Source organism: Pseudopipra pipra, chromosome 2 (assembly GCF_036250125.1).
Source record: "Pseudopipra pipra isolate bDixPip1 chromosome 2, bDixPip1.hap1, whole genome shotgun sequence".
In the NCBI taxonomy this organism is placed as follows: domain Eukaryota; kingdom Metazoa; phylum Chordata; class Aves; order Passeriformes; family Pipridae; genus Pseudopipra; species Pseudopipra pipra.
This window is the reverse complement of record NC_087550.1, coordinates 20,280,412-20,424,590: the sequence shown is the minus strand read 5'-3', so window position 1 is coordinate 20,424,590 and position 144,179 is coordinate 20,280,412. Positions and strand designations below refer to the sequence as shown.

The 144,179-nt window shown below is 39.8% G+C and overlaps 1 protein-coding gene across 1 annotated transcript; it reads left to right on the top strand.

The window, feature by feature from the left end:
* Positions 1–72,782: 72,782 nt before the first annotated feature.
* Positions 72,783–103,389, top strand: ZPLD1 (zona pellucida like domain containing 1). Its single transcript, XM_064644184.1, has 11 exons — positions 72,783–73,142; positions 82,277–82,390; positions 86,718–86,938; positions 89,272–89,453; positions 90,099–90,171; positions 93,315–93,412; positions 94,039–94,119; positions 94,938–95,109; positions 96,506–96,614; positions 99,565–99,594; positions 101,538–103,389. The coding sequence occupies exons 2-11, from the start codon at positions 82,285–82,287 to the stop codon at positions 101,711–101,713; spliced, it is 1,248 nt and encodes a 415-aa protein (XP_064500254.1). The 5' UTR covers positions 72,783–73,142; positions 82,277–82,284; the 3' UTR covers positions 101,714–103,389.
* The last annotated feature ends 40,790 nt before the right edge of the window (positions 103,390–144,179 follow it).

Below are 144,179 nucleotides of genomic sequence, written 5' to 3'. Positions count from 1 at the left end.
AAATCCCACTCCAATCCTACCAAGGCCATGTGGGGTCCTCTTCTTCCCCTGCTTTGTGCTACCTGCAGGTGCCGCGACTCCTGCATGTCCCATCTCTCCCTTCAGCCCTCCCTGAGTCACCACCATAGTGCTGCTTTATGATATGATGGTGGTAACAGGGCCCAACAGTCTTATCAGGTGTGTAACTCCCACAGTGTGTCTTTGCTGCAGTTGCCCCAAGGAGTGACATTTGTCTTTGCTCCGAATGAGGTGGGTGGTGAATCCAAATTGCCACTCTAAAATACTTCTCATTTGCAGTCTCCTTCTACAGTGAGGACATGCAACATGCAGTGAGAACAGTCAAGAGCTGTTGACTCCCCAAAATGTGGGAAGTCTGTGCATCTGCTGTAAGTTTACTGACCTCTGGCAGTGCAGCAAGAGGAGGAATTTCAGCTGCTCTGCCAGAGCCTCTGGGTGTCCCGAAATCCCAGAGGTGCATATCCTGCCTGCACAGAGCCCTTCGGACTGAGATGTCCAGTGCTCTTGCTGATGCTCTCTCATAGCTGAGATCAACCAGGCAGAAATATGACTGTTCAAGTTCTGCATCCCCCAATTTTATTTTTTTTTTTGGCCAAGGCAGGTTACTATTCTAAATATAATGGATTTAGGTGTTGCATTATCTCTTTTTCTGGCTTACCTAGGTTATTGCATTTCCACAGGTCCAGATGACTAAAAGCTACTGATGGCAGCAGCTCTGTGCATTAATATGAAAGAGAAAGGTGTTTAGGAGCCTAGAAGATTACATACAAAGAAAGGTAACCTCCACTACCTCAAATAACAAGGTTTTAGTTTAGGAAGGTGTTTATTGAAGTCAGTCTGGAGAGCAAAGTCCTGGGGGAAGAAGTCCTTTTTGTCTGAATTTTCACAGAAGACTGGACAAATGACTGGAGAAAGTACTAACAGTGCCAGTCTAGTATTGTGTATTGGTTGATTTATTTTAAAATAAATAAATGCAACAACTGTTTGAAGGGCCATGCTGTCCTTCTCTGAGCTGGTTTCCAGGAGAGTGGACAAGATGACCTAAGAGGGAATTTCTACTTCTGTGTTTTTAATGGCCATGTCAGTGTTTGAGCTGAACTGAAGAAATTCATACTGGAAGCAAAATCAAAGTGTCCCTGGCTCTTTGTCAACCACCACTCTGTCTGTCTGCTTCTCTGTTCCCAGAACTTCTCTGAGTTTCAGGGTTTCACTGTCCAGGCTGCATGAGGAGAGGTGCGGCAGGAGCTTGGTGGTGAGAAGCTGATGCAGGGATGGGGGTGTGCAGTGGAGAACCTGCCTGCCCAGCATGCAGGACACGACACAGAGTCGTCTGGCAGTGGCCAGGGAGCCCTTGGCTTTCACACCACCCGTGATTCACACTGCTGAGAGGACAGAGACAGTGTGGGCAGATGTCCTGTTTCTGTAAACTGCTTGGCTGAGGTTTTAGAAAAGTGGATGGACCATGTGACAAGGAGTACTGGAAGATGCTTCCACACAATGGCTTGTTCCAATTAATATTGGTGTGTTTTAGTATTGGGGCAAGCATGAGCACTTTGTATCACCAAACCTAACAATAAAGAGTGGATATAGCTGTCCTGTGATAGGGCTTATGCCTCTATGCATGTACTTATTAATACTAATTTTCATGCTGGCTGACTCACAGCTCCTAAACAAACAGTATGTTGTAGTCTGGTTATTTTTTTCCAGTATTCCTTTACCCACACCTAGGATGTCCAAGTGGAAGTGTGGGAGCACATCTGAACTCTCAGTACTGTGCCTCCTGAGGTCGTTTTCTTGCAGTTGGGCAATTTTTTTGGGCCAGAAAAACTCTATAATGATTTTAGGACTCAGTGTTTAGCAGGATTTTTTTTGCAAGGAAAGTGGTGAAACATGGGAAGAGGTTGCTCAGAGAGGTGGTGGATGCTCCATCCCTGGAAACATTCAAGCTCGGGGTAGACAGGGCTCCAAACAACCTGGTCTAGTGGAAGGTGTCCTTGCTCATTGCAGCAGATTGGACTAGATTACAAGGTATCTTCCAACCTGAACTATTTTGTGATTCTGTTTACCTTTTCTCATTCATGTCTATGTTTAGCTCTGTTTTCAGCGATGAGTGTGTATCCCACAACGCTATCATAACCCCATATTTGTAACACCAACACACACACAAATTAGCAGTTGAGCTTCTCAAACTGATTTAAACATACATGTTCTTACAAACTCAGGTTTCACTTGCCTTTGGTTTTGATTCTTAAAAGATACCTGCTTTGAAGCACTTCTGAGCTCTGGGAACTTAATTTTGTTTTAATGAGAGTCCAGATTGTCTTAATTGCATGATACTTGGCACTGTTAAGAAAAACAGTAACAATCATAAGACCTTTGATATTTGCCAGAGGTGTACCAGAACCTGTGGGTAATTTTTTATGTGTCTTATTCTCCAGCCCAGTTTTCAGGTGTGGTTGACTATTAATGCTTTCCAGTTAGTGGACGTGAACTTTAGTCATGAGTACCTTTGTTTTCTACATCTGATATGACACACAGTACCTGGAAGTTCTGTTTATTTTTTAAGGATAACAAGAAAAACTGCTTTATCATAGCCGACTGTCTCGGTATTTATCATTATGGTGCTAAGCCATATCAGTTCATTCAATGTGCCTGCGTGAGCACGGGTGTTTGTGGGTTCACATCACTGCTAGCAGATTTCTCTTTCTCAACACATACTAACTACTCCGTCCATTAATTCAAAGCCTGAGAGATGGAAGAAGGCAGAAATGATAATTAATCATGGATTAATTATCAAACAGCTTATGCTGTTTGAATTATAATAGTTTGCATCAAGAAACAGGTTAATTTTTGGTTATACTCCATTGGAGCTGGATTCGGTCTCCACTAGAATCAGTGGGCTTGGTTTTGTTGACTCCAGCAATACAGGATACAGCTTATGGAGGTTGACCCATCTCCAGCTCAGACAAAATAGCATCATCTTTAATGGCATGAGAGTTTTCTGCAGGGCTGAGTATCTCCAGGCTCTCTTTCTCGTTATTCCACCGTAATTCCCCTTGGCTAGTAAGTCACCAGTATGCTTTGCTGCTTCTTTAAAGGAAGTGGGGTGATGCCAAGTGGTCCAGCTGGGATTCATTGGGAGGGAGAGGCAGCAGTGGGGCTGAGAAAGTTGGAAGAGGTTGTGGATAGTTACATCAATGTGCTGCAGCAGGGAGAATCACCTGTCAAGAAGAGCTAAGTGGGCTCTGAGGTACCCCCTTTGGGCTATAAAAGGCCTGAAAAATGCATTATTTTCTTATCTTGATGGGTGGAGCAGAGACAGAAGACTCTGGTAGGATCTTCCCCTATGGCTGTGGCTATGAGACTGCTTGTATGTTGATTCTCTTGGCTCTGGGAGCAGGTGGTGACAAAATCAAACCCAAAAGGTGTGACTATTCCTCATTTCTGCATGTGTTATTTGGGTGCCTTTTCTTGTGCTGATGCTGTTCTTGCTGATGTGTGCAAAATTTCAAAAAGGTTTTGTTTATTTTTTTGTGAATAATTTGATTCACCTGCAGCTTTTTTAATGCTCTTGTTTTTTCTAAGCTATCTGTGAAGAGGTAAATAAATTTATGTCAAGGTGTCTTCTACAGTAATACTTGTTAATTAATTTGAACTACCTCTACTGTTTGCCTGTACCTATTGAATTGGTAGTAGCTATGAACAGAGATAATGTCCATCCCTGGGCAATAATAGTTTTATTTCCTTCTAACAAAAAAGTCCTAGTTTTGAAACTGTTTGAAGCCTGGGCATAGGTTTTGTTACAAAAAAGGGTACTCTTTAATGAGCCTTACTTAGCACTCTGTAGGAGCCTAGGGAAGACAAAGCATTTTTGTAGTTGTGATTCAAGATAGTGAGCCTTCGAACTTAGGGACAGGAACATGAATGGGACTGACCCCCAAATCCCTTCTGTTTGCAGACTTGTTGGGTCCACAGATCTGTAAATAAATCTATCAGGTCTAGGCACCAAATATTGGTGTAAGATAAACCTGTTAGAGTGCTGCTTGGCTGCAATTACAAGGAAGTTCTGTGCCTCTCACGTGAGCAGAAGAGGATTGATTTGGCTTTCTAGTACACTGTCTCTCATCAAATGCATGCAACTCTAGTAAGCAAGACTTGCCATACATAGCTTAAGAGAACAATTTTCTGTGCCTGTGCTTACAAAGGTGACTGTTCCTTCCCCTCAGAAGTGCTCTTCCTCCCTTCTGCAGTGTAATCTCTCCTGCTGCTGTTTGCTTGCCTGAGGCTTTCATTATCCTGTGAATATGACCTCAACCTAAAATCCAAACCAAGGTATAAACACAACAGCAAGTGTCAGAATTGTTGGTTTGGCTTTTTTTTTTTCTTTGCCTGTGTTATCTGTTTCTGGAGGAGTCACCCCTGTGTTTAGCATCTTGTTTAAATTGCTGAGGTGTTCCCATGCCTTTGAAGGGTTACTCTGCACTTGCTTGTGGTATGCTGCTCCTAATCACCTCCATTTATTGCTGACACATACTTGGCTCCTTTTATCTGTCTGTGATCTGGAGATGGGGGCAGGAGGAGGAGGAAGTGTCATGCTTTTTTAATCTGGGGTGGCAGGTAGCAGTGCAGAACCTCCACCACCTTAGGCAGTGACCTGGATATGGTATGGTCAGATAATGCTGTGAAAGAGGGGAAGAGGAGGTTTCCTGACTACAACTCTCCTGGTAAAGCCACTCCAGGGAGTGGCAGAGCTCTGATAGAATATACACATGCATCCTGCTGCCCAGCAGAAGGGACAAAATGTTCTAAGGTGTGTTGGTGCCCTATGCCAGCAGTGGAAAGGTGGTTGTTTCACCTGCGCCAGGCTCCTGACACTGGAGTCAGCATGAGCACAGTGTACGAGAACCTCTCTGGGAGCCTCTTAATCCCCTTTCTTCCTATTCTCCCTCTCTCCTCACCTCTTCATGGAGCCCAGACTGGAAGTTGGTTGCACCACCCCTGACCGATACTCAAGTCACTGTGGTGTGTACTGGAGCTGTTTGGGAGTGAGGGCAAGCCTGGGGCACTGCAATGAGCACACTTGTTGCAACACCTCCTGCGTGATGAGGTGGTTTCAGTTCTTGCACTCCTCACTGACAAACACTGTAGGAATGTGCCAAGCCAAAGTCTCTGGGTTTCTCTTTAAATTTTCTCTTTCCTTCGCTTCTTAAATAAAAGAAGCTAAAGAGAGGTGTAACTTTCTGGTCTCCTAAATAAGGCAATGCTGTGCTGCTGGAGCATCTTTGAGCCATGGAATTTTAGGTTTTCCTGTGAATCCAGTTAGAGGGAGCTCCTTCTCAGAGAGCAGGTATTCAGCTTCTACAACTTTTCCTGCTAAGATACGTTCAGCAGAGCAGCAAAGTCATTAGCTGCTCCCAAAAGCTTGGCCTAAGAATTTAGCACATGCTGTCCAAGAGGATATGAAGATTTGAAAGACAACTACATTGTGGTTTCTCATGCAATCTGCTAGGCAGCACAGAAATACAAACAACAGATGTTTGGAAATTCTCTTAGGAAAAAAAGGTGTAATTCACATGCTGTGCTTGTGTTTCTGGTGAGATCTTCCAAAATTATTGAAGTGTTAGCCTGATTAATTACTAAGCTTTTAGAATGAAATGCTACTGAGGGTTTTCTTTTTGCCTTAAAACTGGCTGATCAGTGATTTAAAGTCAAGTGAAGGCTGGGATTTCAAAATCTGAAAGGTATTTTGTGCTTGGGAATGTCTTCAGCCGTCCCTTCTAACTTGTGTACTTGTCTTCTATAACTTACTGTAATGTTTTCTTGCCTCAGTCAACACCATCATTGAAGTAATGATGTTAGATTAGTCATGATTCTGTAACTTGGAGCAGGTTTTGTTCCCAAATGGGATACTGTGTCAGCAGAGAACATTGTATGTTTTAGATTGCAGAGCTGGAGTCTGCTCGCTCACTTTGTCTTTACTTTTTAAAAAGTAGATAACACAAGCTGGGATGCTTTCTAAAGCTAACTAAAATAGAGAAAGCAAATACAATTATTTTTGGGGTTTCAGCTCAAGGGGGCAAAGGTAAAAAACCTGCAATGAATCAAAGTTATTAATTAACGACTAGTTACCGGATTCTTCCTAACTTATGACTTCATATATTATAACTCTTTCGGTAAAACATCCTTGCTGGTCATAAACATGCCCATTAAGTAATCATACAGTACGAACAGCCAAAAAAAAAAAAAGCTGAGAACTCGGCAGCTACAAATTAGTAGACCCTGTTCCTGGCTGGAACAGGTCAGAAGTTACTCAGCAAAACAGTTTGTTGAAAGACTTCTCAGTTGTTTTAATAATATAGAGGAATCCTCATCTGTGCTGGAGAGGAGTCAGCTCTTGCAGAGTGTGTTCCCCATGCTGGAAGCAGGGCATGGCTGCAGTGCTGGGGGCTGAAGGGCAGCCCTGCAATTGGGCCAGAAATCAGCTGCACCCTTGGGGACATTTCTTGTTGTTCCTTCCATGAGGTTTGAGTGAGGGCTGTGGTACCATAGGTGCGCTGAATCAACTAAGGCATTCTCTGACGGGCCCAGGCATTGCTGCACAAGGTGTGGACCCTCATGGGAGATCCCCAAGAGACTTGCAACAATGGCTACTTGTCTGTGCTTTCCTATAAACAATGCTGTGCAGTTTGAACGGAATATTAAACCTGAAAATGGCTTGGAGAGCATCTGCTTCCCCATTAGCGTGTTGACTTTAATGTTTAACCACTCTTTATAACCAGGACATCATGGCTTCTTTGTATTTGTATTCCTTCTAGCACTGAGGGGAATGGAGAGGGAGGTATGAAAAATGAGAGTGGAGTGAGGAAGGTGAAGACCAAAGAGCTGGACAAGGTCTTTTCTCTCTCTGGCAGCTGGAAAACTCTTTTGTGTAAGGAGGAGCCCATAGTCCATCTTATTCTGATTTATGTGTATTTCAATAATACAATTTTGGTATGAAAGAATGAAACACTTCTAGAAATCAGTGTTAATTATACAGTGGCCGTTTTGCTTGTAGGAGGTTTGATCTCAAATAGAATCCTCAAGGGATCAGGATTCAACAGGAGGTGAATCTCCATATCTCCCTGATTGCTTCTCTGCCTCCCATCATCATGGCTATTTGTAGTCACTAATAACCTCATAACTTGCCTGTAAGGCATTGTCTTTTCCTTATGGATTAGAAGCTGGAGTGCAGTACAGACAAATGACTTGCCCAAGGTCACACAGGAAATCGGTGTGTAAGCCAAGAACTTCAAAACCAGTATTACTGAATCATGACTTTGACTTCTCTGTACCAGCTTTGGTTTGGTTAAGCCTGGATCCCTGGGCAGAAGGAAAGCGTTAAAAAATAAAAAAAGCACAAAACCCACCAAACCCCATGTTCACATTCTTTAGCAAGAAACAGTGCCTCTAATTCAAGTATTTTTCTCATGCTCTGACCCTTCCTATTTCCCCAGCTGTCAGCTACTCTAAAGAGCCTTTCCCAGCATGTTTACTTGGTCACATTCCCCATGAATGGACCTTCAGGGTCACAAAGCCTTCTTGCTTGCTGCCTCTTGGATTTTCCTTTGTTTTCTTTTCCTTTCGTTGGTGTTTTTTTTTTTTTTTTTTTCATTTTGTGTTGTTGGAGGGCAGGCGAGGGAGGAACCTCAGAGGCAGTCAGCCAAGGGTGTGATCAGTGCCGGGTTAAGTAATGGCTTTGCTGACATGGATTCTCGTAACTGCTGCCTATTCCTGCCCTGCCAGGAACAGCCCATCAGGCGGCAAGTTCTGAAAGTCTGATCAGTCCAGGTCAGTAATCTGTTGACCTATACAGGGCTGCAGGAGAAACCCTGTGCATACGTGTGTGTTTTCTGAGGGAACTTACTAATTAAGTGTAATAATATTAATTATCTTGGTAATGGGTGGCTGGGAGCTACAGGAGTCTGATGAAGCACATGTGTGAAGCTATGGATGTTGGTGTGATCAGGGTGCAGGAGGGAGGGCACAGGGTGAGCTTTGGGGGGCTGCAAGGGAGCTGCTGCCAGAACTGCCTGGTTCCAGGGGCAGGATGCTGGTGATCCCTGGTAAGCCCTGACTCAATCTCTCACTTCTTCTAACCAAAGGGTATGATTCCCCCTCACCTTTTTTTGCCTGCTACCTCTTTTGTTTATTCCAGATCTGTTGAAGATGGCCAAGGGGTGTGGAGGTATGGGTATCTTGAAATGCCCAAGCAAATTCTCTGTGTTGATTGGAGTTTAAAGAAATGTAAACAGGCTGAATATAGCACTTTCTGATGTCCACAGGATTGAAAATTTATCTTCAGTAATAACTTAAAATGGAATGTAATTCTAAACTTTCTTCACTAGGCAAAGTCTAGCTCTCTGACTGATGAAGCAAACCCTGATATCTCATTTCTGCACTGATTGTTTCCCTCCCACTTTGGGTTCATGAATTTATCCATGCCTCCTCCTTGTCGCAGCTCAAAACCCAGTGCTCTGAAGGTGACTGTTCAAAAGAACACCTCGATGGACATGCTGATGTTTGGACATATTTTGAAGTCTTCTACCAAAAAAAGACACTAGGCTCACAAGAATGCCCTCTTTGTCAGAGGAAGCATTGCTCTATTTCAAGTGTGTTATCGCTGTGCTGCTGCTTTATCTTGTTCAAAAGGAGCTGTTGTCTTACACATGTATTAATGGCAGGTGATGGAGATATGAAATGTCAATGGAGGGGCTGAGGGATGATGTGAGGGCGAAGTGTAGGTTATCAAGAATCACAGGAGAATAAAGGTCTGCCTGACCTGTGTCAGAAAAGATTCTCTCTTTTGCAACCAGGCAATAAAAACATGGCTTCTATCACCTCTTCAGAAGTTAAGGAGCAAACCTTGAAATTGTCTTGACTCTACTTGTTGACTGAAATATTAATGCTCTCCTGCTCCCATTTCTCACCGAACAGAGTATGATCTACTTATTGTTTGATTCTCCTTTGATCTAAGATGCTATACAGGTATAGTACCATCAGATGTGAAGACTGAAGCCTAAATGCGCTCTTTTCTCAACAGTGTATTTTTAAAGACAAACTTAACATCCTTCTCTCCCCTCTGTAATGTTACTTAAAAGATCAGGATGCCAAAGTATCATTATAGAGAGATTTCAGAGAAAACTGAAAGTTTGTTCATGAACTTGCTTTTGAATTATAAGATTTGTTGTGATTTGTAGCACTCTATTTGTGATAGAGTTGCAAATGATTTCCCTGGCTGGGATTATTTCAGAGGCTTTAAACATTCTGTGTGTCTGTATGTGAATTTTTGCATGTTATTTCTTGGTTTTAGGAAGTTTGTGTTTCTGCCATTTTGGACATTCAGTGTGGCCACTTCCATAGGCCTGATGTGAAGAGCAGGTGATTGCTTGTGAAGTGCTCTTGACTCATGTTTTGCTGGGGCCTGGGCCTTTGCACAAACTCTGGAGCTGGACTGGGAGGAAGATAGGACAGAGGTGGAGGTGCTCAGTGAGACTCTTGGAGCTCCTTTCTCTGCTGAGGCAGACATGAACTACTGTGTCACTAGTAAAGAGAAGAGTTCATCCGGGCCTTCTGTGTTGACACATGGGTGATGGAGCTTTGCGTTGCTTAACTGCCCTATTTGAGGATACACTTCACCTTGGGGGGGAATGTCTCTGAAACGACACCATGATTTTAAACATCTGTTTTGCGTTTGTGGGCTGAATGCATAGGCACATCGTCCATTCCTCTGTGGTGTGAAAGAGTGTGCAAGCTTGCCAGAATCCAGCCTTTTACAGACACCAAGCACAGTTGCTATGTAGCACTTATAGAGAGTATCAGAAATCGTCATTTTTGCAGGCTGATGTCAACCAATTCATATCCATAAAAACAGCAAGAATGGGTTGTTGTTCTGTAGAACTGTTTTTCACTTATCAATTTAAAAAAAAAGCTAAACATGTTCTGTAATGAAGACTTTGATATTTCTTGGAACAGACAATAGAAGGGGGGTGTAAAGTAAATACTTGTGACAAGAGGAAGGAGTTATACTCTTGATTTAAACATCAGCTGAATCTTGCTTTGAATTTAGTTATGTAGAAAGAGCTCCACTCACTGGTAGAGCAAATTTCCCAGCTGTTATTTGTGATGACTCAGTCCTGAGCTAAAACAATGTCAACTGGAGCAACTATTCCAATAGAAAATGTGACTGCCTTACTGGGAATTGTGTTCAGTGCAGAACCACTTTTTTCCTTACTAATTAAAATAAAAAATATTTAATGGTTTACTAATTTCATGCATAGAAGTTAGTATATGTATTGGGTTAGAGAAAAAATATTTTTATGGATGTGAAAGGAGTAGGACTAGGTCTTCAAAAGATTTTGCTACTTGGCTCACTACACGTGTGGCTGATGTAGCTGACGTACACAGCTGCTTTGGTTTCACTATGATGTAAAAAAAATTTCTGCCTTTGACCAAGAAGTGACCAACAATTTTTTTCCTTTTCCCCCTCCCCCTCCCCCCAAGTCAGCACTTCTGCTTCCTCCTTTACTCTCCACAAAGGAGCAGGTCATAGAATCATAGAATGACTTGGGTTGGAAGGGATGTTAAGTATCATCTAGTTCCAACCCCTCTGCTACAGGTAGGGACACCTTCCACTAGACCAGGTTGCCCAAAGCCCCATCCAACCTGGTCTTGAACACTTCCAGTGATGGGCATCCATAATTTCTCTGTGCAACCTGCTCCAGTGCCTCACCACCCTCACAGTAAAGAGTAAATTTCTTCCTCATATCTAATTTGAAACTCTGCTACCCTTCATCCTACCACTCCACTCCCTGAAAATGAGTCCCTTCCCTTTCCTTTAGGTCCTCTTTAGGTACTGAAACCTTCTCTTCTCTAGAGGTTGAAAAGCAGAGTAGTGGGGCAGAATCATCTGCTTCAACATGCTAGCCACACTTTTGATGCAGCCCAGGACATGGTTTGTGGGCTGCAAGCCCACATTGCTGGGTCATGCCCAGTTTTAGATGCAGCTGGCAGTGTGCTGTGTAGCTGCCTGCCTGCTGGCTGTGGGGTCGGGGGCTCTTTGAAGTTTTTTGTTCCAACAGGCACCAATTAACTTGACAAAAGGTTCACCAGTGATGGTTTGGAGGAGGCCTCCCTGACAGTTAAATATTTTAGGCTTATCCATGTCCATATCCTTCAGGAAGAGCTCGTGGTTCATGAATTACTGTGTCATACACCTAATGCAGGACAAGGCTTGCCTCATTACAGGCATGATGGGGCCGTGTGTGCAAAGATGCCTTGGCTAGCTTTGCAGGAGTTGGTGCCGGCCCTGGAGGCACTTTTGCATCAGCAAGGCACTGCTGAGGTGTGGGTCTACTCATGAGGCTGGATGGCTTTCAGATCCCAGCCAGGCATGAGCCATGTGGATGCCTGGGACTGTCTTGGCTGAGGGGTCTCTTTTGGCTGTTCCTAATCAAGTAGAGACAGGGCTGTTTCTAGAAACAAGAAATGCTTTGTGCCCACACAAAACGATTAAAGTTTGATGTGTCATCCTTGTTATATCACCTGGAGTACTCCACCTCCATTGACTATGAACAAAGTCCTTCTTGGTTGTTTCAGTCTGACACTGGTCAGTTTGTCTGCTGCATGGCTAGTGGATAAGAGGGTGTATAAGCAAGTGGTATGCATATATGATGCTGTGGTAGGGACCCAGGATATCTTCTTTTTGGGGCACTTGGACCAGCAACCATGGCCATAACAAACTAGCACAGCCACAAAAATGGTGAAGATATGTTGTAAATTATAGAAACAAATTCTATCTGAGCTTAAAACGACTGGGTCATTCTTTAGGATTTCCAAGTCTTGTTTTGAATATGATTTGATTTACTGCCAGTCACAAGAATTGATTCTGGCAGGAATAATCAATACTGCCTCTTAGTCTTGAATAGTGTCAACACATTCATGCCTGAGACTCATTCTCTGTGTTAACACATGACATCCAGCACTGAAGTTTTTGCATGAATATGCTGAGGGACCTAAACAGACAAATCAGTGTGGGCTTGCTCAACCATGATGAGAATATTATCTGATTTTGGTTCTGGAGTGAAAACACACCCTCTCAGCTGCAGATGAACTTGTCAGTCCAGGTAGCTCTAAGCAGAGCAAATGTGCTGTATGCATGGTTGTGCTACCCAGGACATGGTAGGGGGTGGAAATTGTGATGGTACATTGTGGCCTGGATACATCTAGGAGAGTTGTAGCCCTCTTACATGTGGGGCCTCATGTAACTGTACCATTTAAACCTGCCTTGTCTATGTGTTATGTGCAGGTTGGTCATAAGGAGCTCTCTTGAAGGTCAGGATTGGAAACTCTTCTGGACAAATATCTCCAGTAATGCCATGGTGAGCACACCTGAACAGCTGCACTAGCTTGTCTTGCCTGTTCTCTCTCCAGGAGTGGCCATGTAAGTGGGCACCCTGGTAGAAGGCAGAGCAAGGCAAGTGAGTGTGTGTTACTGCTTCCCTTATGAGGGAGTGTCCACAATAACTTCTAAAAGCCACCCAAAAATTTCTGTCATGCACTTATTAAGGGTTTTTACAATATTATGTGATCATGTGGTTTTACTGTGTTCTCTGCCTTCATGGGGAACTCCCCATGAGTCAAGGTTTTAAGCAGCAAATAACCTCTGAAAAATGCAGTGTTTTGCACTTCCCTTCTCCCTCACTTTTGTGATCCCCAACTCCTAGAGCTGGATTGGCAGCGATAGGAGACTCAGCTCCTGGCTCAGATACAGAGTAGCCACTGGCTGTACAAGCAGCTCAGTCAAGCCCACTGCTGCTGCCTTGCAGATGGTGCACAGTGCTGCTCAGGTGGGCTTTGGGACAGACAAAGTGGAAACCTCTGCTCTTAGATGTTGCTGTTGCTCTCTGCTATAGATCTGGGGCCTTGCTGTGCCAAGTGATGTACAAACAAATGTCCCAGCTCCTGGCATCCTGTAAGCTAAAGGAATGCTAATATGAACTCACACAGTAACACAAACAGACATATCTACATTCCTCTGGCTTTGCTAGCGAAGATTTGCCGACTCACTTATGAAAGTGAAGCAGCTTCCAGAGGCTCTGCGAAGCTGCTTTGGCAGATGGTATTTTATTAGGCACCTTCGCCAGGAAACTGAAACAATACCATGATATGGTACGGGACACTCAACCCACTTCCACTGTCAACATAGTCATGTTTTGTGAACAAATAATCAGCCAACACGTAGCTTTATGGAAAGATACACATTTAATATATGCTTGTGTGTAACAGATGACAGATACTTGAACCTTAAGCATGACAGATCTTAACCTTAAGATGACAGATACAGAACCTTAAACATATAACAATATGTAGCTATCCGGATGAGAATAATTGTTAGAAAAACAATCCAATTATATTCTGAGTATTCTCCATTTCAATGCTGTTGAAAGCCATATTGTAGCCAAAATATGAATATTTGAAATAATTAAGTTTTAGAGGTGAGAAAAAAAAAAATCTCTTTTGTAAACTGAAATTCTTGTTATTTTCCCCTGTCTCTTCTTGAAGTAAGAATGGACGCCTTAGTACCATGCTCAGATCAGCATTTCTTGAGCTTGTGGAGTTTTATAAAGTAGCATCCAGTGAAGACTGGAAATTCTGCATTTAGCTCCTTTTTCAAGGAAGGGATTGGTAAATTGAAAGAAAAACAGAGGTGCAGAGCTATATCTGCTTCAACAGTTGAGGTTAGTAAGTATGAACAAAAAATTACCTGGAATTTCTTTCACTACTTAATTTACATTTCTGGGATTTTTAGAATAACCAACTATTCATCTTGTAAGGTGTAACTGAATTTCAGTTCCTGCAAAGAATAGCAGCGTTATGAATTTTTTTTTTGTATTATGACTTTTAATAAAATTTTCTGTCTTTCTGACAAAAGCATACAACTTTTCAAAGACATTCACATCAAGATGGGCTCTCTGCTCTCTTCATTGTCTGAATAAAAGGCAGACGTTGACACTTGTGTATTATGATCTATACACTGATGCACCTTTTGATACAAAATCTCTTTCTTTCCCTACTTAACTGGCAACTTCCTTTATGTGGTAGTGAGTGCTAGACAATGAGCCCCAAGTGATTGTAATACTCTCCAGACACTTCAATTATGTCCCTTTTTCAGATTTCTGATGTGGAACAGGATCATCCAGCCTCCTTGAACAGCCACCCTCCTCCCTTTCACAACATTTTAGAAGTTTCCTTAAAAGAGTAAGTTGTTTCAAATGTTCTAAGTGTTGAACCAAGAATGTCTGGGTAAATCAAATAGCAGAGATGCCTTATTTATCATGAAGGGAAAAAAGTTGTGGTGGATTCTTGTATCGTGAACAAACTGATGGTCTTCCCATCATCTCCTGGAAGTGCCTCAGTTTTCACAGCATACACCTCTGGGGCAGAAGGCATTTAGCATGTGAAAGTTGAATGTCAGTTGTGTTTTTAACTTGAATAAAAATGTTTGAGGAAGAGCTGTTGGGTGTACTCTGATATGAAGGAATGATGAGCAGTGGCCAAGGAATATGAAGGTCCTTTGGCTTTGATGTCTGGTTCTCTGGCATAATTGTATATTTGGGCTCTCCCAGAGATGTGGGATCTGCCTCCAGGGCAGATGCAGCTCATCTGTAGGAAAGTACATTTGCCTGTTTCACCACTGTGGAGATTGGGCATGCTAGCTTGGCTTTTTGAGAAATGGTGGGGCTGCAGGGAAATGATGAGGTTTCTCAATACATTGGGTGATGCCAAAATCAATGAAAAATCTGGCACTGTGGCACCCAGGGTGTCCAAGGATTGTAATTCAGTCCCTGCTGCAAGCTGGTGCCTGTGGGGTGGTGGTCAGGACATGGACATTGCTCTTGATCTCATCAGTATGTCTGAAAGAGGTAGGAGCATCTGTGCTGCTGTACTCCACTGATCCCAGCGGGATAGCTAGGCCAGGGTCCTGATGATAAGCAGTACCCAGACTTGGCCTTTCCCTGCCTCATATCACTTAATCCAGCTCTTCTACCTCATCATATGCTCAATTTATGGGGTGGACTCTGCCCAAAGAGCTCTAACCACATGTAAAGGTCCTATCTGAATTCATATTATTCATGTTGTCCTAATATGGGTTTATCCCACTGTGTAGGAGGAGTAGAAGTTTTTAACTGAAGAATTTGAAAGTAATCTGGTGTTTGTGTTTTCAAATGTATAGCAAACATGGGGTGTGGTATTAAGGCAATCAGTGTTGCAGCTGGTCATTTTTGGTGGCAACAGTGAATGACATCCAGCTGGGCTGAGGCTCTGTCTCTTCCACCAAGGCAGCTGCCTTTTGCCCTTGCGTGCTGAGCTAACAAACTGGGAGTGCTGGAAGCTGCTGTTGGCCAGCTCTGTCTAGTACCTTCCTCTTTGAAACAACCTCTTTTGTTAAGGCACTAGGGCACATAATGAGGAAATGAAAGGGGTAAATATATCTCATGTAGACGTACGCTCATTCTCCTTGCTGTGAAATCTGCATTGACACAATTCCCCAGAGTCTGAGGCAAGAGGGATCAACTTCTGTTGTGACAGGATGTGAGTCTTGAGATCAGCATGGCTGTGAGCCATTGGAAATATTTTACTTGGTGTGAGGAGAGATGAATACTAGGGTTGTATGGCAGATCCAACTGAATAAAGACTCCAGTTAATCTCTGCTGAAGATTTTCAAAGGGAAATATTTATCCTTGTGTAAGATGGCTGGTATTTGATGTGCCAGACCTTGGGTGTTGTGTATTTATCCTCTAAAACATGTGAGATTTGAAGTGCTGTTGTTCTTCTATTACTGATTTGCTAGTGTTTCTTCCTGGGAAGAGCAGGTGTGGATGTACTGCTGCTCTGTTTCAGTATGGCACTGTGAGGAGTGAAGGCAAGCAAAGCAATGACCTGTTGAGGGGTGAGAGAGGGGAGACAAGTGTGGTTCTGCCTGGGGTTTGAGTGATATGCTTCAGACCCCAGAGGGGTTTTATTTGGGTAGGGCAAGGTGTGCAACTGCCCTGCTGATCAATGCATCTCAAATCCATTTAAAAATGTAACTAGAAATTGTATTCTTCCAACTAGAAATTGTACTGTTAGAAGTGTGGACATATGCACAGAGAAATAAAATGCTTTGGGGGAGAAGTCTAACTGCTGGATATCACTGTAAAAGACAGCAGTGCTTAGTCTATTTAATTTTTATTTAAAAAAAAAGTCATGTTTAACAATGTAACAATGCCTTCTGAGTTCATTAGGTCATGATCTTAGAATAGAGGGACCAAATTATTGATACTGAAAGATTTAGCTTTTCCAGAAGCCAAGACTCTCATGGCCCAACCAGTGGGCCAGTAGAGACCTTGTTGCTCTCTACAGCTGCCTGAAGGGAGGTTGTAGGGAGGTGAGGGTCGGTCTCTTCTCCCAAGTAACAAGCAATATGATGCAAGAGAATGGCCTCTATTTGCACCAGGGGAGGTGTAGATTGGATAATAGGAAAAAATTCTTTACAGAAGAAGTCAATCACTGGAACAGACTTCTCAGGGAAGTGGCTGAGTCACCATTCCTGGAGGTATTTAGAAGATGTGTAGATGTGGCACTTAAAGATATAGTTTACTGACAGACTTGGCAGTGCTGGGCTAATGGTTGAACCTGATGATGTTTAGAGGTCTTTTCCAACCTAAATGATTCTATGATTCTAGTTTTCTTGCTCTCTCTGAAGGTTTTCAACATTGAAGGAAAAGTTATGGAAGTGTGTGTATGTCTCACAGACGAATGTAAGGTCTCATGGAAGGGAGCAAGAATATGCTTTAGATGTTCTTGCAAGACAGTTTTGAAGTGAGAAACAGTGTAAGGGAGGGGAACTCTATTTGTCAGGAATAAACATCCTTATTCTCTTATCTTCTGCAATCCAGATCAAAATTGTAGTGACCTGCAGTAACATACTGAACAGTCAGACTTATGCTAAAACCAAACCCAAGCAATGAGGTGACAATGCATCATTCTTTGGGATTTCCTTGTATGTAAAACCAGAAAGTTTGAGTTGATGCCTGTTACATAAAGCAGAAAAGAGAAACAAGCTGTGAAGTGGGTGGGAGTCACGATACTGCTAAACATAGCTTTGCTGAAACTCTGTAGTACTGGAAAAATAAAAAGGGGAGACTTTGTGCTCTTCATAGGGTGGCCTAAGTAGGCTGTAAAAAAAGCTGGGTGAAGAGGCTGCAGCAAAATGAGGAGTGTGAGGGTGAAAATGTGCACACTAAAGAAAACTTAAAATAATGTAGTTAGAATGAAAAAGAAATTATTCCATACATACTTTGATTGGGAATGGAGCCTTCTACTGTTTCCCAGACAATGCTGGCATCATGTGGCCAATTTATTTAGCTTGCCTTGTACTAAAATATTTCTGAAAAATCTTTGCTCTTTCCCATCATCTTTCCTACTGAAATTCTTAAAAATAAAGCTCATAAACTCAGCTAAACTCAGCTACTTCACTTGCCTGGATGTCCTGGGACACTATCTCCATTCTATAGAAGACAAGGACTCTTAAATTGATAATTTAGAGTATTTTCTGACCACTGATTATATTTTTAAAATGATCAGTCTGTCTCTTCTAACATACAAAAGAGTTTTTAACTGTGCTTTGCTTTTGAATCTAAGTGAGAGTGAGAAATTGCCACCTGCATGGCAGCTTGTGGTGGGAGTGTTCTGCTGTAGGGACATGTTTGTAAGGTGGGGAGACAATGTTAGAGGCAAAGTTTGCAAGGAGGAAAACAAAACTGAAACAGCAATTATTTCTAAAGAGGAAGAGTGTGGGCTGCAAAAGGTGAAGCCTATTTTGGAAAGACCAGGAGAGATGTTGTAGTGGCCAGGAGATACCCAGGAGACACAAGGAACAGGAGTGGGAGGGAGCTGTGGTGTTGCTTTTCATGGGTTCTCTGCAAGGGAGCAGCATTCTGTTTAAAGATCTGTGACTTCTGGACTATGCAGAAGAAAACTGTGCATATAATTTTGAGTTGAGCTGATTAGATTAATAAATCAGGCTATATGGGAGTATTTTTACTGGTATTCTCAAGGATTGGAAACCTGAGTAGTAATAATATCTAAAACCACTTCAAGTAAGATCCACATACACAGACCAGATTTAGAGACTTTTGCAGAAATGGTCCTGAAGCTCAAGTAAATAATGCCTGGCTAGCGTAGCTTTAATGAATGATGCTAGTAACTTATTAACATGTATCCCAAATAACCTGCCAAAATCAGAATCTCTTTGGGTGAGTTCCTTTTGGAAGCTCTGTACATCCAGATAAAATGGAAAACATGGCAAAAAACATAAACGGTCAAAAAGAGGGTATTTCTTGCTGCCACATTTCAGGTTGTGTCAGAGATGATACATCAGTATTAATTATTAAGTCAGAGCATGTGTACAATACGCAAAAACATCTAGAGGAGCTGTGGACACTTACATACATTTTTGTGTTTTATAAACAAATATATGTGTATATATATACACATAGACACATTCCTTTTTGTGAAGTTATTTTAAAAAATCTCATACAGATGAAAAAGAGGGAAAAGTATAAAATAAATATATAAATTGATAGAACTGTTAAACCTTGTAAAGCCAAATAAGTCTCGGCTGTCTGCGTACCTTATAGCAGCAAGCAGAAAGTCAACTACTAGGAAACGTGCCTCATTCTAAAGTATGAAGTGCTAGCTTTATAAATGCAGGCATTTGTTTAAGTAAATATTTATTCTAAGGATAGCTCTGATTTTATAGCTTTTATGAACTTTTTACTATGTGTTTAGCTGACAGAGAGCCTTTAATCTGACATGATGTCTTGTTCAGATTGGTTGTTCTTAGTTCAAATGTCTACCTTGGATCATGTCCAATATGTTGGCAGAGGATAGGGTACAAAATTCAATAATACATGATAATAGAGTTACTTGGGTATCTGCCTTGCATAGTATAAAATAGACAATTAAATCTTTTTGCATCTAGGTGAAAATTCGAAGCAGATCACTAAATTCCTTTGCCTTTATTGCTTAGAATTGAAATGCAGTTTCCTGGAAAGTTTTCTTTGTCTAGAGTAGACCCAGCAAAATCAGACTAATTGAAGGCAGTACTGCAGATACCTGAATGCAGGCTTTGCCTTTCTATGGTAGACTCTTTTCTGCAGCTTCTGTGCAAAAGGTAAGACACTTTTTTTCTTTGACTATATATGTTTAAATATAAAGAGTAATAAATGCACATACCTATTCTTTGTGAGATTTGCTAGACCATTTGTTCATAAGGACTAGTTTTTCAGCACTTGGTCTTAGAGATGTGTTGATAAAAATGTGGTAAAAGTACTGCGTGTGCTGTTCTATGTGTTCTTTCAGTGCAATTTTAAACAAGAGACTGCTTTATTAAAAGGTGTTGGGCTGGATACACATTGAACTCACCATTACGTAGAGAGCTTAGTCTTGGAAATGGGACTTGCTGAAAGCCATTAAATATTTAATTTTCCTGAGTGTTTTGAAAGGGTATAAATGGCTGAAAAAGGAAAATGAGGAAGTAAATGTGGCTGGGGAGAAGAGTACAGGTTCTTCTCCTTAAATGCAGAGCTAGGGAAAAGGGGAGCTTTTTGGTAGATTACACTTTCTCTAATTGTAGCTCTGCCTTCTAATTTCTCCTGGCTGGCAAAACGAGGAGTTTGTTCTTTAATACATGTTTTATGGGCTTTTACACAGCTCTGTGGGTGAAGGATGAGATATATCATTAGCAATGATTTTAATAATTTTGGGCCACAATGGCGGGTAATGTTCCTGATGTCTATGTAGCTTTACCAGAGCCACAGAGAACAGCTATTGGCAGATGGAAGTGAAGTGCATCCCTAAAAGGAAAATAGACAGATCTCCTGCTGCCACAGAACAAAGCTTACTTTGGTAGTGAAAGAAAGAAAATGAGCTGGTTGAGAATTTTTTCTAAAGATTTTGCTTTACCCTTTCTCAGTGGAGTCAGAGCAAGTAACAGTTACAGATACCACTGAACATGCTAATAAAGCATACTTTATGTTCTCCAGAATATTGTCTATGAATATGCATTGCAGGATGGACTCTGATATCAAATGCAATGTAAAAGAATATTCTAGAAATGGAAGATAATAAAATGTGGATGTAGTTAATCTCAAACCTAAATCTATTTTCAGAGAAGGAATAAAACATGTTGAATATTTTATTTTGTTTTTCTTTTCAGGGGGAGAAAGGAGGAAACCTTCTGAGATAATTCAGATCATTGTTTCTACCTAGTTTATTAAAGATTAAAAGTCTTAGTGTGTCTCCAAGTATCTTTGGTGACGGAACTCATAGGGAGGTTTCAGTCCTATTTTGTGAACAAGAAACATCACAAGAAGTAGAGTACAGACTGAGTAATCAGCTCAAATGCTCCATGGAAAATTTGACTGAACTGGAAATGATGTCAGATTCCCCCATTAACTAAACTACTCTTTCCTTAAACTTTTAAAGAGGTCAGCACCCTAGTAATGGTAGAAGAGTGAAGTTGCTCCTGCTAAAAAACATAACCAACCCAAAGAAATGAGGACTTGTAAGACTGCATTGATGCAGGAATTGTGGGTTTTACTTTTTGGGGAGGAGTGGATAAAGTGTTAGAACTCCAAGATCAAAGAGTTCTTTAAAGATAACTTTGCAGCTACCAAATTCAGGCTGAATGTCCGTACTTTCCTGGATTGTACCAGTCGCAACCCAGTTTGTGGATAGACAGGGAGGAATGTAGTGCTTAGTTAAGTGTCATGAGAATGTAACAGCCCTGATTCAATACTTATGAGGCTTGCACTTGACTCAGGCTGGCACTGTGCTGGCAGAATGGTTTCTTCTCAGGAGAGAAAGTACAATGAGATACTACCTCAGCTCTTGAACGTGGAAGGAGAGGGAGTATTGAGAGAAGTGTGACCTCAAGCAGCCATTTAGACAGGCTCTAGGTTTTACATTTCATATGGAAGGTACAGACTGACAGAGACATGGTACCTGTCTGTTTGTTGCACGGGTCCAGAGCGGAAGAGCAAGGAGATGTTAGGGCTTGGGCCAGGTGCTTTCTAGTAGCACTTCTGGTTGCCTTGCTACACTTGAGGCCTTGCCAGGTGGATCTGGTCTGTGGGGCTGGACACTGATGGAAAAGCTTGCAGGACTACTGTGTAAAATGCAAAATATGTACTGACCTGAGGGGAAAGAATGTGGGAACCATGCCTTAGTGGCAAGGCATGAGAATAAGTGAAAGCAGGTAATACCACAAAGGGTAACGGGTGTTTTACAGATTCTGGTTATGGACTGACTTAGTGCTGTTGGAAAGTAACTGGAGGTAGAATTTAGTATAAAAAAAACCCAAACTGGTTTACTGGTGGAGGCACACAGGATTTTGTTTGCTTAACACATTCTTTCTCTTCTTTTCCCAGCCCCTAGCTGTGTTTCTGTCTCATTTCCACTTGACAATATATTTAATATTTTTTACTTTCCTTTTGTGCCCTTCCCATGCTAGATGAGAGCCTGATTGTATCACAGGTGCTCCTTTGAGAAAGTCACTGTGAGCTTTGTGGGCAGTGTTCCTTGTTCCCCACACAATTGCTCTACTGAAGGGTGGTTTGTGAAACGGAATTTGAGTTTGCTGCTGTTGTTCCCTTTCCCCAAATATTTATAACAAGATATATCAAGGTTGTCATGGGATTTTTAAACTTTTGAGGTGGAGTGCATAATTGAATATGCGAGACATGGAACTCTTTCAACATCTCTGAAAGAAATTTGGAAATTTTACATCTCTAACATTTTCTTTTGTGTGCTTGAATTCTCTGTGATTTAGAATGAATTCAACCCTTTCATCATTGTTAATGAGAAAACTATGCCTAATCTATAGCAATAGCTTCAATATAGAGCATCTTACCCTGGTAATAAAAACATTCTACAATATTTTAATCTAGTATTGCAGAATACTCTTGGGTATTTTTTTTTAAATTAACATAAAGGCTGACTGCTGGAAGATACTCTATGAAAACAAATTATATTATTAATCAAACCAAAACACAGAATTCTCCACATAGTGGTTTTAAAATGCCCAAGATGGTCTTTAATTGAAATGTTACAGAAAATAACAGAATGAGAAACTGTACTTGGTGCTTAATTAACTTTACAATGTATGTTCAGCTGTTTGTTAGATGGTGGGACCAAAATGCAGCTATGGGATGTAAGATGTTTCCAGTACACTAAGTCCGTTTATGTGTTGTCCAATAATAAATTTCAACTCAGATTAATAAGTACTTTCTTAATTAAACAGTGTCTTTTCTTTTTGCATGCTGAAATGGCTGATGCTAAGTGCCATTTCCATGAATTGTCTTCCATTAGCTTCAGCACTTGCTCTTCCTTATGAATATTATCTATCACATAAAGAAACCAGGTTTTAACAATGCTCTTTCTCTCAGCACTTGTCATGTAGTTGATTTTTGTTTTGCATTCTGTTATCTAAATCCAGGCTGTGTTTTAGCCTTCTGTGGTGGTGAAAAGGATGCAGGAGATTTAAAGAACTTTATTTTGCACAAAAGGCCTAGGCTGGTGGCCCTGCATGTGGTTTCTGCTTCCTTCTGGGCCAGGCATTGAGATGACTCTCCTCAGATGTAGGCACCAGAATGGGCCTTATCCCCTTTGTGTTTTTGCTCTGGGTTCTGTTCTAAAAAGCTAAAGGGAGATATCTAGACTTTGGCAAACGACCCAGCTGGTCTTGCAGAAGTGATGGATAGTGGATGACTAGGGAGGAGTACAAGGAAAGGAAAAACATATGATGATGCATTCCTTTTATACTCTGCCCGAGCCACATTGCTGTGATGTTTTCAAGCTGTGGATCTCCATGCTACTAAAAGCTACTTCCATAACTAGTCAGTTGCTTGGGCCCTCAAGTTTTTTTCCATTGTGCCCACTGTCCTCTTGGGTTAGCAGATGTGCTCTCCTCTTAAACCATCACAGCACCTCCAACTCTGCAGAGGCCCAGCTCTGCCCTGACACTGCTATTTTTGGACTTGTCCTCACCTCTTTAGCACTGGCTGGTGAAGCCCCTGGCTATGGCTAGTGTAGTGGTGCCACAGGCTAAGGCAAATATAAGTAGTTTGTCTGCACCTGACAAAAGACTCTTCCCTCTTTTTAAACTTTATAGCACATTGTATGGGATGGATTGTAGTGTGGCGTTGGCACTGCTCTAAATACCCAAGTAATACAGAATCAGCATAAAATGGCCTGGGTTGGATGGGACCTTAAGGATCCTCTAGTTCCAACCCCTTTGCCATGGGCAGGGATACCTTTCACTAGACCAGGTTGCTCAAAGCCACATCCACCCTGGCCTTGAACACTTGCAGGGACGGGGCATTTAAAACTTCTCTGGGCAGCCTGTTCCAGTGCCTTACTACCCTCACAGTAAAAAATTTCTTCTTCATATCTAATCTAAACCCATTCTCTTTCAGTTTAAAGCCCTTGTCCTATCACTACATGCCCTTTTAAAAAGTCTCTCTCCCGCTCTCTTGTAGGTCACCTCAGATACTAAAAGGCTACAGTAAGGTCACCTCAGAGCATATGCTGGACTTCAGCATAGGACAAGGGGTAACAATTTTAAACTGAAGGAGGGTTTATTTAGATTAGATATAAGGAATAAATTTTTAAAATGAGGGTTTTAGAACACTGGAACAGGTTTCCCAGGGAGGTGGTAGATGTCCCATCCAGGACACATTAAAGGGCAGGTTGGATGAGGCTTTGAGCACCCTGACTTAGTTGAAGTCCCTGTTCATTGAGGGGGGATTGGAAAAAATTGCCCTTAAAAGTCCCTTTAAACTCAAAATATTCTATGATACACTCCCCAAAAAGCAAGGAAAGATAGCGAACAACAATCCTGGTCCTGTTTAAGTACAATTTGATATCTGAAGAACATGTTTAGGACCTCTTCCCTTCTGCTTTATTCTAGAAGGGCTCCTCTCTGGGAGGAAAGAGTGTCTTACTTACACTTACCTACAGGATTCAGACCAGGGCTCTCCCAGAACCCCTGCTATGGGCAGTGGATTGCTGCAGAGGATGACAGGATATCTGTGGAGTTTGCTGGTCTAGGAGAAGTGAGGTGACATCAGGATGGCAGAGTAGGCTAGAACATGGGGAGGGATGATAGCAGTGAGGGAAAGCAAAGGTTTTTCTCTTTGGTCAGATGAGATCTCAGCCATCTGATCCATGTGAATGCCAGTGATATCTTGTAATATGCAGAGCTGCCTCTGGTTTGTATCTTAAGTCCTGCTTTAATGGGAAGGGTCTTGTCTCAGCTGGTGTAAAGGTACCGAGTGAGCTGAGTGTGGCCTCTAGTGGTCTGTTAATATCAGATACTGAGTCAGGGCTTGTTGGACTGCTGGTCTGCTGCCATCCTTAGTGCTCTGTGTTAAGGCCTGAAAATCTGTGAAAGAGAAGAAAATGACAACCAGAGAGCTGGGATAACGAGATTGCATGCCATCACCTAAGCACCTGCTTTTTGAATTGGTGCCACAATTGGATCTCACTGCCAAAAGTGCTGGTACTTTCACTAAATATACAGTAGAAGCTTTCAGTAACCTAAAAGCTGTAATAGAAGAGAACTTTTAGACAAAGGCAAAGTAAATATTAGATCATGGGAGTAGTAATTTATAAATGTTTACTTTTCTAATTTGCAAAGATCTGTTGTAGGGTCTTTGGCCTCTTGTATCAGAAATATTCTATGATCTGTGCAATAGTTTATTAGCAGCAGGCATCCGATTTGGATGACAGTTTCAAAATCTCCAGCCCATTTCACCTGGTTTATAGCAGGATCTACAGCCCCCTCCTATAAGACAACTGCAGAAGCAAAACTGCTCACTGAGTGTATTAGGAATGAAAGCAAAGCCTAGCCCAACAGAGCCTGTGTAACCTGAAGTGTCCATTCCCTAAAGGACAGACTTAAACAATAAACAATAACACTGCTAACAATCAGCTTATTCGTTTATCTATCCTCCATTTTAATTCCAAGCAGTGTAAGCATCTAGCAGGTAAGGTAAATCAAGTGGCATTTCTGTTTTGCTTTTAGTTTTTGGGAGCTTTGTGAGTGGGAAATATGCTTCTCATCCCTCATAGCATACTGCCATAGATGTATTCCTATCTATGCTTGGCCTCAACTCTGAGGTGTTTAGATGCCTTGATATTGAAGAAAGTTGTCACTAGTGCTTGTTAAGTACAAAACGTTCTTTGCAATAAGAAACTTTCATAACTCTGTACTTCTGGTCTGTGGTGCTGACTCACAAACATGAGTAAACTGTAAAATTGTGCTGGTGAAAAGTGATGGCCTTCCCTGACCATCTATTGTGCTCCTGACTCAGTTCCTCTGAGGCATCTGGCCCTACTTCAGCAGTGACTCAACTGTTTGTGGCACTGAACACCACAAATAACAGCCTGGCATACTGAGGGAAGCTGAAACTGGCACTGATTATATATTAATGTGCTGCAGCTAAGAAGAGTCTTTGTGAGCATCTGAGTCATGCCTGCAGCATGCCCAGAAAAGTCCGAGGTAATTGGGAATAACTCATGGCTGCAACTCACGCTTCTCCTTTCTCCAACCAGAGCCCTGTGCCATCTCAGTACCTCAGCAGCTAGGGAGAGCCTTCCTTACCCTGCAAGAGGGAGAAACCTGGGACATAAATAAGAGCTTAACACCTCTTCTGTCTCTGCCTAGTGTCTGCTGTGGCAACTTAGCCTGCTTGCAGTGGTTTCTCTTGTGATTGTGCTCAACAATATATCCCTTCTAGAGCATTGTAAGGATCAGTTAGGGTACATTTCAGAAGGGTATAATGCATAACAGTGTTTCAAAAAATGGGCTTATGAGTATGTTTACCAAGGCTTTTTCCGAGGGCAATTGACTTCTTTTTCTTCATATAATAATGGTTTGATTTTTTTTTTTAAATCAATTTTTGTATTTGTCTAATATGGACTTCTTTTTCCTGTTTATAGACACAGAAAAGTATTCAAATAGATGACAAAAATGTGTTGGTAACTGGGAAACTGGAAAAACTGCCTTCTTGTCAAGCCTTCCTGAGGGAGTTACTTTTCCTGGTAAATAGACTGTGCTGTCACTGCCTTTTGGGTGCAGATGGACACTCAGGAGAGGCAGGATGGAGTCAGCTTTATGGGTGCATGTGCATGATAACACCTAGCAGTCTGGAGCTAGGAAAAGTATCTCTGCAAGGGAAAGGGCAGGAAAATAGGATACAAGATACGAAATCTTTGTCTGAGCAGTGTTTTCTAGGATATCTGTTCTTCACAGGTTTAAACTTGATATACAATTCATTTTATAGCAAGAAACTAGTACCTCTGAAGTCCTTTAACTGCAGAATGTTTTGTTACATTTGCCTTTTCTCTGCTAGCTCAGATCTTGTTTGTTCTCATCTGGTATTCTAATTTCTGTATTAGTGGATGCTTCAGGGAAAGGCAAAGAAATCAAATGAGCACCTTAAAATGTAGTACACCTGAATAAATCATGGAGAGCCATGTGTGAGAAATGCTTCCTTGTCTGCAAGGGTGATCTGCCGTGTGCAGCAAAGCATGAAATTTGGTTATTATCTTATTCCAACTTTTATTGTAGCTTGTAGAGCTGAAAACATTATTAATGTAAATAAAATGATTCAACCTTTCCTAGGTAACATAGTCCTCTTTAATTTTCATAGGGAGTGAGTCCTGTAGGTTGGTTCTGTTGTTGTAGTCCAAGCTGGCAATTGTTTTTTTTTTCTCCCACGACTTGCTTTCACTGCAGCTGTGGGATTAGGGACCCACAGAAGGACTTTGTGTTCTGACCTAGCGCAATATAAAACTCAATGTTTTTTCAAAGGCAGCTTTTTTTCTTGTATGCTGGTGTTTTTTAAAAAACAAATCCCCTGTGTATCTGGTCAGAAACGTCCCAGCTACCACGGTGAATCAGAAACACACGGTGTGACTGTCAGAATGTTTTGGCAGATGCCTCAAATCCAAGCCAGTCCTTACCCTGGGCTGGCTCTGCTTGGTGCCACGGGAATGAGTGAAATCGGAGCTGCAGCCGAGCCAGGCCCTGCAGATGGCAGCAGAAGAGCACCGAAGACAGAGCCCGGGCTACCCGGCTCAGCAGCATCCCCAGCTCAGACTCAAATGCAAAACTTCGGACATTTTCCATTGAATCCTTCTGCGAGGTTGAAGGGTAAGGACAGTGAAATCAGATATTCAAACCGTGTGAGAATATGTCATGTCGAAGTTCAATGCTTTGCTTTCAGGCATGGCAAAAAATAACACTTTGGTGGAAGAAAGTGAACTGTAAAGAGGAAAAAAGCCTCAAACACAGAGTACATACTAATAATGTATTATAAGGTGATGTCCTTTCAGTGTATCTGTTATTGCCCTACTGAGTAAATGCTAATGAGGGAACTCAAACGACAGCACTGTTTCCCATGAGGGGGTTCTTAACTGTGGTTATGGTGAATGCTCTTGTTCCCAAACTGAGCTCTGAGGGGTGCTTTTGGCAAAGTGAAACAGGTTACTGATACAGACTGGGAGAAACCTATTCACAGAGTAGCTCTATCTTCATGTTTTAACACTTTCTCCATTGAGACATGAGTTCAGAAGCCCTCAGACAGGAAAGGAGTTGAAGTAACATCATGAATGGTTTCTTTAACTGTTGAGTAGTGGGGGCTGTTGCTCCTGGGGCTAAAAGATGAATTGCAAGAGCTGTAGGACTCTCAATGCACCTTGTCCTGATTGCTGTCCTCCCATATGTGTTACAAGGTGGGAGCAGGCTTCAGCTCTGAATTTCCATCCCTTCCAGAGTACTCAGTTTATTCTGTGAAAATCTTCAGCCAGCTGCTGAAGCTAGTTATGAGCCTGTTTTGCATGGTTAGCTTATGTGCCAGGATCTAGCTCTGGGTGTCCGTTATGATTATTTATTATTGTGGGTGAATGTAATCATTGTAGCAGGCTGAAGAGGCCATTTACTGTATATAATAACTGCTTATTTTATTTTGTTGGTATATTTTACTGTTATTAAAAGCCCCTACAGCAATGGATCTGGTGTTCTGATATCAATCAAAATAAGACTGCTATGAGAAAAGGCTATTGCCCATGCAATGCAGCTCCTCTTCAGCTGCATTTTTATTATGTACTTTTTAATACACATGCAGGTGGTAGTACATAACCTCTGGAAGATGTACAATTAAACGCTGTACTTGCTCTCTTTCCAGAAGTCATGCCAATATCCCAGTTTTGTCTGCAGTCATGTTTCTGGTAGTGGCTTCTCACAATAACCATAAAAATTAAACAAAAGGCAGTGTTCTATATAATGGGGTTTATTAGGCATATTGAGCAGTAACACACAGCTCAATGACTCTGTGTGTAACCAAATAACTCCAAGTCGTGGATGTAGTACTTTCTGGCTTGAAAATGAGCTCAAAATTGAGTTTGCTTTTAACATAACGGGTCAGCAAAATGGGTGCTTGGCTTTGTATACCAAGCACCCTGTTGACCTCTAGAGCCCTAGTTAGCCAGCTATGAGGGTTTATTTCCCCTGTATATTTGTTTAAAATAAAGAAAAGTTTTATCTGGCTCACAATATTTTGCAGTAATCTCAATTCAAAATAGTTATTTTAGTCAAATGAAAAACAGTGAATCTCGGAAGTGTCATTGTGTTATCAGTTTCCTGACCCAAGCTAGTTCGATACCTAAGGCTGCCACAGTACCAGGATCTAGTAGTAAATGAAGTGGGTCACCATACAAAACTTCAGGTGTGATAAGAGACATGTATAGTTTAAATATCTAGGTTTAAATAGATAGGATAGAGACTGAAAAAAGAACTCTGTCTCAGAAGAGTACCTGTTGATTAAAGGATGCTGCAAGATATTATTTGCAATCTTGTATGGTTGGTCTTGATCTGTTTTGCTTAAAATACTCATGAATTTGAGACAATTACATCTGCAGTGGTGATAGCACTTCTTGGCACAAGAAATATCTGGATTTGAATTTTAGTTCTGATAAAGGATTCCAAAATTCTGTACTTAAGGTAGCATATCAGCAGAAAGGACAGAAGACAGTTCCCACTTAGCATTATATATTAGCTGGCAGCTGGGCACTTCTCTTGGAAGTTGATCTAGTCATGAGGGTCTATAGATCCAGAGGTGCTTGGCTGTATTTGGCATTCAGTAATTGTTCCAAGCGCTGGGCCACCCTGGGCTATGCAAGTGGCATGACACTGAAACTGTTGCTTAGTCACAAAAATCTTAAGACTTTAATTCTCTTAGCTCAGCCTTTTGCCTCTGCTAAAAGTGGCCATCAGCTGGGGAGGAGGGGGGAGTGGATGCTTTGCCATGGATTGAATGGAGCATTAAGTGACTAATCTCTGCAAGATGGTTTTGGAAGCATTTCTGAAACAATATTTCCATCTTTCTTCCCCTGATTTTGGTCTCTGGCTTTGAAATGCGTTCCTTGAATATCAGAATCTTAGCTAGTTTTTGTGTTGGAGCCCTGGTGCTCATGGAAACTGAGCTCTGCCCGAGTGGTCAGCTGTGTACCTGCATTGCTCATGTGCTGCAGTAGCTTGACTCAAGCTACTTCTCATTCAGGAGCCATTTTCCACATTAGCTTGGCTTGAGAAAACAAACTGATATGGCACTTTGCAGAGATGTGGGCGATGCTAGGTGTGCCAGAGTTTATAACAATGATATCTATCCCTGTAGCCTGGCATACAGTGCAAGAGTTCTATTTTGGGTGGGATTTTGTTTGCATAGAACTGTTATGTATGTCTGTAAATTCAGGCACTGTTGAAAAAAAACAACAATACTGGCAATCTGTAGCAAAGTAAAGACTGCTAGGAGAGGTTGGCACTGAGGCAAGGAGCACTGGTGTTAATGCCAGTAAAATTTTTAAGACAATGTGACTTCCCTGAGTATTCACTGTTTCCAGGAGACCTCAGAGTAACTCCTTTGTATTACCTCTCCCTGAACAGCATTTGTGTACAGGACCATTGTGAGAATGGAGGTTATACAAGGTGGAGGACCCCAAGAGATCGCGTGAGCCATCTGAGTTGAGGAAGAATGAACTTTCTGAGCTAGAGAGGTGTGTTTTAAATGGAGACAGCAATACAACTGGTGCGGAGATGAATGGAAATGGAATTTAGATTATTTTCAGTGGTTTGCCACCAAAATGAGAGAACTACCATAATCTGGAAAGCGTGTTCTGGAGCCTATACTGCTAAGAAGGTACAGAAGACAGTCATGTAAAATTTCCCGAGTTCGAAAGGACCGCAGGTAGGTTGGAAATGAAAAATAGCTTGAGAAACCAGGAAAATCATGTGCATAATAGCAAGAACTAGCATAGAATGGAAGGAAAGAAGCAAAATACAACTCAGAAGAACAAGTATGAGATACCTCGAGCAGGGACAGTGAATTGCACAGAAGTAGGATGGGGGAGTAACTCAGTGGGTATGACTTAGACATGGAAATAACTCCAGTCTCTCTCACAAAAGAGGGTGCAGGGAGTGGTAATTTATCATGAGTAGCATATGTGTCAGTAGTGCTATGCCACTAAGAAAAGAGGCAAATATACAACTAAAGTGAATAGTAGAAGGGATTACAGTCCATCCAACGTGCTGAGCAGACATACTGCTTGGCACTGTGGGAGTGCTGTGAACTATTCTGTATGGAGTGTTCCAGGAAGGATGTGATCTGGGGAGACCCCAGCAGAGAACACCATCAGAGAGCTCAGCCATCTGGCAAACACAATCTGTGACAGGATGGAGCAAACTTATGGTGTTTAGCTTAGAAAATGGAATTCCCCTGTAGAGTTGGGACATATCTTTAAACCTTTGGGGTATGTCTTTAAAACTGAAAGAGTCTGTTGTTGAGGAGGCCAATGATTTGTTTCCTGTCTCTGTGGTGGGTAAGATGAGACCTGATGGACCTGAATTGCCGCAGCAGTGATTTAGGTGAGGTGTCAGGAGAAAACTGCAGTGATTAAGATGGATAGGATAGGAAGAGGGACTCAGTGCCATTGCTCAGAGAACACACTCAGCAGTTGGAGGTCTTCAAAAACAGACTAAGCAGCTGTCAAGGGTGGCACCTGAAACCTATGATTCCTGTTATTTGGTCTGCCTCAATAATTTTTTGAGTGCTGTCTCCATCTTTCATAATTTTTAAATCTTGTTGGAATTTTGTTTTCCCCTCCATCTGGAAATACACTTTTGCACTGCGCAATCTGTCCCTTTCCCGCACTGCCACCTCCCGCTGCTCGCTGCCCATCCTCATCTGTTCAGCCTGTGAATGCCTCTGTCGGGGGCTCCTCACTTGCTCCAGTACACGGGGTGGTTTTCTGCTCTTCCTTCCCGGCTCCCAGCCCTCCTGAGGCCCCTCTCGGGGTGCCCGGGCCGTGTCGGGAGGGTGGCTGCTGGAGGCCCTGTAGGGCTCCGTTCCCTGGGAGCGGGGCGGGCGCCAGGGGGAGCTGCGGGACCAGGAACGCGGAGCGGGGCGGGGGGGGGCGGGACGGCGGTGCCGGTCAAAAACTCCTCGGCGTGCGGTGTCTGTCGGACCGAGCTCCGCAGTGAGAAACGGGCCAGGGGCCGTCGGAAAGAGGCAGCGGGAGCAGCAGCTCTCCTGCCTGCGGGGGAGGGAGCCCAGCCTTGCCCAGCCTCGCCGCGGGTAAACAAGGACGAGCGGCGCTCCCGCGGGATGCTCGGGGTTCCAGCGGCGGGAGGAGCGAGCTGGGCACGATCGGCTCTCGGTGGGGGCTGATGAGGTCGACAGAGGCTCTCTGAGAAAGAGGCAGGAAAGGATCCGCTGTCTGTGGCTGGGCAGAGGCTGCAGCACAGGGTGGGCGTGTAGGTCACGGGTAGGAAACCCGTATTGGTGCCGGGGAAGAGGGAAGTGCTGGAAGAAGTTTCCCAAGGCGGGGGTGTGGGCTTTAAGTTGACAGGCCTGTTCAATAAAGAAGAGAAGCTTTGCTGGTTTCTGTCTGGATGTGTGCCGTTATTGTACACTTTGTAAAACTTGAAAAGCGGGAGCATTATCTGATGGTCCTTTACAGCCCTATTATCTTTCTCATAACGATCCAAAGTTCGTTAGGAATGCGGGTCCCATATTTCCAATTAGCTGTCCAGACCTCCGAGTCTGGACATAGCTGTCACTCTAGGTGCTTGACTACCTTTTCATGCCTTTAGATTTTAGACATTTTCTGTCCTCTTTGGAACGAAATTTAGAGCATCCCTTAGCTGAATTTGAGAACTTAGTCATTGACAGAATCAACCTGCCCTGTTTACTGCCCACCTCCATTCTGAATTCTTAGTACTGAGCTCTAGAATAGTTTAGGATCTCAAGTGCAATGTAACATGGTTAACTCTTATAATTCAATATTAAGAGAAGATGTCATCTTGCCCTTTCAAGCACCATCAGTCTTTTAGGGGATGAGAGCAAATCCTCAAGATTTATGTTTATTTGCTTTGTTAGGTGGTTTTGTCTTAAGAAGACTATTTGGGATTTTGAGACTGCAAGTCTCTTAGAGAAGGATTCTGCAGGGCTGGAAGACTTTTTGGTTTGACTGCAAACTTATCTGCAAACAGTGTCTTGCCTCTTGTTCTCTGCAAATGAAGGGAAGCGTTTTGCTATTAATGTATTTTCAACTATACCTAATATGAATAATAACGATCTCATTAGGGGCTGACAAACCTGTCTATTTTAGAAACTTTATTTTAACATGGGATGATTTGAATTTCCATAGATAAATTAAGTGCTAGCGTTGAGTAAGTACAAATTTGTAGATAATTAAAATCAGGATTAGTGAGAGAAGAAGTGAAAAATGGGGGTCAGATGCAAACCATCATGGGTCAGGCTCTGTCAGTTTTGCTCTTGCATTTTTTGTGCTGTTGAGAACAAAGTTTTTGATTCTACTGGTTAGAACAAGGTTTCTAATAGCTTGGTGCACTGAGCTTCTCATTTCTAAGCCTGGCCTTACCTCAGTGACAATGATAAATTCTCTCACTTAACTAAAATGTTTACATATATACTGTCCTGCTAACTTTATGGAATATTCCACAGCCACCTAAAATAGGTGCAAAGGTTTCAATTTAGTTTAGAAAATGTATTTTTTTTTTTTAATAAGGGGACATATAATCTTTGAAATTAATTTGGGATTTCCTTATAGGTAGTGATTTAAGTATTAATGTCTGTTTCTTCTCTTCTGCTCATTGCCTGTCTAATCTTTTGACAGCCATTTTGTATGGGTGATAAAATGGGGAGTCACCTTAATGTGCTTTGAAATGGAGCTGTTGTTCTTGGAATAAAGTAAAATGCTTGAGGTAACATGCAAAATTCATGCAGCTTCATTGTTCAAGGAATGAGATAATGATTTATGAGAAGCCCAAGACTTCAAAGTTGCAGTGGTCCCCATCTTGAGACCTTTTTGTGATATAGTTAGGGCTAAATGCTGGAAAATGTAAGCTTATATACTTCTGATTTGAGCAATAAGGAACTTTATTTCTCACTGCTGGTGGAGCACCATTCATATAAGTTTGTCCTCATTTAATGCACCATTGTAGTGCTACTGCCAGTCTAATGGCTTTAAAATTCTCAACAGACCTAATCCTTCCTATGGATATTTTTTGTTTAAAGAACTGAACCTTTCCTTCAGTTGACAGTTAAAAAACTCCAACAAACAAACAGATAAAAGACACCCCATCAATCCTACCCGCCCCCCCCCAATAACAAAAACCCCCAAAAGGAAATGCATTTTACCACTGTGATAACTTCTGGGTTGAAGATAATTGGAATGAAGAGGGAAAAAAAAAAATCACCTGCAGAGCTTCTAACAACTTACAATTCCTTGGGGTGTTTTTTTTTTTTTTGGTAGTACAAAGTCTCTCATGCAGGATAAAGGGGAGGTAAGCAAGAATCAGCACTTCATTGCACATTTCCCAAATTTGCAAGTGGACTGGTTCCTATCTCCTGGAATACTTCAATACCTTATGGTGGGAATCTCCTCTGAATGTCCTTCAGTTCCCAGTCCACCAGGGTAACGTTTCTAAGTTTCTGCCCTGTCATCATTATTTGGCTGTTCAAAAGAATTAAACTGTTGAGTGTTACTGGGTGGCAGTTGTATGGATATGAGCTGAGTTCCACTCCTTCTCCAAAAGTTAGGAGGAGAAGCTGAATGAGTAGAAGTTGGCATATACCAAGGGACCTGAAGGTTGTCAGAAGCCCTTGAGAGGGGCACCTTGTCAGGGTAGAGTAAGACAAGCATTTGAAAGTGGGCAGTTGCTGTTATCGTAGCCCTGTATTTGAGGGTAAGTAGTTTCCATGCCTTGGCCCTCTGAGAATGAGAAGGCTGGCAGGGGAAGCATAGCAGGAAAGGGTGGAAAAACTACTCTTGTGGGAATGGTGATCCAAAGAGGACAGGCTTTTTGAAATGTACACCAATCCCTCTGGTTTGGCAGGTTTTTATGACTGCGTCCCACTGATGCTTTGTAGAGGTATTCTGCATAAGCTGTATTTCTTCTGGACTAGTGCATTTATGCCCTTGTGGTGACTTCCATATTTACGTCTTTGGTGGAAAATAACTAATTATGAATAGCTACTTTATGGAATTATAGTTATTAAACATCATATGTGGATATTGGCCTTTTAAGATATAGCTGAAATGAAGTCAAGGAACAAGACCAGTTAATTAGGACACTTAATTTTTATCCCTTGTCTGGAGTTTCCATGTATTGTGCTGTTTCCCACAGTGTGTGCGTAAAACTTATAAGAAAACGAGAGTTAGAAGCTGAATATATTTCTCTGTGGTGGTACAGTTTGCAGTAATTCCAGCACAGCCAAAGTTCCTTGCAAATAAAGAAGAGATTGAGTCTAATGAATTTACTTCTTTTATTTTAAAATTGCTACTGCAGTTGTTGTAAATGCTTGGAAAGCAAGATTAGAACATTATTAAAAACTTTTCCCTTGGGGTATGTCTTTTATAGTATTACTAGTGGGGAAAAAGGTGGTTGGGAGGGAAGTATTTATACCAAAACAGCAAAGTCAGAAGATTTTTTTTTTAAAGTAATACACTACTGAATGTACAACCTCGTACCCCTTCACTGTCACAGGAAATGAATGGCACGCTGCCTAGTGAAGGATTTCTTTAAGTGCCCTCTCACCTCCCTTATTTGTGCACTGCCAGTATTTTTTTCCTCTAAAAATTCTTAAGGCACTAGGCATAAGGGTCTCCAGCTGTACCTATTCAAACATGGCAAACATTTATGGGTGTTCTGGTGAACTGGGATATGCTTTCTGGCTTTTCAGCATTCTCTCCCCTGGCTGTTTATTGTCACATGGCACATGTGGAGAACTTTCTTCATCTCACTGAAAATCCATACAAAACAGATTTTCTCTGTTTTCAACAGCACTCCAGCTGTGAAAGTCTCTTATAGGCTGTAGGACTGAAGAGGAAAGCAGGGAAAGAGTAGGCTGGAGAGAAAGAAAGGAGGTGGTGAGACTGTCCTGTGGTCCCTATGGTTCTTTCTTAACTGAGTTTGGGCTTGTAAATTTCTTTGACTGTTGCTGTTATGTTAAACCTGTAGAAGAGATGACTGGGGTCCCACAGAGCTGGTGTCATTGCCTGCCCATGGATATGGGATTGGGATCTGTCTTTTGGCCCCAAGTAGTTTCTTTTTTGTGCCTTAGTAAAAGCTTTTGTGAGCTATGTGCCGGCTTGCAATGGAGAGTGTAATCCTCATTCCTTGTTTTCCAGTAAAGCAGTGCTTTTCAAGATGAAAACCTTTCTGGCCAACTTATTTTGGTTTAAATGTATTTTCACATATTCTCTAATTTTCTTTCATGAAGGCTGAAAATTCTTTTTTGAAGGAATTTTTGATTACTTTGTTCATTTAGTTTAGTGGATCTCCAGCCCTAGTCTAGGTGCTGTACAGAAAGAGGTGTGCTCTCATCAGGTTCTTTCAAGTCTCCTATCTGTGAGGAAGTGTTTTTGCATGCACTTTCCTTTGAGAGCATGACCTTCCTGATACTGAGATGGTAGAATAGATCAGTACCCCAGAAATCTCAAAAGTGATGTAGACTGGCCGGAATAGCTCTGGGTTTTCTCTTCCCTCTCCTCAGTGAAAATGTTTGCCAGTTTTAATTATGAGCCCTGGATGTGCATCTTGAGATTTGCAGCATCTGGAGCACAGTGCAATGGTTTCTGTTCTGTGAGATGCATGCAAATAAGTAGCAGCTTGAACTTGCTCCCTATTCCTAATGGTAGCTATGTCTCTTTTGCTTGCTCGCTGCCTCATCAGCTCGTACGAATATGTGCCTCCTCATCTCCGTGTGAAAGACATGTTTTCAGACTCCCTTAGCTTTTAAGTCAGAGGGATGGATTCTCTTAGGGGGAAACCTTACTTGGCTTCAGTGGTTGACTTGAATCAAATGAGTATTTTCTAATTGGATAAACTGAAGTGAGTCAGGCAGCTACATACGATAGGGGAGGGAAGACTGGAGCTGAAATGGTTTGTTTATTGCTAATATCCATGGATGATATTCTTCATAGTACCAAGTTTTCACTCCCACTTCCCAGTCCTGTCCATCACTTCATATATCGCTGAGGATAGCTCTAAATGGAACAGCTGTGCCATCTGCCTCCAATATTATTTCAGTCCTCACTGTTTTGGGATAAATTTCATAAAGTGTATTGCACATGCAAACATTTAATTGAACAAATGGGAAGCCTCTCCAGTCAAGAAAGCTTTGCAAATGACAAGTAGTGTCCAATTTCCATTCTAATGGTTACTCTGGGGCTTTAAAATATGTGTGGATTCATCTAACAGGGGCTGATGGTATATTGGAGGCAGATGGCTTGGTTCTGCAAAGAAGAAATGTAAGTGGCTTTTACTATAAATCTTTTTTTTTTTTTTTTTTTTTGGCAAAGAGTTGACACAATAAAGATGTGAGTATTACTGAAAGTGCTCTTTAATAATTATACTGCCTTATGTTTTCCCTTAAGATTATGGTTAACTGATGAGAAAAATCTATTCTGAATTTTTATACTTAACTATAACAAACAGTTTACAAATGCCCTTTTCTTCATCTAGTAAAAAGACTGAAGAGTGGGCAGGTTATTAAGTAAAAAGGCAAACGCCAGTCCCTAGAAAAACACTGCAACCTCTGGAAGGGTGTTGGACTTGTGAGAAGTGCAGCCCCATGACACTCAGTGTCCTTGCCTATCAGAGGACCTTAAGACTAAGTGTAGACCTCATGAGATTCTCAAATTTTTAAGGCAGTTACGAAGTGGAGACTTGGAAGACATTCGAAATGTTCCTTTTAAATCTGTGCTGGTGATTTTGCTTGAAGCCTCAATGTCTTGTACGTCTTAATGCTCATGAAAGCTGGGCAGTGAAGCAGAGTATTTCTCAGTCATTTGACTGAGGAGGGCCACTAAAACAGTGGGCCAAGAAACAAGTGTTACTGAATGCAGTGGAGATGAACATGCCTGTGGGATGAGTATGATGGGAAGGTCTTCAGAATTTTGATAATGCTTCTCTGAATTTGTACGCAATGAATGCATGGAAGGAGGATGTATAATGTAGGTTTAGCTGTTGTCTATGACTTTGAGACACTTGTGATACCTAAGTGGAATAAAACATGAAGTATAAATTTGTCAGTAAACTTTATCTGCCCAATAAGGACAGATCTTGCTAGCTGGAAGGGTAAGGATGGACATCCCAGATTTGTATAACTGAGAACGTCTGCATATTTGCTGCAAATTTGGTCAAAGCTGCACACTTATCACACCTTTCTTCTTAAGGTTTATGGAGCTAGACTTCTTCCCTGGTGCTTTCCATCCACAATATACCCTTACGAGTTTGTTTCCTCCTACCTCAGGATTTGGATGTACAGATGGATTTTTGTGGATTCTGGTGTTAGGACTATAAAGATATTCCTTGGCTAGTTATCTGGGTTCTCCTTTTGGAAAGTTGTGAACAACAGCTGAGCTCTGGAGTTCATCTTTGAGTCTATCTTAAAAGTAAAATTAAATAGGGACAGAGAACTAAAACCTTCCTTGGGGACCAGCTCTTGACATTAAATACAAGAAGACTTGGATGAAATCCTAAAAGTTGCAGCAATTATTAGAAAACCCACAACAATTACACACAACCTCCAAATAATAATTATCTGACATAAAGTCTGGGCTTGTGTATTTGAATTTATATAGTAATGAATACTTGCACATTAAGACTTGTGTCTGAAATGTTAAAATATGCTTGTCAGAACTCCTTTCATAAGAACAGGCTTGATTATTGAGTCATCAAGAGGTATTTTTTCATTGTTACTTGAGACAAGTTTTATTAGAAAAGAAGACGGACACAATGAAGACCTTGACAGACTCCTTAACTATCCAGTGTTGGCAGGCACCAACCTAGTGTTCATAAGCCTTCTCAGTGATCCTAATTCTAACTGTAATAAGCAGGTATTGACTTCTGTTGTATTCAGCATCAAGATTCATTGACCTAAGAGGGAAATATTGGTAAGCACAAAGCCAGGGTCAATATAACCCTCCAGAGACTGTTAATCTCTGTAGACTGAAACGGAAGTCAATATTGCTGGTATTACATGATTCCAGTGTAAAAATTTCTTTTATATGCACATACAAAGGAAAAGAGGAAAAAGTATTTGAAAATGTAATGTAGCTATTTTGATGGACCCTGTGTATAGCATTTAGGTCATAAAAATTGATTATTTTTATAAAACTATTCCAAAAGTAATTTTTTCCTTGTGAGGCAGTCTGGATTTGGATCAAAAGCAAAAGAAGTCTGTGAGATCAGGTAAGAATGAAATGACACTGCCCAAGTGTTGTTTCCACCTGGTGGGCATAATCTTGACAAGTGCTAAATATTGCCATCTTACTGCAGCAGACTGTCAGAATTCCTGTTGTTGCTCACATCAAAATAACTAAGTGCTTTCTACTTCTCAGGCTCAAGGGCCACAGTGCCCACAGCAAGGCAGGATCTTGCCTTAAAAGTAGCTGGTAAACTGATCTGTACATTGTCTCCTGGTCAGTCTTCCTGAGCAGTTACCTGAATTTTAACTGAACACAGTTCAAAACCGTGTATCTCTTTCTTGTGTCACCTTGCTCTCTGCTTGTCCATCCCATGGCCTTTGTTCAGCTCCTCTGCTCTGATCAATCTCTATCTCAGCTTGGGTTGAAATCTTAAAAAACAGCTTATTTTATGAATATTGCATAGTTTTGAATACAATGCCCTTTGAAAACAGTGATGAGCTTTTGGAGAAGTTATTTTGGATGGGTTCTTTTAATTCACAATTCGTGCAGTACAGCAGTAAAATAGCACAGAATAACCTTAGGGTCACAGCGATGACAAATAACTGCTTAATGAATTATGCAATATATGTAGTCTTGCCATTGCTTTAGAGAGATCAGTGGTCTGGAAGGTGCTCCTGGACTTCAGAAACAAAAGGAAAGACATTTTGATAGCCTCATGTAGCATTTTTCTTGCTGTATGTCTGAAATGGGATTTGCCTTTTGATGAAGCACACTGCCAGCCCTGCTGCTGTGGTTCGTGAGTTTGGTCACGCTCCTTGATGTTCTCTCTGAGGGAATATTGTTGGCTCCTAAACAGCTAGGCAAAGATCACTTTTCACTAGGAATCAAAACTGGCTGTTCCTGATTCATGATTTGTTATTTCTCTTGTATGGATATAGCAGCTTAAAGTTTCACTCATTCACTAAGGGAGTAGAAATAATGTTGTGTGACTTGGGAACCTGCTCAAACATATTGGATAATAGGCAGGGAACAGTAAAAGCAAACAAGCTTGCAGGCAAACCCTTGGGGTGAATTTCCCTCATATAAATTATTCAGTGAGTAATTTGCAAACAGCAAATACAGTTATAAAGAATGGGTTTGGTTCGTGAATGACTCACAAAGAAAAAATAGATTTGAAAACACTTCACCATTTACAAGAAGTAACTGAACTGAATCTTGTTCTCTCTTAGGATAGTCTGCAACTTTCAAAACTCACATGTTTTTAGAGCTGCATAAAACTCCCCTTTTTCCAGTTGATAACGTTTACTTACTCAGCAGTCTACATACACATACACACACACATAATCTCTCTCCATGATTGCTTTTTACTCAAGAATTTTTAATTCAACTCTTTAGATAGGAATATAATACTTAAATAATGTGGATATAAATGCTTTATATGTGCTGATATTCAGAAATATGTATGCATACAACAAAAAAATATTGAGGTGATTCTATGAAATTGCCAGTCAATAATAATAAGAAAGGAAATACTCTCTTTTCCACTGTTAATCTTCTTGGCAGTTCATCTTCAAATAGACTTTCTGTAAATATAACATCCTAGAAAGAAATGATTTGAAAAGTCAAATTAGCTTCAAATTTGGATCTTATTTGGTATTAATGCATGGTATAGGATGGAATTAGATCAATATAAAACTAGTTTAATATGATGGTGCTGTGGTTCTAGCCGTTTTAAGCTTTGTCATCTCTTTGTGTTCCTTTTATCCTGCCCCATCCCATGTCTCCAGCTATCTAATTTTTTTCAAGAGAGAACTTTTACCTAGAAGAACTTGTTTTATTGGCTCTTTAAACATTAAAGCAGTATTTTTGAGCAAAACCTTACAAACCCTCTTACATTCCACAAAATGTGAGTAAGACTACCAAGCGGTAGTTTTCCTTGGTGATCTACAAATTAATTTCCTTATCTGAATGTTCAACTCCAGACTTCAAGGTAGTTTCTATGCATTGGAGATTATTTTCAACCCAGCCTTCTTATCAGAAGTTGGTTAGAGCTCAGAAGGCCAGACTGTTCTGCTTCTTTAATGCTGTCCCAACCCGGAGAGTTTCCTAAAATGAAATGTTGCATCCAATATTGAAGAGTTCAAAGAAAGAGGATGTTTCTACTTATCTAGATGTATGTTAGAAACAACAATAGATGGCAAGAAAACAAGAAACAATTGAACATTTTCTGTCCAGAATTACTAGACCTAAAAAATAGATACTATCTCATTGTGACTAACTTTATTAAACCCAGAGTTTCAAAGAGTTTTGTCGAAAAGAAGGAAGAGAAAGAATGATAGTTCTACAAAATATTCTGAGTGGTTTTTTCTTTTTCTTTATTATTTGTTTTGTTTTTTTGGTTTTTTTGAAGAGCGGATTTCTTGTTTTCCTCTAGCTCTTTGAAGTAGTTTCCTGGCACTCCGTAGTCATGGGATTACTGCCCAAAATAAAAAAAAAAAAAAAAGAAAAAAGTATACATTGTTTCTATTATTGTGTCAGTGTTCCTATTGTCTGATATCCCTATTTAACAGTAATAATGATAAACTCCGTTACAATTTTTACAACACTAGGGCAATTCCTCTTTTCTGAGGTAAAATTACTTCTATTTTAGGCAAGGAAAACTTAAGCATAATGGCGATCTGCTGGAACACCCACTTTTAGATCACTCCTATGTTAAGAAGGTAGACACATTCGTAACAAGAAAATATTTAAACAGGCTTTTGTACAAAAACTTCCTAGGCAGGAAACTGTACCCTGAGTGCTTATTGCTATGCCTGCATCTGCATGTGTTTTGTCAGTGCTATAAACTGTGAAATGTATGCCCTCTTAATCTGTCATGAGAATATCAGTTTGTCAAAAATTGATCAGCAGCCCATCAGCAGATTCACGCATTTACCTTTTACTGAAGAATGGAAGCGCAGTTTTGTTTGAAAGACTGTTGCACAATCCAGGCTTTATTTCTTAAATACGAATGAGACTGAGGTATGAATAACCTGGTAAAAGGGAAGAAGTGCTTTTTCTAAAAGCCCAATATTTCAGTGCAAAGTGTTCATTTGTCCCAGGAGCTACTTGCTGGAGATGTTGTTGCTGTTAACACTAAATGAATGTTTCATTTCCAGGCTCACAGCAATGAGGCTAAAGAATGTTGCACCAGTATGACAGTGAGTCAGACATGCGGCACTGAACTAACAAATTCATGTGCTGAGCTCAATGTTAATCAGCTTCTACCCTGTGGATTCCTCAAATTTGCTTTTAAAGTACTGTGCATTTTATGTAAAGAGCAGATGTGCATTTCCAGCATATGGTGTAATCAGAAAAGTCCAGAAGAGAGTAGAGGAGACATTGCCCATATTTTATTAGTGTTTGCAGCATACTGATAGCAGATAGAGCAACTCTCTCTACTCTTCTGTCTTTTGTTTTGGAATGCCCCATCTCCTTTCTGGCATACTACAGTGAGCAAGCTGCAGCAATTCCATTTTGCTTCTATTTTTCAGAAACTCTGTTCTTTTCAGTTTTCACCTTCTCATGTTTGTGATACTAATTTAGCAACTGTAGACATCTCCCTACCTGTCTTGTCCCTTGTTTTAACTTTTGAAACAACATAAGGTCTTTTTCTTTTCTTGCATGAAAGACAGAAACAGCTTTATTCTGTTAAGGTCTCTTGGAAGGACGAACTTTCTTCACTGTTCAGTTTGCTTTAGGGACTGAAGGCAGGCTGAGGGCATTGTTAGTCTCAGAAGACCCCTGCTGCATGAATTCTGTTTACTCATACTTTGGTGACAGCAGTCAGCACTAGAGTGGGTAACACATGTTGTCCACATTGCAGGCTGCGTTTACAAGTGTGTTAAATGTAAGTCTAGGTGCTTTGGCCGTATAAACCTCCTGTTCTGCCTGCAGGCTAAAATGTTATCCAAGTCTTTATTTTTTTTTAGGTCAGCCATATCAGAAGCTGACCAGGCTTTTGCCCTGGGTATGCTGTCTTTGCAGCTTCCTCCTGTGCCCCGCACATTGAAAAAAGCAGTGTAAATTTGTGTGCGTCCTGAGACAATGTTCACCTGTGTATGTCTTCCTCTTCAGGTCCAAGATCTTGCAACAAGGCTTAAGAAGCCCCCATTAGGACTTTGGGGTTGCAGAAGGCTTTCCTTGCAGAACTCTCTCATTGTTTGATCAAACAAAGTGCCTGGAAGTCAGAAAAAGCTTAGTTAAGGTTGAAAAGTAATCCTTGGTTCTGTAGCATTTTGATTATACCTTGTATCTGTTCTTTATAGATACTGAGCACTCCAAATACTGTTGGCAAATGATGTAATTTCTAATGCTATCTGACCAGAAAGCTTCTGAATAATGGCTCTGTAACACATGGAAGCACTGAGTGAAAAGATTATTTGCACAACCTCACATGTGGCATTGCCAAATTATGGGGTTAAATGTAAATCACTGGCAGTTGCATGCAAAGCTGTTTCCTCATCATAAGATATGGAGAGAGTTTCAAGAGGAGGCTAGAGTTTATCAGGGCTTGAGATCACTTTACTGGCTTCCAGTTGGAAAAGTAGATCTGGCTGTACTTCTCTGCCCCTCTACAACTTTGTTTCCATTTGCCTCAGCTGGTTAATTCTCTGAGAGGATCAGAGAATTGATGTATCGCCACTCGTTGCTCTCCTGGTGTGACTGTAGAATGGAAAGGAGATAAGATCCTCTGTAAAGCTCCTTCTGCAGTATCTGTGCACTGCTGTCCATTCTCTGTGTGCCTCTGCACTTGGCTATTGGAAGCAGCTAACTAGTTGTGACAGACCGACGAACAGCTAGAGGAGTAACCCATGAGCAAATGCTGGCAACTGAATGCCTACCCCCAGGGCCTATGCTCATACAAGACTGGAAATGGAGGAGTAAGGGCAGAGACTCCATGCTCTTGTGCCCTGGCCCCCTATACTTAAGCATTGTCTCTGAAACATTGAAAAGGGATTTCTGGGGCCTTGTCTGCAATATGTTTTCCCTTCTGTCCATTACCCACATACTGCTATTACACATGTATCAATTTTCATCTTTCTTTCTTTTTTTGTAAACCCCCTTTTATCAGAGGGCATTTCTGCCTGTCTCATCCTATAGATGTGTGGTGGGAACCAAGTAGCCATTTGTTCTCTGCAGGTGGAAGGAATACGACACCAATGTACTTTTCTGGTTTGTTACCAAAATTAACATATTTCCTTCTCTGCCTCTCCCACAATGTTAGAAGAGTGATGAGAGTGATTTGCCTTGGTTCTTTAAATCTGCAGCAGGAGGCGTCAGGGAGAAGTATGTAACTGGATGTTCTGCAGTGGTACAAAGCTGAGAGAAAAGCTTCAAGGGTAATGTTCTGTCCTTAATCTAATAATGTTCCTTGTTCAGTATTAGTAGAAAATGACTCTTTCTGCATTCCTTCATATTGCTATATAATAAACAACAGCATAATACTGAAAATATGAAGTAATTTAATAAGTTCAGGTTTTGTTACAGATAATGGATAACTATGCACAGGAGTATAGTAAGTCTTGAATGACAGTTTTATTTGATTACCAAGCCTGAATGCAATGTTCCACAGCACTGCTTTACCGTAATGCTGTGTCATGCTGTAGGAAGTCTGATTGCCCTCAGATCCGATTGAGCAGTTTTAATTCTGTGGCCTCCTGACATATCAATTCAGTCAGTGCTTGGGTGGGACCTCATGCGAAGATTTATGTGTGGTAGGGAGAAGTCCTGGTGACTCAAAGCCGTTTCCCACCTAGTCCAAAATGAACCGAAGTCTCTGAGCTAGTGTTAAGTATGTTAAGGTTTGATGGAGTTTGCACTTTCAAGTGTGATGTACTGCTGAGACTCTGGCCAAATACTGAGCCTTTAAAATAGGTTCTGCCTTTTTTTTTTTTTTTCTTTCTTTTTTTTTTTTTTTTTTTTTGCTAAAGAAAGGTTTTTATCAATTATTCTCACATTGTCCCTTGACTTCATTTTAGTGACCAGTGAAATGTTTCCTAATGGAATATAAAGATGGCAAAGTGCTTTGCTGTATTAAAGATATTATATCTTTCTGTTAGAAAATCAGAATTATGAAATAGAAGGCGGTCAGTTTTTCTCAGATACTGCCAGGCAGATGGAATACCTTTTGTCCTTCCCCTGTTCTCATTTTTTCCATTCAGCCTCTTACCACCCTGCTACTTTGGCAGGGTGACTTTGAGCAAAACAAGAAGACATTTGCCAGTTTTCAAATGAAGCACTGACACTGTCCTTTAATACTGCCCTGAGAGAAGTCATGGTATTTTGCTTTTGCTTGATAGGAGGCAGCCAAATGTTGTGACATTTTGTGATGTGCAGGAGCTGGGAATGTGATTTTGTCCTTAGGCACTGAATTAGTTAACTGTTAGATTTGTTTCATACTCAATAAAATTTGGTCCTGGTTTACTGAACACCCAAGCCTTGTGTTTCTAGTTTGTGTTATTCCTCACAGGCACACCCTTTGGGTGTGGAAGGGATTGCATTTCAGGTAGTTTGAAGTTTTCTTTGTGACAGATGTGGAGGTTGCCAATTTTAACAAATATCATTCCACTTTGTTATTAAGTTCAGTTTATTCACAGTTTGCTGGTTTTAATTTTTAGATGTTTCAGTGAGCTGTTCTGTTTTGATTTTTTATTTTTTTCTTTTTTTTTTTTTCTTCTAATTCATTTAAACATAATTTTAAGGAAGTATAGTGTTAAGCACGTTTCAAATTTATGTTTTTTTTTTTTTTTTACTTGTCATACCTCTTCGACAGAAGTTCCAGGGCAGGAGGAACTATTTCTAAATTAAAAGATGAATTGCTGGGTTTTATGCTAAAGATTGAAGAGAGATCTAACTATATATCACTTTGCTGGGACACCACAAGGACAAAGAGCTTAGTCTTTGCTAGAAAGAGAGATTCTAGACTACAGACCTCATTTGGATGTGCTCCTAATACCACAGTTAAGCCATAAGGCTGCAGTAAACAGCATTGCATCAGCATCAAGGCTTTCAAAGTGTGCTGTAAATGGTCAAAATAGGAGCTTCTCTGTATCCCAACCAGTAGCAATAATTTATTTTGACTTTCAAAAAGATTTTGCTATACACATTCATAGAAGATGTCTGAGGATTCTTGGGTAAAGTATGGGAGGAAGAGCCCTCTGAGAGAAGGAACAAAGGCTGAGAATAAATAGCTAATTCTCAGTGTGGAGGGAGGTTAATAGTGGGGCAGGCCAGCTAAGATCTTGAAAGGAGTGCGAGTAGAGCGAGGGAGATCAGAGAAGCTGTTTTAAAGAGTCTATCACCTACTCTTTAACATCTTATTCACCACTGAAGCTAACTTATACATCTAAGGAAACTTCTTTTGTCTCTCTAATTAGACTGAATATTAAAAGCAGCTGAAACTTCGCTAGCTAAACTGAGGCAAAATAGATGAATATTGAGGTGTCAGGGGCCTATGAAGGCAGTATAGTGTGATGAGGACACTTGTAAGACAGAGATGCTGCCCTCTCTTAATGTTTGCAAAGAGCAAGTTTGCACGATTTGATTCATGCTTTATAATCCTAGATAAGGCACTTATATAGGGCAAAATCAGCCAAACTTTTTATTTCTCTTTAAAGTAGGTGTTTCTGTATTGTTAGGCTTAATAACATCTCTTTACAGAGACGAGCAAAACTTCAGACAGCCATTATATTGTGTATTTTGTTAGTTGATTTATTTAGATCACATCAGTGCATGGAGCAGCCAGTAAAGGCACCAGTAATATGCAGCCTGTGGACACAGGACTCAGATGTGATTGTTGCCCTAAGGAGCTGTAAGCCAACCTGAAAAAAAGGATGAACGTCACCTTTTTTTATCCACTTCTGTGGATTTCTCTAATGTGGCTCCTTTTATGCATAATGAGGCTCATTTTTGCAGAATGCTGTATTTGGGTTATGTATGTTCTGTGTATGGAGAGAGGAGATAAGGACTGGAATGAAGTAAGGAATAGAACCTGGTTTACTTCTAGTCCCATTAGATTTGCATGATACTTATTAAGCATTTGGCCCCAATTCACTTGGCAGAATGAGCCCTCTATACTAAAGCTCTGTGATGTGTATATACCTCGATTCCTTATTTGCCAGCCATTTATGTATTACAGTTGAGTAAATAATGCACAATCAGTGATTTATCCTGCAAATAGGATCTTGTTTTTCTGCTTTGGATAATCCCTGAGCAACTCTTTTTTTTTTTTTTTTGTACAGTCATCTTGTCACCCGGGACTATGTTTAAGTGTAACACTTGCTTTTAGTGAATAAGCATCTTAAATTCTTTTTTCCACCACATCTGTTAGTGTGACTCTGGCATAAGTATATTGGAAAGTTAATTCCAAAGAGGTCTATGTGGTCAAAGGAAGTCTTCTGCATATTTTGAGACTTAAAGATATGCATATATATTAAAGCTATATATATAGTATTCACTCAGATCTTAACTCATCATTCTTTTACTCAAGAGAGTTGCAGAAATTATTGCATGTCTGGTAATATGCTGCCTCAATTAAAACATACATTGGGAATGGTATATTTTTATCTGACCTCTATATTTTGGGTCAGAAACTGTATCCAGAATATAGCCAATTAGATGCTGACCTGTTGATGTAGTGGCTTTCCTGTAAAGTGCCATTGGTTGTCTGGGGAGAAGGTGGGTGGAGGTGACAATGCACTGCAGGTATTCCACTCTACTGCCTGCATTTCGTCACAGTTTTTAATCAACTCTCACTGCTCCCTTCTCTCACAGCATCAAACTGATTTTGGAAAAAATGTTAAGCCAGGAAGAGAAACCCATTCTTTGTTCTTGAAAGGGTGACAGCACAGACATAATCTCCTGTGCAAATGCAGGTAGAATTTCTCTAGAATGGCCAGATTTGTCTATAAATAGTTAATAATATGATGGGTGTAGGTCATGGCTAAATTGTGGCCATTCCACTTCAAGGGATTAAATTGTGCCCACTGAAATAAACTGCACAACTTGCCCAAAGGAGACAGAATATGGCTCTGAGTGATGGAGGAGTGTGTGATGATACTGCGTGTGAGAACATCAGGCAGAGAGCCACTGGAGCTATAAGTGTGTGTTTTTTCAGCTAGATTTAAAGAGTTAAGTCCTGTGTCTAGGACCTGCATAACTAACTCCTTTTAATCCTTTGCATGTTGGGTGTATAAGGCGGATGCACAAATAGCACTTGTACAGAGGTAAAGATGGCAGGTTTTATTCATTTAAGTCTATCCTTAAGCAATGAGTGACATTCCATGGAGAGAAAAATTAAGATATTCAGCAAGAACTGTGTTTGCAATTAAGCAACAGGCTGAGTTTTACCCCAGTTTTTAAATTTCCTTATGGGTGTAGCTTCAAGTCACTCTCTGCTACTTTTCCTTACTTCTCTGGTTCAGTTGCATATAGATACAGTATCTTATGCTAGAATGGCTGAGTCTGCTAAGTCCATCTGATCTGTATTATAGAGCTGACACACATCAGAATACTAAGTTGTGTCTTTGATGCCAGAAATCTACACAACCAAACAGGCTGTGACTGCATTAAATTGCTATGACTTTTGACAGAAGAGACCTTGTTTGCATAAATCCCTTGAATACCAATGGGAGTGTGATTACAGCTTTAACAAAGGGAGAGGTTGAATACAAATTTTGGAGGGCCAGAAAGTGTTTAGTACCTCTTATTGTTTTCATCAGAATTCTAAATCTTATTCATGCTGATGACTCTGATCTTTATATCAATGCACAAAAAGAGAAGAACAGAGGAGCAGAAAGACTCTTCTCTTTTGACTGAAACACTGATTTTGTTATCGTGTTACCAATGAGGGTCCATTTGGGATATTATTCAAGTACAGAGATCAGTGCTGGCCTTTTTGTAAGAGTCCTTAAATGTTTGGAATACACTTGCCCTTGAGGGAGATAACCTGCTGCAAAAAAGTTAGATTCAGATCAGGAGATAGAGAAGGTGAGATTTGTGTGCTTTGCACATTGATGCTTGCTGGCAGAGCAGTTTTGCCTTAAGCTTAATACTTACTGCATTCTTTTGTAGCCCTCTATACTTAATAGCTGGGTTCTGTTTTCTGTGTCAGGTTTTGTTCATGAAACAAATTGGCAATTAGCCACTGGCTGAGGCAACAAAGAGTATTTGTTTTGAATAAAAGCAGCGATCAGGATGTGTCTTATTACTATTTGGTTTCATTTGAGATCAAAAATACCAAGTATGTGGTTTTTTTGAACTAAATAAGTTAATCAGACTGCTTATTATACTTAGAATAGACATTCAATTTTATTTTCTATATGCCATATTGTCTCCTGTTGTTTAAGGGTGGTAGGGGAGCCAGCCAGAGGGACCTGGACAAACTTGAGAAATGAATTCACAAGAACCTCATGAGGTTCAACAAGGCCAAGTGCCAGGTGCTGTGCCTGGGTTGGGGCAATCCCAGACGTGAGTACAGACTGGGAAAAGTCACTGAGAGCAGCCCTGTGGAGAACGACTTGGGTGTTCTCATGGATAAAATGATGGACAAGAGCCAAATGTGTTTGCTTGCAGCCTAGAAAGGCATCATCAAAAGAGAGGTGGGAAGCAGGTCGAGGGAGGTGATTCTCCCCCTTTCCTCTGCCCTCATAAGACCCCACCTGGAGTACTACATCCAGATATGGGATCCTCAGCACAGGAAAGATGTGGACCTGTTGGAGCAAGTCCAGAGGAGTGCCACAAAGATGATCAGAGGAATGGAGCACCTCTCCAATCAAGAGAGACAGAGTTGGGGTTTTTCAGTCTGGTGAAGATGCGGCTCCAGAGAGACATTACTGTGACCTTCTAGTACTTAAGGGGGCCTTTATAAAAAGGAGGGAGAGCAACTTTTTACATGTGCAGATAATGAGAGGGCAAGGGGCGGGATGGTTTTGAACTAAATGAGGAGAAATTTAGACAAGATGTTAGGAGGAAGTTCTTTAGTCAGAGGGTTGTGAGGCACTGGCACAGGTTGCTCTGAGAACTTTTTGATGCCCTATCTGTAGAAGTGTTCAAGGCTGGACTGAATGGGGTCCTGAGCAAGCTGACCTAGTGACCATCCCTGCCCATGGTGGGGACTTGAACTAGATGATCTTTATGGTCCCTTCCAAGCTAAATAATTTTATGATTCCACAACCTCCACCGGCGTAGTGTTGCTACAGCTATACTAATACAGCTTTTCCCATACAGATACAAGATTTAGATGCCCCTTTCCAGCTCTGATCATCATTTTACTTAAAGTTGTTTAAGAACAATCCTGACTCCTAGAAGTGTTCTGTATTCAAAATTACTCTCCATATAGGCAATGTAATGGTGTACTTAATCATATATTTTACTGACATAGGTTTTTTCAAAGGACTTCCACAAATGGACTGGGTCTATTTCTTGTCTTTTTTTCCTGCCTATCTTCCTTACCCACATTTCCAAGCTAGAAGAGCTGCCAAAAAAAGACATTTCTCCTTCTAAGGAATAAGATCAAACTAATTAAAATAACCTTTCCAAGCATTCTAATGGGTCATTAAATGGCACTGTAGAGAAAATACAAATCTAAATATTGTTATCGGTTCATGCCTTTATCAATACATAATGCCTCAGAAGTGAGCACTTTACTTTAGGTCATCAGTTTTGACAATCCCAAAGAAACAGATGTTAAATGAATGTTCCTGATCGATAATGCAGAGTTACTAGGAATACCTATTTATTTAGTTATGTCTTTTGTGCCAAATGTATGGACTGCCACAGCTAGCAGCAAGAGCAGCTCATGTACTGCAAAGGAGATACAAGTATTATCTGTCTTATCCAGTTCCTCTGGTGAACATACAGCTCTGTACCTTCACATTTTCTCTGTCATTGTCATTCCCATCAGTGCTGCCAGGGGATCACAAGCACAGGAACAAGGATACTTGCAACACCAATCGTCAGTCTAACAGCAGGGTGCAGTTATGTGTTATGTCGTCCAGTGTTATTTCTGTCATAACACTGACAAAGATGGATACTTTAGCAGTGCTCCTGTAGGTTCAAGCTGACACAGATATGCCTGCATGAGTACAGGCCATGTAAAGGATTGGAGTGTGGGTGTGTGTGATGCATGTGTGTAGTGGTGGCTGAAGGTCATATGAGTGGGTGAGGCTGAGAAGAAAAGCCCTGCATTTGCCTATCTTCCCATTTCCTTACTACCAAAATCCTGTTTTCCTCAAGTGCTCTTAGAGCTGTGCAAGAAGTTGGACTGCAGCACTGCTGTGACCCCTCTTGGTGGTTGTATAGGTCATAAGACAGCAGTTTGACACAGAGCAGTTGCTCTCACTGGTCACAGATTTCTGTCCAAATATTTCACTGCATTAGTCCAAGAGCACTATAAGAATTGTTCTGTGTAATAATTCAAATCTGAATGATCTGTAAAACTTTTTTTTTTTCCGTTTTGCTTTCCGAATAGCTTGACATTTTGACATTTCTAACTAAAGTGGTGTTGGTGTCCTCAGTTATATTTTTAAAAAAGTTGAAAGGATTAGGAATACTGAAGTAACTCAATGTCCTACTGCTCAGTTAGTGCTGTCTTTTGTCAGAGTACTTCAGAATTAATATGATGCTACTTCTAAATTGTGTTCTACCTTGTGGAAGTTACTAAAACCAGTGTTTTTGTGACACTTAAGCTGAATACCAGCTATTCGCAAGTTCCTAGTTCTGACTTTCTTGCTATGCAATGACGTGACTAAAATGGAAATATCTGGGTCCTTCTGATTCCCAGTAGACCACTTATGTCCTGATATACTGTCACATATTTCATATCTTGGCTCTTATTTGGGGCTCTCCAAGCAATTAAATAAGAAACATTTAAAGGAAGTCAGTGAGAAATTGCCACACTCCTTTACTGTCATTTGTAGGATTGAGTAGTTCTCACTTGTTTGTGAAGGGAATTCTCCTCCTCTTCACATTTGATTTTCTTTCATAGGAATTAGAGCCATGCATAGTATGTGAAACCTAGATCCTAGTGCAAAGAAATGAAGGATTCATTCCTCTCACACCTTCTTCCATCTTCATGGTTTTCAAACATTACACCTTTTACACATCTGATTAATACCCTGATTTTGAAAGCTGAGGAGTCTTGCAGACCTTTCAGCTCTTTACCCAGCAGAACAAATTCAGTGCAAATGAAGCATCTTGAAATTCTAAAGCACTGGTCTCAGTAACCAAAAGTAGCCAGATGACTGGCATCGATATTTAGCTTGCCATGGGAGACTGATGATGTCTGCAGGCAGAATGTAATCAGTGATTAATAATTTTTCTTGTGTGCAGAGATTGGGACTGCCTGAACATATGGAGGTTAATCATGGGAGATTTTGAAATCTGGGCTAGACAAAAAGTAATGTACAATCATTGCCACTGGTTCAGGGAATGGAGAGGACAAATGATATGCTGTATTTTTTTCAGATTCAAAGTGGTTGATTATTAAATTTAATGATATACTTCTTTCACCTTGTAACTAGGTTTTATAGAAAAATACTTACAGTAGGGAATAACTATATAGCAGACATGCTGCAACTTGAATTTGTTCTGTTTTGCTTGGAAATGTTGTTTGTATAAGCCCCTCTTGATAGGCATGAAAGCAGATATTTATTTTAATTTCCAAATATTTAATGAAATCAATGGGCCCGAGGAATGTGCTTCAGGCCAAAACTTGACCATCACATCCTAGCCAAGAGTGAAACATGAGTGTGGCTTGAAAATCAACAGTGGAGTGAAAACATGGTGGGGGGTTTGCCTTGCATGATCCCTACTGCATTAATCTTGAAGATATAATATTGCTGATTTGTTTACTCTCTGTATTACATGTGAGAGCTCGCACAGGAGCCCATCTTGCCAACTTCTTGACAGAGCTTTTGCCTGAAGCCTCTGTGGTTTGAAGATGTGCATCTGACCTAGGGTTAGCTAATGGGAAACAAGACACTGGGGTGGTTCTCAGCCCTGGTAATTCAGGTTCTGAGTGCCTGTCTAGGTCTAGTTCTGATCCTCTCTAGGTTTAGGATCTTCCCATGAAAGCAATATGCTGTCTGCATCTGCTTTGACTTGCACTCAACTTGCACTGAATTGCAGTGAGACCAGCAGGGAGAGTGGGAGAGCTGTGAAAACCTACTTATAGTGGAGCTCTGTGAAGGAAATATTGTCCTCTTTTTGCAAGCATCTTGAAAACCCTTGGGAAAGACCTTGTAAAAGTTGGCTTTGTTTTCTGTGTTTTGGAGTAGGAAATAGGAGAGAAAGAAAGCTGTCCTTTGCTCTGACAGTTGTAGGGGAAATGCAGTTTATAAATAATTAAACACTTAGCACACTGATGAGGTATTACACAAACACCTTTTTCAGACTATCTTGCAGGCAAACAGCCTTGTGGGTTTTTGATTTTACTCCTAAGGAAAAAGAGGGGAAAAGACCCGTAGAGGTGCAAATACAGTATTGGAGCCTCCACACCTTGCAGCAAATAGTTATGGCTGCAGGCATTTTAGATTACAAAAAGGCTGTGTCATTGCTTGCTGGCATGTGACACAGCTATCATTTCCCTGCTTGGATAGGGCTGTCTCATCAATCTCAGTGCTTGTGCTGCTTGTCCAGGCTGGGAGAAAGGTATTGTAATAATGACAATAATAATAACAATCATAATAAAAGGACTGCTGGAAGAGTATGATGGGGCCTCCTGTTGAGAATGCTTTGTAAGCATATTGACATATGGAAATGTATTTCAGTCCATTTAGTGCTCTATTTCCTTGAATACATTTTTATGATATAGGATTGCCATTTCTTGTGTGGGGTGGGCAGTTGCTTCATGTTTAGTTCCATTTATGTGTGCTGTAATTATGAAGTGGGAATGGAACTTCAAGTCGTCTCTCACCTGGGATATGAATCTTCTGCTCAGTGCAGCTGAATGCACACATGCTTGTTTTCACAGCACCAACAAACAACTACATTAAAAAGTGTTAAGGCTGTGAAATAAGTATGGAGAGGCAAAGATGAGGAGTGAATCTACAGGCTGGTGATTTGGGGTTTAGAGGAATATCAGACTACTCTTTTGCTACTCAGCAGAAGTTTAATACTTGGGTGTATGTTTCTGTGCTTCTTTCACTACCTGGATAGATTTTCCCTGATATTTAAAGTCCTATGTCAGCTGATGCTGGCAGACTGGTGCTTCTCTGGATATTCTATGCTTTTTTATTCATTGAAATAACAGAAATGCCCTTATGAAATAGCAAGTTCGTGTGAGCAGTGGCTGCCATGCATAAGAAACCATGTAGTATGTAAATTTATTCATATTAATTTGTACTTGATGTCTATTTACATTGTGTAATTATATGCGACTAATCAACTTATGTAATTGGATATTTACAACTATATTTTTGTAAGTAAAGAAATACATGCCCTTTACTAATCACAGTTCAGCTGGGTTTTTTTCAATAGATTATATTGTGTAAGGAACCTGAATATATAGAACTTGGCTTTCAAAATAGCTGCTTGAAAATGTGGTGATTCTTATCCAAGAAATCTAAACTAAAAATGATAGTATCTTTCTTCTCTTGTGAAGTTACTAGTACAAATTACTGTATTTCTATCATATGGAAGTCTTCGAAGTCTCTAGTTGTATAAACGGACAAATAGTATAGCACTGTAAATTAGGCATATTTCAACAACTGCTTTTGAGTTTACAAAATTAATTTTGAGGCTTGGAAGGGCTTTTCTTTGTATTTGGAAGTGTATCCTTTTCATGTATTCTCCCTGCCTGAGAGCACAACTGTTCCTGGAAGTTAATGGAGTTTAAGCAAGAACAAATACAGAACGATTTTCTTACTCATTTTTCAAATTCTATTTTGACGTATCAAAAATCAGGATATTTGTTCATAATATATTTAGGTTATCTGAGCATCAAATGTCTTGGTTTCCATAATGAAGTACATTTTTTTTTAATCAGAGTTTTTTATCTGGTCTTTTTGATTTTTGAAGAACACAACGTTTGCTTTCCTTTTGCAATTATTTCCTTTATTTTTGTGTTTGAACTCTTATCTCTTCCATAGAGCTGAAGCGTTTGAAAGCTGGTGCCTGAAAAAAACTTGGAATAACTGAGTTCTGCTAGGTCCAGCAGATAACTTTTGATCCCCATTTTATTACTGTAAAGACCAATCAGTTTTATAATCAGTTCTTCAGCTGTTGAAAATGTGATGCTGTGGTGTGCACAGTAAATTCAAATAAGGCTATACATGAAATTCTTCTATAATGCTTCTCAATTAGTCTCAGATTCTGGGGGCAGAAGCAAAAACTGTAGGGAGAGATTCCTGCTTAAGCCTCTCCCTTTCTCAAAGAAAAGCTGTTCCAAACAGGGCATGGCATTTTTGGAGTCGTACTTATTACTAAAATCTGAACTTTGTTGGACTAACTTTTGCCTTGAAATCTTTACATTCTATGTTCCTGTCTCCATCTTAACAGTGCCAACTGATTTTTTTTTTTTTTTTTTGTGGACCAGTGTCATGTTCAATCCCTTCAAAATGTAGAGTTTTCCTATGATCACATGTGCTGTGTTCTACCATTTTGGTATCTTCTGATACACCCAGAGACATACTACTAATAAGGTATGACTAAGTGTTGTGTGCCTTATACCACTAATAATATATGAATAAGCATTGTGTGTTTGTCAGCGTTTATCTCATTCCAAAATCTGTATTGATCATGGGAGTATTTGCATTGATGCCCATGGATTTTTTTTGATTTTTAAATTTATGTAGATTTTAGAAGTAGCCGTAGTTAGCTCACCCTTTAGCACAGTAGTTTACACATTTACCCAACCCTATTACACCATTTCATATCTAACTTTCTAAATTCCTTAGCTTGTTTAGACTTCCCTCAAGGTAAGCCTTCTTTCTGCTTAAGAACGTTTGCACAATGTTCTAGGCCTGAACAACAAGATAGACCATAGTCAAACATCCTTCAAAACCCAGAACTTTGGAGGAGCTCCAAGGACTGGAAATGCTGTGACGAAGAGAAAGATGAGGAAGAGGGGATCCCCGAGCCCCTTACCTCAATTTCCAGAGGAGTGTGCTGGGGGAAGGATCTGGGGGGCAGATAAATCTGAGATTGGACAGGATAATACCTTAAATTGTGGAATCCCCTAAGCAGGTGGGCGCCCCCGTCTCCATACCCCCGTGGTGGAAGGCCTTCTATTAAAACTGCTCTATTATATTATCTCTACTAAATTTGCCTGGTGAATCTATTTTCTGGCTCCCTCATGATTCTTTCAGGCAATAGTATCAATATTGTACTGTTTGGTATTGCTACCTTAGGAGACTGTGTTTCTCAAAGCTGGTTGTGAAAGACTGAATGTAAGGGGTTTTGTACACATGCTACTTATGTGAAGTGAATAAACTCCTGAATGCTACAGGGAATGCATAAAGCAAAGCCACTTTTTGCCATTGATCCAGAACTCTGTTTACTGTTTTACTTTTTTTCCACCAGCACTAAGATAACAAAATGAAATAAACCCAAGAACTGTTCAAGCAGGAGTTATAATTTGAAATAGAAAGAGCTGTGGAGGCTTTCTGGTCTGTGCCATGCAGAGGCTTAGGATAGAACACTACAGTAGTTCCTCTGGCCTTCAGTATTGGTTTGAAGATGGAAGTAAGATTTATGCTTTTCTAAGAATGAATCGCAGCCTAGAGAGGGATCATACAAATGTTTGATTGTGGTGGAGATACCAGTAACTGAAATCATGCTATGAAGCAAGATACAGAGAACTCAGAACTTTGTTTTTGGCAAGAAGTCTCTTTGTTGGAGTTGTCACTAACACCTTCAGGAAAAGCAGTCAACATAGATGAAGCCAAGGCACAGCAGGGATGAAACACCACCCCCAAAAATCTCTTACATGAAAACTGGTATTGTTCAAAACCCTTTAAAGTACCAAAGGACAGAACCATCAAAGCAGTGGCAGGAGGAAAAATGACCCCCCATCAGATATTACAAATGCCAAAAATGGCACAATGTCCCTGTTTAACTAGTTCCTGGGAGTGCATTTCCAGGGCCCTGGCATAGGCACTTTGCAGCTAAAACCAAGTGGATGATGAAGTAGAGAATTCATCTGGAGTCTGGGAACTAGGATAATTAGTCAGCATGACAAGGAGTCCCTGACATTGGGTTTATATCCTTCTGGTATAAAATAATGACAAGTAAGGATATTTCTGATTAGTCAGTAATCTGGCTTAAGAAATCAAAATAAATTAAGAGTAGCTAACTCTTAAGATGAGCTTTTGGATGATTGATAAAACCAACATTAATCACAGCCGCTGGGGTGCATTTTTATGTATTTGCTTGAAGAGAGAAATAAGCAGCTTAATTTTGGGAGCAGGCCAGCTGCTGTGCTATGCTCAGTCAGGATGGTGGGCTCCTAAATCTCCTATGCATGAGTGGCCAGGCATATGAGGCTGGCTGCCTTTGGGGGAGGAATGGACAGTGGCTTCAATAAATGGCAGTAGGAACCCAGTCTTACTTCCTCACGTGTTGCTGAAAAAGAAGATCCAGTCCTGTAGTTGATGGGAGGAAAAAACCCCTGTCCCACCACGGCAGCCTAGCCCCACCACTGCCCTGCATCCTCACCCACCTCTGCTTGGCTGGGTGATTACCGGGGCATCTCTGTCTGGCTCACTCTGACATCTCCAGAGTGCCTGGAGAGAGCTCTCTGTGGTCCTGCCCATGGCTCCCTGATGGGCCTTGCATCTGGTTCCTTTCTTGCCTTGTCTGGGGCTGTTCATGGAACCTGTGACAAAGGTCTGCCTATTGCCCCAGACCCTGGGACCTGCTGCTGAGGGCCACCAGGGCTCCTGGCTCACCTTGCCCTGGCGAGCAGCTGACCCTTTGCTGCTCCCTGGCACTGAGTGACTTGGGTGCCTGAAGATACTGTGTGTCTGTCAGTACTTGAGGAATCAGGTCCTGGAAACAGTGTTTGACTTGCCTAGTTGTTTAGGGTGTTAGCTTTACAGGAGAAATAATGTTAGTATTTATGGTAGCTTGTGACAGAGAATATCTCTTTGATATCTTTCTTGCAGAGCATAATGAAACTGCCATGATAGCCTAAGACCTTTGAAAATATAATAACTGGTTTTCTGCAGAGTGGGATCTGAAACATGTGGTGCATCTGCTATTTCTTCTGACAGACATGGAGCATGCAAGACAATTTTTGCAAGACTGGCAAAACAGAAAAAGATGGGATTTTGATTATGGAACATTTTACAAACCTGAAACGTACCGATGGTATGAAAAATCTTGCCACAAATCTTAGTGAAATATAATGAATTTTGGTACCAGCCAGCAAGATGTGCACAACAGTCTAACGTATAAAAACGTGTGAATGTCACAATGCTTTTCTTTGCAATAGAAAGAGAGAAGGTGGCAGTGCAAAAGCTTGGTTGTAGAGGCAGTGGAACCAGTGATTTGGCTTGTCATCACGTTGCAGGATTGTTTCAAAGGTGCTGGAACAAGTCTGGGAATGGTTTGGAATTGTTCAGTTGTATGACAGTGCAGAGAAACTATGATCTTGCAAAATGTTTCAGCTGGTGAAAAGTTTATTTTCGTTTTTCTATGGCAATTTAGGAGGAAGTGTAGAAATCCATTTTATTCGTCTTGCCCATGTTAACACAACATTTCAGCTTTCAGTGAAGTCTCCTCTATGCATCTCCTGAATGGAGAAAAGAAGGAATGGCTACATTAGTGTGTTCCAGAAAAATGGGAAACTAAATTGGTGAAAGTCAATGGTACAAATTTTGTGCACTAGAGGAGCATACATACCACCAAGTCCTGCAAGCAACACAGTTTGATTCCCATCTGGATGTTCTTTGGAGTTTGTGGATTTTTTTTTTCATTTGTTTCATGTTGTCTTGTTTAAGAAGGAAGATGTTTGTTCTGAAGGGAGCACAGACTCAAAAGTCAGCAGTACTTTGTGCTGCTGTCTCACATTAGAGCAGGTTAGTCTTGGTTGCACCCTTAACTGAGACTCACCTTCTCTGCTCTGAATTCTGTGGGGTCTTACCCCTGTATTTACCTAGTCCAGAAGTTCATGCTTCTGTCTGAGATATGGTACAGATTTGACACAAAAAAGCAGAGGGGTGGAGAGGTGCAAAAGGATGTGAGCAGAGGACTTAAAACTGAGGTCTGTGAGGATATAGGTGAGCACAGTAGTGGTGACCTGAGCTGGCTCTGGTTTGCTTAGTGGGGAGCAGGGCAACTCGTGGTAGTTGGTGTGTGAAAAACTGGAAGATGGCCTGCCTTGGTTTACATAGTTAAGTCAAGTTGGTCATAGACAGGAAAGACACTGAAAGTTATGGGAATCCAATCGTTTGGCTGTAGTAGAGGATGATTACCAAAAAAGAGGTAGATGATGTGCATGAGGTACATCATAAGTTAGGAGGTTTCTGAATTTCTGTAGCTGAGAAAGGCGACCACATGGGGTTTACTTTCTCACATAAATTAAAAAGAGAGATGTTTTCAAGGTGTTTGTAAAGTCTGGTCTTCCAAGGGAGAGTCTTAGGGTACAAAAGACACAAATATGGAAAGTGCTGAGAAATGTGAATTTTGAGGAAAGTAGTCCTGATATCATTTGACTGCCTATACCACATTGCCTTCCTGCTTCCCTCTTTGTCAGAGTACTGGATTATATTGCCATCAGCTCTGTATTAGTGCTGCTTGTAGATGGTATTTTTATTTTTATGCCTTCTTATACTTGCTTCCAAACACCCATCCTTCTGTCCTGATCTGTGCAAGGCAGATAGGCACATCCAACCTACTGTGTTCCTCCTTAGTGCTTAAAAGGCCTTAGGCTTGATCTAAGCTGAGATAATTTTTCTCCCAGATAAATAAATTAAAGGGTACAGGTGATGAAATAATGATGTAAATATAAGATACCCTAATCTAATGGAGCCACTAAATCTGCTTCATCGATTATTTACTAGGAGATCATGAATATGCATAGAATAGACTGAAGTTTCTGCCTAAATTTTTCCTAACATAAATATTTAGGTAGAAAACTGAAGTGGCCTGAAGTGCTATGTTGGTTGGAAGGCTTTTTTATTTAGGGCGTGGGAAAATTATGTGGCCTAATTACTACTCCTGTAAGTGTATTTTAGCTCCAATACTTCTTCATAAATTTGCCATGCTAACTTAAGTCAATAAATGAACTCACATGAAACTGATTGAAAGCTAAGTCTGTCTGCATCATTAATTGCATGATGTTTCATATCCTTGGAACAAGCATCCTTACTATAAAAGGATCTGCCTGCAAGGTCAGCTGTCCTTGCAAAGTTATGGTTTATAAATCAGATCTAGGTATTTATGCTGATAGTCAGTTTTGTTCTTCTCTTCTTGTGCATAGTTTGTTTTTTTTTTTTTTTTTTTTTTTCCTGAATAACACCGTTATGGATCCTTACCTAATCCCAATATGAGCATTTGAGGTGTTTACAATCTGAGAGTCTTTGTCTGGTAGTAATTAATGTAGATTTTTGAAATGAAGTGATGAAATGCTACAATTTACTGTATGCAGAGGAACAACGTGAGTATAAGTAGAAGTAAGTGAGTTCTGGAAGTAATTCCTTTCAAAAACTGATACACATACCCAGGTGTATTGATCTGTGTTAATGTGATTATCTCCAAGCAATGTCTAAGTACTGCAGATCCCTTCTGTGAAATCTGTTTTTCCTAGTTGGGGGAGCAGATGAGACAGCTCTTGTCCTTACACTCAGTGCCTTGTCCCAGAGATGGGACTGCATCATTTTCAGTCAGCTTTACCGAGTGCATTTCATGTACTCCTCTAGGATGCCAAAGTATGGTTTGAGCTGGCAGTGCCATGCTGGGAGTACAGTGTTGCTTGTTTCTTTCTGGACTTGCTACTGCCTTCTTTTGCACTGACTTTGTGCTTTTTGCCAAGGTCTTCCATAGCTTTAGATATTATAGCTCCTTCCTCATTCAGTACTGAGAATGTTGCCTTCTCCCTGTTACCAGTGATGACTCCTGCCTAAATCTTAAAAAAAGATCTTCAGAATTTTGCTTCCTCTCATGCCAGGGAAGAAATCCTAGCAAATATCTTTAAATGTACCTGTTTCCCTCCCTATTAGGCCTCTTTTACCTTAAGGCCTGAATGCATCTTGGCTGGACTGCTCATGGTCCAAGACATGTCTCTTCCATTCCCAGAAGAGATGCATCAGCACAAGAGGAAAGAGCACAGGAAGGCTGGGAGCAGGGGGCCAGGCCTATGGCTGGGGAAAGGATTTAACTGGCCAATTTCCTCTCCTGCCCCAGGAGAAGGCCCTAAGGAACCACAGCCAAGGATCACAATTCCTCATGCTGATGGGTGGGGTCTCATTGCTTTTCTGGCTATCCTATCTGTATCCACATGTTCTTGTGTACTGCAAATATAATTACTAAGTCTTTGGGACAGATGCTATCATCTTTCTGTTTATGCAGTCTCTGGCACAAATGTAGGATTATTACAATAGAAACAGCATATAATAATCAATGAATTTTACATAGAGTGCTTTAACTAGATAAAGTTCTTTAAATAGAGCTTTAGCTGAAAGAAAATAGAAATACAAAGCTGAAAGAGAATTGAAAAGGTTGTTATTTATTTAAGAAAAATGAATTTAAGAGGATTTTTTTTTTTTTTTAACTTTCGCATTATGTTGTATATTCATTCCATAGATTATTTTTATCTCTGGTTATAGTGTTTGGTATTAAACTAGACAGTAAACTCTCCAAAGCACAATTGTTTTACCAAATGTATTTGTCTTGCAAGTAGCTTTCTTTCATCTAGAGAGAGCAGCTTTTTGCATAGAATCATAAAAAGGAATAGTAATTGCTCGTGTTTGGAAGTAAAGCTGAAAATGATCTGGCCTATGTGGAAAAAGTGTAAAAACAGTAGGCCTTGTTTATGATCTTCCTTTCTGTGCACTAGCTTAAGCTATAAGCTACAAGTATGGTTGTAGTCTGTGGACATACTGGCTTAAAGCAGAGACAAGATCACACCCTGGTGCATCTGTTCAGAGACTATTATAATCACTGGTTGTTAGAGCTGTAGTTTATTTTAGCAAGAGTTTTCATCTTTATTTGAATTGCTTTTTTACTATTGGTGATGTTGTTGCCATGGACTTATACCTATTTTGACATAAACGTGATTCTTCACCTCTTATGTGACTGTCTCCGAGGTTGTACACAAGTCCTGTTGAGGGAAGAATAATATTTTATGTACAAAAAGATTTATTGCATAAGGATAAAGCTTTATTTTAAAGAGTTTTTGGGTATGTGTTGGACAGGTTTCTTAAAGATGATCTTCAGTTTCTGCAGCTCTGCAATGTGATATGAGCTTTTTAGCTGTCTCCCGCATTCTTTTTAATTCAGTCTTAGGTCTGCAGCTCTCCTTTGCTACAAGAATGTTCTTGAAGCTGCCATTTGTATTTCATTCAGGAGTAACATTGCAAAAGTTCTTGCTGCTTCTCTGTTTTGTGACCTATTGCTATTCATATGTTCTTTTCTCTGTTCTAATTTTAAAACTGTCTGTATTTCAATTTAGCTGGAGTATTCAATGTATTCCTTTTCATGTTACTTAAAAGTTTTTATATCTCTCCGTGGCTTGATTTCAGAAAGAAATCTGATGGAGCCAATTGACTGAGAAATGGATTTCTCCATTTCACAGGAGAACCTCCCCACCCTTATTTTAGGAAAGGATCTCTTTATTTCTCCAGCACCCCGATTTGAAATGGAAATGAAGTTCCAAATGTTCTATGGAATTCAGCTTCTGAAAAAATTCTTTCAGATGTATCAAGCTAAAAAAAACCCCAAACTCAAATTCTGATGCTCTTTTAATGATTTATTTAACATTTTACTTGAGATATTTTCAATGACCAAAATGTTAATGTTTTGGTCCCTTTAGTCTGATTTTGTTTTCACCACTTAAAAAAGAATAAAGAATAAGTACTTTTAGACACAATAAAGTACAGGAGACTCTCCAGCCACAGTATGAAAATATGTAGAAAAAGAAATAAAACTTCTGCTGAACATGACTTTATACAGAGTTCTTTTGATTTAAATTTAGGTTTTGAATAAGGCTAAAAATTACTTGGAAAAAATTCACAAAAAACTTCACCTGGCAATATTTCTTTCAGCCACATAGATGTTAAAATAGTCTTGATATTTGTTTCATGTGATGAAATAGCCTATTGTTGACTGTATTTCATCCCATCAAGACCGTTTCAGACAATGTAACCTCACAACTGGTGCCCTGTTATTTGAGTATATAGCATTCATTGTGCACTTTATGTCAACATGCAGAGTTGAAACTTAAAAACCTCAGCTATGTCTTATAAGGAATATAATGCTACTCTTCGTTGTAGTGTCCAGGCATCTCACAAATCCAAACGTTTACCTAAAAATCCCTGTTTTGGGAAGAGTTGTTATCCTTGTGGAGCTGTTAACAAGCATGAGTCTGTGGCTAGCTAGCCCTGCCTCGTCTCAGCCATCACTGCTCTGCACTCAGAAGCATGGCAGCACTCGTGCAAATTGTGTAGCCGTAATAAAGTGGTGCTTTGTCCACGTAAATATTCTTGGATAGGTTTTTAAAAATGCTTGAGGTCCCCTGCTGCTACAGCCTGGCTCTCGATGGGTAGGGCTGCGAGTATGGGGCATGTTTAAGTTAAACATTGTCTCATCTTGGAGAATAAGCCTTTAGACTATGGTTGGTGGTGCAGTGTGGTCAGCGTGGTTCTGGGGCTGAGCATGAGGGAGAGAGGGCTGTCTCTCACAACAGTATTTCTTTATTAAAAAAAAATAAAAATCTCCTTTTACACCACAGAATGACTTTCTTGTTTGTAACCATGCAATACTTGTCCTCAATACAGCTAATTTTTTGTGCTGCTGCACATCACCATGGGCTGCAAATTGCTGTAATCTGTTACTGCTACATTTAGCAGTAACAGTACTTTTAAATCAAATAACTTCTGAGTGGTTATCTTGATTAAAGCACTTGAATGAATAAATAATGCAGTGGACTTAATATTAAGGAAAGAAATAGATCAAGTGGAGCTGTAATTCTTGAGAGGATATATTTTCCTCACTTCTTGATTTTATGGATTATTTTAAAGTAGATTTAATCACAATGTTTTGGGTTTTGCCTTTATTTTTATTTGCAATGTTTTTGTTTAGTTTAGTGGCATATACTTTGATCTGTTGTTATGGTACTTAATAGGCAATTCTGATATTTAGCCAACAATATCTTTCCATAGTGTGGAGACTAATGAAGATTTTCAAGCATTCATTTCTTCCATGTTTTCTCCAGAAAATGAGTATGAAGTTCAGAATGTAAACTTTGTAGCTCTTTGCAGTGGTTTTGCATAAAGGAAGATAAAAATTAAGGCCTCTAATTCTGTACCACCAGTACATTTTCATTTTCAGTTCTGAGGTGTTGCTTTGCCGACACTTGTAACAACAAAGATGAGACAAAATCACAAACTGAGTAAGGTTGGAAGGGACCACAGCAGGTCATCCGATCCAACCTCTCTGCTCAAGCAGGGTCATCCTAGAGTACAAGGCACAGGATTGCATCCAGATGATTTTTGATTATCCCTAATAGGGGAGATTCCAGACCCTCTCCAGTGCAACCTGTTCCTGGTCACTGCACAGTAAAATAGTTCAGAGTATTTCTGAGAATGGTGGTTCAAAGGGAGAAGTAGTGAAAGTAATCTTACCAATTCAAACACGTGCTAAGGTCTGGTGATGGGCATGTTCATCTAATGCACAAAGGAAGAAAGGCTCAACTTCTTTGAGTGGTCTCAATGTGGAACTTGGGGGAGGTTGTTTCTTGTTGTGTGTGATAAACGGTGCTATTAAAATATGTGTTCAAATAACACAAGAAAGAGAGTGAGTAATGGGATTTATTGAAGGTTCCTTCCCTCCCGCCTTCCACATAAGAGCAATATCTGGTCTTATTTGCCTGACTACTAAGCCAAGGGTTCTCATTCTCCATAGAAATGAGCAACTTAGAGAAAGTCTGAATTCTTCAGAGATGTGACAGAACAGAAAAAAGAACAGGTATGTCCAAAGATTGGAACTGCACCCCCTCTTACAATCCTGTGCCTTTTGCTACAGAAAAAAAGGACTTTGAAGTGCTAGTGGACTTTAGAGTACAACACTAAATTAAAAAAGAAAAAAAACCCTCAACTCTCCCACCTGTTCAGCTCCTCCAAACTATACCATTTTTTAATTACTCTACTGTCTAGCAGAAGATAAATAACTCCTAAAGATAAACAACATCTTTTATTGAATTTTGCCTTGACAAACAAATAGCTCACTTGGAATTCAACCAGGTCCTGGAATGAAGATAACTCTTTAAATTGTACCTGCTACACAGTGAAGAAGTGACATAGCAGAACATCTCACAATTAATACCCAGGCAGTCTAACTTGCTGACAAGAGCAGGGTGCAATCAAATAAGATGAAAGCATTAAAGGGTGAAACAAGTGAGAAAGAGTTAACATTGAATTTTGTACGTCAGTGTTAACTCTAAATACAAAATATAGAGATGGCAAGATTGTTCCCTTTCTCCTGAAAATATTTCAACCTTTTTCTTGAAAAGATCCAGTCATTCTTTTTGGCATAGGGCATTTATGGATTGGTGATGTTGGGCGGGAGAGGAAAACAAGCCTGATTCACGGTAGCAAGAATGTATGTATATATGTGTGTGTGTGTGTGTGTGTGTATGGCTTTTGTGTGCTGCCATAAAGGAAGAAATCTAATGTCAACTTGAATGAAAATACCATTTTTTTTAACCTCTGTTATTGCTCTTTTGATGTTATTTATAACAAATTTTGGTTTCCCTGCTAGAAGTCTGCCTCTGCAGTAGCTCCTCTCTGTTAGTCTAGCGATGTGACTGCTTAACTAAGGTGTAGAAGACCCAGGTTTAATGCCCCTCCAGTCTGAGAGCTTTATTTCAACTTTGTCCCGTTTCTCAAGGACAGTGCTTTAGGCATTTTAGAGCATGTGCTGAACTGGATTATTCTCTCATTTGCTATAATTGGTAATTAGAGTATTTGTATACACAGTTCAGTATGAGTTGGTGGGGACAAAACCTGTTGTCAGTAACCCAGGAGTAAGTTTCATCCTTTGACCTAATGGAGTGGTCCCCAACATGGATCTGGAGGAGGGACATTCAGTCTGCTCTCCTATGTGTTGGATAAATGCTGTAATAGTTGCTGGGCAAGGAGGGGGATGAGGCCAGGGACTGTGGGTTTGGTAAAGCCACAGTGCTGTCAGCATGACCCTGATGTTTTGATCAATTGTTTTGATTAACTCTTTGTTAATCTGTTAATCTGTGAAGGTGCCCAAGATAAAAATTCGTGACCTTTTTAGCTGATGCAACTGTTAAACTGGTAACTCCTCCTTGTGCAGGGGGATCCAGTTCTGGCACATGCCCCTGCTTGGTGGGGGCCTGGGGCAGAAAGTTGTTCTTGTGCTGGATGCTTGTAAATGATCTGAAGACGAGTGAAAATCGATGCACCCTTGGCAAATTATGATTTGGGAGCTCATTATCTCTTTGTGAAACTCATTTTCCAGCCTACTGATTAAGCTTATAAAAGCACAGTTTTAATATGCCTCCTGCCCTGTTTTTAATTCCCTGGCTGACAGTAAAGAAAATTCTGACCAACTCCCAGGACAATTTATTCTCTTCTTTTATCTTGATGGCATATTGATCCTGCTGAACATTCCTTCTGCAAAATAATGAACATGCATCTTAAATCCAGTTCATAGGAATTGTATAGTGAGCTTTTTTCTTCCTAGGGGCAGTTTTCTGCTTTTGAATTCTGATAGCAGGTGCAGACTAGGAGGAATGGGTCAGGGCTCTTCTGTGGAAAAATCTTTCTGATCTCTGTTGCTCTTTCTCACTTCCTTATCAGAGTTTCCTGACACTTAATGGTCTTATTGTTTTGAAGTTTTAATCTTGCATTGTTCTAGTAACCATATCAGCGGCTGTATTTACTTGGGAAAAAGATCTTGGGAAAGCGGTCTTATAAATCTGTCTGTGAACTAAATAAACATGGGAAGCTCTGCATTTATTGCACTAGCTCTTGCCTTTTTTCCTTGAATAAAACCATCTCTAACCCCCCCCCAACCCACAAATAAAAGACCTCCAAAAGAAGCTTCTAAGCGTAATGTAAACCAGGCTCTCAAACTCAAAAAACCGCTTACACCAAAGGAGGCGGAGGGGGAAACTATTTGGCTTGGGGAACTTCACTGGTGTATTAAAGTACATTAAACTCCCATCCTACCTTACTTGGAGATTGCTTTCCTCCTTGGAGAACCCCAGAGTGTGGGTGCACACATGGTCTGCAGCAGTGCTTGGTCAGGCAGCCCCTTTGCTTTGGTTTGCTTTGGACTCTTACTGAGTGGGAGCAGCACCTGGGATGATCTGCATGTAATTTTTCACCATTGTGAGCAGGGCCTGACTCTCTGAAAAGGAAATAAAGGTTTCAGGATTTGTCCCTGGAATAATGGCAAATTCAGGCATATTTCTTTGCAATGCAAGCTAAACTACCTGTATTTTTCAAACAAATAATTATTGCCTCGTTCACCCTACACTCTGGAGGCGAACAGGCTCCCAATCATATGAATGAGGTAATCTTTCAGCAACTTAACACTAAACTTGAGAACAGATGAAATAAGGAAACCACTTAGAGGAAAATGACCTCTCTGTGATAGCCCTTTCTCAGAAATAGAAGATTTGCTGTTCAGCACCAGCAAGTGTGTAGGGAACCAGCTGAATGGGAGAATCTGTCCACTCCTCTAAGTACTTAATGGGACACTTATTTCCCTTCGCTAAAGAAAGGCTGGTGACATCTGCATTTAGTTGAAGAAGCTAATGGCAAAGGGAGACAAGGAAAAAGACTATGCTGTAAAGCAAGAGGACCAGGTTAATGTTCCTTTCAAGTCAAAAAAACCCCTCTCTTTCTCATCTGAAAATCTGCGGGCCTCAGTAGAAGAAAAAAATACTATAACTGATGAAAGATTAAATATAATCTAGTTGTTAAAGGAAAGGAATGGTTTTGGCTGGGAGGTGGAAATGTGTTCAGAAAGGAGTGTACCTCAGTTATATGTACAAACACACAATGTTTAGGATTTATCTAATGCTACCAAAGAGTGTGTATATTTGGAAATGGAAGTCATACAAACAAACTTGCATCATGTGTTTGGACAGCGTAACTCTCTATGATTGAAGATAAGAGAAAGTGATTGCAAGGTGACTTTTACTTTTTTTGCTAGACATGGGAAAAAATAAAAATTCTCTCTATAATTCAAGAGGAAGTTTAATTCCTGATCTATTTTTGAGAGCAGGTTGTCAGATCTGTTATTGTAACATGAAAACTCTTTTCCAAAACATCTACATGTGAGCTAAGCTCATCTATGATACTAGATGGAGATCCTGCTAGTAGGGGCTTAAATATCTAAAACTAAAAACCAGGCAAATTGTGAAATAAAGAGGAATTTTAAATCAAGAAATGAGCTTTTTAAATGCTATGCTAAAGCACTGGGAGAATATATTTGTTGCCACTGAGCAGGTGGGTTTTTGTAAAGCTGGAGAAGCTGAAATAATCTTGCGTGTATTTTTTATTCCCATTTCCAGTTTGTAAGCACAACCATTTCTCATTCACATTTACCTCTGCTAGTACTGAAATACGTTGGTTTTTTTTGATGTATGTTATTGCGTACTAATAAAACTAACAGGGTTTTGTCCATCCCAGTTCTGTGGGCTGTACCCAGAGGAAGCTGATGCCAGGGTTATTTAGAGCCTCTTCAGATCACGTTTTTGCCTTTGGTAAAACTCTGCCTAAACTGGATTTGGGTTCTCTGATGTTTCAGTGCAAGTATAATTTCATGATCATTTTTTTCACTTGTGATCCGTGTTCTGCTAACAGTTTACATTAGAGAGACTTAAATTACAATTGCTTTGGCAAGATAGAAAGTGAACCAGATGGTTTTGAGGTTGAATACTGTTCAGTTATTTAAAACTGGTGCGTGTTTTCCCTAGATGCCAATAATGTAAAGAGCCATGACAATTTTTGAGCTATGTGTTTCTGTAAGTGTATTTGATTATTGCTGGGGAGGAATCTCTCATGTAAAATGCAGTATTGATTTTTTTTAATTTTTTTTTCCTTGTGGCTGCAGCACACATTGGCTAGGTATTGTAAGAATAACATAAATTGTTAATCTAGATTAACTGAGTTCTGAATTAAATCTGATGTTTTAGAAAAGAAACATGAGTAACAATGTGAATTGCTTACACTAAGGGGCTTAATGTGGACTTAATACTGAGAAATGGCTGGAAAAGCAAGTGTGTGTGGGTTTTAAATGCAGATGAATACAGGTATGAGAAACATGAGGCTACTGGAGAAGTGGTGGAGGTGTTTGGAGGCTTCCAAAATTTCATTGTCAGAAGAACCAAAAGTACCTAGTGTAGGCCTGGTTGCAAGAGAGGTATGTAAAAGGGGGCATAATAGCTGTATGTGGATGATAATAACATCTAGAGAGGAAATCCACGAGATAACTTTCAAATATAAGCCTATATATGCCAATATATGCCCCAAAACCATGCTGACTTTTGACAGGTTATTTTGTGGGAAAGATTTGCTTGTTTGCATCTTGTCAGCTGAAGCTGTGCTTTTAACCATCCTTTTTTTTTTCCCCCAAGACTTTTTTTTTAAACATTCGATGTTGATGTGTATTCTAGACAAGGCATATGACTAGAAAAGCTACCTGTCTAATTGTCTGTAAAAATTCCTCTTTTCCTAAACACTGGAAATGTTATGTGGTTGAATTTTTCCATTAAAAGGTCATTTAGGCTGCAAAATTCATTTCATGGACACTCCAGCAACCACTGTGCATTTTCAGAGATCATTTCCAAAAAGGCAGAATCCCTCTTCATAGAGCAAAGCATTTCAGTTTTCAGCTGAACATAGGAATTCCATATGGCTTAAAAAATTGAAGAGTATTTTGTTTTGAAATAGCCTCTGTGTTTAAAGCTAGCAATCTAGCTGAGGTTTGTGGAATTTCACATTAACAGTGAAGTTCTGATATTGTCTATATCTGGTAGATGCAAGTTTAGGATAACTCCAGTGCTCTATATAAGAGGATAGTAGTGATAAAAACAAGGTTTGGGGTTTTTTTATGGTTAATAATAACGAATAATCTTGTGTATCTTACTTTTATTAAGAGAAATGCAGATCTGGCAAAATATAAAGTTATAGTGTGGGCAAATCAGCAGTAGAATTTGGCTTCAATCTGGACTGGTTAATAATCTTTGGACTTGGCCTTTTATTTGGAATTTGTTCTTTTCTATTGAATTTTTCTATTCTCTTGCATCCTCTCTGTCTCCTCACAGGTATTTAGATATGGGCAGCAAGCTGTGGGAACTTTCTAAATCCTGGAGAAGAGGAAAGAAGAAATGTTTTTGCTTATGCATTGTATGTTTTTATATGAATAGAGAAGGCTCCTTAGAGGCTAATTGATAATATTTGTAACCAGACTGCGTCCGAAACTTCTCTAAAATTACTGTTTAGAAGTATCAGTTTGTCTGATCTCAAATAACACATAAATTGTGAGTGAGACATCAGAGGAATCTGTGGGATGGAGACAGATTTTTAATTTGGAAATGAGCAAGATGTCTCTTAGTTATAATGAGGTACATCTGGAAAGCTGTTTGTGATCTATTCATAGAACTATGGTCTTACATTTGTTCTGACCAGAATAACTATTTTCAATCATACTAAAAACTTGCAAAACTATTGAATATTATACAGAGTGAAAATAGTTTTCTTTACAAATACATTGTAAGATTAAAAAATCAAAGTTGGGGGCATACTTCCAATGGTGAAATATTCAAGTTTGTTTCATTTTTTTTCTGTGTCAAAGAATTTAGGAGTTTCTTTTTATTGTAAATTTAAAGAATAGATAAATAACACATTATATAGCGGTGAAATTAGTGAATTTTCTACAGAGGACTTGAAACAGAAAGTTGGATTTTCTGGGGCATACAACATATCTTCAGGTCAGTGATATGTGCAGTTTGATAACAGTGAAGGGCCTGTTTCTACTAAGCACAGAGATTTGTTGATTGATTGCTTTCTATAAATCAGAGCAGTTAAATACTGATGGAACAGGTTAGGGCTGTTGTCCACCTTGCCTATGGCGTTTTAATAGATCGAGGGAGAAATTGCTGTGCTCCCAGGTTGGGAAACCTGTCTGGGGGTTGGGAACATCTAGGTAATCGCCATTTCCCTGAGAAGCATATGGTGAGAGAGGGGTTTGTCAGTGATGATTTTTCATAGGGATACGTGTTGTGACCTACAGGGATGAAGGCTGGTCTTGCAGGGCACAAGGGCTGCAATGAAGCCTCTGTGGGCTGTGCTGCGCAGCTTTTAACCTGCTTCTGCTCACATGTGTGGGCAGGTAGGAGTGCACTCTCCTCAGCCAAGCTGCTCCTACAACTTGCGGGGAGACCTGTGTCTCCCAAAAGTGCAATGCCACTGCTCCTCTGTGCATAGCTGCTGGTGGCCAGTGAGTCTCAACCTTTAGCCTGCAACCTTGTGCTTTGTTTCCTTTGTTCATTGAAAGGCACAGTCTGCAGCAAGGGAAAGATGGGATGACAGCTGTCATCCTGGGCCAGGATTACATTGTGTGCATTCTCCTGTGGAGGGGAGAAACCCAGATATTCAGAAGCTGTGATTGCTGTCAGTGTTTTAAGATGATTTGATGTTTTCAATAATCTCATCTGAAGACCAAAAGGCAAGGGATGACTTCTGATATTATACATGTCTTAAATAATGAAACATAGTAAAAAGACATTTTCCCATTTTGGAAGCCAACTCAAGGGTAGACAGTGCTTTAAACGCACTTGTTTGTGAAACTTACATTTTAGTGTGTATTTGTGTGACGCTTCAGTGTCAAAAGGGAAATCTGCTTTCCTCTGTCAGTGCCCTGACATCGTAGGATGATGAGGAGAAAGTGGGTCAGTGCACTGTGTCACTGCCAGTTCTGCCATGGCTGCTCTTTGGGCCCTGCCTGGGTTACCATGAATGTGCACAGTGTGCCCTACGGGACTTTGATGTTTAAGAGGAGCTGAATGAAGTGAAGGCATGGCACAGGCAGGGCTTTTCTCTTCTAAAAACTGACCTAAGTTCCAACAAATCCAGGCACCTCAAAGTTATCCCTATGGTGCAAAAGTCTATAAACTACTGTTTTCCCTGGTAAAGGTGTAACGAAAGCTTTCAGGCACAGATGGTTGCAATATAAACTGAAAGGAGAGGGTGGAAGGAGGAAAAAAACCCTAATGCAGTTAAGTACCTCCCCTCACCTCCCTCCAAATCCCAGAAATAGAGGAGTAGATATTATGAGGCAGGTTTAGTTTCTAGCAGCTTGATCTTTGCCTTTGTGTGCAGCTGGCTTTGTGTGCATTGATGTCCTGTTGGTAATTATCATTCTGTTGACACCTGTATTCACGATGACACCCCTATATCACATTTTCATCACAGCGTGAAATGTCGCTCTTTTTGCTTTTGTTTTGTTTAGTACTATGAGTTTAGCCCAGAGTTGAAAAAAATAGACACTTCTCACAACACACAACGGGACATTGATAACCTTGCAGCTTAGTTACTGATCCTATCTCACTGCTTCCATCTCTCTCCTTCCTCCCACCCCTCTTTTCAAGCAGACAAGGTTTTCCCTCAACAAGCTGATGACAGAATAATTTCTCCAGGTTGATTGTTTGCCCCACATGGTCTCTGGAGATCTTCATACAAGTGGAGAGAAGCAGATCAAAAGCCTGCAAGAAAAAAAGAGGCAAAGGATTGCAAAAAGCCACCATAAAGATCCTACTCAGGTTTCAGCCTGATGATGAACAGGCTTGTAAAGTATTCTGAGACCTGTCAAATTTTCCCATCTGAAATCCAGGCCTATTTTAAAAAGAATTTTCATAATGAGTGTCTCTTTTCCCCCATCCACAGGCTTGGAGTATTTTCTGAAAAAGTTCTGCAGGGCAGAGGAGTTGAACACTTGATCACATGCAGAAGCACGGGATAGATGGAGTACAGCTGACTCAACAGCTACAGGGGATTTGGGTAAGTGCCCACCATGTCAACCAACTAGAACTTACTAAAATATTGGTGAATGTCGAAGTATTCATTACTTCTAAAAGAAAATTCTTACTTTATCACCTGTCAGGCAAATTTAAGCTCAAAAGGAAATCTCAGTGGTAGTTTGTTGGGGAAGAAGTACGCAGGGAATGGCTGATGAAAGCATGATGGTAAATAAGCATCCAACTGTGACTGACTTTTGCAACTTAGCTTTTACCTGAAAGTACTCAGGCCAGACTTGTGCTATTAATGGGAGGGAAGGAAGATTACAAACCCCATGCAATGCTGAGGCTGTCAATGTATGTTAAACCCACTTAGGTTGCTTTCAGGAGGGAAACAATCAATTGCTTGAAGGAGACAATGTTATCCAACTTGTGGTATCCGCCTGTTCCCACAATCATTGCATTGATGGAAGGAAATTTTGATAACGAGACTTCTTATCTGGCTCCACTGCAATTGAATGACATGGGGTCGCTGATTGGAAATTACATCGTGTCCGGTCACAAAGCTGACTGGACGTGATAATTACACCACCTTTGTTTATTTTTAAAGTAGTAATAATGACAACATATTCTTGAATGAAGACTGTGGGGATTTGAAATCAAGTCTTCAGTTAAGCTGATGAACTGATACAGTCTAAATTGACATAGTTACTATAATTGCTTTGGGTACTGTGGGGGAAAACTTTAAGAGCTGCAGAAGATAGGAGTGTTGGCCCTGCTTGCATGTTCTTGATCAAAGAATGTTTTTACAAATGCACGATGTTTTATTTTCTTTCAGCTAGCTCTTAAGCGGTACCACTCAGGCTTGTTTTAGAGGTTGGCTAAAAAACTACTTCAAACCTTGGTTTGAGTCCCAAATGGCTATGAGAGGGACTCAAAACATGGTGAAAGAAATATCCATAAGTGAATATTTTCTATTTCACAATAGAAATAGTTTTTCTTTTTAAATATAAAGCTGCGAAGAGTGTAAGTGCTCTTTCATTTCACGGTTTATGAAACCTGTGGTATTACATGCTTTCTTTGACCAAGATATTAGCAGCATTATTTACTGCAAATTCATTTAACTTCTAGGCATTAGATAAAGCTGTACTGTACTGCAGCATTATTCTACAACTTTGCTGCTTAATTGCTGTTTCTAAAAGTAAGGAAATTGAAGTAATCATGATGGCATAAACTGTTGCTGCTTTTTGTCAGGGAAGTCTTATTTTACTTGTAACTTTTCAAGCTGCTAACAGATGGCTGCAGTATAATCTACTTGCTACTGACATCAAGAATTATTTTACTGAAGATTTATATTTATATTGCTCTCTTCAAAAGCATAAAAAGAGTAATTAAGTAGAATGATACTCATTTAGACCTTTATCTGCCTGTGTGACTGCAGGGCTCTGCGGTCAGGCAATAGGATTAAGAGCATCTCATCACTAGATCAGCATGTTTGAATCCAGACCATGGTTAGAGGCAACTGAAGGCCAGTAGCATGGGATGACACTATAGGGGCCTATATAAAATGATTTGATAGTTTCTGTAAATTTGCTAGCTGATGAAACACCCATAATAATCATTGGTCTGAGAAGGAAATCTGTAGACTGAATGTGTATGTGCTGAGAACGTATTTAAGCTCAGTAACAGTCTCTTCGTTCCAGGTTTTGGGGACACTCTCTGTACACTCCCCATGCAGGTGACATGACACAATTGTTGCTTTTCTGTTTCTGTCCAAGATGAGCCTGGACTTGCTTTAGTCTCATTGATTTTCAAATTGCAGTGTCTCCCACTAAAAGGGAAAGAGAAACACAGTGCAAACAAGCTGCAATAGAACAAAATAAGCCCAGTTTTTTATTAGTGTTGGATTAATTAGACAATATCCTAAGCAGTGTAGTTGTGTTCATTACAGATACTTCTCTATCTAGTGTGTGAGTGCAGCACAGCTCGTGGTTAGTTGACGGCTTTTGTTTTGTAATCACATTGTTTGTAGTATTTTGTAGCTGAAGTGAGAAGTGAAAAATCCAAAACGATTTTTATGTTAGTTTTATGATGTGAGTCAGAAATGCAGTGACCTCAATGGAGAATCTGTCAATGTTTTCAGTTGGTTTATATTTTTGGCATTTCAGTTGAATCCATTGAAGTCGTACTAAAGAATTTAAGAGCTAAACCACAAGATTGAAGAAATGCAGAGAACAAAAATCAAATTACGTGGATGTTAATGATGAAAAGGAGGTCTTATTTTGTCAAGAACATCCACATTTAGGCTACAAGGATTTTTCTCAGACTGTTCACTACAATAGTCTCTAAATCTTATGCAGAATTTCCTTTCTTTTTTCTCAGGTCCCTTGCTGATGTCAAAGTTTTTCTGATGCAGTAGACAGTATGAAGAGTGTGAAAGTGAGAGGATAATTTGTTCAAAGTTCTTTAATTCAAGTCTGAAGCTTTGACCATAAATCACTTCCTTCAGACCTGTTTTCCTCTCAGATCTGCTTTCACTGACAACTTACTGCGCTTCGTATCTGCATGAGTGTCCTGTGGGAAAGGTGGTTAATTGATGCAGGTTGGAAGAACAGAATAGAGATCACTCTCTTTTCTGGGAGGTTCAGGAGGTGTCCTTCTGTGCATTTTTATATGTGGAACTTAAAGCTAATTTGTGTTTTCACACTTTATTGAGGTATCTGTGAAACATAAAGTTAGGAACATAATTTCAAACAGAGAGTTAAATTTTTAGGTTATCTATCAGGTATGTATTTCAGTACCTTTATTGTATGATAGGATTGGCATGATTTGGAAAACACTAGCATTTCCTTAAATCATTAAAATAATTATCTGGAAGAGAGATATAAATACACTATTGAAGTCACCTTTCTGGGACTGCAAAGCAAATATTCAGACAATATGTAAAATTCAACTATTCCATCACCAAGCATAGCTATGGTAAAAATAATATGGAACAGTGTAAGGGGAAAGCAGCACATCTAAACAATGTTAGTGTTTCACTAGTGGATGCAGAAAAAGCTAGAATAACTGATATTTAGCACGGAGTAGCAGGTAACTACTCCATAACCTTGACAGTCTGAAGTGAATGAGCTAAATCTAGTAAGTCAGGATCTCTGACTTGTTCAACAAAGGGTTGTTTAGATTTATATATACTTTAATAACTTTATTTCCCCAATAGTCTGTCTCCTTGAAAGAAAATATTAGCTGCTTTGTATAAATTTCTTAGAAATATTTCATATAGTCTTATTCTCCACTTGATCACTCTTTCTCTTCTTACATTATAAATATGCAGTTAACTTAGTTTCTTTTCAGACTAGATTAATAAAACCTCAGTGCATCCAAGGATTTGTTGTAAAAATGAAGACAGACATGTATACTAAGGTACAATGTGTAAATTTTCTAATGAATATTTCGAAGCATTAAAATGTAGTTTTTTTAACAGCTTATTGGCAGTATGGTACACCAATTAATTTCCCTAGTCATTAGGCAGGTGAAAAAACAGTCTCAGCTGGAGTTTTGCCTATCTGAGGGTATGAGATGAAGCTCCACACGGACCTAGTGCACATCTCTCTAAACACACCTGATTCTATAGATTCAAGAGCACTGCATGGCTGTAAGACTTCTATTATTTACCCAACATACACATTTATTTCTCACTACCAGTAATAAGATTCACAAAACATACTGAGCTTTGTCTTTTGGAAGAAGATCTAAGTTTTCAGCAGAGTTTAGAGTTATTGTTTCATTTCAATTCATAAGCACACTATGGATTGCTTCCATATAAATTTTTTATGGTCTTGAATATCAGTTCCCCATGCAGCATGCTGGTCAAACGTTTGAAGTCTTTCACATAAAAGTCTAATAATTTTGGTATGGCTTCCTTTTGTGGAAAATTAACAGCTTTCTCAGACCCTTTGGCTTTTTTATTCTGTGAAAGAGATTATTCTAAAAAGACTGGAAAATAAACCAGAATTCTTTTAACTTAAGCTAGGATTTTTTAAACCTTAGAACCAAAGCAAAAGGTTTGTGTATTGTTTTTTGAAAACTGCAAAATTTATTCCCCAGTCTCATTTTCTTTGGACACTGTGGGCACCTGCTTGATTCACAAGCATTTGAGACTTAGATTTTGAGACTTCAGCTATCATTTAGAATTTTTCAGGTAAAGCTGCTGCTTGATTCTGGGAGAATTTTGATTACGGAGAGGCTCCAAGCTTTGACCCAACATTTAATTACAAATCTGGCATAGCATGAAGCTAATCCAGGATTCTTGTTTTTAAATATCAAAAATTGAGGGGAAATATATGACTAGCAAATAAGCACAGGTCATTCTAGGGCCAAATAATTGATGCTGATGGCAATTCAATGTCTGACTACCTGTGTGCATGTAAAGCACGGTCTTTCTTGTGTAGTCTGCAACTGCTCTTTGTGTTCTGAATAGCTGTAAGAACGAAATTATTTACATATTTAAAGCTAGTTTCCTATTTTGTGGCGGGAAAAAAAATCTGGTCTCTTTGTACATTCTGAGCCGCATTGATTTCTGATGTTCTTAGTTTTATTATTTCCTCATGTGTGTCAAATTATTACATTTGTTGTATTTCTGTGCTGTAAGCCCTCAAATACTGTAATTTTGGGAACATACAGTCTGCTCACAGGTCTGGCTCCATCATCAGCTTTAGTCCTCTGTTTGGGAAACTGCTGAACTTCAAGATACATATGTGTGCCTCTGTGTGTATATATCTGTCGTATATATATGTGTGTGTGTGTGTGCATGTCTGAGCATATTTATTTTTTCAGCTTTTCAGGTTTTGCTAGGTGTCAGAAATTAATGGAATGGCACTATGGAGCCTGAAATCACAGAAATCTGCAAGAAAAGATATGCTGTGTTTCAAGCAGAAGGAAATGTTATAGTTGAAATGTGTCTTAAATCTCAGATGCCCTTTTTTTTCTGTAACAAGCCTTTTGAAAAAAGGCAATTATCACTTTTTGGTAGCCTTATCTTCAAAACAGTTACTGCAAAGATCCAAGTCCTGTTTTACCTGCATCGGAATATCCAAGGAGATAATGTGGGAGGCAATAGTGAAAACAATCTGGATAATTCATTGCAATGGAATGTACAAGTTAAAAGAGAAAGTCCCACTGAAGAGGTAGAGAGGTATTCTTCTGGTTTTTTTTTCACTGGATCACTTTTAAGGGATGGCAAATGATCTAATATGTGTTTAGGGGCAAAGTGGTTCTGGAAGACTTGACAGCGGTTCAGTTAATGCACTTCACAACTATTCACAACTTGAGTGCACATGCAAAAGCAAGTGTGGCAGCAAGATGAATGTAAACCAAAAAGATGAGGAACTATTTTGTCATGAGATGACTGAGAAGTACTTGCTGAACTATGTAATGATAATTTGAAATTATTTTTCTGAGTAGAAGTAATGCTTCTATTCCATTACTTGTAGACACCTGATGTGTATCATTAGACAACATTTAGGCAGTTACTAGATATGTATAAAAACACTTATAAATGTTCCACCAGCTTTATTATGTGCTTATCACATATACAATTTTCTTTGAGAAATTTTTTTTATTACTATTAACTGTTTTTATGAAAGACTTATCCAGTCAGAAGGCACAAAGATCACCATATTATTCTGCAGAACTGCCACACCCTGTGAATGAGAAATCAAGAATAAGCAGAGTATTACAGGAAGTTCTCATAAAGTACATGATAAATATTTGAAATAAGTAATATACTCAGAAGTCAGAACTGGCTCAAAAATGAATTTCAATAAAAGTGTAGGGCTGAATCAGTGAATGTTGTAGACAATGGAAAATTTTTGAAGAGCTTTTTAGAGAGGATGGGAAAAAAGAGAAATGAATATGAGGTCATGAGAGAGGAAAGAAGAGGAAATTTAGACAGGTCAAACCACGGCATCTCTGTGGAATTAAATTCCCAAACTGACTGCTAAAACCTGTCTTGTTTAAATCATAAACATCTTTACTTGGAAATTCTGTGCAGGTTTTCTGACATGGTGAAGTTTATCAAAGCAGGGATGAGGGCTTTGTAAAGTGATAACAATTAAATTGAGGACTGCATGTTGCAACTCTGACCTCTCTGTACTCTTCAAAGATATGCAGCACAGAATCTGATTCTTGGCACATCAGTGAAACCTGATATGGGTTTGCCAGTTGAGAGTTTATATAGAGATGGTCACATTTCCCTTGCTGTATGTGTTGGCATCTTTGCAATCATGGAAGTTTCCTTAACAGCCAAGGATGTTTGCTACTGGATCAAAGAAGACCGTTTTTGGAAAGCGCCAAGAGCAGTATTCCTTGAAAAAGGCTTAAAGAATTACATACCTAGTTGAAGAAAAAAGGGCAAATATCTTCCACATGAATTTGACTCCTAGATTATAAATCACCCCATTCCTAGGACCTGCATATTATCTTTACTTTTTTTGTAAATGGAATTTAAATTTCATGCTCATAATCAGGCAATAAGGTTATGATGTTCCTGTTACTATTTTGACAAAACTTTTATACTTCTTTCATTGGATGAAATGTTCAGCAGTATGAATATGGTACAAATCTTTCGGTTAGGATGCCTTATACATTTGGGAGACTGAAGTTTACAAATTTCTGTTGAGAGATAACTTGCCAGAGGCCTTTAAGACCAGGCTGGAAAAGCAGGAATGGCTGCTTTGATTCTTGCTGGGGTGGGTAGACAGGTGATGTTGGCTTTTCAGGGTGCTTTCTAGCCCTGCAGTTCTCTTGAGAAATGAAAAATAATGCCTGTTCCTAACTTATTTAATCAAAATCAGCAGGATTCAGCTCAGCTGGTGATGTGGATCTGCATGTTGATCCATTTACAGATAAGTCAATAGCCAGAAAGCAAGTAGGACACTATTGGTTGTGTTAAAATCTGAATTGTTCTGAATACAGCTAGAGAAATAATGCTATAAATACTTAATGTCTTAATTCAGATTTGTTCCTTAGCAATCATCTCCTCTTTCTCCAAAATGCAGCAACATAAGTTATGTTTAATAATTAAAATTTTAGAATTTATTGTTAAGTTCTACTTTTCATCTAAAATAAAAGCTACAGCTTTGTTAGTGGCATCTTTCATTAAATTCTTTTCAAACAGCTTTTTTTTTGCTAGCAAAAAACCCACTGTGAATGTTAGAAAATTGAAGTCAAATTGAGATCTTGGTAAATTGCCCTTAATATATACCATTGTAATGGACATAAGAAACCAGACCGTATACAAAGAACAGTAATTGCCACTTTATTGATGTAACCACTGTTCAAGTCAAGGAAAGGCTCCAGGACATTGGAGAAATGCCAATTTTCTGAAGTATAAAATGTTTCTTTCAAAATAAAATACGAATTTTCATAGTAAACAAACATAAAAACCAATATTTTGCTTCTCCATCTGAGAGAAATAGAGGGGGTGAGAAGATCATGAAAATACATAGGTTTCATAACAACCCTGTTAGAAATTTTATTTTCTTTCTCATGATTTCACAGTTCTTCATCAGCATTAGCTTCAAGTGCTGCCAACCTCCACAGGAGTCTAATGGAAAAAGAGTAAAGGGTCAAAAAGTGCTTTTGCTTAGAGTTTCGTATCCACCTGAAACTAAAAGGAGGTTGGATTCTTGCTGTAAGTCACACTTTAAGGAAGTTGTGCAGAACTTGGTGGGAAAACTGCTCTTGGATGTGATAGACAGCAAAAGTCATACCTGACTTACGAAACATGCATGCTTAGCTGGAAGATGGTGTTTTCAATTCTGAATTTTTATTCCATGTACTTCTAAGCAGACTTACACAGGAATCAGTGTCTGTACATTTGGACATACCTTTGACTTTTTAGAAGAATTTGGCTCAGTTGTGGTTGATATGTTAATTGACAAATCACTTTGGGAGTGTCCTCTAAGGATCTTTCTTTCAACACAAAGCATTAAATCGTCGGTTTGTGTACTCTGTAAACATGGTTTGAAAACTAGTGAAAGCCTTTCTGTTATTGAGCAGACTTTAGCTCAGACTGCTGTGTAGCCACGAAAGATTCAGTTAAGAGTGAGGATTTGTCTCAAATGTTCTCTCCATGTGCAGTTGCCAGCTCTTCTCAGCAGTGCATGACAGCCCCTTGCCATGACAGATACAGATGCATTTAGGGGTACTTCATCTCTGGAGTTTGCAAATGTTCTTTATGCACTTGGAGAAAGGTGATGATCAACATATCTGTATCTGCAGTCTTGGAGGTAGCAAACCTAACTCTTAGAATGGCTCAGTTCCTGTCTAGGCAAATGGAGACCATTGCCACACGTGGGGTCTATGTAAGCAGATCAGATGTATTCTCTAGAATGACAAAATCTTATAAAATAATAATAATAATAAAAAAAGTCAATGCACTTGGATTCATGGACAAAAATCTCAATATTTTGGGATATTTTTGACAAAAGCATATATCAGAAATTTTTTTGGTTGTGCTAAATACTGCAGGTATTGGAGACATCCTCCCAGAAGGAATAATTACTCAAAACCCTAGAAATTCATGTATTCTGATCTCCTGATCTGATTTCCAGACACAATTCAAGTAGGTGCAAGTATCTGTACCAGCTCATTATGTAAACTCAATATAATTCCATGTGTGCTTCAAAGAATGAATGTTTGGCAAATAGATATGAACTAATTTTTATTCTAGGACCTTGAGCCTGAGAATTGCTCAGCAAACCATTTATCTGTATGGTTTTCAAGGACTTAGAACAATAGTTTCATTTTAGCCAAGATGTCTTTCTTAGGTAATTTTTACACAGAAATGTAAAAAAAGCTGTTGGAGTTTAAATATTTAATCAATTCTCATCTGTCGATTTATTTTACAGATTCTTTTTTCTTTTATGTCATCCTTGAGTGTCTTCTTTTTGCAACAAGTTATGATTAAAAGTTGTAGAAGTTAATAGAAATTACACATAACTCAGAGGTAGAGAAATGGGCCCTGCTGTCTGTGACCTCGTTCCCATAAGTTTGTGAGCTTTATCCCCAGTTCCTTTGCTGGAGACCATCACCTCCTGAGCAGTTAAATGTCTGCAGTAAGCATCTTTAATGCACTGAACAGATGTGTGTAATAACCACTTAATGTTTTGCTAGGTTTTGCAATGGAACAGGTATGGTTGCTGCTCCTGCTGACGATTAAAGTGCTTTCAGTGACTGCTCAGTTCAATGGATACAACTGTGATGCTAACCTCCATAGCAGGTTTCCTGGTAAGTGTTTAATAGACTTTTTTCTAATGGCGTCTTTATTGTCTTGGTTCAAAGCAGTGCTTATTTTTAAATACAGAGCTTTAAATCTGTCTGAAGCCTGGGGGTAGGACTACGTGTTAAGTGAGTGTTGACTATCTCAGTGACAATGAACTTCTCTAATATTGCACTTTACTTTCTTCTAATTACACAGTGGGCAAAATTTAGTGCCTCACTTCAACATTAAGTGCTTGGTTAGGGACAGGTGAAGCAATGGGATATGTCTACCTATGATGTATGCTCTTGCCTGTAAGTAAATGGAAATTAAGTAATTTTTTTGGATATTGGATGTTCAGAGCTGTTAATACAATGAGAAATAGAAATGAAATGTCAGTCTTAGTGACATGTGTATCAGGGTTTATTCAGCTAAAGCATCCTTTTAGTCTCTATTACATTGCTTATTCTTCCTGCTTCAAGTTGTATTTTGGGCAGAATAATAATAGTAATAAAATGGCTGTGAATGCTGGAATACTGTCTCTATCACATCTTGTTTTTCTGAGATAGCAATTGAATTGAATAGTTTTGTAATGAACTCTCAGTATAGTATTATGCTGTAATACCTTTTGTGTTGCTGCTTTCTGAATAATAGTAGTTTTGATGGTGGTTTTTTTTTTTTTTTCAGGAAGGGTCAGCTCTTTTATTAAACTTCAGTCATCAGAAAGCAGAAAGTGTGCTTGTTTTCCTTTTTTACCACCACACTGCTAGATGCTTTGTTGATATAAAGACCAGCAGTGGGTTTAACCTTTTTCCACTTAATCAATATGAATATGAAGAACAGAGAAATAAGACATGCAAAGAAGATCAAATATATTGTCTCCATTCCTGAGAAAATCATTGTTTAACTGAGTATTTCACAAGCTAGTTATATATTTCCCTTCTTAGCAACAAGTTTTCTAGGCTTGCCTCAGATGTGTGGGTGAATTGTGCCCACCTATCTCAGATCTACCTTTTAAGTTATTTTATGTAATTGTGGGTGTTTTTTTGTTATTATTCTGGCTTCTTGAGAGGATTACAACAGCTGGAGGTACCTTTAGATTCATCTTTCTATTTTTTAAAATTTTTCTCTGGTCATTTTTTGCACCAACCCTATGCCAACATTTATTTGCAATGCAACACCTGTGAACTGAATTCATCTCTTATTGTGGATATTTAGGGGCCTCTTGCAGTTTTGCCTCATAAAAAAGGGTCATATCAGATTCCAGGTCTGCCAAATCTCAGTGACTTGGGAGAAAATCTGTTTAGGTTACAAGAAAATAGACTTTTTTTATAGTAAATGCTAATGACTCCTCACTGCCTATAGGAACTCAGAACAGAGTCCTACTTTTTCTTGTTTCCATCTAGGGCAGTAAAGATTCAAAAGCTGGACTTTAATCAACAGTCTCAGTGCTGATTTTGAGAGCTAGGAAAGAAAAATAATTCTGTTTATTAGTCATGCATTTGAGACGGGAGTAAAAAACAGAAAACCCATTTTTTCCCAAATTTAGAAGGTAGGTAAGCAATAGTCAGCAGGAATGAATTAAAAATATCCCCGTATTTGGCAGATTGAAAATTCAGTGACTTCTTATGCCAAAAGCTAGATGTGTTCTAAAGAACACATCCCTCAGAGAGTTTACCTTGAGAAAAAGACTTTATTTCTGCATTGCAGTAAAGCATAGCTTTTAGAAGGCTTTTGGGGGATGGAGCCATAGCAGTCTGTCTTTAGCTGGGAAATGCAATTTTGATTCAGGGGACTCCTGTAAGTACATATTGAGAACTTAGCAGAAACTAAGAAATGTTACAGCTTTTTCACTAAAATGCACTGTGCATTTTAATTCAATATCAAAGCAGTGATTTGATCAAACAGGAAGTAAATGCAGAGAAGCTGGTTTTGAACTATAAGTGTCTTCACATGACTCCTCTGCTGGAAAGAGTTTTATCAATAGTGTTCTGTGGCAAACTCCTGTCCTCTGAAGTTTTTTGCTGCCTGCTCTGGGGTGAGTCTTGGCAATGTGTGGAAGGGTACCAGAGCAGAAGGAGGCAGTGGAGCTCCCAGCATTTGTCTCATCACCACATGTCTGTCCTTAACTCAAGATGGTCTCTGTAGTATCTATGTACCTCCTGAACTTTACTCTGTTTTGCTTGTGACACATCCATGAGTACTGTTGTCTATAGGTAGCTTGGGTGATTTGAGTCAGAAAGAAATCAAGTGGTTTGCTTGTATGGAAACTCTGTGACATAGAGGTCATTGTATTTAAGGCTTCATCAGATGGGTGACGTAACCTTCAAACCGTCTATCCTCTCTTACTCAGAAAACCATAAGATTTTAGTGCAGGAATACAAATACTTTTTTTTTTTTTTTTTTTTTTAGTTGGCTTGTTTTAACATATTTAGGAATAATATTTACCTTTCCAAACTGACAAGAAATGAGCTAGGTGTTTAGCATCTAAAGAGACATTAGATCTGTTCGTACCTGGTTTCAGATTAATATCTGAACAAAAAATGTTTTATTTCCAGAATGGAAATTATTTCCATTTATTTCCACTCCAGAATGGACTAATTTGGCAGCCATGCTTCCTTGTGAAGTAGCTGGCAGAAAAGGTTCAGTCTGGAAAGGTTGTTTATCCCCCTGTATCACACAAAAAGTAGTGTTTGTACTGTATGGTCTCATTTCCTGTAGTGTCAAATGATAATTTTGCAAGTGGTAATGGTAACTTAATTGGTGGAGTTAATATCCTGCTTTTTCAAAAGGCTTGAAGTGAGTTATAAAATTAACTGAGCTACTTTATGTTAAATGCTGCAATTTGTTACAACCTGACTGCTTCTGTATTTGGTCCAAGTAAGCATAAATGCACACTTTGCCATTTGCCTTTTTGTACTGGTCCCTCTACCTTAGTATACTCATTAAATGGATCATAATGGTCCTCCTGTAGTGGAAAACAAGGCATGCTGCTTCTTGATCTTTGTATGTTATATTAGTGGGATTATGATCATGTACAAACCAGGAGTATTTCATGCCAAATCACTTCGACTTCTGTCTTGCCTCCAGTACCTGTCTGCCCAAATTTACACTCAGTTATTTCCTGCACTTGATTCTTTTGGCTTTAAAGCCACCATTAAAACTGTCTAGATTAAACTGTTTGTGCTCCTGTACCATGGGGGAAGAACTAGTTCATTGTAATGGAGATTTCATTTCCTCTCTGTTGTGACATTGCAGTGAAACAATTCATTCCAGCAGTCTTAATGGTATAGTATTGACTGAAGTTGTTCTGCAATTTTTAATAGCACTTAATCTTCAGGCAGATGTAATAAATTAGTTGTTATATAAAGAAGTAATGCCTGTGTTTAACACAGTGCAGTATGTCTTTTTTTAAAGCACTAGAGGAAAACACCAGAACAGCATCCCAGTCATCTATGGGTAAAGAAGACTTTGTGGAAAAGCCATGTTAGAGCTCTAAAGCAAACCAAACTCTTGCCTGTATCCTAACATCATGTTTTTCCTTACAGCATATAACAATCTTCAGAACTTTTGAATAAAAAGTTGAATTCACCCAAGACCTTTTTTTTACTGCTCAAAAATTGATCAATTTTAACAATTGCTGCTTTTGTGTTGTCATTATGTACAGAATGAAAGATTGCAAGATACTTTGTAGTATTGATCATCATTCAAGAGCCAACTGATTTTTCATCAAAGCTAAAGTTGATGGTTCTTAAAAAAAATCCAAACCATGAAAACCAGCAATAATAAAAATCCCAACCTGACAAAGTTTGTGATAAATTGCTCTGATAAACTGTTGATTGTACTTCAAAGTCTGTGGCCTGAGATTGTGATCTCATACAAAGTGGACTCCAGACAACCTTAGACAAATGTAGCTAACTTTATGCCAGAGTGGGCTGGAAGGCAGAGCTTGACCTCCCAAATTTCTCAAAATCACAGGAAATTTCTTTTCCAGAAGGGAGCTGTTTAATCAGACTCCAAATATGTAACCACTTGCTGTTTTCTACTATTGCAATGCTTCAGTTCATGAACGTGCTACTAAAAGATTTGAGGGGGAATTTTAGAATAATGGTTTTGTTGCACAGTAGACTATATTGCTATTTTAATTTTTGGTTTTTTTTTCTTTAGTTAAGTTGTAGAGTCAGATCTGTTCTCCAGAATAATGGAATTCTGACCTTTATGTTCCAATATTTTGCTGTGGCTGAGGTCTAAAAGTTTATTTGATTGGAAATTACAACACTAGATTAACTGCTGCAATAGTTACATGTGATTAGTTGAAATCTTCTTACAATGTCTTTCCCTGTATTTTTCTTGCAGCTGAACGAGATATTAATGTTTTCTGTGGAGTACAGACAATTACTATGAAGATAAATTTTTGCACAGTTCTTTTCTCTGGTTATTCTGAGACAGATCTGGCACTGAATGGGAAACATGGGGATGCCCACTGCAGGGGTTTCATCAATAACAACACCTTTCCAGCAGTGGTCATTTTCATCATCAATCTGAGTACTTTGGAATCTTGTGGAAACACTTTAGTGGTAAGATACAGTCCAAGTGAAATTGTAGCATGGCTATTTATGCATAGGATCCAGTGAATGTCTTTGACAGCAATGTATCTTTTATAGATCCTTTGAGTTACCCAGTTAGCAATGTATTGAATACATCAAAGAAAAGTGGAGAAAGTTGGTAATTTATAATCTTGATTACTAATAAGAAAATGTGGTGGGACACATATTTATTCACTGATTAGAAAGTATAATTTTAATTCTTTTTTTTTTTTTTTTTTTTTTTTTTTTGGAAAAATGACATTTTTCCAAGGCATTTTTAAAACTCTCGCTGAACATGCCTAGACTTTGCAGAAATAGAGAGTTGTACAGTTTGTGTGTATCACATTGAACAAGCAGTGACAACTTTGTATCAAAATACCTATGAATAACTTAGAAAAACAAGTGTAGAGATGTATTATTTTTGAGACTTTTATTCTATCTGGCATTCATACTTGCACTTGCACTATCAGTTTTTATAACAAGCCCCCTGTTTTGTTGCTAATTGTGCCAAAAATGGGCTGAAATATTTGATATGCTCTGTGACCCCTTTGCCTTAGGCTGAGTTTTCTTTTATAATTTCAACAAAAGAACAGTTTACCAAGTTCAAGATCCTCTTTTCCCATTTTCACTGAAAAACTGTAACACCTCCATGACTTGCACTAGAATAATTTTCTAGGAAGCAACTTCTTCCTGTTCTTGTGTAGTTGGTCACATTGTAAACTCTCTGAACTTGCTATTTAATTATAAGCATAAGAGCTTGAAGTTTAAAAAAAACTAAACAAAACAAAAAACCCTAGTCTGGTAAATCCAAATAATTGGAGCTCCCCATGAAGTTCCCCACAAGGCTGCACAGGATACAAACACAAAGCAGCAGCTGTAAAACATAACACCAAAAATTCCCCCATCCTTTCTGTTTGGGCATGCTGTGCCCCAAACAAAGAGGATAAAAGAGCGAGGAGCATCTCTTATCATGTTCCCTACGCTGGAGTAGTACAATCCTGTACATTTCTTGGCAGTGTTTCACAGCAAAGACCTTCAAACTAATTTTCAATAAAAGTAAAGGACAGACAACAGCTCAGGCAGACCTCGAGTAAAACCCGGGTCTGTCTGTGATACAGCAGACTCAACTTTTTATTTTATGGGGGTGGGGTGATCAGGAAGCTAAACAGAGCTGTACTTGGCTATAGTACATTGGTGATCTAGCCTATAATTTTTAGGCAAACTACAGATCTTAGAAAATTTGATTTTTGACATTTTTGTGCCATTTGGTAAATTATTAGGTAAGCCACTGGTGAAGTGCATGGCTGCTTCTGTCTTTTAGGTGTATTTTCTGTAGATGAAGAAATCAAAAATGTCCTGTGCTACTTACTGCAAAGTGTTATAACTCATGTGCACCTCAGGATGATTCTTCCATAATGAAATACATTTTTAAGAAACCATGTATTTTAAAGCTGTTGAAAACATCTGTTTTGCTAATACAGTTATACCAAAGAAATGCTACAGTGGAAGTCCCAGTGCCATGTTAATTTGCTTTACTGAATTATGTCCCTACTGAGACAGCAAACCACCCCCCTGTTCAGATCAGTAGCTACAGACGAAGTGGGGTCAGGCTGCTACCAGAAGGAAAGTGTCCTTCAGTTTTCCTGACAGCTGCATGTTATTGCTGGCTCTGCACATTCTCTGAGCCTGAGCAAAAATAGCACATGCCCATGGATTGAATTTAGGTTGCATTGGCATTAAGCTTGTGTTACTTTTGAGCTCTGCAATTTCTGACAGGTTATAGTTTGTAATTTAGAAATGTATAATGTAAACAAAACCACAAAGTTCAGCTATTCTTTTTGTATCTATTTATAAATAAGTTGTTTTTGATATGTCAAAACCAAAGCTCAACAGTGAGGGAATATTGTTTCTGTGAATGAAATTGCTTGTGTATTTGCCTTACTATTGTATATGTAAGCTCATTTTAAGGTAATATTTTTTAACAATAATAGCAAAGTTCCTTCAGTTCTTTCCCGTAAGTGAATTCATTGGGGATGGTCAGAAAAAAGTACCTACCAAAAAATACTCTTCCAGGATTCATAATTTTTTTCAAGCTTTGCTCAAGTCTGTTTCAAGAACAGGGGTATAGCTTGTGAACTGTACACGCATGATTTTAGGGAGGTGAAAAGTCGTCCTTACATGTTATTAAACCAAATTAAGTTTTGAAGGATTTACTGAAGATATTTCTGGATAAATTATGAGCTAAAGCATACTTGCTGTCCTTAAGTATTTTTTGTTCCATGGTTAACTTTCAGATAATAGTAATCTTCTGTCTCCCTCAATAGGTATCCTCAGCTCGAGGTATCAATGCTTATGGAAATACCTCAGTGATACAGATAGGTAATGTTTCAGGCTATATTGATACGCCAGACCCACCAACAATTATCAGCTATTTGCCTGGGCTTCTGTACAAATTTAGCTGTAGCTACCCACTGGAGTACTTGGTTAACAATACCCAACTTGCTTCGTAAGTGTGCTTTTTAATTTCTATGTGCTTCATTACTATGTTTGTGTAAGCATGTATACGTGCATGCCATAGCAGTATTGTCAACATAGGAATTTTTAGGTGTGCAAGAGTAAAGGGAAAGGAAAAAGCACCAGAAGAAGAGGTGATACAAAGAAAAAGAAAATTCTGTAGCATCATTACATGAGAAAACATGGTTTATGAAAAGCTGTGGTTATTAAGAGACCCTTAGATAATGTAAAACTTCCATTAAAATTCAAATGGTCTGATGAAAAATGATAGCAGCAAAAAAAAAAAAGTTCTTCATGAAATAGTTTGTAGGCATGTAAATATAGAATGCAAGAGAAAATATATGCATGAGTAAACCTTGTACATTATGAAAAGTGGGTTATTTTTTGTTACTTTGCCTCTGCTAATTATTTTTCTGATTCGTGTTTCCAGTAGCATCCATTATTTTCTGCATAGTTAAGACTGTCAGTATTTCCACTATAAATTCCTGTTTCTGAAGTTTATTACCCAAATGCATAAATTAACTCCTTGTGATATGACTCATTGAGTTTTTTTAATGATAAAACTCACTGAAGTATGCAAACACAAAAATAAGGTATCTTTCTTCATGATGATTTTTGGTTTCTGGTTCTCTTGTAGGTCATCAGCTGCTATTTCTGTAAGAGAGAACAATGGTACATTTATCAGCACTTTGAATTTGTTGCTTTACAATGTGAGTATAAAGCACAGTAGTATGACTTGAACTAAATTAATCTCTGCACTAAGTGGGTACAAGTCGGATTAGCAGACCAAAGTATAGACTCCTCTTTATTATTTGCTATTTCCTTCTCACTCCTCCCATGAAGCAGGCCTTTCTTCCAGGCATCTTTCATTTCTGAATTCCCTTTTCCTTTTTGTTTGCATGTATCTGCTGTCTTGTGTTTATATGGTTCATCTTTGAGGTCACTTAGTCTCTTTGTCCTGTATTTATGCAGCTCCTCAATTTACAGCTCTGGTTTTCAGGGCATAGCACCATGTCACCACTCAATTGTCCTAGTAATAACAATCATAGTCTGAAGTGCATGCTTGTGTTTGAATTTATTATTTTTGTGTGTGTGAGTATGTGTATAGGTACATTGCACCTAATCAGAGAGTACTTTGTAGTATTCTGTGAAATTATTCCAGGCCTATTGCCTTAGCAATAAACTGTAGCACTTTGGCTGGGGTGTTTTTTATGTTCAAGCCTCATCAGATTGTTTTGATCGTCTGTAATTGTAGTGAGGGATGTTGAATTTGTTCCAAATCTATAGCCCGCTGCATAGGTTGCCTTATGGTGTGGACTTTAAAGATTTTAAGGTTTATTAATTATAACAGTTTTCATCCAGCACTTCTTACTTATATTTTAGATAATTTAACTTGAGTATGCATTTACTGTAAAAGCTTTTACCATGTAAAAATGGTTGGTGACCATAAAACATAAAAAATGCACAGACCTCTACTTAATATTAATCAATGAAATTATATTTTTGTGTTGATTAAAATTTCTACTCATACATTTTAAATACCTGATTTAAATATCAATTTTTCAATCTATCAAGCATCGTTTTTGTAAATTATGAATCTGATTTTTTTTGCATTATTATTCATGCCATCATGCTACTGAGTTATAATTCATGCAACTGATTTAAAAGTCAATGCTTTATGCTTTGAACATAATGAGCTATAAATATTGCAACAGGACATTTTTCAACGGCATGCTTTAAAAAAATTATGTTTGTTTGAAAGTGCAGAGCTCCAAAGAACAACCTATAATCTGTTAAAATGAAGATTATACTTCTCTCATTTTTAAATAAACCTGTGATCAAAAAGATGGGCCCAGAGTGAGGGTAGGCAAATTTCTCAGTCAGGTCAAGTGTTGACCACAATGTATTTGCTGCCTTTAGGGCCCAATTCAGAAAACAGTGAGGAATAAATGTTAGTAGTGGTCATACTGAGCAGTTTTTCCTCAAATACCACATGCCAAGATGTGCTTTTATCCTCTCTGCTCCAGTAAACTTTTGAATTGACCATAAACAGGGGTGTCTTACCTTTATGATTTCAGTCCTATTACTCACCCCAGTGAGTAGCACTGTCATGAATAATACTGCTAAGGCTGGCAGATTCAAATGGAGGATATGCTCTTCTGCTTCACATCCTAGGGCTGGATAAATAGACGGACAGCTTGTGCATTGCCTGCATTTTGCCCAGTTCTTTGAACACTTAATGTCTTTTGCTTGGTCCCTGTTAGAAGTCCTGGTTTTGGGAGGGGCCTCAAGACTTGTGTCCACTCTTGGTATTGGTGAGGGGTTGTGTACTGAGGCATCTCTTGGCTGCAAGTAGGCATACTTTCAAACTTTAGCTGTAGTGTTATTTCTTAAGATTGACTGTTAATCTTCTCAGCTCAACTCTATCTTCCCTCACAAGATGTTGTTTACATTTACCTTGTGATGTTAGTACATGTCATTGTTAGGAAAGACAAGAGGAGCCCTTATGATAGACTCAGAGTTTAACAGCAAAATGTTTAATGGGCTCTCACAGACCCTAAGTGGCTATATGCTTTTATGCCTTCTTGCAAATATCTGTCTAAATGAGTAAAAAATACTCTTTAAGAATAAAAGAACAACTGTGTAATGTAATAGTAGGGTCTTGCACTCTTTAATCAATTGCAAAATGTGGCAGAGATATGTGTTATAGAAATGTAAAATTAATTTGAAAGAAGGCAAACCGATCTGATTTCACTTGAGTGGATCTCCAAGGACTTGCTCTGTGCATATCTGAGCTGGTCTTTCCTTGCATGTGTACCTCCCATGGCCTCCAACGCTACAGAGTTTGGATATTGGGCATGCTGTGAATTTCAGCATTGTTACCTTTGAAAAGAATCACTTGAGCTTTGTACTTAAACCTTATTGTTGCTGTAAACTACTGCTTGCCATGGTCTTGCTTGCCACATGGAACCTGGTCAAAATTCTCTTTAACAAATTTTTTCATGCACATTGAGTGTTTTGACCCCTCACAAGAGGTCTCAACATGCTGAGTGCCTGTGCTATTGGCATTAGCAACCTATTTGACATACGTGATGTTACCAGTAAGTGCATTTTGATATGCTAATTTAACACCTGTCACACAGATCTGTTTCATGGCTTTGTTGTTAAAGTGACATTAATGGTTCAGACTTTTCAACAAGAAACTAATAAAACAGCTATATCTGTGTAGTAGTATATGGGGAATTCCCAACTTTTATGTTGAATACAGCTTTCTTGAAACAGTTCTTTTGAAATACTAGAATTTAAATGAAAGTATTTGTTACTTGTAGTCTTCAATAAGCCAACTTCCATAGAAACTACATTTTGCATAACAAAATGTGTCTGTTCTCCTGGACTATAGTTTAAGATATATAAAACCTGGTGGCATTGCTATCTCCACTAGTTCACATGGCCTTAACATTTCCTGGGAAAGGGTACACTGTGACCACCCAGTTAAACTTCTCCTTCAGGAAACCACAGTAGCTGCTACATTTGCCTGTAGGCCCTGGGAGACTTATTGGAGTGTCAATGAATGGTAACTTTTCTTTAATCACTAATCCAACCACTTCATTAAATCATAAACAAATTCTCCCAAATAGTTGCATAGAAAGAGGCCTGTCAAGTGTTTTTCATCTTCATAGACAAACTTGTAGGCAAATGCTCTGGTACTGCTTTTTCTTCCTTTACAGAGGACAAAGTGAATGATCATCCTACATAGAAAGGTCAGAAAAATCAGATGAGAGTTCAGTCTGTGAATGCAGGTGGATTGTTACAGTGGAATTTCTGTTACAGTGAGGCAATGTTTGTTTTTCAGGATTCAACATACAGCCAGCAGCTCCTTATTCCAAGTACAGGTTTACCTTTGAAAACCAAAATATATGCAGCTGTAAGAGCAACCAACCTTGATGGAAGGTACCATAAAGAATGTTATTTCTTGTCTTCCTTGCTATTCAGCTCTTAGGATTGCAAATTTTTCTGATTTAGAAGCATCTATTTTTCCTCATAGCTTTTTTGTATGTCAGAATAATGGTTGGTGTTCAATAATCACTGCCCTCCCTCAGGAGGGTATCAGGTTCTTGATGGTGAATGCATGTTTTGCTGAGGTTCTCATTATGAAAGTTTTCCTGTATTATACTTTAATTGTTATATTGGTTGTATTTAAGGAAAAACCTCTGTTTGACCAAGTGAGAAAATCCAGAGCTTTCGAAAGTGGGTTGGTTTTCAATTCTAGTCTTATATGGCCATAGCTTATGAGAGGAGGCATACCAAGTGTGTTGTTATGGTGGTTGACTTGCATAAAGCCAAATGATACGATTTATACAATTCTGCTGATGTGCTGTGCTGTTTAATTTTTTAAGCAATGTGAAGAAACAGAATGTCATATATGACCTCTTAAATACAATAATTCAGGATCTATGTAACAGCCTACATTATCAGTTTATATGCTTTCCTGTCTGTCTTTTACTTACCTCACTCACTCTCCACCCCTGCTCTTCTCTTGCCGATTGACCTCATCTATCACTTTACTCCCTGTGCAGGTGGAATGTTTTGATGGACTACTGTTACACCACTCCATCTGGTAATCCTAACGATGATCTTCGATATGATCTTTTTTTAAGGTAGGTCCTGTGTAAACTCAGTATTTTGTTGTCCTTCCTTAGAAAAAAAATTACAAATCTCTCCAGTAGTGGTGCCCTAAACTGCCTGGAAAGTTTTAGCATTATTACCAGGGAGGACCAAGGGATAGGCTTATAGATAACATGTCAGAACTTAATCTTGTGTGTGAACATAAACAGAGAAGCAAATGCAAAGTCGTAAGAATTATGGAGGTAGAAAACCATATATCCAAAATAGCTCTACTAGGGATAACATAAACACTCAAAGTGAATGGCTAAACTGGCCTTTATTTTACCAAAGGTAAATGTGGTGAATGACAGTGATATAAAACACCATAGACTCCAGACCAGGAAGGTAGTTAAGCAAATGATTAAATATAAATAGATTCTCCTGCTTCTACTTCAAGTAATAACATTTATTTGAATTGGAACTTCAAAAAAAATCTTAGCTGTATCTCAGATAAAATTTTATCTGTGACAGTTACTGGAGAGATACTGTCTTCATTTGGAGTTACCTGTCTATACTGGTTAGCATACCTGATTGCTTTTTGCTTCAGGTCTCAAGTTTCTTTGGGCACTGGAATTAAATGGTGCCTTGGTTGTAGCTGTGGTGTTGCAAAACAAAGTGTGGTGCTTTTGTAGGAGTGCATTTCAGCACAGGACCGTGCAGCCTGACAGGCAGATTGTGTCTGCCCACGTCGCACTGTGTTCTTTTCCAAGGAACTGAAACACTGAACTTGCTGCTTGGGTTATTCTTATCTAAAAGCTTCAAAATACTGAGAGTTGCTCATCCTAGTTTTACTCTTCTCTACAAAAAACAGCTGTGACAAGGACCCACAGACAACGATAATTGAAAATGGCAAGAGTCAAATGGGCCGGTTTTCCTTTGAGGTGTTTCGCTTTGTGAAACACAAGAACCAGAAGATGTCAACAGTCTTCCTTCACTGTGTGACAAAGCTGTGCAGAGCAGATGACTGTCCCTTTCTTGTGCCAGTAAGTTTTAGCAGACAGAAGTTGTTGTTAATTATCTGGATATAAAATAGGCACTGGAGTTCTTCTGCATGCAAATGCCATGGAACTTTGGATGGCACAGAATGAAGGTGACTTGTAGGGGACTGAATTAAGAATGTTTTTTGTGTCTGAAGGAATGTGAAACAACTAATGAAGAATATGGAAATAAATATTCTCATCTGGAAATAAAATAATACTAGACCTGCGAAGCATAGGTTGTGGAACACATGAGAAATGACCTTTTCACCTTGTGGTCCTTAATTTTTAAAAGTAACAACTCCCAGACAGCTTTAGAGCTGATATTCTTAGAATAGCAGCAAGGTATTCATAATCACAGTGGATGAATAGAAATGCCTTAGAATAGAATTCACAGAAAACTTAAAGGTGTAGGAAGTGCTGTTATACTGACAGGGAAAATTTGTATGAGTTCATCATAGTGATGATGAACTATCAGAACATCATACTGATGAAATCCTATGCCTCATATAGTTTATTATCACCCCATTATAGTTTTGAAACTGCTGTTTAATTGAAGTTCATGAAGTTACGTCAATTCAAAATTGTCTGATTTTGTGAGTGTCAGGAACAACAAACACATTTTGGAAATTGAGACATTTAAATAAATATATAAACACAGAATGTTCTGTGATATCTTCAGAATGTTCTGTGATATCTTCAGAATGCAGCATTTCCTATTGAATGACTTCTCATTTAGAATTTTGAAGTGCTACCTGTTCAGTATACTCCTGAAATTTTGTACGTTATATTTTTTATGTTACACTTTTACATAATTCATTTTGTATTCAATTTATGTTCTGAGGTTTTTGAAGTTCTTTCACAAGAAACATGTTCTTTCACATTAAAGAAATGCTCTTAGTTGAAGCATGCTTGAGTACCCAAGATGCTTAAGGTAGATGATAAGTTACAGATGTTAAAGGTGGATTCCAGGTGAGAGTGCTGGGGATTGTTTTAGTGTGAGTCTTTGCTATTCAGAACTCCAAATGTGGAAATTCTCACTTGAGAATCTTGCTAGAGTAGGGATTGTCAAGCAAAACAGATTTGTTGGGGAAAACTGTCTGTAAACATAGCTTTGGGAAATTAACTACTGAAAATTTAATATACTATAAGATGGATCTTGTGCACAATGGTGATGTAGTTTTGTAAACAAAGTGAGTCAAAATACAATGGGAAGCCAGGCATGTGTAAGATACAGTTCTAGGAAATATTGCAGCTGTTTTTATTGCAAAATAATATAAAGCATATTAAGAAATAAAGTTGTAGTATTACTTATCAAAGAGTTTACATTAAAAGAGGAAGCACAAAAGGACCATAATTCTGTTCCACTCTGAATCTGTGACTGTTTTGATTGACCACTCAGATTTGCAGTAACAGAGAAAAGAGAGATGCTGGTGGGAGGACAACTTGGAGCCCTCATAGCACATCTGGCAATGCTGTAATCTCTGCTGGCCCCATCATTACAAGGAGTGGTAGGAATGAACAATCTTTTTCTATGGACTGTAGGAATTTCAGAAACCTGGGGAAATAGCAATTTAATATAAATTTGCGGTGACTCAGAGAAAGGATGACTTCTCCATGAATTTGCTGAGTATTTTTTCCCTTCTGTTGGGGTCTTTAGTAGAAATTTTGATCTAATATTTGTATGGCTCTCACATACTTCCTACTCCAGTAAAATCACTGTGGGATACTGTTATACATACAAGGCCATTATAATAAGTTCAAACTCAGTGGGTTGACTTTTTTTTTTGGTCAGATTTCACTGTAGATAATGGAATTTAAGGTACTGTGTTGAGTGTTGCAATTTAATTTGGACAGCTAATGAATATTCACTGTCACTTTCTATTCACCGTATCTTCCAGCTTCCCTCTGGGTTTTTACCTAAGTGTTGCCTGAAATTAATACATGCTATGCCTAGCCTTCATCTATAAGAAAGAATTAGGACAAACACATTGTAAATTTTAAACAGAGGGGGCACTGCTTTAATTTGAGGCTGAAATTCCATGATTTCCATTTTTATTGCCAAAGTTTTTAAAAGAAAAAAAAGCAGCTCTAAATGCTCTAACTGTAACCTGCAGTTTCTGAACAGAATTTGTGACTGCTGTTGACTAAATAATAAAGTATTTGAAAAAGTTTAAGAAATTACTGCTATTTACAAGTAGTTGCAGTTAAGCAACTGATTTCAGCAGTCTTGGATTTAGGAAGATGAGAGTAGGACTGAATCCAATCTAGGAAAAATAATTTAAACCCTTGGGAACAAAATCCTTCTTTTGATACAAAGTGGTTGTACCCGCATATACAGAGAGAAGAACTGACCCTCCAGAATGGGGAACCATCTAACAAGAGACCATTTTTAGAAAAAATACACTGTCGTGAGCAAAATCTCTGCAATGAAAATGATTAATTTTTTTGCATTATACATGGTCCCAATTGAGTTGCTACTATCTGATTAGTCAAGAAAAATTGAGAACTAACTTCAAAGTTGCATACATGAGTACTTATGGGAAATGAATGACAGATCTGCTCAGACAAACATGCATGTTAGAGTATTGTTGCCTTAGGCAAATAATGGAAACTAGATACAGCTTGTTATATGAGTAACCTCTGTTAGGTAATATAGCTTATGATTCAAATGCTGTGAATGCTATTTTTACAATTAAAAAAAGAGATATTTATCATTTTCCTTTAAATATTGCATTGCTTCAAGCAAAGTGATCTGTCCATGGGTGTTTCGTGGTCCCTAAGAAATGATAAACAATTTTATAGTTTCATGACAACTGTTGACATTGTTTAAATGAAAACATCAACAAGGCTGAAAAAGGAAAATAATTTTTTAGGCGTCTTCTGCTTGAGATATGTGGGTAAAACTTTTTAGATTAGCAATATTTATCCATCTTCATAGTATGCTTCTGGAGCATCTTTCTGCTGCTGTGACAGAAGGATAGTTTGATGTTAAGTACTCCAAAAGAAAATGGGATTCAGTTTAGAACTCAGCCATGAATTTCAGGAGTGGCATTGGACAAGTCCCTCAATCTGACTCGCACCTCGCTTTTCCTTCTGGAGCAGAAAGGGAATTAGTTTTGCTGTCTCTTCTCATTGGGAAAATAACCACATAAAAAACGTGAGGCTCATGTATGCTATAGTTAACAAGATAAAAGAGGGAAGATCATGAGAGAACTTGAACAAAACTATCTGTGTTTGGATGAGAAATGCCAGGGCGAAGTGCTGGCTTACTCTGGGTGTGATGCTGCACTATTTTCAAAACCAGCTCTGGCCCAGCTTTACCAAAGATACAGAGCCCATCAAACCTGCTGCACCCAACTCACCACAGTACATTTGCCAGTATTAGGACTGCAGTTGCATGGATGTGCAGCCCCTCACCTCCCTCCTTTAGGATGGTGCTGCATCTGTCCCGGGGCTGGGCCCTGTGCACATTGGCACCCTCAGAGGCCTCTCAAGTGAGCCAGGTCTCCCCATTACTCCAGTCACCAGTTGTTCTGGCAACAGAGCTGTTTATGAAGCTGCCTTTGTAGGAACTGAATAGAGCCACTGCAAATGAGTAATGATCCTCCTCCTGTGTAGCTCTGAACTCATATTTCTAACATTTTGTTCTTTTCAGAGAAATGTTATTGTTTTTTGTTAATCTAAAATAAGTCATTACAGGAGGCATGCATGGAAGAAAATGTTTTAGTCTCTGTATGGAAGCAAAGCAGGTACCTACTTGTGAAGTTGAAATTATGTAGCTTTTGATGGATGTCTCACTTAAATTTAGGAGACAGCTGCTCAAAACAAATGTATATGTGAGCTTTGCTTACAAGTTGTGCAAGCCCCCCAAAAAATATTGACAAGAAATGTAATTCTGAAAGGGACAATGGCAAGTAAGTAAAAACTGGAGACGAAGTACAAATGTTTCCTTGGATATAATGCCCCTGTATAACTGTCAAGAGAAAAATGAGCATGGGGAAAGGGCATTTTTGTAATAATTTATGGTCACTGATATATTTTTCCTTGTAGAACACCAGGCAATTTTTTTTCTATAGAGATACTTTATAATATGATTAACAGTGAAGGGACTTGTGTATAATATTGTGTTTAGAGTTGTATTTTTGTTGAGGGACAGAATAGACTTTCCACGTTTTCAGTTAAGAGATTCCTGCATTAAGGTGGTGTTGATTTGTTTTTCCACAGAATATTAAGTAGCTTTATATTGTTGTGCTGACATTAAAAATGAAGCAAAGTCATGTAATTATTATTGTCTGTATTCTAACAGAGATGCTTAAAGCTCCAAGTCAATAGGACCAGCAGAGCTGATGTACTTTTAAAATGAAACGAGGACTATTGTCTTTTGTGTTGCAAGAGGGGAGGAGATAGGCAGAGGTATTTTAAAAATATAACATATACCTTTTTTTTTTATATATATAGATGAGACGCCAACCAACAATTCAGAGCTCGGTAAGTTAATCAGAATTCCAAGAAACATGAAAGAGGGTTATGAGTGAAACAGAACCGAGGAGATAAATGATTTTGATTGATATCTATACAATGGCTTTTTTTTTTCCTTCTTTCTGGCTTTTTTTTTTTTTTTTTTTTTTCTGTGTGTGTGTGTGATTTAAATGAGTCAATACCAACATACTGAAAAGAAAGCAATTGATAAGTCTGGAATTCTCAGTTTAATTTGTGTGTCCAGCTCCATCAACATAGAAACTTCTGATCCTATGATGAAACTGAAATGAAGATCTGCTGCTATGTCATACGAGGGTGAGGGAACACTATAACCACCAGGTGCAAAATCAGACTTTACAGTAAAATTTGCTTATGCCACACAGGAGTAAAACAGGAAAATGGCTATTATAGTGCAGTCCAGCTCAGTTCACAGCTCTAAGCTAGAAAATCAGAGTTGCAGTTCCTGTTCTCCCGGCTTTTAACCACACAAAGAACCTATGGAGAAGCTTGGATAGAAATTGATGGCTAGGGCAGTGAAGCAAATAGGCTGCAAGGGAGATTAGCTCTCTATGTTTTAGGGTGCTTCTCCTTTGGGCACTTGGAGGACTTGTTTCAGCCTGTCTGTTACTGTTCTCTGCTGGTAACAAGGAGTAGCTAATGACTAAGAAAGGATAGTCAGGGTAACCAGGTAGTACATCGGGCCATTCCACTTCATACTCCTTCATAAAAGGACTGAGTGGAACAAGGATCCTATCCTGTCCTCTGAACTCTAATATTATTTGTTCCTTTCTTTTCTCAACTTAGAACATATAAAGGCAGCTACCTTTCTTGCCTGTCACGGAAACAAAGTTCTCCCTGTAATTAATTTCTCCCTGGTGTGTTCCTACTCATGGATATAATTAAAATAATAAAAACCAGATTTTTTTATTTGCTGCACACAGTTTGCTGTGTTAATGGCTGCTACCTGTCCTTTCCATGCAATGAAAGCAGCAGCCCTCTCTATCCCAGAGCAACAGCCTTTCCTTTGCCTGTTGCTGTCCCAGAGGAGAGCATAGAGGTAGAGTGAGGTGAGATTACTACTGTAGCAGACAGAAGGCAGCACAGTGTTGAGAAGGGGAGGGAAACCTGATCAACAGTGCTGATTTTTTTTCAGGTTTGGTGAGGAGGGAGAGATCACTGATGTTGAGGGCAGGTGGCTGCTTCTGGGAGGAGCAGTCTGGTTTCTCACACAGAGGCTGTGTTGTCATTTCACCTCGCTCCCCAGCACTGGCTATGGCAAACACACGTTGACACTTTGGCTACTACCTACTACCAAAATGCTTTTTTCGCCCTTCTGCTGGAAAAGACAATACAGGCTGGATGTGTGTAGTTTGGTATCTCAGAACTGGTCCGTGAACAGATTGTTGAACTGCAGTAAGTTGTAAATATGTTACCTCTTCTACCTGAGAATTGAGAAACACATTAAGAAGCCCTCTGTGATGGTGTACAGACAAACTTAGAGAGGTCTGCTATCTGGTGTGAGATACGCCTGCTAAGAATTTATATCAACTTTGAATTGACATGTAGTTAATGATAGTGTGGAAGAAATCCTTTCATTAACTTGACTAGGCCACAAATCCTTATACCTCTGCCTTGATAGTTCTTGGACAATGATAGTCTTGCCTTAAGTAGCACAGGTCAAGGTTGGTCACTAGCACATGAGGGATTATGGCTTAGAAGGCATATATCTTTATCTCCCAGCATGATTGATATTTAAAGAACTAATAACTCTTTTCAAAATATACTTAGATAAGCTTTATCCAAGTAGACAGATGCTCAGTCTGGGCTACAGTTTTAGTTCCTCCACTGTAATTATACTGTATATAGAGTAGTCTAATAGGAAGAGAGAAGTATTTGGCACTTCTGAGTGATTATAACCAGATCTTACCTCAGCATTTTTCTTCTCATTGCAGCTCATCCAAATGGACCTCCTTTCCAGATGAACTCAGTCACCAGTGCGCTGATTTCAGGCATTGTTGTCCTAGGAATATCAAGCATTTTCTTTTTTGTGTGTTCTCTAACTCTTCTGCACAGGAATTGGCCCAACAGTTCAGTCCTGAGTGGCATCCGAAACCCAGTTTTCAATTGAAAGTGATGATTTATTTGCACTTTTTCTTTGGGGTTGCCTTTCTTGTCTGTGAAACATGATTCCATTAAAAAGTAATATGAAGGCAACACTCCAGTGGTATCCAGCTTCTATTCCGGTTATTATACATTTTTAGATTTGCTAGATGTTGTGTAGGTAAGTGGCAGTGATATTGGTAACAAGCCTAGAAAATGATAAGAATCTCAATTGTGTTTGCAATCAGACTGCATGACATTATGCCCATGAGTGTGCTGACAATAGAGCTCATGTCTTCGTGAGAACCTTTCCAAGTATACCATTTTTATACAAAACCTGACACATTCAGGAAAAGTCATAAGTTCATAAACACTTATTAAGATATGGATCGCTTCCCTTTTGTCTTTATATTTTTCACAAATTTTAAAAAAACAAATGCGTCTCAGGAGGAACTTGTTTTCAGCTGTCTTAGCTAAAAACAACCCTAGAGGGACTCAGAACAAGGAGCTTTTACTTATTAGTAATTTGGAAATGTTTTGTTAGATATGTCTTCCATTGAATTGGGGTGGAACCATGTGAAGGACAATATTTGGCTGGTTATCTTGGAGTCAAATTGTTTAGGGCAAACTGCAGTTGGTCCCAGAGAACAACGCTACAGCTCTTGAGGTGAAAAAAACTTTTTCCAGCAAAACCACTGAGCTGAGAATCACTGAGAGCTTTAAATCTAAAGTTCATCAGGAAGTTCATTTTGCACAGAATTACCACATGTGCAGACTTCAGTCAAATTCTAACCCAGGAAACTGCTCCAAGGGGAAGAGTATTCCTCAACTTCCTGACTCGTTGAATAGGCAAGCTAATACAAACAAGTATTGCCAAACCTTTCCTCACAGAAAATTATTTTTCAAGAACAATCTGGCAGTTGAATAAAACTCTCACTAATATCCTAATTTGTAAGGACAAGTTTTGCCCCATGAGTTTTTCAGATCTCAGATAAGGCTTTCCTTTCTACATGTAGAGTGCATCAATCAGTGCTTTAGCAGATTTCTTTAGCAGATTTTCTGCATGGGTTAGGCTTCACTGCATGGATGAGGGGGAGAGGGCAACTAGAAGGATAACAGGCTACAAGCAGTACTGTACTCTTGACTCTAGTCAATCTGATAAACATCAGACTTACCTGAAGTGAGCATGAGTGACCAGGTGCCCTCAAACAGGAGCACAGGGCAGTGGCTTAGCTGTGTAGAATAGAGAAAAATGCTGGTACTAGAGAGGCCACTGTAGACACAACATATTAAGCTGGACTGGATAGACAGTTGGGATTTTGGTCGTGCATACAGCAGTCAAATTTCATTTTTCATGTACTGTACATATTGGCCTAGAAACACCTCATTGATATTTATCATCATCCTGTGTTAACCATGTCTGTGTTTTCACTGTTGTGACAGAGCTGGCTAATGATCAGGGCTTTTTGGCTCTCAAGACTAAAGACAAATACAGACTTGTTCTCAGTTTTCTCTGATCCTGCACATGCTGTATAAAGGCCTGTTGTTTGCAAATTCCACTGTGCTGTAGGGCGGTATCCCTAACAACCAATACTGTGCCTGTTTTCCTCCAGTCTTAATACCTCAGAAACATTTTTTGCACTTCAGGGGTTAGGTCTGATGACATGTAAAACACGATTGTTTAATAAAATTATTTTAAACATTTCAGAATGGCTGCTTTGTCTGAACCATTTTTCCTTCCCCAGTCAAATGGTTAGTTTTGTATACATTTTCAGGGGCCTCATTCTACAAAGATGAAAACTGGACATGCTGTTTAAGCTGTTTTGGTAAGAGCTTTCAAGATATAGGATAAATTAATATAATCATATCTTTACCACATTCCTTTAAAGGCCAATAAACTCTGGAGATTAACATCCCAGTCTGGGGATAAATAAATTCAGATAATCTATTTTAATCTACTCATAAAGACAACTGCAGAAATTCCATTAATGTAATTACTACTTAGTAAGGAGCAGCTTTAGCTGAAAGTTTCCAGTGATGGAGGTGGCCATTATCATTCTTAGAAAGTTGTTTCAACAATTAATTGCTGTCTTCAGTACTTTTAAAAAGACTTACTAATGTAAATATGCCTATCTTAACTTGCCAAACATTAGAAACTGTTGAGATTATATCTGCTAGACAGAGATCCTTTTTCTAAAACAAATTCTATGTAGTTTGGCTAAGACCCCAGGAAAAGAAAGTGAATGGTGTTGGAAATAAAAAAAAGTTGCTGATATAATATCATACCAGTTCTATTGAATTTCTCTATATCTCTGGAAAGACAGTTTGTTACTTTTCTATAAAGAAATGTATTTTATAGTAACTAACAAAGTCTTGTTGACCAAACTTCTCGAAGCATGGATTGCCCATTTCAAAAATGCAGTTGTTACTTAGTAATGCAATATGCAAAATGTTTTTCTTTTGTTTGTTAAAATTTCTGGAGTGGCTTGGTTTTGTGAAGAACCAGATAAAGTGATATTTGTATAACTTCTCCTCACATGGAAATTGTTAGGTACCTAAGGGTAATCTTCCACTAGCTAAGTTAGTGGATAGATTTCCAAGAGTCATCTGTAGGAGTCATTACTGACTTTGCTATGGATTGTGAATGTATTTGTCTCCATCATACATTAAATGAGATAAATATCTGTTCCTCCTTGGTAAAGCAACATGGAGAGTCCCAAGTGGAAAATGATGTCTAAAGCCAGGCTTATTCATTTGCAGATTAGACATGGGACTATTTTATGAATTTTAGGGGCAGTAAAAACTTGAGCCAGGCTGCTAAAATACTTCTAGGATGGAGAGGACTGACTGAATTTATAAAACATCCTCCTCCCAGTTTGTTTGAAAGAAAGGTACAGGTATTTAGGAACATGTGGAAGCCATAACTTGTGACCTCAAAAGTTTTAAGTACCAGGTTAGGCAGAAGTTGGGTGTATGTGCATTAAGGTTACTCTCTGCTTTTTGAAGGGCTGGATGTTAGGTGAGAGGGAAGGGGGAATGGATCGAAAATATAAATTGCATATAGTGGGCAGGGACTTCTGGCACTTGAGAGATCAAATATTAAATGGAGTAGTGAATTAAGAAGACATTTTGTACTTTGGATGAAGGACCTCAGGCCCGATACATAATGAGAATCTCTCAGGTGTTTAGTGAAACTGAATTACTAAAAGAATAGTGGCTCTGAGAATGCAACCACTTCTATTAGGGATGCCTGTTACATGTGTTTTAATGCTTTTTTTGCACAATGGTCAGGTTTCTGCAGGTAAGCAGATTGTACTGAAATGTTCTCAGGTCTGTGACCCATATTTGGGAGCAGATAGAAAAGAAACTGAGATTTTAAGCTCAGTTCTAAATCCGATAGAATATAATAAACCTATAAAGAGGTGGTAACAGCTCCTGGATTCCTGTCCTTGGAAGAAATAAATGGCATATCCAACTGGGGCTGTGTACACCAGTCCTTGGGAAAAGTTCAGTTGATATTTCAGAAACAGGCCCCGGCTAAGGAACCTGGAAGTAAGTCACACTTCCCAGATTATTTTGCAGACAGTATTTCTTACTCTTGACATCTCTTAGGCTCCACAAATATGCCAGAAGAAGCAGCCTTGCCCTGTTAAGCTACTCAACTCTTCATCTGGAGGAGACATAGGCAGGAGTATTGTGATAAACTAAGAAATGTTCCAAGTGTGTCAAATTGGTCCTTCCTCAGATTACTCCCAGGTTTTATTCCAATACCACTCAGACCTTACCCATGCCTTTCAGGAAGAAAGAGGTAGGATGGAGGTGGAAGAAACATCAGAGAGTAGCTCTGCACAGGCTGGACTGGCAGTTTGATACACTGGTGTTTTCAGAATTGTCATGACTGTTTGCTATGAAGTCTCTTTTGAAAAGTTTTAATAATTTTTCTGTTATTAGTTAATTAACTCCTTCCTGCTCTTTAAATGAGTATATTTGTACAACTAGGAACCACACCCTAATACCCTAAGGGTAGAGAAATTGAAAATATAAGGCAGAAAAGTTGCTTAAGTGACTTGTGAAAGTAAACTAATCACTGTTGGCAATCGGAGGGAGGTGCTGGCCAACAAGATTTCAAATGCTGATGTTGCATTCATAACATCTGCTTTTGTGCTTAAGGGTGGTGTGAAAAGTACTTGGTGCTAAAGCAGGATCCGCTCCTGTATTTGTAACCAAGAAATATCATTTAGCCATAGCTCAAATGCTTGTTGCAAGCCCCTGTTAAAAGGAGAAATCTTCACTTCTTTGGGCTGATAAGATGGTGGTGGTTATAGACATTCAGTATCCTTACCTGAGTAGGCATCCTGAACTGCTCTGGGTCTCTGAAGTGTGTTTATCAAAGTTGCTAGTTTTACATAAATAAAAAAAATTCAAATAGCATTGCTTTAGCATGTTTTCAACTCATTTTCCTGGACTGAAGAATGAATCAGGAGAGGCCCCATGTTGCAGCCAGAAGTGCACTGTATTTCCCATCAAGACAAAGAAGCTGAATCATATCCATTACAGGTACTGTTCAGAGTGGGTGAAGAAGTATCTGCTCTTGTGACTGGTTTCTCCTCAGCACTATAATCCCTTCTCTCTTGATTCAAGCTGAACTCTATTCAGTCAATTTTATTATTCTTATCAGGAGATAACATCTCTCTACTCAGCAGCTGTTTTGAGGGACAGGCATAGTTCTAGTGTGTTTTTTGAACTCATTTTTTAGAAGCTTTTATTTTACTTTATGGAGGGGAATTAACGAACTAGACCAGTTGGTGCAATCACAGGTTACTTTATAGAGCAGATATTCCCGATTTTTGTTTTCCCCTCTCCAGATTCGAACGAATAAAAATAATGATCCTGTTAATTCAAATGTGATTTGCAAATGACCGTTATGGCAAAAGTTCAGGATGGGATCTGTACTGGATGATTCACTTGACTCATACAAGCAGGTACACTCACCAGGTGTATATTCTGCACAGACTTGCATTCAGTCTGGAGCCAGTGACTGGTCAGGAGGTAAGTACTGACTGTGTACTATCCTGCTTGAGGCATCAAACCCTGCTTCTGGATGTCAGGGGCTGCACAGCTGAGTCAATGCCATGTGAAAGAGTAATGCATGTGGAGCCTCTCTCCCTCATCCCAAAACATGGAGCAGTAGGTTGCATATTGTCATCACAGCACTGTAATTAATATGCCCAGAGCCATGGAATGGGAGGCCAGGACAACTGCTCTCAGTCAGCCTCATCACTGTGTCCTGGTGCCTCCTTGGCTGTGGGTCTGACTCTGGTTGTGCTCTGCACGTACATTGTAACTTGGCAAAGCAGAACACGGCCTTGGCAATGCTTCTGCTGTTTGTTTGTACTGCTGCCTGTTGGTTCTGCTGAGTAGCTTGTTCTGCTACACATGAACTCCACACAGACTTGCTCTGCTGGGAACACTGATTAAATACACAAAAAAAAGTGTGTGAGTTAGTGGGAAATCACTGAGTAAGCCCCTCTCTGGATAATTGTGTTTGCTTCCACAAATGAAGGCAGAGCGGGCAGGGGGGAGGTGGCAGAGCTATGCCCTCAGGTGTAAGAGCAGCAGCTCCTGCAGAATGGGCTGTCGAGATGTCAGGTAGCAAGGAAGAGAAACAGCTTTTTTCCATGTGTTATGTGGCAGGAATGTATAATGTTTTATGCTATCAATGGGGCAACCACATTCCGGGGCAGTTAGTGCATGATATAGGCTCTGTTGTATAAACTAGGAAGGACTGTGTCATCCTAGGGAAATCTGCTTTAATACTGAGCCTACAAGATCACAGGTGTACAGATTGAAAACTGAAGAACTCACCTACTTTGGTCTTGTACAGGTCACTTCTGCAGCAGCAATGTGCCTCTTGCTTCAGTGACACTTCGGTGTTCTCAGTGCTGTCAGCTTCTTTATCAGTGCTTGTGGAGGACTGCACAGGTACACTGCTCAGATAAGAACTTCCCTCTGGGAACTTTAATTAAATTAATTGCACTTACTAAAGGTGTTTCTGGTCTGTCAAGCCCAAACTGTGAGTGTGATTTGTGCCTTGGCTACTAATGTTAGGCATGTTTTGAGTATGGTCCTCTTTCACTTTCAATTCTAGTTCTTTAGAGTTGAAATTGCTACGAGCTCATGCTGGTGCTTTCACCTTTCTTAGCATTTTTCAGATCTTCAAATTATTGAAGCCTATTAGGTTCTCCATTCCCTCAACAAGTGTTCCAGCCCCAACCATCTTGTTGGTCTTCCACCAGACTTGTTTCAGTTTATTGATATTTTCCTTCTATGGTGAGGACCAAAAATGAAAATAGTATATCTAGATGGTGCAGAAAGTGAGTACTGAGGGAAAATTACTTCCCTCAGTCCATGTTCCTGTTCATACAGCCCAGGACACTGTTGACCTGCCTTGCTGCCAGGACCCACTGCCAGCTCCTGTGCAGACTTCTGTCTACCAAGATCCCTAAGTCCTTCTCATCAGGGCTTCTGTCCTCATACTAGAAAGAAAAAATAATAGCGTTAAGAGGAACTGAAAAACGTTAAGCAACAGCAAAAAATTTTACTAATATTTTTGCACTTACCTCATTATTAAACATAAACTAAAATCTGTGTGGTTCAATAACTTTTTTGGTCTATTCCATTTTGGACTGGAGTTGTGAAAAAATGACAATGAAACACTGATTTACATGGATGTCAATTCAGCATGAGGGCCCTCTACAGCTAATGAAATAAAGTAAGCAAGATACTTGTGTTCTCAGAGGACATCCTTCTTAAGTACTTCCTGAACTGTTTGTCTGTATGATTTGCACAGGTTTACTCTGATGCTACAGAGGCTATTTGCTATTCTCATTGTTTTGCACATTTTACGGTGCAAGAAGTCTGGAGAGAGAGATATATCCTTCTTCTGGTTTATGTTTCTATGATTGAATGGGTTAATTCTGCTTATACCTCTGCTGGGGCTGCCAATAATCTCTTTTAAGGCAGGTATGAAGATCACTTGTCATTTTCTGCCTGCAGATAGAGAAGCTGAGCTTTGCTGCTGTTTGTGCTGCCTGGAAACAGCTTCCCCCTGTGAGGAATACCTCTGTAATGATTACCAGGCTGTGAGTATGCAATAGAATAGCTCATGGTGTCTGTATCTGTTGATTCAAAGTGGTAAAAACAGTTTGGCCTCACAACAGAGTTGCCTCACAAACAGTTCCCATTTGAATTGCATTGAGAAAAGCATTGTCAGCAGGTTGAGGGAGGTGATCCTGCCCCTCTACTCAGCCCTGGTGAGGTTGTATCTGGAGTGCTGTGTCCAGTTCTGGGCTCTTCAGGACAAGAGAGACATGGAGCTTCTGGAGCAGGTCCAGCGGAGGGCAACAAAGATGATCAATGGACTGGAGCATCTCTTATGAGGAAAGGCTGAGAGAGTTGGACCTGTTCAGCCTTGAGAAGAGCCGATTGAGAGGGAAACTCATCAATGTGCATAAGTATATGAAGGGAGGGTGCCAAGATGATGGAACCAGGCTCTTCTCAGTGGTGCCAAGCAAGAGGACCAGAGGCAATGGGCAGAAACTGATGCATGGGAAATTCTATCTGGATAAGAAGGAAGAACTTCTTTACTGTGTGGGTAACCATGCACTGGAACAGATTGCCCAGAGAGGTGTGGTGTCTCTCTCACTGGAAATATTCCAGAACTATCTGGATGCAATCTTTTGCAATGTGCTCTAGGGTGACTCTGCCTGAGCAAGGAGGTTGGGCCAGATGACCCACTGGGGTTCCTTCCGACCTTATCCAGTCTGTGATTCTCTGACATGGGTGTATTTTATAGAGATGCAAATTTTGTAGTGTAAGCTGTGTGCTTCTTTTTCCTATTTTTTTCCCTTCTGTACGTAGTTACCTTTCCTTTGAAATTTTATTTTCTTAACTCAGAAGCTCTCTGAAAACTTTCCTTCTCTAATATTCATCTTTCAATACCTTCCTCAGCATTGTTAGAGCAGGGGACTTCACCCTCTAACTTCTGCTGTAAATCATTGGTGTATTTTACAGTAATAGTGCCTCTGTTTTTCTGCTCTTTTTCAAGCTGCTAGGGACAGTAGGAAAGGTATCTACAGCAATCTGACTTTTTTTTTCCTCTGCTGATTTTTGGAAGATATCCTTGATTAAGTATTTACTGAAGTAAAGCAATGAAAGTCAGGATTAGCAAAGTAGCCTTTGGGTAGTTTTTTTTTTTTGGAAAAAAAAAAATCTGTTTATCTTTCCAGCTTGGATGAAATATCTCTTCTGTCTTCCTAGGTTTTAGAGAATGCTTTATCTGCATTTCATTGTAATTATTTTATTGAGTGACTTGGCTGATCAGAGTTGCTTCCAGTGAAATATAAATGTGGGATACTAGCATACAGAGAACACATGAACTATGAAGGTTAAGAGAAGAGCTTACAAAACAAGTTGTTTCTTACCATTTTATTCATTCAATCATCTGAAAAGTTATGCTACTTTAAAATCAAGGAGATGGATAGATGTTCCTGTGAGATAAAACAGACCTCTCAATATCATGTGTTCTGCTTGACTAACCTGATCTCTTCCTATGACAAAACGACCCACTTAGTGGATAAGGAAAAGGCTGTGGATGTTGTCTGTCTAGACTTCAATGAAGCATTTGACACTCTCAGCCACAGAATTCTCCTGGAGGAACTGGCTGCTCATGGCTGGGTAAAAAAGAGCATGCTCTTTGATGGGTAAAAAACTGGCTGGATGACCAGGCCTGGAGAGTGGTGGTGAATGGAAATAAATCCAGTTGGCAGCTGCTCAGCAGTGGTGTTCCCCAGGGCTCAGTGTTGGGGCTGGTCCTGTTTAACATCTTTGTCAATGATCTGGAAGAGGTGATAGAGCACATCCTCAGCAGGTTCACAGATAACACCAGGCTAGGTGGGAATATTGATCTGCTTGAGGGTAGAAAGAATCTACAGAGGGATCTGACCAGACTGGATCAATGGGCTGAGGACAACGATATGAGGTTCTACAAGGCCAAGTGCTGGGTCCTGCGCTTGGGTCACATCAACCCCGTGCAGTCCTCAGGCTTGGGGAAGGGTAACTGAAAAGTGGCCCAGCGGAAAAGGAGCTGGGGGTGCTGGTCGGCAGACAGCTGAACATGAGCCAGCAGCATGTCCAGGTGGCCAAGAAGGCCAGTGGCATCCTGGCTTGTATCAATAATAGTGCACCAGTAGGACCAGGAATTGTACTTGGCACTGATGAGGCTGTACCTCAAGTACAGTGTCCAGTTATGGGTGCCTCACCTCAAAAAGGGTATTGAGGTGCCAGAGCATGTCCAGAGAAGAGCAAAGAAACTGGTGAAGGGTCTGGAGCACAAGCCTTACGAAGAATTTCTGAGGGAGCTGTGTGGGGTTTTTTAACCTGGAGAAGAGGAGGCACAGGGGAACACTATTACTCTCTCCAACCACCTGAAATGAGGTTGTAGTAAGATGAGGGGTGGTCTCTTCTGCCATGTCTCAAGTGAAAGGATCAGAGGAAATGTCCTTAAGTTGCACCAGGGAAGGTTCAGATTAGATATTAGAAAAAGGTCTTTTCACTGAAAGAGTAGTTAGGCATTGGAATAAGTTGCCCAAGGATGTGGTGGGGTCACTGTCTCTTGAAGTGTTCAAGAAACATCTGAATGTGGCACCTGGGGATATGGTTTAGGAGTGATTATGGTGGTGCTGTGTTGGCAATTGAAATAGATGGTCTTGAAGGTCTGTTCCAACCCTGATGATCCTGTGTTTTTGAGGTGGCAGAAGCTGTTTGGATGTGGTAGTGGTGGTCAGGTTTGGTTGATATCCAAACAGGAAGATTGAGAATACGAGTTAGCTGTGACTTGTGCATCTCCTCGGCAATGGGATCTGGCATTTGGTTGTGTCCTGAGCCCAAGTCAAGACAAGCCTGTACAGTCCTTAGCTGAAGGATTACTTATTGATATTGTAGCATCTGTCTTGAGCAAGTACTGGGAGAAAAACTGATGTACAAAGTTGTGGTTTGCAAACCACATTGTGGTACTTGCATAACCTTCGTCCACTTTGAGGGTTGGGTATGACATCTCACGGGGCAACTACCAGAAGATAACTACCAAAACATAACTAAAACACAAATCCATGCCTAGCTTAATTTCCAGTGCATAATTTCCTTCTGGACCACTGGCTTTTTGGAGTGCAGAGTGCCCCCCTCCTGCCATGCTGGAACAACACCTATGTATCTTGTAGAGTATCTTTTCCACAGTGTATTCCAATGTTTAACATTGTGGGTTGGATAATGACAGAAGAGCAGGAAGGAGGCAGGATTAAGAAGAACAAGCTTGAATGAAAAGAAGTTTTGCAGGTGAAAACTGAAAATATGTCAAACCCAGATAATTTTCTTGAATCCAGACTGAAGTTGTCTTAAGGATGTATTGCAGCACCTTCCCTGTTTTGACACATCAGCTAGGTGGAGTATAGCTCCAGACAACAATGCTTTGGAGTTTATTTTAATGAGTAGGGATTAAGGAGTCACACCAGTAAGGTAGCAAATATTATGATAGATGCACAGATATAATCAGGTCTTGCTATTTTGTTTCTGAACTAACACGTTTCCAAGTCGGTCAAGGCAGCATGAGGGACTGACAAGCTGCTGCTGTTAGTTTATGGTAATGTTAGGAAATTTACTGAGGAGTCAATGGGAATCATTCAGGTTTGTACACTTAATGCTGTGGTGTCAGCAATGTTCATATAAGCTCAAAAACTGACCATATTAGCACTGCTGGTAGCACTGGCACTATGAGACAGTTTCTTGGAGTAGTGTTGGGAAAAATTCTTCTTTTGAGTTGTCACACTTCATATTTAGCAGTAGAGAGAAGGTACATAGTGATTATAAAGATCAACATTAAAAAAATAAAAATATATGGTATTTATCAGGAATTTACTTATCTATACATAAAGTGCTAAATTCTTGACTTTATCTCTTGCCCTCTGTTGAAAGATGTGAAGCTTCTGTCCTGTGGCTTCTGATGACAGCTCATTACCTCTTTCCTTTTGAGATTGGTTCATCCCACAAATGGTGGGAGAAATCAGAACCCTGCAACTCATCTATATTGGTACTTTATATGATCTGTCAATCATTACAGTGTTGAACAAGGCCATTTCACATCACCCAGATGAGTTCTGAGAAAATGACTTTGTGCTGCAGAATAATATTATGTTTTGATTTTTTTAATGCTCTATGTTGTGCTGCAATATGATGAGATTGTTTTTTCTTATAATCTGACACCATTATTTGCTTTCTCCATCGACAAAGGCCAAGTAGCTGCCCTTTGCATGTGCAATAAACTCCCTGGTGGTGGCAAGAAGGAATAAGTTTTTTTTTAAGGAGCATTGATTGAGCAGTTAAAAAGCCAGCAGAAAATGCAAATAGATGTTTACCCTTTCATACTAAAAAATTATTCTCTGTAGAAAAGAGATAAATTTAAGAAGCATTTTGTGGTTTTGAAGTTTACAGCACAGTTCTGACTAAAAATTCTTATGTGTCTGTATCAAGAAAGTCTTTGTGTTAAGGCCTGTCCTTCCAGAATTAGACCCTGAGTAAACTGCTTTCAAGGTGGGGATCCCCTGGTGTGGAAGAAAGGCAGGAAAGCTACTGCTGGAGCTGGAATCATTGACATCAACTGTCAAATATCAGTAAATAATAAGGAAAGTAAAAAGAAATCACTTTTGCTTTAGTGACCTCAGAGTTTGGCTCCCCTCTGCTTACAGGCAAGTATGGGTAGTAAATAAATTGTACATTGCAGAGAATGCTTGTGTGGTACTGAGGATGTTACAGGGCAGTGAGGCCCACACAGTACTCTGCACTGTCATCTGAAGGGATGAATTTAAAGGCTGTAGTTTCAAACTCCATAATATCCCTATTGGCCAAGGCAAGCGCAAGTTCTTTGGCAGATCTCACTCAATAAATGCACATTTATGCTTACTTAGATATTTCATTCAAACTTCTGGCCATCTGCTATCCATTATCTGACAGATAAATGTTTTGTATTTTCATTAATACCTAGATGTGACTTATTGACACACTTGTGTAGAATGGGGTGAGGTCTGCCTGGGCTCATTTTGTGTCCTCGGTTGTAGACTTGTGAGCTACTGCTCTTCCTGTACTTGTTCCATAGCAAAGCAGGTGAGTCCAGGTGCTGCCTAGTATCCCTCTCCCAGAGCTCAGGCCTGACCATGGTTTTTCAGCTAAGGCATCCCACCTGAGGGCAAATGGGAGGCAGCATCACCATTAAGTTACTGTTGTTTTGAAGTTGCTGCTGTGCTGTAGGTTAAAACCAAAACTGCTGGAAGCCTAGTAGCTCCAACAGCCTTTTGACTGTTCTGTTTCAGATTGAATTCCTGTTAATATCTTTTGCCTCTGCTTGTTTTCTCTGATTTGTTTTCCTGGAGCTCAGGACACAGTGGTGCAGTGACCCAGAGGCTGTGGTCCTCGCGGGTCTCGCCGCAGCACAGGGAGCAGGCATGCCAGTGTCCTCCAGAGGGGTGAGGGCACAGCGGGGCTTTGGAGGGTGACCTGGCATGGGTAATCACTTGGGCAATCTCGACCTGGTTTTAAAAGTTGCTAAGCAGTGGGCAGTGCTCCTCTTGAAGAGCTGCATGGCTGTGTGCGCTGGTCTGGCGTGCTCCCCTAAGGGCAGCCTCGGTAATGTGTATAAATACTTTAAGGAAGGGTGTCAGGGGGATGCAGCCAGGCTCTGCTTGGTGGTGCTAAGCAGTCAGACATGAGGTAATGGGCAGAAACTGATGCACAGTAAGTTGCACCTGAATATGAGGAAGAACTTTACTTTTCAGGTGACTGTGCACTGGAGCAGGTTGCCCAGAGAGGGTGTGGAGTCTCCCTCACTGGAGATATTCCAGAACTGTCTGGACATAATCCTGTGCCATGTACTCTAGGATGACCCTGCTTGAGCAGGAAGGTTGCACCAGATGGCCCACTGTGATTCTTTCCAGCCTTACCCAGTCTGTGATTCCGTGACATGTGAAGTTATCAAAAGAGGAAAAGAAAGTTCTACATTTTTAGAAGGCAGCACTTCTGTATCCATTAAAAAGTTAACTGTTTATGAATGCCATTTAAGCAGTTTTGCTTGTCACTGGCCTGATTTTTCAAATTATTTAGTAAGCACCCAAGCTCCCTTAACTTTAGAGGCAAGTGGGGAAGATGACATCTCAAAATTACCAGAACAGTAATCTCCTTGTGCTCAGATTAAAGGGGTGGTCACTGATGGCAATCTTCAGGTGCCAAAACATAGACCATTAGTGACATTTTAGACATGCTGGAGTGTTTTGCCTTGTCTCTGGCTTCCACTCTGTGAAGATGAGTGTCTCCTGTAGGCCATGCAGCAGATAACCTGTTTATACCAGTGTGCTATCAGTTTGTGCTGAAGTGCCTGAACTGCTCACCAGCTCTTTGTTCATATGATTGAGGTTCAGTGGCCGAAGGAGCATGAGGAGATACTGTAAATTTATTCCTGCAAGTTCAGGAAGACAGGCAGTATAGGAAGGGCTATGTATAGTAATGTCACCGGAGACGTAAAACACTTGTTTTTTACCTTGCAACAGAGAACGGGAGATAGTTCATTGCCAAGCAATGATGACTTGTAAAGGCAAGAGAAGCATTCCTTATTCTTCTCTCTTGTATTTATTGATTTCAGGGCCAACTAGAATGCTAAATTTGATCTCTTTAACCTGCAAGTCTGTAGTGTGCTGTGGAGTATCTCCAGAGTGAGCAGATACTTAAAGAAGAACAGTGACGAATTTTCAGCTGATAAAGAAAATTACTACGTAGGCCCTGACACAGAGTGTCAACTCACAGAAATTTCTACCATAATGTTAGGTACAGTTGTAGCAAAGAAGCTCTCTGGACTCACCATTGGGCTAGACAGAGCAAGTAACTACTAAACCCTGAGCTCCTCACAATACAAGCAGAGAGGCCCAGGGACTTTGGATAAGAGCCTCTGGTTTGGTTTGGTTTCTTATGTTAGTCTGCCTTAGCTAGAAAGGAAGTGGATGACACATATAAGCTAATTTTCTCACGTTCTTGTTGTTCTTTGTGAGAATGGCAGGGAGGAAATGGTGTGGTGCAGAGACCTGTTAATATCATCATATGTTCTCCAAAAAGCAGGGAGTAGCCTCTCTCTCCACAGAAGAGCAGACAGGAATATTTTTTATTTGTGAGATGGTGGGAGGTGAAGGAATGGAGAACAAAAAGCCTCAGCATGATAGCATGGACTCAATCCATGCTTAGGAATAAAAGTGAGGGTATTGTACAATGCAAAATAAAAGCACCATAGGGATAGCTTACTCTGGCCAATAAACCTCCCTAAACACTAAATGACGTATGAGAAACTCAGGAGTACTATTTGAAGAAAGATGTCTTCTCAGTTACACTCCTTCAACTTCTTGTGACAATTATCTGTCATCAGATATCACCAAGTCAGTACCATTTCATGAGTTGCCCACTGATGTTTTAGGAAATTGTTTCTCTTTTTTTTCCCCCCCTTTGCTGGAGAGTTGCCTTTTATTAGCCAAGACATAGCAGTGACTGATTCTTGGAAGGAAAGAGTGACATTTGAATGGTTGGAGCTGCAGTGACCTACTTCTCGTAATAGCTTGATAAGAAGCTCCACAATGGGTTGTGTTTTCGAACATCTGTATTTCCAAAAAACATTCGCTTTGTGGGAATTTCAATCTCATCTTTTCCCCTTTGTATCTAACTAAACATGTGAAAATACAAAGATTTTCCAATGAGTGAGTTTGCAAAACTGAGTTTGTAACGAGTCAAATGGTGCAGAAAGTGAGTCCTGACTGACATGTCAAAACGTGAGAAATGCTGTAATGTCACAGCAAGTTAACTCTCACTTGGAACAGGGTGATGATGGTGTGTGTGTCTGCAGCTTAACATGCTTTTTTTGCTCAGATTGCTTATTTACCTGCATCTTCTGCCTCTGGTTTGGAAAGGTTCCTTAGCTACTGGCACTGCTTCTCCCTGCATTTCCTCCAATCTTCGTATCTTTTGCCCCACTCCCTATTTGTCTTCCTTTCCTTCTCTCTTAATCATTGCCTTCTCTGCATCTTCAAACCAAGAATAGAGATGAATCTAAAAGCCTTTATTGATAGTTTCAAATTATGCCTTTATTTTGAAATGAAAGCTGTGTTCTAGCACTTGTTCCTCTTAAACATGATGACATAGAGAAACAATGTATTAAATAGTTTATGGGGAAATCAAAAAAGGAAAAGCTAAGTGTATAAAATCTTGACGTTCCCAACTTAATTATTTTATTTTTTTTTGTCAAATAATGCTTAATAGATATTCATAGAGTTAACTTTTTAGTAGTTTAATATTGAGGCTGTTTACTTCAGTAACTTACTGCAATGTAACAAATTTGCAAAAGGTCCAAGACGATGATCTTTTGGCTGCTTTTCAAATCAATAGGAATAAATGAGGCATTTCAACAGTTATTTTTCCATTGAAATTACATTTCACTCAGGAATAATTTCATGAAAATAGGCTGCTACAATTAGAATTAACTTAGATTAGTTATGAGCCATTTCACAAAACCTTTCCCCAAAACAGAGCAGAAAAAAGTGCCTCTCCCCAATAAAAATATGTCCTCAAAACTAATCTTTCTGTTTGTGCGTGTTTATTTGAATAGAGAAAAAAATCAATTTAATGTTAAAGCTTTGTTTAGAAAAAAAGTCTACCCTCAACAGAATCAAGTTAACTAATGGAAAAGCTATTTTTTCTGCCAAGAGGCTGCATCATTAAACTGGGAATTAGACAAATGAGATCCTAATGCGTTTTAATAAAAACAATATATTTCTCCCTTCATTCTAAACCCCTGTGGTCATGCATATTTTTTGTACTTATGCTACTGGCTATGTGGAGCTCAGTTATAATTGCTCACCTTATAACTCCTTCTGACACTTATACCTAGAGCAGATTGCATTACAGGAATGTAGATGTATTCTGATTGCATGAAATAATTTTTAGTTGTTCTAGAAATGTGTTCAGGAGAAATGAAGATAATTTTGAATTGCTCTTCAACCACTGAAAATATGAATCTGTTATGCATTTTATACATATTATGCATATCTTGCTACTCTGCATCGTTCCATTAAAAATGTGCATTTTGCAAAGTAATGACAATATGTAGAAACAGCATTTATCTATGCAACGGTTCTGTTCCTTGGGCGTACTGAGCGATACTTATATCCTTTTGTGAGTAAAACTGAGTGTTATGACTTTCATTTCTTTTACTTGCAGCTAATGTTGCAGAAAAAAAAACATTGAAAGTGGAGCCAGAATCTTGTCTCATCCCTGCACTGTTGGTTTGAGCCTTTTCACTGAATTCAACATTCAGGATCCTTCCTGATGATGCACTAGCCCAGGACAGCTTGCTTGCCTTTGGGCCCTGAACTGGGTTTGATGCCTATCAGTGGGAGGCTCTGGAAGGCAAGGGAATCTGGTGGAAGTGAAGCTCTCTCATCTTGTAAGTCATGTTTAGTTTGTGAATCGTGTTCTGATGTGGGTGCCTCGTATGTAATTTTATAAAAGTGATTTTTTAGTTTTTCTATTTGCATGAGAGGTGCTAAGCTATTCCTCCTAACTCTGCGAATCCATACACACCACCCCTTTCACCTGTTTGAAATTTCCTCCCATTAGTCTTCTGTTGCTTAAGCAAGTCAGTTATTTGATATCCCTGCTGGATTTTTGGCTTCCCTGCTTAATATGGTTTGGTTTTTATTTTTTTTCCTAATATGCACAGCTCGTATAAACTCCTTGGGATTTACTTCCTTCTGTAAGTTTACTAGTGTTTCGTGCAGGATGAAATCAGAAAGGTTTCAAGTAGAAAACAAGTTCATGTGCTGACAAAGTAATCACAGGATCATCAAGATTGGAAGAGATCTTCATGATCATCTGGTCGAATGTGGGCCTTAAAGACTGTTTAAGAAACACTGGTGAATTTTTTAATTCCTCCACGTGGAGTTCTTTTTCCAGTGGGAGGAAGGATTTAAAAGCTGCTGCTGAGTGTGAAGTGAGCAAACATTTTGCAGGGGAAGCTTTTCCACTGTTGTTTCCATTTCTTGTTCATGGTTTTCACCTTCAGAGTTCTTAACACATGGTGGATCAAACACATGGCAACTCCTTGTCCTATACCTTTCCCTACTGTGTCCACCACAGGCAGTCCTACAGCAGAATCCATCAGCTCCTGGCTGTCAGGGCATTTCTCCAGGCTATAGCTGGGAGTATAGGTGTGGCCTGGTGTTCTCTCCTCAGCAGAGTCACTCTTCTCTGGTAGTTGCTCTGAGGGTAAGCACCAAGATGTGCGCTTTCCAAAATCCCTGCTCCTCTCCAGCCAGCAGGGCTCTGCTAAAGCAGGCTTGGCTGTGTGTGGTGAATGGTGTTCCTCATTACAAGTATGGTCCCAGTTTGGGCCGTAAAGGTGAGAAAAGCGTGCCAGTGGAAAGCATGTTGAGTGTATGGACAGATCTTTTTGTCTGGCTTGGTCATTAAAAGTCAGCTGGTCTTTTAAATGTTGTCTGAACTTCCTGTTTTTTCATTTTTTGTATGACTCTATATGGTGAGGAGAGCAGGCTGAGCAGTACTGGAAGGAAAAATGAAACCCCAGTGTAGTCCTTGTAGTCCCAATGGTAATATTCATGGATTTGAGTTAATCTAATACTGGTAGGCTTCATGCACAGAATTCAGCAAAGAGAAGTATTTTCCTTTATTCATTAGAAGGCAAAAGTTAAAGATCAAATGTGTGCTCAAACCACTGCCTGTCAGCATAATGGAGACACTGAGCAGTGCCTGCACAGTGCCTGGGGTGCCTGTGCAAGTGCAGACAATAAGCAAAGGTCAATTTTAATGCTCCCTCGTGGCTTTAATCTGCTCATAGGGGATGTGGAGTTCAAAACCATCCTCAGAATTCAGGTGAGGTTACCACAGGGCTGCTCACTCTTGTATTACTCATACAGACTACAAGTGCTGCAGATTTGATTACTCCAGTGCTAAAACAGGTGAGGCTTCATGTGTACCAATGTCTTCGTAGGTAGTGGTGGGCAGCTAGACTCGGTCTTCTGACATGGTTTGTAGTTTCTGTGATTTTTTAGAATCTTTGCTACTTTACTCTCCAAAGCTGCTGAGTTGTATAAAATATAATATGCTTTGCACAGTGAATTGTAGAACTTTCGACTCTTACAGTGGGTCAGAGGTGAACCTCTTGACTTGCTTTGTCTGTCATGCTTCATCTATCACAATAGGAACAAAAAACATGTTTCATGGTCTTGATTAAAACCAAATATAAGCATGGAAATTACCCACTAATTACCATCAATGTCAAGTAATTTTTTCCTATGCAGTAGTTATATTTGTTTATTATGCATGTTTATTGCAGTCTTCTGGCCAGTGCTCATGATCAATACCCATTAGGGAAGAGCATGCAGAAAATTCAGGGTCTGATCTGTGAAGTCCAGTCAGAAGCACCACAGTTTAGTTCAGCCTGAGAAATATAACGTGGTAGTATTGTGAGTCTTGTTATCCTGACCTAAGTTCTCAGATACAAAGCCACCTCAAGTATCTGAAGGCCTTTAATTTGTGAAATAGTGTAAGTATAAAAAATTGATATAGTTCTTGGGATAGTATTTTAGTTTCTACTTCACCCACTGTCTTCTGGTGCAGCTTTGAACACCAGTCCCCCTGTTCACTCCTAGTCTTTATCCATGGACACTCTTGCCATCTCTGTGTTGCTATGTGTCCATTGATTCTTTTTTCTGTAAAAAAAAGTCTTGTTTTCTGGAGTTGCATGGTTAGGTGAGATTCTCGGCCTTTTTTTAGAAAGTTCCTGATCTGTTTTAGTGGTGGAGAGGATTTTGAAAATGTGATCCCAAGGGCTCAAAGGCTGAAAGAATGAATGTCAGAGGTATTATTTTCAAATTTTATGCATTCTGTTATCTGATTTGGCTTTTCATGGCTTGAAAAAGGTATTACAGCCTTAAAGCACCTGACACAGTTCCCATTATTAAGAAAAGACAATTATTTTGCTGTGTTAGTAAAAAAAGACAGTTTGGCCCTGGGGCCCCTGAAACTGGGGCATCCATTTTTGGTGCTGTTATTGTGGAACCAAGCAAACCTGCATCAAAGACTTTTCCTCTATGTTCTGCTGTGTGTTTTGCACTAACTGCACTGGCTTTGGAAACAATGTCTTGACATAGGTGAACCTTAGGACTGAGACAAGGAATCTTCTACTTAAGACCTCATGCTGTAATAACTATGATGAGATACATTCATTTAATTGTTAATTTGGTGAAATCTTGATTACATTTTTCTCATTTCAATAACCCAACAGTTTCCCTCCCTGTTGTCTCCCAAACATTATCCAGGAAAATGTCCCAGAACAAACAAAATTCTGATCTTCAGTCACCAAATTGATGAGCTTTTGTGGCATCTGATTGGTGTTAGCAGAAGTGATTCTGGATCCTGCCTGACTCTTTGGGCAAAGTCTTGATTTGAAGGTCTCTGTGGACTTTGCTTTTCGTTTATTCATGTCTGTGTGTAATGGAGTCAACAGCAGTCCCCAGTAGTTCAATATGTGGTTCATATCCTTTCCCATGAGATGGGTCTTCTGGGACCAGGGTCTGGTGTGTTTGAGAAGGTTTTATGTGCCAAGTAGTTCACATCCTGAGCTGGTTTAATATACAACATGAAAAACTTTACTGACATGCCCTCAGACTTAAGAATCTGAGCCCCTACTGAAGGTAAGTCCCTACAACTATTAAGAGCTGGCTAAAATTGCCCCTCGAGGTGACAGAAAGAAGGATCATCCAGAAACCATTTTGGCACAGGGGTATAGTGATCAAGTTTAAGGATTTCTCACTGGGACACAATTGTACAACAAAGCATCTGAACAGTTTCTAGAACGCGACATTGTAGCACAGCCTTGGAGCCCAGGCAAAACCACCTCTGGGCACTGAGCAGCTGCTGAAGTAGGTGTACACTCCAGTTCCTCTGAAATTCCAACTTTTGGCTTTATAAATCTCCTGGCAATCCTTATAACAAAATGCCTGTGTCAGAGCAAATTGTTATTACTGCTGACATGATAATAAAAGGTGAAATCATACATTCTTAGAAATTTGAATTCTTGTTATAAAAATGCCACTGTATTACACAGTACCTGCATTTTCTCATTTAAAGTAGTACGTCATCTTCAGCTGTACTGCTGGCTTTCAGCACTTTTTTTCCCCCCCAATAATTGGCAAATGATGGGATGTGATTACATGGCCATTTACAGTACTTATTAGCATTTCATTTATAACATTATCATATAAAACTGACTTAATTGCCCTCTGGGTGTAAACATTTAAATTTTGTAAATGGCAGCTCCATTCACTTCTCTGCCACTGAGGAATACAGTATATTACTTCCCAGAAAAGAAAACACAAATTTGTCACGGTTGGCTGCATCCACTGGATGTGAAGAAGAAAGGGCTTAAAAGATGCTATGGCTCCTTGGGAGTATACACAAGGATAACAACATAATTTGCATTCAGATATTTGCATATATGGTACAGTAATTTGGCATAGCTCCTTTGGTTTTTATCTCAAAGGAGGGAAGGATTGTCATTTTTCCAGTTAGTATCCTAAAAATCACATAGTCTAGCACTGAAAAAAGTCTTTGTAAGAGCATCCAGAGCCTTGTCACTGTAGAATTACTCTCAAAAGAGTATTTATTGGTGCTTTGTAAAATCTGCATTTAAATATACCAATTGATAGCTTGGCATTCATTTCTGTTAGAGAGTATTCCAGAAGCTAAGCAGTGGTCTGTCTGGGGACTTTTTTCTTGGTGTTTAGTCTGAAATTTCATTCCAGTTCTCCTTCTGTTCTTACCCGTCTTACCTGCCTATGTGCTTATCCAGCCAAGCTGGGCATATTTTTAGCCGTGCATCTCCTTACAAGGGGTGTCTGAACCACTTGAGGGAGCTGTTGCATTCTCCCTCATGGTGCTTTTTAAACGCCCACTGCTGATCTCTTGCCGAACACTCTGCCCTTGCCTTCAAATGTTATTGGCCATTTTCGCCAGAACTCCCTTTGGATAACAGCTCGCTCGGAGCACCGGTCAATGTGCCAGATGCTGCTGTGCCGTGGCTGTCAGTCTGATCCAGAAGGCAGTAAAGCCAGGGGAAGGCCTGTGTTGATTTTGGATCAGTACCATAATGAGGAAATGGGGAATAAGATAACGGCTCATAACATAAAACACTGAAATGTGAGCCTGTGTCACAGTGCGAAGATGAAGTAGTTGAAGGGTAAAGGTCTTTCACAGCCATAACCAAGAGGCAACAACAATTAGCTAATAAACCTAAAAAATAAAAATAAATGGCCAGAGTAATTTTTGTGGCTGGAGGAAGCTGAAGGCATTTTGGCAGGTTGGGCAGAGCTCCACTTGGTAGTGGTGGGCTGGGAGCAGTGCAGCTGATAGTGCTCCCTGTCGGCTCTGGGTTGAGAGGAGGGCTCCGAGGGCTGTGGAGCAGGGTGGGGAGCCATGGGGCTCCCTGAGGACTGAGAGGGTCTGGTCACAGAATGACAGCGTGATAACAGTTTGCTTTGTTGGAGTTTGATGGGGGCAAGGGGAGAAGAGGTCTGCAGTTCTGGAGGGATCTCAGCAGTTTTGTGACTGTGTCAAGGGGCTAGTGGGGGTTCTCTGCTCCTGAAGCCAGCCTCCACTCCTGCTTGAGTATGGGGAGGGAAAAGCTGTGTCTGGAAAGGCAGATGATGGGGGCCAGGCCAGTGACAGTAGCACACCTGAAAAACAAGGTGTTTTACTTCTCTGGTGTCACCTGTGGGAATCTCTTTCAGCAAAAGGCTGTGCAGATGACTGATGGGAAGAGACTGCCTGCAGCAGAGCAGTCATGACTGTCCCACCTTCTTCCTGACCACTATGCTGCCATCTCAAACTGTGCCAGCTTGTCTGACCGTGGGCTTGGCTTTCAGAGGAGGAGGGGGTGACTTCTTCCCCAGGGCTGTGGGCTTCTGTTCTTGTTTCACATCTCCTGTTAGCTTCCTCCATCTACAGAAAGCCACTCTCAAGCTGTCTTGTCCCAAACCTGCTGCACCATCTCCTTTTGGTCTTTTCTTTCAAATGGCCAGCCCTGTGCTCGAGCACCCTCTTTGCATAGTAAAGCCAGGATGGGAAAGATAAGGAGTGAGGTAGTTTAAACCAGCATAAGGAGCTTCTTGGGGTTCACTGCAGTCACATAAGTCTGAGGCAGCATCCGAAGCTGCTCAGTCCTCTACTTTCCCATAGCCTTCCTGGACTGGACTGATGGCAGCAGGAGTGTCCCTGCTCCACAACCCTGTCCATGTGGTGCCTTTCAGGTGCCAGTGTGACAAGTTCTTCCTCCTCCCACCACCCAGAGCTGAAGCCTGGTGGGAATGGAGCCTGTAGTGCATGGCAATGGTCTCTGATTCAGGAGATGCTGCTGGGATGCCCTACCATTCTACCTAAGAAGCTGTGTAGGGTTACCTGAAACACAGACTGCCCTCCCTGCCTGAGGTGAGACAACACACAAATGGTATCAGTGTTGTTTTTCTCCTCTCCCGCAGTGTTTTCAGTCTCATCCGGGCTTCCTGCAGAAACCAGATAAGTTTTTGCTCTTTTATCAAAGACCAGCAATGCATATTTCCACGGCAGACTGAGCTATCTGGCTGATGTTCTTTCCATCATCAAGATTGTTATTTCAGATTTCCTTTTCCTTTCAGCTTTTGCCCAAAACAGCTTGATTCATTTCAGCGTCTCTCTTACTGACCTTGCAGGTTAACTTTTTCGAATGCTCGTGAAAACAGAGCACCTTTAGGAATAATCCAAAAATGTCATCACACCTGAACACGTGCACATTTTATTAAATTGTTTTCTGTGAAGGAATATGAAAAAAAATGCTTTGGGATTAGGAAGGAAAATAAATATGAAAATGAAGAAATGCAAAATGAAAGAGGAAAGAGAAAACAAAGAGGGACCACCCCCGTTCAGAAAATGGTAAATGACAACTGCAGGGGCCACGTTTCCTTGGCTAATTCCTAAGGATGCACTGCCACCTGCCAGCCTTTAAGCAAAACGCATGGGAAGAAAAAATGAATTTCATTCCTAATCATACTGTTCTTTAACTGCTCAAATTTCCACGTGGCCTATATATCTATTTTAAAAATAAATCTACAGTCAAGGATTTACACATGTATTTATACCCTAGCACTACACATTATGCAAAGGAGCCGAATACATTTGCAAGGCAAAGCACCCTGAGCCCAGCCAAAGCTGGGTGTGGTTGGGAATCAGGGTTGAGGGACATGAAGACAGGGCTTTCCAGAGCCCCTCTTGCCCTACCCTCAGCTGAGGATTATGAAAAATTGTGGGGGGAAGGCACAAGTAATGGAGATACTGAGGAGTCGATTTATGGTACTGGAAGAGATTAAATCTGCTGCATATTAAGGGATTTTTAAATGGGAACAGGAGGGGTGGGTTGTTGAAACTTGAAGGTGACAAATAATGGAAGGAAAGGAAATATTGATTTAGGGTGGGTGCCCGGGAGTAATGGGATGAAATTTCAAAGGGAAACATGAATGTTGTGTATTAAGAAATGCTTCCACATACTGAGATCTATCAAGCTGTGAATAATATCCCAAGGGAAGCTTCTTCACCCCAGGCGTTTTAAACTAGAACAAAATAAATGGTATGAAATTGTTATAGAGTGAAGTCTTATAGTGGTAAGGAGATGAAATAGATAATCTAATAGGTTTTTATTTCCTCTCTGAGTTTACTCTCGGTTGTCTTTCATTATGCAACATGCACAAGCTGTTCAAGTTTGCATATCAAACAGAATGTTACTACTGCTATGTACACAGGTGTCCATTGTACAACCCTGGTAAAGGATGCACGGAGTACAGTTTTGCCTTGAACTTGCTGCAAGTGGCAATGCAAATTGCATTTCTGATCTCTCAACCTCTTAGTCCTTGTTCAGATTTTGCTTTTCTTTAACACTGTGTGGGGTCAATTATTGTGAAGAACCTCATATATGCTTTGTTCAGTATATTTCTTAGATAAAAATACTTCTGTCATTTGAAGCAATGCATCACCTTAAGACCTTATTGAGTCGAAAACAATTTAGGAAGGACAATCCAGTTACCTCCTCCTAAAGTGTCTTTTCTTGGTGGGGTTGTGTGGGATGTAAAAATTCAGAAATGCCTTTGGAAATTAAACAAGCCTTACATCTCCCTGTTAAACTTTGAATGCTCTTCTCTGGGTTGAGATTGAGTTCATGACTGAATACCTGTCATTCTTAACAGAGACCTTGTGACAAATGGCAAACAAAGACATGTAAGAGTTTGTTTGTCTTTTTGCATACAAAGGTGAAAATGATGGAAGCACACAGTTGGAAAAGCATGCTGAGAGTAGAATTAAACCCTCTTTTTTATCACCTGAGTTAACTGAGTTCTCTCCAAAATAATGTGAGTTCAACTTTCCTCTTTTCTTATAAAACTGACTGTATTTGTTTTTCTTCTTCTTCACTCTGGGAATCATTTCAAAACAAGTTGCACTTACACATACCAAGAGAAGTCTTAGTTTAAGAAAGCAGTTACCATATGCTTGAAACTAGGCATGTACTGAGCCCTATTTACTTCAAATGAGTATTAAGAACATGTGCATGTTTCTAAAAAGCAGTAATTGTCACTGAGCTTTTGGGAACTGAGTTGGTGGATTTATTCTTGGGAAATCTGAAGCTTCACATGCACTGAATACAAAAAGAAAAATGCTTGTTGTTGCCTACAAAGTGATGGCCATGGGTATGTCACTCTGAAGACCAAAGTTGTCTGACTCATGTGGTAGTGCTTGCACTGTTGCTTTATCTCTAGTAAGACCAGCAAAATATTCAGTGCCTTTAGCTCTTGGTCCTCTGGCTGAACCAGAGGTAAAGTTAGGGTGGGCATGTGATGGTGTTTTCCACCAGAAGGTCTCTTGAGTTTGGGTTTTCTCAAGCACAGTATGGAGACCTCAAGCACCTTGTGGAGTCCCTGTGGCAGATAGATTAAAAGTCAGCTGTGAAGGTCAGAAGAGCACCAGTCCCCAGTGTTCAGTTTGTGGAAGCTCACACTTCAATCTGTAGTTCAGACATAAGCACTGACCAAGCCAGAGGACAGTTTAATGTTACAATAAGGCAAGTGTTGTCTTCTGAACCACTGGGTCACCAAGCACAGTGTCATGGCAGAGCACATGGAGATTTTAGCTGGGCCTGAGCAGCAATTCCTTGCAATCTGTCTTAGAATCTGTTTTGAGATTGGAGCAGCTGGGAAATGAGGTGATCCCTGCTGCAAAACCAGTTTCTATTACCTTTCTTTGAGGACAGAGGAACTGGATGAGGTGTGGTTTGACAGGGAGAGGTGAAGTTAGTGCCTTGTGGACAAGGGACAAAGGTGGGAAGTGGATGGGGAGAGGCAGTTGGGTGAAGAGCAAAGGGACTATAGGGGCTGGATGGCATATTAGAAGAAAGAACAAATCATATGGACTAATTTGTCTTCATTGTTTTTGCCTGCTGGACAGAGTAAGCTGTGAGTTGGGACACCAAGATAATTGAATGCTTGGTAAATACAGAGTATTTGGTAGGAATTCCTTCTGACTTGTCTCTGCCACCAACAACTTACATGGAGGTTGATTTATTTGTAGTCTCTGCAGGACAGGAACAAAAATGGATACTCACTTCATTAATTCCTTTTGAAATGATATGTGGATAGGCTAAACAAACTTGTATTGTTCTATTTCCTAATAAACAAGGAAATAATTATGAAAAGTTTAGCAGCTTTACTTTGGTTAATCACCTCCATTGTTTCACTCCTATTGTGTAGTCTACAAGAATAAATTAAACTAAATGAGTCTTTATGAAAATTCTTTTTACAACATTTTTGTTTAGAATTTCCCCACCAGCTCTGTAGAACTCTTTAGTATCCAGGTTACCAGACTGATCTTCCAACATCTATTGTGTTTGCCTAAATGTAGAGCTGAAAAGGAAACCCTAGTTCTCTTAAATCTACCCTCTGGGACTAATTATACTCATTTGACTAGAGTAGCAGTTAGATCTGAATTATAGTAATGAATTAGTTAGATCTTAATTAAAGTCATGTTTGGGTGCAAAAGGCAATGTCATACATGCAAAGAAGCTGCTTTGTAATATGTGGAAATTAGTGTTAGTAATAATTTGTGTATGAGATTTGGATTTCAATTTATTCTTCATATTGTTCTCTCTGGTGCTTTACTCATATAATAGTGCATCCTGCTCCTGTTTCCATATTTGAGAGCTCTCAATGTAATAGAAGGTATAATATTGCTGAACCAAAAAATAAAATGACCAATTCAATTCACATCAGTATTTAAGGAGCTTTGTAATTGTTAAGGCCTTATCAGGTGTTTGACAATGTCGCACTTCTATCTGGAATATGATGAAAAATTAACAATATTATGGTGTAATGTAACTACTTTCTTCTGAAGACCATCAGAGTTTCCCAGGAGGACAGCCTAGTTTCATTTTTTATTTTCCTTTTCTGGTCTGTGCTGATCTATCCCATAAACTTGTCAATAAACCCACAACTGAAACTGAAAGAGGGTAGGTTAAGATAAGTCATTAAGAAAAAATCCTTTACTGTGAGTGTGATGAGGCACTGGAACAGGTTTCCCAGAGAAGTTGTGTGTGCCTCATCCCTGGAAATGTTAAAAGCCAGGTTGGATGGGGCTTTGAGCAGCCTGGTCTGGTGAAAGGTGTCCCTGTCCAAGGTAGGGGGTTTAGAACTAGATGTGCTTTGAGGTCCCTACCAACCCAAACCATTCTATGATATGTACATACATAAATAACAATATAGCACACTTGAAAACACTGTTGCACTTGGTAGCTACGAGCCCTTGCTTTGCTTTGGGTGATGTTATAAATTTTCTTGAGGAAGTATCTACTTCACACAGAAGATAAAGACAAAAGCATTGAGAACTTGTGTAAGGCCAGTTAACTACACTGGGCTGAGGGATCAACATGGAAATGCTACCTAGACCAAATGATGCCTTACATGGATAACTATAAAACTTCAGAACAACAGTGGCTGGTAAGTGACTATATGTCTTTGTGATCTATTTTTCTTACTGCATGGTAATTTAGATCTTGAAAAGAGAAGTGTCACTCATGTTTAGTGTGACCAGGTAGTCTGAGCCACAGTGTGAAACCTCGGCAAACTTCTTTCTTATGATACATTTTCTGCCAAAAACTATGTGTAAATGTTTGGTGACAAAGGATCTTCTACTTTTTTTGTGACCAATTTGTCATTCCTTTTTATTTCTGAAGAAAACTTTCTGAGAAAGTCCATGGGCTTTCTTTTGATATTCTATGAGAAACATGTTGTTTCTTGAAAGAAAATGCTATCTTTTAATCCCAAACAACTTTTTTTTTGACACTTTGATACATTCATTTAGAAAAATAAGGAGGAGTTGAAGAGAGAGAAAATTAAAATATAAATGACCCTTTTTGACACCATCTTTAATGAACTATTTTTGCCTTAAGATGAGTTTATTTTTTCCCCCAACAATTCTGCTCTTGGCATTAGATGCTATAAGGTAAACATACACAGGTATTCTTCACAAGAATGCTAAAGCAGTGGAAGGATTAAAAGAAAGGTTTATTTCAGATGCAAGGACCACTTTTATATGATGGTGAACGCATCAGGCCCCAGGGGACCTCTCCTCCTCCAAGGCGTTTTGTATCTTCTCTCTCTCTCTTCTCCCAATATCTCTGGCCCAAGGAGACCTTGTGCATATCTGCAAACACGTCATCTCTCTGCATACCAGAGAGCAAGGCTGAGAACTTCTCTTGCTATGCGGGGGAGGAGGAAAGCACTGAAACTGAGAAAAAGCCACCACCCAGGCAGAAAGCCTTCCTAGCGAAACGAGTTCTAACTTTCTGTTACAAATTCTTATGGGAATGTATCTATTCCTACAGATGCACTATATATATATATATATATATATATATATATATATATATATATATGTTGAGAACAACCCAGGGAAGCAGCACATTCTTGTATCTGTTTCACTGCCCCGGTCAGTTACTGAGTCTGGCTCTGAATAGGACTGAAGATCCTGGATTTGGCCCTCACAGGTACAGTGTCCAATGGGTGTGGATGTCCAGAGATCATCTTGCAAGATGGTTTAGGAGGAGTTGTTTGCACTACAGGTTTATAATGACACATGGACAGGGCAATTCTTGAGGGGTTTGAATTGCAGCAAGGAAATTGAGGCTAAATATTGAGACCAGCCTTCCAGCAATTAAGTGCTGGAATTGTCTATCTATAGACCTTAATAAATTCTGCTTCTTAAAGATTCTAGGAAAACAAATAAGTCAAATAAGGAATGGTTTTGGTTAAGTTGATCTGTACTTGGCTAGAAGATAGATTAGAGAACTTTCCAGGGTCTTGATGCTTAATTAAGTTGTTCAAGAAAATAACCCATAAGATACCAAAGATAGCTCTTTACACAGGTTGGGTTTAAAGATGTGAAATGTCTTAGGGAATTAGTAGAAACTTTGGGATTTGATCAAATAGATTTCCATGGAAAATAAAAGTATATAAAGTAAATAAATATTTAAAGGGATAATCTGGACCTTCCTTTTTACCATTTATCAGAGATGAATATATATTTGTAAAGTGAAGGAGAACATGGTGAAAATTTATATGGATATTGGGAATATTTATATGATTTTTTTAACTGTCTTTTTTTTTTTTTTTTTACCTTATGAAACTCACTGCTTTTGGACACTATTACTGAGGTATTGAATTTGCCAGGGAAGGATTCCCCTCAGGTGAATGCTTGTAGCTACACTAGCTGGGATTAAGTATATTATTAAAGATTTGAGCCCTTCTGCTTCAAGATATTAACCAGTCGTAAGTGACTTGGTTTTGGAAGAGGTAACCTCTGTGGGAATATTACTGTGTGACTGTCAATGAGAATTTGAAGCACCTGTTGTTGGTACCTCTGATAGTGTTGGTATCAGAGACAAGATATGAACATAACAGACTTATTGCATGATTCAGCCCAGCAATTAATTTTCTCTATTGAAATCACACAAAACACAGAGCAGAGCGAAGCCCTGTCACTTTTCTTTTGTCTTAGGTATTGTTTCTTTTCTTCTAGGAGAAAAGTAATAATTGCAGCTGGAGTATGTGAATTACAAATACAGGTAACATTCCTGTAAGTGAATCTAAGAACAAATTAAATATATAAAATCTCCATAATTTAGAAATTAATTACAGGACATGGGTGATCTAAGATGCAAAAGGATTTCTGAGTGTTTTGCTTGGTTGCATTGTGACAAGAGGGAAATGCAGCTGATCCTCTTCCTTGGCCTTGCATGTGATGATTTTTACATAAGTTACTCAAATTTGCTTCAAATTCTCTTTCTGTGCTTATTTGTGGATTACCAGCAGTCAGTATCAGTAATATATTTACTTTTATTTAACTAGATATATCCATGCCTGGTTCAAGGTGCTTTATTCCTGTTGGCAAAGTCAGATCACCGTAACTCCAATTCATGTGAATAAACCCTAACAAAACTCTGGGGCTGATATAATTAGAACACATTTATGCTTGTTTTCCAGCCTTGGTCTGCTGAACAGCAATTATTTTGAAAGATACGTCCTGTGCCTGATTTTTTTTTTGTCTTTTTCTTTTCCAGTGTTCCTTTTATTCAGCCATGGGCTTGCAGCAGAAAGATGGAGGGAGCCGAGGGGTACCTGCTTGCAAATTTCTCAGTAAAATGAAAAAGAATACAATGTACTTTATACAATAAGCTACAAATATACAAAGATAGCTGCAAAGAGTAAAAGCCTTGGGTGGAAAAAATTTTTTATGAAAGAAGACTAGAAATAATGGGCATGTATTTTCCCAAGTAAATTTGAGATTGGATATTAGAAAACCTCATGTTTAGTACAAACTAACACTTTTTGAAGAATACATGGATGTCTGTTACTGACAGTCTTTGAAACAGTTTAGACTAAACGGTTGGGAAATACTTACGAGTACCCCACCCTGTTCTGTGCAGAGCAGTGGACAAGGTTGCCTCTCAAGGTCACCTCCAGTCTTCATTAGTTGATGTACACCTTTGTCGTGTTGTGTTTCAACTACATATGAATTATACCCTTAAAACTGTAGCCACCAAGATAGAGTTACTCTTATGGAAATACCAGCCCCTACCAAATGCTGTGAAACCACAGTTTGCAGAGGAAGGGGGGATTACTTAGCTATGTATAACAGCATTGACAACAGGGTTCACACACAAACAAGTGTACCATATGCCATCTGCTTCATTGATGAAGGTACAAATGCTTTGCATTGGTACACAGCTTTCATCTGAGGATCTCAGAGTCTTTTACAAAGTGGAAATACAAAGTGACATTATCATAATTGCACAGTTAGACGAGCAGGATTGCCAAATTCCTTAATTGCATACCGATACTGTAGCCTACATCTTCCTGAGAAGGTGTTCCTTATTAGGACCATGAGCAAAAGTGGGTTTGCTTAACTCTTCTGGGGACACTGGAGGATAAAATTATTCGGTTGTGCCACAGGCCAAATACATGCGTATCTGTGTTAGCACATGTTTATTTTACCAACAGAAATTCTTTACATAGTGGTTGTGATGTAATTTTGCTCTTGTGAGATTTCTTTATAGAAGAATATGTGCACCAACATAGCTGTTCTTATACATCTGCACCACTAGCAGTGCCATTGGACTGACATGTTTGCATCGATGCAGATTAGTTTGTGACCTTGAGAATGAGTTTAACACCCAGTTTAACAATGAGTTTAACAATACTTAGAGGTACTTATGTGAATAGTTCTGCACAAAGAACCTCCATTACTGAACTAGTGTATTTTCACTCATTTGGCAGAGAAGCAAAGGACTGATGATGCTGTGAATGGAGAAAGAGGCCCCCTCTTTTGCAGCACGTTTTCTACCAACACAGGTTTATTATACTTGTCAAGAGACATGCATGCACCTCCTCCCTGCTGCAAATATTTATATAAATACTTTCCTATCCTTTTTGTTGTACATTTAGGATCCTAAGGTGGAGAGGAGTTAGTATTTTACTGGGCAGTAAGTAAACACATAACAGAGACGTCATGACTGAATGTATTTCGGCAATGAACTCGTATTTGCTCCAGTTTCTTTTCAATATATAAGCCAAAGTGCATGAAAGATATCAGAGTACAGCACGGAGGCCACATAAATCCCTATTTGGACCCTAATAATGTCCTCCAAAACTTCCTTTCAGCAAGTCATTTCTCTTCCTGCTCTCACTTTTTAAATCCACTCTGCAGGTGAGATAAGAGGATTCTTTTTGCCCTTAAATTATGGCAGTTACAAGTAATCTTTGCTGTCTCTGTATATATGGGGCTTTTTGTTGTTTTTTTTTGGCTTTATTTTTTTCCCCAAGGAAAGCAACTGTTTTGTGCCTGTAGAAAAAAACCGGAGATTATCTGCACCAGAACACGAAGTACGAGTTAACCTGAGGCAAAGCACAGCTGAACAGCAGCAATACAAACTTCCCCTCATTGCTGGTGCCAAATGTCTCCAATGATAAACCTTTGGGGGCCATTAACTGGAAGCCAAGTGCCCTTTTTCAAATTTCCTTTTATATTAAAATCAGTAAATACAGCTGAACATCTGATAGTAAATAATTTTTCTCCACCCATCTGCAGATAAAGGATGGATTCGAAGGGCAGCAGGTACTTGCTCTCAGAAGAAACAATTCTGAGATGGTTTGAGGCAGCAGCTGCACTTGTGATCAGGCAGGTCAGTGACATTAATATTGTTTCAATGCATATTTAAAGACTCTCTGACCTACATACCAGTATTCCAGGACATGCACATTCTTATTCTAGCTGGCATCTTTTATGTGGCTGGAGTGTTCCACACCTTTCTCTGCAGACAAAGGTGCTACCTGCCCTGTTTCTTGACTATGGAGAGGATTTGGAGATGCTTGGATGAGTTATTTTTTGGTGGATTTTAACTGGGAAACACCAGTACAATTGTCTAGAAGCCAGGCACCAACTTAAGTTAGATTCATCAAATACAAGAATCTATATTAAAAAAAAGAATACCTTAGGAGAGAGAGGCTATTCAGAGGAGGGAAATAATAGTGGCAGTGTGCACTCTTCTTTGTTCCAGTAGTGTAGGTAGAGACACTTGGGGACACAGCAGAGATGGTCAAATTGCATTTGCCTGGTTTAGATCAGAGGTTATAGGGCAGCCTGGGAGAAATGTCCCTGTTGCAGCTGTGCTGCTTTGTACAGATGCCAGAGAAATACGAGCAGTAACTAGATTGTTCACTAGGACACCTTTGTCATAGTCTGTGCTCCGTATTGAATACAGAGAAGCTGCTGAGACATCTCCAGCAAGTGTCAATTACTAAACTGCATGGGCAGGGCCATATAGTTGTTTTCTCAGGTGATTGTGTCACTCAAGCCTTTGTCTTATTAAACAGGTAGGAAACTCTTATGATTGACTAAAAATTTGGGAAAGAGGAGAAATTTTTTAACTCAGGAGGTTTACTTCTTCCTTCCTCAAGAGAAGGGTATTTTGGCTGTGGTGGGGGAATTTGAGTTTGTCTTAAGCCTGTAGGGTGTTGGGGAGGATAAAGGAGCTTGTCTACCTCTGGGGCTAATCAGCAGTGTGGTAGCTGACCACCCTTCTCCAGGTGCTTTGCTTCAGCTAAAATGGGAAAATCTCTTTGAAATGTCTCTGAACTATGTCAGTGTTAACGTTTTCCCAGGGTCATTTTCTCTTGTTGAAGGAGGGACAGCATGGCTCTGATAGAGAATTGTTAGAGATTTTGACTTTGAACAAGGACTGTTGAAGCTGGCATGTGGTCCCAAGAGGCAACATCTGCATGTTGAGCATAAGTCTGAGAAAAAGCAGTGTGGATGTTTTGGTTGCCTTTCAGGACTTGCAAGTAAGAGGATTTTTGACTTGGCCTGGCAGTGGTCTTGCTAATAATGAAAATGAGAAGCGGCCAGCATAAGAGTAAGGGAGTGCAGAAGAGCTGACCTCTGCTTTATTGCAGGGCTAAGAATGAGAATGGGTGGTTGCAGACTCACTTATTCAGAAGAAAACTGGAGACAAGCATGGGATGAGAGAACTTGAAAAATAATGAAGGGAAGACAAGAGACATCTTCAAGGATATGCAGTAACAGCTTAAGGGAAGATAAGTGGTTTCTTCCTTTTTGTTGTTTGACTTCAGGAGGAAAATTATTTATTGTTTATTTGTATGGATTTTGATAGAGATGTGGCTGGAAATGACAAGACACTGAGTTTCACTCCCTAGAAAGATAGGATTTAATCATTATAGTCATTCACATTTCAAGCAAAACAGGAATTGTTCTTCCATTGTCCACTCAAGCGAAGTTGGTAAACAGAAGCACAGTGAGACTGTGTTCCCCAATTGCTCTGAAACAGGTTATGAAATTGCACTGCAAAATAGCCATGGAAATGTTAATTCTAAAGTATGTGCTGTGCTGTGGGAAGAGCAAGTGGAAAATGATGATGCATGAGCAGCATCAACCAAATATCGGCATGTGTTGCGATTACCAAGAGCTCAGACAGACCTCATTACTGCTTAGAGAAGTTCTTCTCCTCCCTAAGAATCACATGAGAGGCTTCCCTGTCAGGCAAAAATAATACTGCAGAAATTAGTGAAGTGTTCATTAAGTACAGTAAGTGCAGGAACTCTGTAAGTGACTGAATGTCACTTTGATGGATAGACTACAGTAGGTTATACTCAATAAATCCTCACGATCTCTGTGTGCATTGTCATTCAAAAGGAATTGTTATTCCTAACTAAATAGCTGCTGAAAGTCTAAAAGGTCTGCACGTTATGCACTGTCATGTCCTGAGTTACTGAGCCGTGTAACACAAGTCAGTGAGGAGGTGGAGAATCAGCACTCTTACTGGACCCTCACAGGGATGGAGTTGGGTCAGATGAGATGAAAGTGGTCTCCCTAAATGTGGGGTCCAGAGAGAGCTGGATGGCTGTGAGTTGTATCTAACCTCTAAGACTTCATACAGTCTAGACATTAACTTCTAGACCAATGCATGGTCATTTTAACATGTGTGAAGGGAAAAGGGAAAAAATAGAAATTACAGTTTTTTTAACATTGGAGGGGAAATGCTATGGAGTTAAAGCAGAGCTCAATTCAAATTTGAAAAATTCACTTGTTTTTCAACATATTAAAGTTTTAGTACAACTTAAAGACTTTGAAGAACTGCTGGGAAGTTCTTTAGCAGATGAGACAGGGTAGGAGGGATAACAAGGCAAATGTGTAAGTGGAACTGAACTTCTTTAGGTGGGTGATGTCTGAGAACAAAGATTACTTTATTCAGCTTTTGACTAAGATATTGGGACTCATATATGATCTCATTTAAACTTCATCATTAGATTCCATGCCTCCTCTGTGCCCATGGACATGACTAGGATAGAAATAGGCTTACTCATTTTCTAATTGCCTTCATTGCACCATGGGTGGAAAGCAAACATGATGGACGTGGGTGCAATATTCCAGGGCCAGAATGAGACATTTGTTGATCATGTCACTGTATAATATCACAGCACATAAAAGCATACAGTATGGAAAAATCTAGCCACCTAATTTCCTGGAATCAGTACTAATTAAAAAGCAAATTGGAGTGGGGAGCAGCTGAAGAATATCCAACTATTTCTGTAATGATAACTGCTTGCCATAAAGGACAGATGAATAAATGTGTTTGAATTGGCAAATAATTAACTGTACAGCTTCAAGGCTACTGAGAAAATGAAATTCACCTATTTCTTTTTTAAACAATGATGTGTTTATTCTTCTTACTGCTATTTAGTACACAATAGCCTTAATAGATACAATACAGCAGCAAGGCTGCTGGATCAGGTCCAAGATAAACCTACAGTGACCAGGTGCTAAAATGGGAATATCTAAGTTTGAATATTTTAGTTCATTGCACTGTCCTCCTTGCTCCTTTTTCCAGTGTCTATAGGCAGTGCACCTAAAAAGTGCCTACATTTAGATTGTCATCAGCACAAAGTGGGCAAGTAGAACTCTTGGCTGAGGGAAGGCTGGGTTCCTCTCTCCAACACTGCGTGTGGTACAAGAGGTTTGTGGAGGAGTGAAGTGGAAACTCTGGTTTAGAAGACATGCAGACATTGTGGAAAATGCCTACTCTACAACCTGTGCTTTTCTGGTATCACCATCTGCTTTGGTAGATGCTAAAACTGTGTGGAAAAGTGTTACCCACCTCTTAACACTTCCTACCCCTGCTGAGGTGAACAGTGATGGAGCTATGCACTGGAATAGCTATTTAACCTGGATCTTTGACTGTGGCTCTGCAGAACTGGTTATGTTGTCTTCCTTGATCTGCTTCACTTTATTTTTAGGTTGTGACTGTGAAAAAGCTAGCAGATTGCTGGAGTCAATTTTCAAGAAAAGCCAGTGACAGAGTAAGAATTTCTGCCAATCTTCTTAACTTGCACTGAAAGCCTACAATTTCTCAGGTTACAAGAGCACAATACTGAGGAAAAAAATGGCAGCCATCAAAGCATGCTCTTAACATGTTAACTTTTGTGACTCCTTGTTTCATACAGAAATGCCCAGATTTAGGAAGCATAACTTGGGAATCCTTCCTTCCCCCAGTTTGTCCCAGTTACTGACTTTGTGAAAAGCATTTTTCTTTTGGTGGGTCTCTTGGCATTGTTCTTCCCCTGGCACTGCTGCTTGTTGCTCCTTATTGCTGAAGAGGTGGAGAACTGACATGACCAATCATCATAATTCAGCTCCTTCATGAAGAAGAAGGATCTTTCTTATGGATGTAACATAAAGATGGACAAAATTGGAGGAGGGATGCCGCCCTGCACTTTTGGTAGCTTTGTCTAAAAGGTGGGTGAGGGAGGGCTCTAGATTTCTTTATTGGAAAACTCTTCTATTCATAGCCCTCTTCAGAAGGACAGAAAGTTGCAGGCCCTATGTCCACGGAAAACTTTTCCAGGAAAGCAAGTTTCTCGTAGTTTCAAAAGTGCTTTCTCGCCCACTTGCCTAACTAGGGGTTTGTGTAAGGTGTGATGTGAACTGTAAGCAAAGTATAGTGCTGCTGTGCCCCTAAACATGTCCTATAGGTACTTGTTACAGGATTGTCAGGCAGTATGTGTTGAGGATCAAGAAACAGGAGCCTGTGTATGAGAAGTAACAGCTCTTTGGTAGGATGTGACAGAGCGGGGGCAGGTTTTGCCTTTTCTTACAGGCAAACCGTTACTAAGTTCAGTGTGGGTTGACAAGCATTGTTGGTGTTGGGAATTGGCCTTGGCTAGGTATGAGGCTGTAATGACTCTTGTGGCATAGTGATTTAGCACTTTAATAGCAGCACATGGTACAGGGCTCTGTGCTATGGGAGTTCCTGCATAGTGGACGTGCTGGTCTTGGAAAAGCTTGCTTGATAATTCAGGACTTGCTTCTCAAGTTAGCATGGCTTCTTCAACAATTTGCCTGCAGTGTGCACAAAACATGCTCATGCTCAAAACATGAAAACTGCTTTACTTGATTCCAATTGTTTTTGATACTGTGAAAATGAGATGTTTGGAAATAAATAAGCTGGCAGGCCATTAACACTGTTTTTTGTTTGGTTTTAATGGCTTGTACTAATTAACTGGGTCCTGTCTAGTTTCACTTGAGTGGGAGTGACACAGGCACAAAGATCACAGGATGGCATTTACATTAGTCTGTTTCATTAGTTAGGAAAAGATTCCCTTTAGGAAGGGACACCTCCAAGGAAAACAATGCCAGAGGGAACAAAAGTATTTCTATGCTAGAAAAGAAAAGGGTTTCAATACAGTAGTCTAATTAAGATGGTTATCTGCTGGCAAACAAACACAGCTGACTCCTGTACAGTGGACAGGGGAATTTAAGTACAAAAGGTATCAACTGAGTCTGGAAGAAGGCTTACAGCTCAACAATGCACCAGATAAATACATATGCTTTCTCTGTCTCATTCTTTCACATTGAGTGGATCTGATTTTGTTGGAGAAACTTTTTTTTTTCTCATCTGTGGTTTCTTTTTTTTTTTTGTCCTATTGGGCTTTTCTGTGTAGGACTTTGCAGCAATGGATTGGCAACATGGGTCAGCCAATTCAGCTCCTCAGTGAATCACTTTGTTTAATTCCTTATTCTTGGATTCTGTCAGCTCTGAAAATACACTGTTGGTGCCGCCTTGGTTGAAATTTCTCTGCAAATCCCTGCTGTATGAGTTAAAGCTTGTGCAGATGGTGGTAATGCTGATCAAAATGACACTAAAGAATTGTTTTCTCTTTTCTAAAGCCAAGCAAGAGCATTTTAAACAAGAAGTGGGCAGCTATTATGATTTTGGTGGCTTTTATCACTGCTCTGTAAAAAGGTATAAAAGCCCTTTTTCTGCCTGTTCCACTTGTCTAATTTGAAAAAATAAGAAATAAAACCTCCCCAGAAACTGGTGGGTATAACTGTTGCCTTGCCTCAAAATCTCTTAGAAATCACAACTTTATGAGGGGACAGATGCTTTAGTTTTGGTGTGAGGCCCTATTTGGCCAAAGGCACTCAGGAGTGTGAGGACTGAGTAGACTTCACTGAATGCTACCAAAGTCTGAAAGAGCAGTGTTCAGGAAGCCCTGAGGATAGGCTGGATGAGGATTTTGCAGAGGACATCTACTGAAACCAGTCTGGTACTGTGCATTGGGAAACTGCCCCGGTGACTTAATTTCATTTTGGTAAATACATTGCCTGTTCTGTTGTAAATGAGCAAAACATTGTAGCTATCTTTTTCTCATTTTTGGAATAAGCTGAAGATATATCTGCATCTTTCTTGTAGAGGTATTCAAGCTAGATCTAAACAAGGTGAGATAGACTATAAAGAAACAGGGTAGTAGGGTAAAAGGCAATAAACCTTTGTTTAGTCAAGACTTCCTCTACCCATAGTATTGTTATTAACTTGTAAGTTATGAAATAAGTCATATGGGAAGCTGTGGGAAATCCCTCTGGTCTGTGAACACGGGTAAGGCAGGGAACTGTGTAATGCTCAAGTCACGAGGTCACCACCCTCTCTTTCTACTACTCTGGTTTCTATAAGTTCCTCACAATTAATAACTCAAACCTGAAGCTTATTCAGTGAGACGTGTTGGATAAAGCTGAATGATATTTCTGTGTGAGAAGGTCTCCGTAGTTTGGTCCAAATATCCAGCTAAGGTGTGTGAATGCCATGTTGTTTAATTGACACCTTGCAGGCCATAAATAATAGTTAGTCGAAGAGGCAGCTGAAGTGACTAGCCCACAGACAGAATCCATGTGTTGAAATATGTTTGCATTAATTTTTTTGTCAAAGAGCCTTGAATAATGAGCAGATTAGTAAAAATCAAAGTCCTTTATGGATAATTTATGAACAGGAACAAAACAAGGTAAATTATGAACTGAAAAGAGTTCTCCTAGTTGTGCTCATTGGCCTGTGGAATTCAATCAATGCCTAATATTTTAGATCTTTTTAAAAAAATGTAATTTAAAAGAATACAAGTAATCTGGCAGAGTGGACAAATCAAAGAGACCAGATGGTGAAAGAAATGCTATGAAATAGCTAGAAAAAGGGATCTAGCTGGTATATGTAAAGTGCTCTTTGATTATGCCTTTTTGTGTATATGGTATCTCTTTTCTGCAGAGGCTTTCAGACAATATCCAGTGAGGATAAAGAAATGCCATGGGGACAAGCACTGTCCATAACTTAGACTAGATTGGCAGGTCAGACTATGAGCAAGAGATTCAGACAGAAACTTCACCGCATCTGGCAGAGAAACCTGAAGTGTAAAAAGTTTAAAAACAGCTGTTTTAAAACCTGGCTGAGAATTGGCAGTGGGGAGGGAATAGAAAACTGCCAGTTAAAAAGGGCTTCAAAGATGTGATTTTTAGCACACTTGTTAAATGTGTTTTTCCCCAAAGCAGTCATCCTGGTGGATTGGAGAAAGGCAACTTGCAAGACTGTGTCTCTTGGTACGTACAAGAGGGGAGGAATTACTGTTCTGATTTTCTTCCAGAGCTTCCTGGAAGAAAAGCCTCCTAGCAGCTTTTCACCCTCCCTGTTGCTTCAACTCAGGCTTCACATGCCTCCAGTCCATGTGCCAAGCAATCTGCCAGCCTCACATTTACTCTCCCTCTTCTTGTCATGAGCGCTGACCTCTAGCACTTGCATTAATGAAACTTTTCCTGCAGCTAAAATCATTAGATTACTTTAAGCATGAAGTGGCTGAAAAATATTGCAGAGCACAGGGTGATTGGTAAGCATGTTACAGATGCAGAGAGCATCCACCCTGACTTTCTAAGGGCCAGAGTTTTTAAACGGCTTACAAACCGGCTCTTGTTAAGGACTCTTTCAGCATTTTCTCAGCAGAGATTAAGTTGTTTCTAAAGTACTGTGATCTGCTACATGAAGGCAATGAGTGATTTGCTAATGCTATTTGAAAATTTTGTGTGAGTCTCTCCCTTTGCTTTCTAGTTTTTGCCATGCAGAGCATTTGTTGAAGTTTCTTCTTCTCATTCCACAGCTCTCCAATGTGACTTCCCAAATCAAGCTCCTTCATACATGAGACCTCTTGCTGAAATATGATAGGCACAGCATGGCATGGATTTCAGGTAGGACCTTTATACATGTGGTGCAACTTTGCTTTCAAATTGAGTGTGCAGGATTTCTTGTGAACAATATCTTTGGGCATTTTAGTGTTTTGGTGCTTGATAAAAATTTCAAATTGACCTGAACATTTCCTAGTCTTTTTCTTTTTCCAACAAATGGCAAACATTCAGTGCTGCAAGCCCTGAAACCTCCTGCTTCACTTTGAAGTCAGGAGGGGTGAAAAGTCCATTTTCCTTTAGCTGGCAGGCATTCAGTCCTAGCCTCTCAGTCCATTTCATGGGCAGAGCTGCACCATGAGTTCACTCTCTAGCAGCGCATGTGAGTGAAGCACAGCAGTCTGATGCCACTGGGTGAGAGCACAGTCAGTTTATTGTGGTTGCCTGGCATCAGCAGGAGGTCAGAACTGTGTGCTAGTCGGAGGTTGGTAACACCATTTCAACTAGAGTAGGGATGGAATAAAAGCACTGCTTCTGAAAAGAAAATCAGAGGCTTCTTCAACCTTGGTTTAAACAATAACATGCAACTTTATCACTGCTAAACCTCATTGGAAATTGAGAAAAGACAGTTTTAGAAGGAGTGAGCCTTCACTTTCACGTTTAGGAAAAAGCATATTGTGAATGTTGTTTCACTTTCATGTTCCCTTGGAACTTCAGCTTTTATCCATTGCCAAAGTTGAGCTTTCCACTCTAACCCTTTACTGACAGTGAAGTGCCACCGTACTATGCTGATTTGTCCCATCACTCATGGCAGTGACAAATGGCTCAGGTAACGTGCCGTGGATTGGTAACCTTTGCATGTGTAAGACCACAGTCCTGCTCTAAAGCAAATCCGATGGAATGGTATGCTTGGTGTTCTCTGCTCTAGGAGGGCAGCTCTGTCCAGAAGTGTCACAAATTTTCTGTAATGTTTTGCAGACTGTGTATGTGTCTCTTTCGGGGAAATAACCATTCTTCCTCAAGCTTCCAAGAGAGTTACACACATATAAAAGGAAGAGAAAATGCTAAAACCATACAGGACCTCCTTTTAATAAGCATATCGTGCGCTTTCATGTCTGCTATGCTCCAGACTATATTGCTCTGGCACTGTGATGAAAAGCAGCTTCTCTGATTCATTCTCAGCTTTCTTTTCAATAATACCTGAGTAACACTAATTTGTAGTGGAAAATCAGTATGAATCCAGGGACAAGTCCTCCTGAATGGCTTCAGCATCTGCTTTCTTAGGGGGAGCCTTCTGAAAATATAGACATCCAACTTGCCTCTTAATTCAGTTAAGTGCCATTTACTCTGACAGTGCTTGTCAGAGTTGAGCTGCTTTGGGAACTAGCAATGTGAGTTTGAAAGCTGTTGAGATACACTGGTCTCCTTCACTTATCTACTGACTCCTCACACCAGGAGCAGACATGCATTTATTGTCCATCTCAGTCTGTAAGGAAAACATATAGACTCCAGTAAAATGCTGTCCAGCTGTGAGCCTTTTTCATCACACTACATTGTCATCTTTGGAAAGAGAGAGAAACAGTGAGCCTTGACAGACAATGACATTTACACGTGTTGACTTACTAAAGTAAATATATCTCTATATAGTCATTTGAGAAAAGTGAAATGGAATAGCTTCAGGAAGAGAGGCACATGGGTGAATTACAGTGTAAAACACAGACTAGAAAAAAACCAAACAGGAGTGCGTGCAAGAAGTAGAAAAACCAAAAAAGATGGCATTTAAAAGTTTGCAACCCTTGAATTGGTATTTTTCACATTTGAATGAAAGTGCCTGGAGCAGTGTGGATAGCAGTGGGGGCCTAAAAAAGCAATGTGCTGCAGGAAAATGATGCAGGAGCTGCTGTGTATTTCATTTGCAGCTGTGTGCCTGAAATAACCTGAGATTTAATCAAATGCTTGTCTTCCAGACACTGGCTGCACACACAAAATAAGCTGACAGGTATTTTACTGTGGCATTGAACAGAGGATAAAACCAGGAGGCTTGAAGAGCCTCCTCTGAAATACCATGTAGTAGTGGTCTGGTTCAGAGAGATCCTCTGTGGGAGCTGGATCCCAGTTTTGGGGCTCCCTGGTTTGGGGTGGAGGCAGAAAGGGGTCGGGGTTTGGCTGAGGTCTCTCTGTTCTCCCTGCTGTGGGTGGAGAGAACCGCACATGTAGAGAGCAACACCAGAGAAAAAATGTGACAGTCTGCTGGCCTCTGGGACATCATGGGCTAAAAATAATTTTATACAATTCAGTGAAAATCCTATGCTGCTCTCAAAGCCTGGGAAAAGGGAGGAGAGAGAGGAGCGATAGACAGAGGTTCAAAGGAAAGGAATGCAAGTAGCTCCTCCAGACCTTGCTGGAAACTAGTCTCCATGTGAATGAGGTGGTGGATCAAGTTAAAAACAAATAATTATTAAATGAATCAATTCCATCCCAAATGCTCATGTTTTTTACAATAGATGGGAAAGCAAGGCAGGGCTGGGATCTGGAGGGAAGAGCAAGGACAATGTTTAGTTGATCACAGAGGCTGTGAGATCTTTTCATAGTCATCTGAGCTCTGTACCTTAGGGAGGAGTGAGAGGGATACATCTAGGAAGAGCTCTTCAGCTGTGATAGCCAGTAATTATTTTCAATTTCCCCCACTTCTTTGTCCTTGAATGCCCCAT

Coding starts and splice junctions, on each gene's coding strand:
- ZPLD1 (XM_064644184.1), top strand. CDS start 82,285: ATGGAACAGGTATGGTTGCTGCTCCTGCTGACGATTAAAGTGCTTTCA. Junction 89,454..90,098: donor AACAATACCCAACTTGCTTC/GTAAGTGTGCTT, acceptor GTTCTCTTGTAG/GTCATCAGCTGCTATTTCTG. Junction 99,595..101,537: donor AACCAACAATTCAGAGCTCG/GTAAGTTAATCA, acceptor TTCTCATTGCAG/CTCATCCAAATGGACCTCCT.